This window comes from Barbus barbus (assembly GCF_936440315.1).
Source record: "Barbus barbus genome assembly, chromosome: 31".
NCBI lineage: Eukaryota > Metazoa > Chordata > Actinopteri > Cypriniformes > Cyprinidae > Barbus > Barbus barbus.
In genome coordinates this window covers 4,003,635-4,147,813 of record NC_136759.1, presented here as the reverse complement: position 1 = coordinate 4,147,813, position 144,179 = coordinate 4,003,635, and the positions used below count along the sequence as shown (strand labels likewise).

At 35.6% G+C, this 144,179-nt stretch overlaps 4 protein-coding genes and 2 pseudogenes across 7 annotated transcripts; 1 reads left to right on the top strand and 5 right to left on the bottom strand.

Annotated features, from left to right (window-relative positions):
- Nucleotides 1-23,761: 23,761 nt before the first annotated feature.
- LOC306851614 (neutral amino acid uniporter 4-like) lies at nt 23,762-44,396 on the bottom strand (the record flags this gene model as incomplete). Its single annotated transcript, XM_079388000.1, has 10 exons — nt 23,762-24,061; nt 33,647-33,816; nt 35,499-35,668; nt 36,660-36,758; nt 38,208-38,471; nt 38,627-38,711; nt 39,908-40,003; nt 43,376-43,464; nt 44,041-44,131; nt 44,302-44,396. The coding sequence occupies 10 exons, from the start codon at nt 44,394-44,396 to the stop codon at nt 23,766-23,768; spliced, it is 1,455 nt and encodes a 484-aa protein (XP_079244126.1). The 3' UTR covers nt 23,762-23,765.
- A 4,788-nt stretch (nt 44,397-49,184) lies between these two features.
- LOC306851625 (single-pass membrane and coiled-coil domain-containing protein 4) lies at nt 49,185-52,652 on the bottom strand. Of its 2 annotated transcripts, none has more exons than XM_079388014.1 (2): nt 52,537-52,652; nt 49,185-50,180 (listed from the first exon to the last, which is right to left on the bottom strand). In XM_079388014.1, the coding sequence occupies exon 2, from the start codon at nt 50,113-50,115 to the stop codon at nt 49,936-49,938; it is 180 nt and encodes a 59-aa protein (XP_079244140.1). In that variant the 5' UTR covers nt 50,116-50,180; nt 52,537-52,652; the 3' UTR covers nt 49,185-49,935. The 2 variants fall into 2 exon arrangements, with proteins under 2 accessions (XP_079244140.1, XP_079244141.1); XM_079388015.1 differs by having other exon boundaries at nt 52,526-52,556.
- Nucleotides 52,653-54,316: 1,664 nt separating this feature from the next.
- LOC306851248 (coiled-coil domain-containing protein 150-like) lies at nt 54,317-65,481 on the bottom strand (annotated as a pseudogene). The gene is made up of 15 exons: nt 65,398-65,481; nt 62,618-62,718; nt 62,224-62,348; nt 61,718-61,895; nt 60,151-60,201; nt 59,866-59,958; nt 59,702-59,785; nt 59,486-59,536; nt 59,049-59,114; nt 58,840-58,964; nt 58,138-58,210; nt 56,201-56,318; nt 55,784-55,870; nt 55,345-55,482; nt 54,317-54,559 (listed from the first exon to the last, which is right to left on the bottom strand). The product of its transcript is annotated as a coiled-coil domain-containing protein 150-like (transcript).
- A 3,712-nt stretch (nt 65,482-69,193) lies between these two features.
- On the bottom strand, nt 69,194-76,322 carry LOC306851605 (ubiquitin carboxyl-terminal hydrolase 16-like). Its single transcript, XM_079387988.1, has 17 exons — nt 76,173-76,322; nt 75,808-75,888; nt 75,535-75,719; nt 75,361-75,461; nt 75,158-75,276; nt 74,746-74,948; nt 74,568-74,663; nt 74,347-74,477; nt 73,712-73,799; nt 73,488-73,569; nt 73,210-73,355; nt 72,961-73,134; nt 71,776-72,424; nt 70,747-70,838; nt 70,571-70,657; nt 70,284-70,431; nt 69,194-70,110 (listed from the first exon to the last, which is right to left on the bottom strand). Exons 2-17 carry the CDS (start codon nt 75,866-75,868, stop codon nt 69,989-69,991), a joined length of 2,484 nt encoding a protein of 827 aa, XP_079244114.1. The 5' UTR covers nt 75,869-75,888; nt 76,173-76,322; the 3' UTR covers nt 69,194-69,988.
- Nucleotides 76,323-78,125: 1,803 nt separating this feature from the next.
- On the bottom strand, nt 78,126-89,250 carry LOC306851246 (NACHT, LRR and PYD domains-containing protein 3-like; annotated as a pseudogene). Its single transcript has 9 exons — nt 89,241-89,250; nt 88,967-89,060; nt 86,227-87,908; nt 84,433-84,521; nt 84,065-84,238; nt 82,104-82,277; nt 79,994-80,167; nt 79,485-79,656; nt 78,126-79,024 (listed from the first exon to the last, which is right to left on the bottom strand). The product of its transcript is annotated as an NACHT, LRR and PYD domains-containing protein 3-like (transcript).
- Nucleotides 89,251-93,328: 4,078 nt separating this feature from the next.
- Nucleotides 93,329-143,791, top strand: LOC306851603 (calsyntenin-2-like). The gene is made up of 17 exons (XM_079387986.1): nt 93,329-93,574; nt 101,715-101,837; nt 110,393-110,588; nt 114,146-114,354; nt 114,433-114,582; nt 119,380-119,565; nt 120,551-120,808; nt 122,178-122,299; nt 129,603-129,765; nt 132,335-132,501; nt 133,870-134,018; nt 137,810-138,012; nt 139,524-139,694; nt 139,777-139,919; nt 140,001-140,115; nt 141,220-141,401; nt 143,075-143,791. The coding sequence occupies exons 1-17, from the start codon at nt 93,505-93,507 to the stop codon at nt 143,243-143,245; spliced, it is 2,778 nt and encodes a 925-aa protein (XP_079244112.1). The 5' UTR covers nt 93,329-93,504; the 3' UTR covers nt 143,246-143,791.
- Nucleotides 143,792-144,179: the final 388 nt, after the last annotated feature.

The window sequence follows — 144,179 nt, the reverse complement described above, 5'->3', positions numbered from 1 at the left end:
TTTTCGATTCATCAGTTCATATATGTGTGTGCATGTTTATGTGGTTTATGAGGACACAAATTTGTATAATGACATGGGTATGACAGAGGTATTACAATATGAAGGTGGTTTATGAGGACACTGCCTATGTCCCCGTAATTCAAAAGGCTTAAAAAACATACTAAATGGTGTTTTTTTGAAAATCTAAAAATGCACAAAGTCTCCTGTGAGGGCTAAGTTTAGGTGTAGGGTTGGTGTAGGGCAATAGCACACACAGTTTGTTCAGTATAAAAACCATTACGCCTATGGAGAGTCCCCATAAACCACAAAAACCAACGTGTGTGTGTGTGTGTGTGTGTGTGTGAGACTGACCCTGGACCACAAAACCAGTCAATTTTTTTAAATATATAATTATAATAAGCTTTCCATTGATATATGGTTTATTAGGATCGGACAATATTTGGCCGAGATAGAATTATTTCAAAATCTGGAATCTGAGGGTGCAAAAAAATCGAAATATTGAGAAAATCACCTTTAAAGTCCAAATGAAGTTCTTAGCAATGCATATTACTAATCAAAAATGAAGTTTTGATATATTTATAGTAGGAAATTTACTAAATATCTTCATGGAACATGATGTTTACTTAATATCCTAATGATTTTTGGCATAAAAGAAAAATTAATAATTTTGACCCATACAATGTATTTTTGGCTATTGCTACAAATACACCCCAGTGACTTCAGACTGGTTTTGTGGTCCAGGATCACATATAGTAGTGCACTTAAATGGTCATTCAGTGTGGGTAAAATTAATTAAAATGTAAAAGTAATAATAATTTTGTGTATAAATATTTATGTAATGCAACACAATGTCAACAAAAAGTAAGCCAGAACTAAATTAAGTATATCAATATATACTTAATATATCAAAAATATATTTTGCTGGTAAATTAATTCAAATCAGGTATGGCAATGTGGGGACAATATATAATGTATAAATAAAATGAAAAAAATGTAATGTTAACGTATAGTTCACCAAAACATTTCTAGCTGTTTCCGGACTCATTTTCTGCGTTTCTGTCAAAGGTGATAATTTTCGAGCAAGGCATGAATGTGTGGATAATGATACTGTGATAGATGCAGCACTTGAGTTCCCATTAATGTGCCTCGGCATGAATAAATGGTTTAATTTACTGTGGCAAACTAAAGATGAACTCTGAAAAATCACCACATGACGAATCAGTGACACAAAGCCTGTGTCTTTTTTTAGATGTCCACAATATTGTGGTTTGTGTGTTAAATGCTGAGGCTAATTTGAGCGCTATCTAGTAATGCCAGACATTTCAATTGGACCAGTTACTGAAATAATGAGAGTTAGATCGATTTTTGGTGCACTGTTCTGCTCACTGTCACTTATGATCGGATGAGAAGCGTCCTGGTGGTGGAAGTCATGACTTGATCTTTTATTATGGACCACATGGTACAAGAAGGTGCAGATGGATATAGAAAATAGGAGTTAAATTTTGAGCAGGCTGAAAGCATCATCATCATTGGACGTTTGTCTGGTGATTTCTGTGGTATTCTATGTGTCTGTACGAGTGTTTTATTGATGTCTCTATAGACATAAAAGCATCTCCACAGCGCAAGGAGACATTAGATAGCACACAGATTAATAATGTAGTAAAGAGATTCACTGGGTTATTCATAGTTACAGGAAGGAAGAGTGTGTGTGCAAAAGTATAGGTTCGTTTCTTTTAAAAACATTTTATGTTTAGAAGATTCAATACAAGTTCTTGCTGTTGATTGCTGTTGATCAGTTTACAAAGAGCACAATCCTATTTACAGTTATGCACTTGGAATTCAAGTTAACAGAGCAACAAACATTCATTTATTAACACTTATTTTTAAAGAAATTAATCATTTTATTCAGTAAGGATTCATTAAATTGATCAAAAGTGACAGTAAAGACATTTACATTGCTACAAAATTTTTTAGTTTTTATATAAGTTTGAACTTTTGATTGATTAAAGACTGATTAAGAACAAAAATATGAAGCAGCACAACTGTTTGTAACATTGATGGTAATGTTTCTTGAGCAGCAAATCGGCATAGTGATTTCTGAAGGATGTGACACTGAAGACTGAAGTAATAATGCGGAAAATTCAGCTTTGCCATCACAGAAATAAATGACATTTTAACATATATCACAGTAGAAAACTCTTATTTTAGATTGTAGTGATATTTCACAGTATTACCATTTTTAATGTAAGTTTGGTCAAATAAATCTAGCCTTAGTAAACACAAAAAATATCTTTGAATAATATAATGTAATATAATAATTTAGTTTACTCATATTTTAAGAACATTATTTTTTTTTAGGTGCATTAATTTGATTTTATTAACTGAGGGATGAGTATCCTTTGGAATCAGTCTTCAGGAAACTTTAGTTGATCTGTTTACATTTCCTTTCTCATTTTTCTTTCATTTAATTTCTATCCCAAGGAGACAGCAATTAGTGACAGTAAGAAACCAAACACGCACAAAAAACTGTTGTTTTGTGTTTTTGCAGCTTATTAACCTCCAAATACCTTTTGCAGTCTGAAATCTGCAATGTTGGTATTGTGTGTGTGTGTGTGTGTGTGTGTGTGTTGGGCACTGTCTAATTGGTTAGCAGTAGTGATGATTTAAACGCCTCCATCTGTTTGAACAGTGTAAAGTGTGAGTGTGCAGGTGCACCAGGGTCATGCGAGGCCAGACACACATTTAACAGGGTAACGACACTGGATTTTTTCCAATTACATTTTTTCATCTAGGTAAGGTTACACACCTCACCGAAATGTCCAAAACAACACATCATATCAGAAACAGAATACTAACATGCAGTACAACTTTTAAAATTATGTAACAATATGGTAAAAATCGGTCAGTAATGAATTACTGTTATTTAATTACCTTTTTGCCTTGAAAAAGTAAGATAAGGGATGACTCTTAATGTTTCTGTAATTTAATTACAGTTACTTCTGATGTAATTGCATTAAATATTGTATAGACTAGAACAATTCTATATATTGGTGAAGCTACATAAGGTCTATATAGAATGTATTTTTTAATGGTGGCAAAAACAAATGCAATATCTATACAGCATTAGATTTCTTAACCACTCAAAACACCACATTGCATGTGTTAACCTCACAAAACACTGCATAGCAATATTATGACAAACTACAACCCAAAACTCCTTTTAGCATGAAGTTATATATGAAAAAGCAGTGCTAAAAATCCAATTGCTCATTATTTTCTGTTTGCATATGCTTTACAACTGTACAATAGTTTGTCATGCCAATAAAGTGTATTAAATCTGTAAAGGATACGAAAAGAGAAAGTTTGGCATTGCAAGAACGATCAGATAAGTAGAGGACATCGTCTGTATGTGTGAAATAAATTATGATTTAGAGCATCTTTACAAATTAATATGATCCAAATGTCACTATGCAAAGGACGGGGAAACTGCTAATAACTTTTCAAAGGCTTTGCACCACAATAATCAGAGAATAATTGTGTCCGCAACAGGGACCGTCTGCTATGATCAAGCCCCTGGTGAGTGTGTTTATATCCCACCCTCCCGTAGTTCCCCTGTTCTGTACTTAATTGAATATGTTTAATATTTTAGTTCAAAAGGTTCCGGTGTTGTGCCCAATTCTGACCCCTGCCAGATTAATACCCCCCTAGTATTGGTAGGTTTAGGGTTAGGTGTGGGGGAGGGGTTAGGATTAGGCAATCAGATAGCGATTTCAATGAGAGAGGTTATAATTTGGCAGGGGGTCGAAATGAATGGACACAATACCTGAAATATATTGATATTACTGTCATGGAAGACAGTAATTACTCCAGCAGACGTGTGTGTTTGTGTATGACTTTGAAGTGGACTGTTTTAATTAATTTGCTTAATTATATTTCAAAGCTTCTAATCAAGGACGGCAGATTAGCATACACAATAAATCCATCACTGGAAGCAGTGACAGCTCCTCACACGCGCGCGCACAGTGGTATTAAAGCTGGACGTCCTCTCTCATCTCTCTCTTACGACCTCCTGCATGCGCTCTGTGTAATTAGCTTTTATCTGAAAGGACACCAAGGTTTCTGCAGTCCCCCATCGCTGCCGATACTGTTGTGAAGCTCTTACGAACATCTGCACGCTCCTCAAGACGCCCGGACGTCAGTGAGCTCCCCAGACACTGCGCGCATTTCCATTGCTCTTGATGGCGGCGACCCGTCCTTCCTTCTTGTAGGTTTTATTTACCATCCTAAAAATATCCTAATTAAAAGTACCATAGAAGTAACTTGCTGTTAGTCAACACAAAATGAAGCAAAATGACAGGTAGATTTGAAGATTTGGGTTTTTTTTGGAAGACATTTTTATGCCATGTTTATTTATTAACAAAGCTGTTACTGTTGTTTTTGCCTGGTAAATAATAAAACTGACAAAAAAAAATTGCACATCATAGAGACATGGATGTGGGTGTTTTTCACTTGGGTCAGTAAACTGCTGCCTAGTAACCATGCAGAAAACCAGAGCAATCACCTAGTTCCCACTCAAACCCCCTAGGAACTCCTCATAATCTCATAATACTAGAACCACTGGGAACACTCTAGTAACCAATCAGAACACTGTACTAACCACACAGAATACCCTAACAATCACTTAATAACCAATCAGAGCAGTGTAGTAACTAGCCAGAACCTAGAACACCCTAGCAACCACAACATTGTAACCACCAATAACTCTTCCGTAGTAACCATTCAGAACACCCCAGTAACCACATAGTAAGCATTCAGAACCCTGTAGTAACCACTAGCTGACTAGTAACCACCTACTACAACATTCTGTTAAACAGCTAGATCATCCTAGTAACCACTTAGTAATCACGCAGTAACCACCCACAACACTGTAGCAACCATCTGAAAAAACCCTAGTGAGCAGTCGAATGGACCGAGGGGTAAGGAACGCAATCGCGGACCAATGGGAACCTCCCCTGGAACGTGATCGCGAAGGGGCCCCACTCCATACCTCGCACCGGGCCCCCACGTCAGCTAAGGACGGCCCTACTAGTGACCACCTAGCAACCACCCAGGATACCCTGGCATCCACATAGCAACCATTTAGAACACCATAGTAACTACCCAAAACACTATAGCAACCACCTAGTAACCACTCAAAACACCCTAGGAAACACTTTGTAACCACTCATAATACCATAATATCAGAACCACCCAGAAAACCCAATCAACTTCCTAGTAGCCACCAATAACACTTCAGTAGCATCCATCTAGCAATCACCAGTGTTAGGAGTAACGCGTTACAAAATAATGTATTACAGTAACAAATTACTTTTTGATGTAACGCAGTAGTGTAAGGCATTACTACTCAATTTTCAGTAATATTTTACTCGGTACATGTTCAGTAACGCTTGCGTTACAACACAGTTTTAGCCCAAAATGTATTTATTTTCAAAATTTTATTTAAATTCGGATCTGACTTTTTTACGTCCCTAGGGCCGGGCTTCGGGCCAATATTCACATCATAGTTCAGACGCAGGCCGGGCCTGTTTTAGGCTTCTCCTTATCTTTGTATTTTAGACATCCGTCAATTATTGATGAAAAAATTGCCGTGCTGGTGGAAATAACATGAGTCCGTGACTGTCAAGAGCAGCTGGATGGTGTTTAGTGTCCCGCAGCAGCAGCGAGCCGTCAGCACAGCTGAAGAGTTCTGCGTTCAAATACACACAATAAAGCAAATCCCCAGCAAAAGCAATTACCATGAATGTGTCCGGGGGGAAGATAGTAAGGATTCGCCATCTCCTCGTTAGACGTGCCTTTAGAGAGAAGTGCATCTTCACAGATAACGATTATATTAAATAGTTTTTGTTTTTATTTAAGTAGTAATTTAAAGCATTTTCTGTGAGGCATGTATTCGCTTTCTTTCGGTTCATTTTGTTTCTTTTCGGTTCAACGATTTGTTGATATTGTGAGTGCACACAAATAAAAGTAGACCCTTTACAGTTACGAATGATGTATTACTCTTACCTTTTATGAGCAAAAATTATGGCGTAAGTTGTTTCCATTGAAAAGAAAATGCAATTGACTGCGCTGGCGCCTCCATGTCCTGCGCTTTAACTTCAACTCTCTGCACAAACTAAGATGCAGCGCACATTTATCTAGGTTTAACGTTTAAACATTGTTATATGCTTGAACTGTTTTAGTATATGTATAGATTTTATTTTAGGCAAGTCATGATGATTTGAAAAGGCTAAACTGATCATATATGCCTGCCGGTCTGCCGCTGGCTGCTTGGTCGTTACTTTAAGAAAAAAAAAAAAAAACGTATTTAATGAACAAAAAATGCTCCAAACGTTTTTCTAAATGAACTTAATAAAAAAAAATAAACGAAATATAAACACTTTGCCTTTACATACAAAACTGAACTATTTTAATAGCTGAAGCATGAGCCGTTTTGGGAAAAAACACGGACACGGGCCGAGCCGGGCTAGGGCCTAAAATTGACGCCTGTGCAGGACTCTAGTACATTTTGTCATTTTAGAAGGTTTAGTTCTACTTCTGTAGTTATTTTGGTGAAAGTAACTCAAAAGTAATACATGAGCTATGTAACGCATTACAATTCTGAGACAGTAATATTGTAAGGTAAGGAATTACTTTTAAATAACAGTAACAAGTAATCTATAATGTATTACAGTTTGGAAGTAACTTGCACAACACTGGCAATCACCCAGAAAACCCTAGCAACTAATTAATAACCACTCAGAACACCCCAGTAACCACATAGTAAACATTCAGAACACTGTAGAAACCCCTAGCTGCCTAGTAACCACCTAGTAATCACTCAGTAACCACCCACAACACTGTAGCACCCATCTAAAATACCACTTACCACCTAGCAACCACCCAGAATACCATAGCATCCACATAGTGACCATTTAGCAATCACCCATTGCAACTACCTCAAAACACCATAGGAACCACTTAGTGACCCATCATAATTCCATAGTTAGCACCTCAGAACCACCCAGAACACCTTAGCAACCACCTGGTAACCAATCAGAACACCGTAGTAACCACACAGAACACCCAAGCAATTTCATAGTAACCATCTAGAGCAGTGGGTCTCAAACTTTTTACACCAAGTACCACCTCAGAAAATATTTAGCTTTCCAAGTACCACCATTATGACCGACATAAAAAAAAAAGAGTCTGTTTTATTCCTAATAAGAATATTTATTATTGTTAGCCAATTAAAACATTGTAAATACACAGTTTGAACATTAACACTGCACCGTGCTTAATACTTCCAGGTAAATAAAAAACGTAATTATTAAATTAAAATATATTGTACCTAAAAGTGAAATAAAAACTGTACTGTACTTCAATGTTAAAAAACTGTACTTAAAGATTAAATGAAAATGTATTGTACTTAACATTTAAGTACAGTAACTTACAGTTTTTATTTCACTTAAGTAGCTATAATACATTTTCATTTAATCTTTAAGTTCAGTACAGTTTTTATTTAACTTTTAAATAAAAAAAAAAAAATAACAACACAATCAGGCCACGTGTCCACCAAAGTCAGCTGTGATACACGTGACTTTGGAAACCCCATAGGAACCACCTTTACAGCTGTTGTTATTATTATTTTTATTTTTTTCTTCAGTTTAGACGCTGTGGTTGCTATGATATGGAATATCCGCTGAAGTAATAGGCAGACGCATTGCGAATGAAATGTTTCTCCAAGCATTATTTTTCATAAAAATATTATGGCACTCTGGCAATTCCATCTGGTAAAAACATAAATACTTGGAGACAAGCAATATTAACTTTGAAAACCACTGATCTAGAGCACTCTAGTGTTGTTTTAATGAACGGACTAAAAAAACAACCCACAGCAACAGTGTAAAAGTAGCCCAATCCAACAGGAACCAATTGAAAACCAATTAAATTTGAAAAGACGATCCGTGCACATGCCAGTTGAACTGAGGCGATACAGCGATCTGTCACGACAAGTTAAAGAACCACAAAACGGCTCTTTTTTAAAAAAAAGTTGTTTGAATTTATTTAAAAAATGACAATTTGAAAGCTGACACTTTGTTTCATACCATAATTAACCTGCTCTGTCTTGTCTGTCAGTTCCACAATGTTTCACTGTGTGAGAACATGATGTGTAGTGTGAGAGCGGCATGGTTGTTGGACATAGCAACTGTAACTAAGGAGGGCAGTTTTTTGTGAAGGGTCAACTTCCTCGTAACACCCAGAACCCCCTAGCAGCTTCCTAGCAATCACCCAGAACACTATAGTAACTACCAAAAATCCCTAGCAATCATACATAATGCTGAATTATTATTTATTCATTTATTTTGGTATTACAGTAGATTTTACAATGGATTTAGAGTAACTGTTAATGTGGGGTTTTGGCGCAAGTTTTTTTGTATTATTATGCAAATGTTTCCTTAGTCATCTGCCATTTGTCATTAGCTTGAAAACCACATAAATATCTGAAAAGCATTGAGACAGTGATGCTACAAATTGCAGTCTGCTTGATAAACAGCTAAACTAGCTAGCATCTGGACTCAGTCATGAATGTTTCAAAATGCACTTCATCATGTGAAGCTTTTAATTGCCATTAAGTACCAACTGACATGCTAAACACAAGCTACTCCATGAATATTTTAGGAGAGTGTGGAGTATCTAGAGAACTATAATGACCTGAACTGGAACGAGCTGCTATGACTTTAGACTTAGCAGGTGATGTATGAAGGAGAACAGTGTGGAGAACAGGCGTAGCATACTTACTGAGCACTAGTGTGTTGGATATTTGTTTTGGATGTGTGTTATACACGGATACCAATGTGGACTTTCATTGATGGGGTCCTAGCAGCGCAGCACTGAGGACTCCTGGGAGATAAGGACGGTTGTAGATGAGTGTTGTTTGTTGTTTTGTTCCGAAACGACTCTCCACTGAATGCTAACAACAGGCCCCGCAACAGAAGATGAAACGCAAACACTCTTCCAGCCGAGACCACTGAGGTAAATAACGCAAATCGCTGCATGGCTACTCCAGGAACTCATCGACGAACAAATAACAAGAACACCAAAACAGAAGATGTAAAGCAGTCAGATGTCCAGGGAGGTTTTTTGTGTATCTATTAGTCGTGCGAAAATAAGAGAAACAGAGCAAGATGGATAAACAGTCATACTGACAAACAGAAACATCCAGAGATATAAAAATCTGTAGATTTAAGTGTACAATAATAATATAACTTCAGGTTTTGCTGTTTTTGGCAGTGCCAAGAAGTTCCCTACAAGGAAAACATGCAAAGGATTTTTACGTTGTCAAATGTGATTCTGTTCGCCTCTAAAAAATTTGTCACAATTATGTTAGTGTCTTATCGCCAGTGTGTTGCTATGCGGTTGCTAGGGTAGCAGTGTGTTGCTATGCGGTTGCTAGGCTGGTTGGTTGCTTACTGGCCCAGGTCAAAAAACCTCAGCCTCAAGTCTCAATGATATTCTGGTCTCTCAACATCCGACTCATGTCCCTCCTTCAATGAATGTCTATGAAATTTTTTGTTTATTTTATCATCCACCAGGCAAAAATCGTAATAGTCTTGGCAACAACTAAGCAACTTTCTTGAATGCCATAAAAGCCTTTTTCTGGCAAATGATAAAGCTAACCAAAAACCAAAAAAAAAACTTACACTAGACATCATAGAGATTTGAAGGTGGGATTTTTTGAATTTGGCCAGTAAGCAATCACCTAGCAACGAGCCACAATACTTTAGAAACCGCCTTGTAAACACCTAAAAATTGTAGCCAATTAGCAACCAGCCAGAATACCCTAGAAACCACCGCCAACACTTTATTAGTAGGGGTTGGTGATATGACCAAAGTCTTATTTCACCATATGAGTCATTTCATTGTAATGATACATATCATGATATACTGTAGTTATTTTTGCTTTAAATAAGGTCTTTATGAAATAAATAAAAAAATTATACCATAGAAATTGTATAATTCTTGCCAACAGTGTCAACATCACAAAAAATTAATACTATCCTAAATTAAAAAAAACTGAAGACAAGTAAACAGTCAGCGATTGAATAAGAAACTAATTACAAGCAATAGGACAAAAAACTACAGTAGAACAAATAAGAAATTCTACATACATTGTATACAAGTAATCAAATGTATAAAAACACTGTATGTTCTTCACTGTGTAGATTAATTTTAATCAAACAACAAAAGAGAGAAAATCTCTCACTGCTCTTGACTCACTTTTGAAACACATATTTAATGACGGACAGCAGGAATATAAGACTGCTGTCACTTTAAGAACTTCCCGGATCCAATATACTGTTACACATGTGTTTTATTACTCAGCTTTGCTACTGTGCTTATGAGGTTAATTACAAAGATGAGCATTTTGACACACAAGTATGTGTATTTAACCGTTCAAGGCCTATAAAGCGGCCTATAAATAACTCAATATGAGTACTGTCTTGCGCGGGACTCTCTGACAGTGCTCAGAAACGGTCTCTCAGACAACACGTGCATATAGCGATTTTTTTTATTTTATTTTTTTTTCTTCATGTTTTGCTGCTGATTGTATTTAAAAGCAATTAAACCACTATCAAGCCACTATTAAACCACTTGGGCCAATAAGCAACCACCTAGTAACCACCTAAAAATCGTAGCCAATTAGCAACTAGCCAAAATACCCTAGTAACCACTTCCCAACACCTTACTAGGCAAACACATAAAGACTTACAACACCATATACAGTTATTTTTTGCCCATTTTATCATCCAACAGGTGAAAATCCTAAATCAGAAAGTAGCCTTAACAATATTATTTGTTACAACATCATCATGGGGGCCTGAAAACGGGTTTCAAAGTTCTTTACAAAGTGATATTGCCAACTACTGGCCTGGCTTGAATAAAGCAGCATTTTTCGCGCATCCGTGTGAACAGGGATTGTTTTGACATCTGTTCATGAAAATGTTCAAAAATTGCAAAGGAAAAACCTTTCCGTTTCAAGTTCAATCATTGTGTAAACGTACCATAAGATTCAAGTGTTTTGAACGAATCCCTAACCCTAAGTCTGTGCAATAAAAGCAATGCTAGCGTTAGGAAAAACCAGTAGTTGGCTTCATTTAAGAACAAAGTCGATGGGAAGTTCCCATCTAGAAGTGCACATTACCCAAATCCGCTCATCTTTCCAGAGCGAGTGACTCATTAGAGGTGTGTTTGCTAATGAGGACACTTGACGAGATCTCTGCACCGAATGACGTCAGGACTGCGGCCCACATGCTGACCTGCTCACGTCAACTTGTGAATGAGTGCATGAGAACCAAAGGATGAGACAATGAGTTGGGTTGTGTAACCGACTCGTCAGCTTAAAGTACTCAAACAGGGAGAATGCCTTAATTTAGCTCTGTCAAGTGTTTCACACACGGTTATGTTTTTTAGTATAGAAGTGTGTACTATCTGCACACCAGCTGATCTAAAGGTCACACGTTCATGTAGTGATGTATTATATTCGCAGCTGACTGTACTCAGTTTTTCATGTTTGTGCCTGTTATTTATACAATTGCTTTGACAAAATATCTTTTTCTATGTAATGCCAAAACTAGAGAGAATAGTTCACTCAAAATGAACATCTGTCATTTACTCACTCTCATGTCCTTCCAAACCTACATATTTTGCATAAGAGATCCACATTTACAAATATATTTCAAAATGAACAAAAAAGGCCAAAAATATATTTGCTAAAATATGCTACAAATGTATGTAAACATACACTGCCCTCCAAAAGTTTGGAAACACCCCTGGCAGAGTGTGGTTTTGGACAATATCAGCATAAATCCTTATTTTTTGGTGGAAATACATTAAAGTAACTTGACATTATCATTGAAGACCAGCAATAAAACATAATAATGGCAATATATACATGTCAAAGTCAGACATGTCCCTTTGCCAGCTGTGATGCTGGTTACTGGTTTAAACTTGGCCCTGGTTTTTAAAAGATTTTTGGGTCAGCACACCTTACTAGCTTCAACAATTGATTGCCAATTCAAAGTCAATGTTTGAATAAACTGACAGCTCGGATGCCCAGATTATACAGAGCTGTAATAGCTGCTAATGGTGGATATTTTGATGAATCGAAGAAAAAAAAAAAAATCTATGTATAAACTGTTTATGTAATAAAATATGTTTTTGTAGTTTGTGTTGTCCCTTATCAGTGCAAAATTATCACAAATTAAAAAGGATTCATGCCAATATTGTCCAAAACCCCACTTTAGATTTCTTTTGTATATTTCTGAAAATATATTTTAAAATATAAATATATTTTTAAAAGCATATATATATGCCCTTTTATACACAGTGCTTCAACCCAAGAAAATACATTTATAGAAAAACTTTGTCTATAGCATGTTTGAACATAAGCTTAAAATCAGCAAGGAACATACTTTACAATGTAAAAATAAATAATTAAAAATACAATATTACTAATTGTATGTAAATTATAAAATGTAGGCTACTGTAAAATTGGAAATGTTTTTCTTGCCCTTGAAATAGATTTTAAAATATACTCTGAAGGTTTGAACTAAATATATTTTCAGTTTCTAGAATATATTTCATTGAGATTCACAGTTTTTAATATGTATTTAAAATATATTTTGGACAGATGTTTGTATGCTAGAATGCTTGTATGGGACTGTATACATAACATGAAAGCAGTCCACATGACTTCTTGCACTATAATCCAAGTGCAAAGACAGAGGGGAAGATTTTCAGCAAATAAACAGCTTGAATATTTCCTGAAGGGAAAATGAAAAGAGCAGAAGAGAAGGATCTAAGGGAGAACAGACCTCCCAAGGTGCTATATTGATCACTCCATGCAATAAAATGTTAAAACATTTTCTCACAACGAGGTCTGAGCCCTCTCATGATTAAAATGGCACATGGGTCACATAAGGAAAGAAAAAACCTGTTGCAAATGCAATATTGCTCAGCAAAGAATATGTAAAAGACCTTTTTCATTAACTTATCATTTTGTTCCTTCAACCATATAGAGCCATGTTTCCTTTTGCATGCATATAGTTCAACATAATATTGATCTGTTGTCTAGTAAACTTGCTCTTAAACATTGAGAGTTCAATAAAAGTAAAAAACAATCAGCCTGTCACATCCTCAATTTAGTATGTTTAACAATGAAATCAATATCCAATCACACAACAAGAATAATACTTACTTTACTTACTTTTGTCATTTAGCAGACGCTTTTGTCCAAAGCGACTTACAAATAAGAAAAAGTAACTAAAACTAAAAGTTACAACTCTATAAATACTATATACCCACATATTTAAGAAAATAAAGAAATTAAATAAAATTGACACATGCATATAACAACATTTCAATAATAAACATATCAATGAAAAAACTAAAATAAAAAGCGATACTTCTATCCCTTGCCGGTGTCCCTGTCCGGTGGAGTCGCACGGTAGAGTTGATGGTCTTTACATGGTCTTACTGCAGACCTTTCAGTTTTGTTTTCTTTTTTGTATGGAAAGATTATTCCCCAAACATTCCCCTCTTATGTCCTGCAGAAGAAATTAAGTAATTTGGAACGACGTGAAGGTGAATAAACATTGACAAACTTTTCATTTTTGGCTGAGCTATTCCTTTTAACATCGATATCCCAAAGTAAACGCCCTGCTTTCATTCTGCCACGTTCCAGCAGGATCTTTAACTTTTGGCTCTGGAAGGAAACCAGGTGGCTTTATCTTTAACTGGAAGATAGAATTTATGTGTTAGAGAGAGAAAGAGAGAGGGAGAACCAGAGGATAGCTGAAGTCAAAGAGGTCAATCATTTAACTGTCTGAGACTGTAGCTCCAGCTGGCGTTTGTGTCTCTTTCACACACACACATACACACTCACGGTGTCACTAGGGTCCAGTAAGCCATCTGCCAAGACACTAGACTGATAAAGACACATCATCCAAACAAGTATTACATCTCTGGCTGGCTGTCCTGCCCGCCAGCGCACACACAACAACAAATAACTGCCTTTTTGTGTCAGCTAAACACTGATGACAGTGTACGTAAAATAAATTTGCAATAATGTCTCCAAATTGGAAGTAACGATTTTCTTTGTCAGTGTTGCTGTACTGAATGAAAAATCGGCACACCAGCGTCGCGCGGCTTCAACGGTTTCATGCATTTGATGGACTGCTACGGCTCTCTGGCCTGCGTTTCTGCAGATAAATGACATTACGCAAGGCTAATGATGGACAAAAACCAGTAAAATATCCTTTTTTTGCAATGCAAACGATATGTTTATTTACTGCTGTGAAGTCCGCTAAATGCAAAATCATTACATGAAACGAGAGAAAATCGCTAGTTGCCGTTTTAAAGGCAGATGTGCAGCTTAATGCGGCTTCTGATTCTGTTGATCAGGAAATCCTCTTTGACCGTGCGCAGTGCTATGCGGTCCACGCTGGCACGGTTCCTAATTGGCTGCGGATTTACCTGACGAACTGAGAAATTTCACAGAATGTGGGCACCTGCTTGAAGAATGAGACGTTGAGGTGTTTCCTGAGGCAGCGTTCTGTGTGCTGGTCTTTTTTGTGACTGTTCGTGGTACAAAGGAGACTGAGCTTATCAAATATTTATTCTTAAGGAATGGAACAACTAAAGTGATAAACGTATCTAATGTTTTAGTCAGTTTACTTAGTAAACAGTGGTACTTTTTATTTTATTTCATGCACAAAAGCCCAGGTGAGTTTTAATCACTGCACCAATGCCAAATAAGGGGACAAAAAACTCAATAACCTGCTGATTAGCTCATTTGGGCTGATTTGCTGATATCACAACAAGATTCCTTTTGGATTTCAGTTAGGGTGACCATACGTGCCATTATTTCCAGACCAGGATTTCTATATTGCCTAAAATATCTAGGTTTGGCTTTGTTTGCTTGTGCAGACCGATCGGTGGATGACATCAAAGTACCATACAGATGGTTCCTTATGCTTTCTCGAGGTACTTTGATGTCAAACACTGATTATCTGAGCCGGACCGCTTTAAGTCGAACACACCTAATATACGCGTAAATGCATAGCTTTGACCATAGATCCCACCTTCTCACACACAATGTACAATGTCTGCATGTTATTGCTCAAACTACTTTTCGATCATTACCTTCAGCAAGCATGAAAACAGGAAAACAAAGCCAAAACAAATCCTGGCAGGGACGTGTCCAGGAAAAATGGCACGTATGGTCACCCTATTTCATGCATCATCATACCATTCACAGTTGAATTGAGAATGCTACTTCAATTCCAAACCAATACTTGAATTTGAATTGAATTTTTTTTTTAAAGTTGAAAAGGCTTTGAAGTTTGAAGGTTTATAGGCCGAATGGATGGATGGATAAATATAGAACGATGGATGGATGGATGGAGTGTGACGATAGATAGATAGATAGATAGATAGAACAACAGATGGATGTTTAGAACAGTGGATGGACAGAAGGATGGATGGATAGAATGACAGATGGATGGATGGAGTGTGACGATAGATAGATAGATAGATAGATAGATAGATAGATAGATAGATAGATAGAACAACAGATGGATGGACCGAAGGATGGAGGAATGGATAGAATGTCAGACAGATGAATGTATGTTGGATGGATGGATGGATGATGGATAGAATGACAGACGGATGGATGGATGGATAGATAGATAGATAGAACAACAGATGGATGTTTAGAACAGTGGATGGACAGAAGGATGGATGGTTGGTTGTTGGTGATGGATAGAATGACAGACGGATGGATGGATGGATGGATGGATGGATGGAGCGACGGATGATAGATAGATAGATAGATAGATAGATAGATAGATAGATAGATAGATAGATAGATAGATAGATAGATAGATAGATAGATAGATAGATAGATAGAAAGAAATAGAACAACAGCTAAAATGCGTCAGCTAAAATGAATAAAAAATGAATAAATGTAAACAGATGTATGTATAGAACAGTGGATGGACAGAAGAATGGATGGATAGAGTGAAAGACAGATGAATGGATGGATGGAAGGATGGAGCGACAGATAGATAGATAGATGGATGGACAGAAGGATGGATGAATGATAGAATGTCAGACGGTTGGATGGAGCGACAGAGATAGATAGATAGATAGATAGATAGATAGATAGATAGATAGATAGATAGATAGATAGATAGATAGATAGATAGATAGATAGATAGATAGATAGATAGATAGATAGATAGATAGATAGATAGAACAACAGATGGATGGACCGAAGGATGGAGGAATGGATAGAATGTCAGACAGATGAATGTATGTTGGATGGATGGATGGATGATGGATAGAATGACAGACGGATGGATGGATAGATAGATAGATAGATAGATAGATAGATAGATAGAACAACAGATGGATGGACAGAAGGATGGATGGACAGATAGATAGATTAGATAGATAGATAGATAGAACAACAGATGGATGTTTAGAACAGTGGATGGACAGAAGGATGGATGGACGGATGGACGGATGGATGATAGATAGATAGATAGATAGAACAACAGATGGATGTTTAGAACAGTGGATGGACAGACGGATGGATGGATGGATAGAATGACAGACGGATGGATGGATGGATGGATAGAATGACAGACGGATGGATGGATGGATAGAATGACAGACGGATGGATGGATGGATAGAATGACAGACAGATGGATGGATGGGTGGATGGATGGATGGAGCGATGGATAGATAGATAGATCCAAACCTAATAAAACTTAACAATAATGAATCATGTAATTTTTCAATTAATAAACTTATCAGTCTCGCCTAAAACATCTCCCAGATGCCACTGTTCACTACCAGCTTTTCCTATAAGAAAGAAAATCACAGATCTAATATCTCATCTACTTCTCAGACAGCAGTGAGACAGCAGCAACATCATTTCAGATGGGATTAGTTTCTTAATGACATTTGAGCCACAATTCACAAAGTCTTCAGGTTTTAACAAGGTGGAATTGTCTGTTGTCTGGATGAGTGCATAACAACATCGCCTGAAATGATCAAGAATAATGTGAATAATGATGTATATGGATGGGACTGAATTGTCTCAATTGACATTAATTATCTAAAGTGGACACTCTCCTTTGATGGAATTCTCCTTATGTTGAATGTGATGCCAACAGTACTTGACCCACCAGCTGTTATTTTACCATAATGTTTGCAAAAAGGTCTAAAGCCATAATGAAGTTTCACCATGCAGCGTGATGAGAAATTTAGTTTTAGTTAATGTATTCGACAAAGGTCAAAGTAATTCCGGGGAAGCGTGTTGTGAAAAAACATTATATACCACAATCACAGATATTTCTATCCAGATGGGATGAGAGGATGGCAGAGTTAGCGCTTAATGTGCTCAGTAATATTTACAGAGGTTTAAAATCATAATGTAGAACCGCAAAACAAACATTTACCTAATTTACATTTGGCTGACTTGCATTTTGTATGTGTTTCAAACCACCTCCTCTACAAGAAATGCATCTTAGAGAGCACTGGGCTTTTCATAACCTGAACAGTAAACGAGATCTCTACCAGAACCATACCATTAATCCACATATGAAGAGTTAATTTGCAAAAACAGATAACTTCATTTTTAACAATTTATCTCAATCTCAATCAAACTGCAGTTGGGTTATTTTGACTGGGTTAAAAAATAACTAAAAAAAACAGCTAACTCATACAATAAAAACGTAATTTTTTTGAAAATTTTCAAAAACGGATGTATCTGTTTTTGCAAATAAACTCTTCATAGAGTTCCACAATCTGACCCTGATTCGTTAAAAACGAAAAGAAAAAAATCATAGTCCGTCCTCCTCATAAGGTTCACAGATGCTTTAATTGCCAGCTGGCAGGAGCGCTAAAGCTCTTCTCAACCCAAATGTTATGCTTAATACAGAAGTTAATTCTTGCACCAGAGGCAGAAGGGCACATCACACCAAATGCACTGGATTTCAAACACCAAAAACACTCATTAGCTCATCGTCCCTGTACGACCTCAGTCTCGGAGTACTGTGGATGCAATATGGAGATACTTTCCCACAAGGTGCTCAAATCATCCATGTTCTCCTAAAACCAGGAGAAATCATAGGGTGAGGCAGCATTTAATTTTCAACTCAAGACTGCAAAAAGCCTCATAGATTGATTCAGAGCAGTGTAATAGTAACATTGTTTAGAAGTGTCTTCTGAAGACATGATTAGACGTTTAATATGTTTTAGTTGCTCCTTGCATCTTAACACTTCTCCTGGTAATTGCCATGATTAATGTGATTTTTAAAAGTTGCTTTAAGAAAAGCATTAGCTAGAAACAAATGATCATGTAAATTGAAACACTTGACCTTGACTTAAACTTAAAGATATAGTTCTTTCAAGATTTACCCCCTAGAGTCAGCATTTCTTTGCTAAGTGCATTTTAAGTACGACTTCCTAAAACAAATGATTTGTATCTTTTAAAAGTTAAATTGCATGATTTGCACAACACAATCTATAGATCATTTGAGCTTGGAAGAGATTTCAACAAATTTGTAAATAGAACAAAAAACTGTAAAATAGTTGTTGTTATGCACCATTTTTAATGCAACTTACAAAGCAAACTGTACTGAATGTATATTAATAAATACAATTGCATAACATGCACAACACAATTCATGGATGGATTGTGCTTGGAAGTGATTTGAACAAATTTGGAAAAAAAAGCAGCAAGCCAAACTGAAGCAATTTTGACCTTGACTTGGATAAGTAGCTCTGTTATGCACCATTTTCAATGTAACTTACAAAACAAACCAGTAACCAATTGTAGTAATTTGAACAGATTTGGAAAAAACAGCCACTTTTGACCAACTGCATGACACAATTCATGGATGATTTGTGCTTCGAAGTGATTTGAACAGATCTGTAAAAATATCAGGTCAGTCATGGTCAATGAAATCAACTAGCCCCGAGCATCACGATTTATAAAAACCACCATATGCATAGTGCAGAAACAAGCACTACCAGAGAAATCAATAAGCAAGTTAATCCGTTTTAGACCTGTTAGAAACAACAAAACAGATTTGCAACGAGATTTGAATCACAGATGCACTGACTACATTTTCGTCACGTAAAAATGCAAGCGTTTAATCCACTAAATAACATTAAATGACTCACATTTGCAAAACAATTACGGTTGTTCACAGTAATTAGCAAGCCAGCGATCTTGAATATTTTATTCAGTGGATCATTGAATTTATGGACATTTTAAAAAAAAATGTCTTTGTCCAGATTAAGCTTATTTTTCTCTCTTTTTCTGGGAACAATTTTGACATAAAGCTGAGGCTACCAGCTATGTCCCCTGTAGCTTTCATTTTAGTTAGGATACTGTCAGTTTTGAGCTTATATTTCAGGTTTGTCGTCACCTTGTGACAAGCGCATCGCTGCATAATGTTTTATTAGCCTCAGTGGTGTGGAATTGTTGTTCATAAATCAAAATTCAGATTTGTAATTTGATACGTGACTCAAATTCCTGAGTCTTTTCTATCGTCGTCTCAGATTTGACTTGCAAAACCTGATGCCTGATAGGACGATGCTTTACTCATCCCTGAAGGGGAATTCTTCAACGTTTACAGAACGGTAAACAATCGTATTTTGTTACCTTTGCACAAATGCATAAAGATTATGGATTGCAGTGACTTTTGAGTGAGGAAGTGTAACGATGACACATGGTCTGCTCTGGGAGACACAGATGACCTGTCAGTCATCACAGACGGGCTCTGTGTGCGTTTAGACAGACTTGGCTCTTTCCATCCATTACTCTGAACGTTTAGCCAAGCCTGGATCAGCTCATCCATTACTGATCACTGCGGGTAGACACATCCGTCTCACTCCATCTTCTGTAGACACACATGCTTTTGTTCACACACCAGAAAGCCATGCATTTCATTATGCGCATACACACACGGGACTGTAGCAATCTAACCCCCTTGTTTAACCCCCTTTTGCAAGATTTTTATATCAACGCATGCAAAAAATTACCAAAAAAATAAATGTAGGGAATTAACAATTTTGAACGTATATGGTAGCATCATTTGACGCATGCAAAAAAGTATCAAGGTGTACAATTTCATTGAATACTTTTGCATGCACACTTTCAAAACCAAATAAAGGTACAGTATATGAGTGCAAATGCTTTCAGCTAGGTTTAATTTCATGCACAATTCATAATGCAGTTCATTGCGAAAATAATTATACACAGACATTAGTGTAAATGATCTTCTATGGTCAGTTTTCAAGCTATTTAAGTCATGAAATCTTGCAGCTTTAGAGTAATTAGTCACACATTTACAGCTCAGGTGCTCAAACATAACATGTCAGTGTGAAATAATTTACATCTTTAATACACGTTACCGATCTTATTCTGACCAACAGACTTAGTTCTCATACAGAACACCTATTTTTCATGATGCAATCAATTTCTGCTGGATAAAGTCAAGTGCTGCCATACATATATTCTCATATTCTGCTTCACCTGGTAATAACACGTACACTACCTTTTCTAAAAAAGAACTAATACTTTTATTTAGAAAGGATGCATTAAATTCAAAAAGTGACAAAGACAACTAAATTCTGTTCTTTTGAACTTTCAATTCAAAACCATTTTATCAGTTTCAACAAAAATAGTAGCATGTTTAAAAATGTTTCTTGAGCAGCAAATCATATTAAAATGATTTCTGAAGGCTCATGTGACAATGAAGACTGGAGTAATTTTGCATCACTGGAATAAATTACATTTAAGATATATTCACATAGAAAGCAGTTATTTTAAATTGTAGTAATTTCACAGTATCACTGTTTTTACTGTATTGTTTATCAGCATTTAAGACTTCTAAAAGATTTTGAAATGTTTTGAAAGAAGCAAAAGTAAACTGGGCTGCACGAATGCGGTGACATTAACAGAAGACGTCAATAAAAATTAACGCGTATATTGTTCTATTATTATCCTACACAAAATAATTAACCTAACCTTTTAGTTTGGGGGAATTTTTTTTTTTTATAAACTTTTTTTTTTTTTTTTTTTTTTTTTACAATGTTTAGCCACAAGATTATGTTAACCGATATTGTGAATGATTTATTGGTGCATGTTACTTCAGATTCAGAAAACATCTGTGCACGTAATCTGTTATTTGCTCTTCCTCTGAAACTACAATGGCTTGCCAGTTCATTTTAAGCATGTTCACGTGGACGAGCACTCGTGCAATGCTTAAGTGGAGCGTTCATATGTTTCTGTCCTTCCAGACGAACGCATACGTGGTACAAGACCCCCAAACGTGTCAGATCGACGAAAGAAAGAAACTCTAAATATACTTTCTCGTAGGCTGCGCCTATAAATACACATCACGTTGAGAGCCTTCCCTCTGAATTATGCACGCTTTTAAAGTGAGTCCTACTGCTCTCATTTGAATGATAGATGTTAAATTTCGTGCACGGCGAAAATAGATTTCCGAAACGGAGCCGGTGGACGGAGGAGGGTGCGCTCCTTCAGAAATCATTTCCAAAAGAGCGGGTGAGTCCTTTCTTACTCCCTCCATCTCGCTCGCTCTGTGATCTGCGCTATATTTAGCTCGCAGGAGTCTATTTTTGTCCTCACGTGCCAGACAGACTCCCCTCACGCACTGGGTGCTCTCGTGCAAATTCTCCCCGTTCTTTCTTTCTTTCTCCCTCCCTCTATTTTTCAGCTTCTAATTTGCCCCATCTCTCTCTGATCCAAGTGTTTTGCCCCTCGCTTTTCATATTCTATCAGCCTCTCTCTCTTTCGCTCTGTCGCGTGCCAGTTGTCAGGTGTCCAGCTTTCTGCAGAGAGAGGAGCAAACATGAGGAGAATATAAACAAGACCCGACTAATGAGCCAAAGCCGGGGAGAGAGAGAAGGCTGTCTAGTGTCACTTTGGAGCTTTTTAAGATCTAATTAATTAATCAGAAATAGGCAGAAACGTCCAGACCTTAGGCGACTGGACAGATCCTTATTTCTATTTAAAGTAATCTTTTAAAACGTGACATGTTTCAGTTCAGAGTGACACCGATGACCGTTATGATATGGACAATGAGACATTTAATTTAAGCTGGCGTTCATTCTTCCTGAATATTGCAGATTTCATTGTTAAATTGACACTATTTGCATTCTTAACGCACGTTCCGATCATATTGTGAGCAATTCATCAGTGCACGTTAGTTCAAACACTAAAACATATCGTCTTTATAATCTTTCATCAAAACCTAATCACTTCCTCTGGCACTGAAACAAATTTCCTTTTGGCTGACATCACCAAACCCTCTTTTTTTTTTTTTTTTTTTTTCTCCCAGGCTCTATTCTGTATGAATGCCCATTTTTCACTATCCAATCAATTCCTAAATCTAATGCCCAAGGTTTATTCTCAATGATTATCATGTTTGGAAACACAGCAGCTCAGATAAGGGTTTTTGTACATAAGTTATAGAAGTGGAAGTAAACGGGGTTGCATAAATGTGGAAGGGTTCAGTACAAAATAAGGTCTATCTCTCAATTTGTAAAATACACAAATGGCTTTGACGGGAACAGAACAGTTTGCACTGCACTTGAATAAATGTTAAAATTACACTGTTGAGAAAGTATAGACATTAAATTACACACTAAACTCTTATTTTATTACCACTGAAATACTATTTTAGTTTCAATATTTTTCATATATCTTGCATAGATTTTTATATTTTTTAAAAAATTAAACTGGAAATAAAATGCTAATAAACAGTAAAAAAAGTTTTTTTTTGTTGGTAACAATCAGAAATGCATCATTAAAAGGATTTAGAATCACGTTTGTACTGAAGTAATTAAGAGCTTTAACTATAAAGCTTCTTGAATGCTTTCTTTTGTTCCTCAAACATGATTTTTTTGCTTGTCATTACAAACTGAAGGATGAGTCAAAAACTGTGTGTGTTACATGACAACAGATACAGTTGAAACAGCTTGTTTTGAATCCTGACTAGTTCTGAAAAAATCCAGACTTGGAGAGTTAATTTTTACTTAACGGCTTAATAGCCTGTAATGCATTTAACATTCCAAAGTTTAAATAAAAGACTCATTATTCCCCATGAATACTGCAGCAGTCAAAAAAGAACAAAGAAAAAAAATTAAATATCACAAGCCTCAGGAGAAACGATTGGTTTATTAATAATACCGCTAGTCAGCGAGAACATACATTCTTTAGTGTGCAATATTTCTCCGGCGCTCTCCTGCAGTGTTAAATGCTGACAGCCCGTCATGCTATATGCTCCACCGACCTGATGGAGTCAAAGCCATTCCATCTACAACAGGGTGGAGTCATGGAAAGTCCATAAGGCCGTACAGAGGAAATAATTCCCACGCACACCATCACTCACTCACACACGCTCGCAATCTGAGCTACAGCCACGCACATCAGGCATGTGCCTGTGGAATGAGCGACAAACTGAGCTATAAAAAAACCACACCTCAATCCTCCTTATAAGACAAGCTCTTTATCCCAGAGCAAAAAAAGCGCCTGTGCGGTTACAGTATTCAAAATGACACTGTGCCTTTTAAATATGGAAATGTGACTCGATTGGTCCTTCGTTTGTGGGCATGGTCTTCAGGGTGGTGAGGTAGTGGGTATGGTCCAGTTCCCATTGTCATGGAGACTGGTCTGTCCTTGGTCGTCGGGATAAATGATCTCCTCCAGAGTCACATAGGTCCCGGTCAGGAAGCCAATGAAGCCGAGGGCAGCGATGGAGAGGTCTTTGAGGAGCAGGAGAGGAGGAGGTGGTTGACTGGGAAACGCCACCAGCTCCACCAGCGGCGGGAAGATGAGCGCCAGCGCCGAGCTGCTAACAGCACCAACCAATGAGATCGCCAGATCTAACCGCGGTATCAAGACTGCTGTTATACCTGAGGAAGAGAGAGATGGAGACAGAAAGGAAGGGAGAAATTAGATTTTTGCAGGAAAACATAAGTGCTGAAACTCAATGCCATGATTCTGACAGGCCTGAGTGGTTTGCCAAGATGTTGCTAGGGTGTTTCTGCTGGTTGCTATGGCACTGTATGGAATTGTAAGGGTGTTCTGCAGTTGTGTTATTGTTAACTAGAACGATAAAAAAAAAAACGCATTTGTTTTTTAGATGAAAAACTTAAAATTCTGTTGCATTGGAAAATTTTAATAAGTGGGACTGGGGCTGGACTGTTTGCTAGAATATGTGTTGGCTGTGGCGCAGCGTGGGGGCCATTGTGATATATTGGAAATATTTCTGTTTCAAACAATGAAGATAAGCCAATGGATATTATACAAGCAACGTGAAAACTTTGCGCAAGACTGGTGAACGATTTTCACCAGAAAGTGAAAGTAAAAACTGATGGTGCTTTCATTTTAATCAGTAATTATGTCCCCACTGAATGCAACAAATGCCTCGTTTATAATGGGTTTTGTTTTTGTGTCGTCAGCCGGGACACAGCATCACAATACGGTAAGGGGCGTAACATTTCGGTCTCACGCTTGAGGTATTCGGCCAATCACAACGCACTGGATAGCTGGCCAATCAGAGCACGCCTCGCTTAATAATGTACAGTATGTGGAAAATGTTTTTTTAACCTTAAACCACGTTGTTATAAACGTGGAGCCTAATAAACATGTGCTGCTTGTCATTAAAGGGGTCATATGTTGCTAAAAAGAACATTATTTTGTGTATTTGGTGTAGTGCAATGTGTCCACTGAAGAAGATTTGTTCCGAGCCTAAACTTGTTTCTCTTTCACATTTACCAACCAATATGCACAAAAATACGTCAGTATAAGTCACCATAAACACAGCCGTTTTTGTCTTAAGTGAACGTAAACATGTGAAAGAAAACGTACTTGGGCGGATCTAAAAATACCTTTCACATGTGCGTTTCACTTAAGAACAAATACATTCGGGAGTCATAAGCATATTACAACAATTTACACTTAACTAAGAATAATGGTCAAATTTATAACCGTTAATATTCTAAAATAAGATCTTTCGACCTCTGGAGGATGCAGCCTTTCGTTTGAGAAACGGCCCAAGTGTTCCATTTGAGACAGGGCCGTGCTCGCGCTTCAGATGTGTGCGCTGCATGCAAACAAGGTGTTACCCGCTTCTTGGAAATTTGGAACCGGTTTTAAAACGGAACCTGTTCTTGATACCCAACCCTAACAAATTTTCTACCTATTAGATTGTGTTTCGTTAATGTCTAAACCTACCCCTTACAATAATCCAAAAACACAGCGAGACAGTTTACGCTAAATATTTCTCTTGTGGCCTGAACATGATAAAAACGAGAAGAAATGTATTTCATGTTACAGGTTGTTTTTGAAAGTCGGTGCTTGAAATTAAAGCTGCTCTTAATTTTCATTGATGACTGCAGTGTTAATTTTAATTATAGGCCAATAATTCATTGTAAGCTATAATAGACCCGTTTTGAAAGATTTCTAAAAGACCTTTTTAAAAACATTTAATTAAATGTTTAAGTCTAATATTTTATCATCCTCACAGCGATTAATTTATGCGTTGATGCGCTATTACGGAGGAAATTAATTGAATAAAAAAAAAAAACTAATAATAAGAATGTAACAGGCCTACATTAATTGGAAATACCAAATACTTAATATTGACATGATTTATTTTTACAATATCTCTGGCTATTGTCAATACATGATCATCATCTTTTGACACAGCCTTATCGCGCATATATAAAGTGTTAGGATATGTGTGCACACCAAAAGCGAATGTTATTCGTGCAAGTAGATTATATACAAAGTCATGGCAGGCGACGCGATTGCTGCAAACACGTGATATGTATGTCTCAATCGCGTTTTCCATGCAAGTTAAAAAATTTAAACTCGAGTGGAAAATTTGCATGATGCATTGTTACGCAAACCAATCAGCGAATAGCTTATTGACACATCCAGGTTGCCATATCTGTTTGTATCAGAAAATGAAGGAGAGCATTACGCAATACTTTTATCCAAACGAGTGACACAAAAAACATCCCGCGAGTAATCTAGAATGATAACACTATGCAAATAGTTGCTGTGCTTTTGGTGTGCACACACCATTATAATGCAGTTCCTAATGTGTTGTGGGTGGTTGCTAGGGTGTTGCTGAGGTGTTGGGAGTGGTTGCAAGGGATTTTGCTCGTTTGCACTACAAGGCATGTTGCATATCAAAGTTTTATACTTATGGTCAACACTAATTATAATAAAGAAAAAAGATGGAGGCATGTTATTTCTGAGCAGTTTGTGTAAAGAGAGACAAAGCAACAACTTCACAATTTAACCGGCTGTGGTTTCCAGCTGCAATGTGTGGGTTTAACCCTTGATTGGTTGTGTGGTTTGTGGACGGGTGTATGCAGAGGATCGTGGCTGAAGAACTAAATCAAAAATCAATATTCATCTTTTCTGCTGTGGAGGAAGACAAAACCCCTTCTCTTTTCCTTGAAAACAAAAGGCACAATTTATATCCACACACACAGCTTTTAGTGGAATGACTGCAAACGTTCCCCGCAGCCTTTTATAAAAAGCGCACGCACACACTCAGGCTGTACACATGTTTAATTCATGAGACTCGAGTGTGAAGTGTCACACACCTGCTCTCGAAGCTACATCTTCTCCCTCTCTCTCTCTCTCCTCCTCTCTGTTGCAGAAGAAACCAGTAACATGTAACACACACTGGGTTCTCGCTCTCACTCATGCATTCTGAAAACTCAAACACGCATGAACGCTTCAGTTTCTCCTCTTTGTGTGCTACTGCCACCCTCAGGATAAATGTTTGACAGTTTGGTACATGATATGAGAGATAAACGAACACCAACACATGGACCCATGTTCAAAATAGAAATCTAAAAATGAACAAGAACGCAAATAACCAAATATGAATAATAATTAAGGAATGTGATGTTTTATGGGTACTGATGAAGCAAGCATCACTATTGCTACTTCATGTGAAGTGACATACTCGGAATTCGTGCTCTGCATTTAACCCATCCAACGTGCACACACACACAGCAGTAAACACACACACACACCGTGAACACACACCCGGAGCAGTGGGCAACCATTTATGCTGCGGCGCCCGGGGAGCAGTTGGGGGTTTGGTGCCTTGCTCAAGGGCACCTCAGTCGTGGTATTGAGGGTGGAGAGAGCGCTGGACATTCACTCCCCCCACCTACAATCCCTGCCGGCCCGAGACTCGAACCCGCAACCTTTGGATTACGAGTCCGACTCTCTAACCATTAGGCCACGACTTCCCCGCTATATAGAGACAATATGAAATACTTTTAGTCAGCGTTATCAATTTTAAATATTAAAAATAATTTCATATTTCAAGATTAATACAATTTATTTTACATTTAAATAATATTCTCATTTTATTTGATTAATTTTCTAACTGAACAAATTAGTTTAGTTTGTTATAGTATTAAAATAAAACTAGTGATAATAATGATAATAATAAATAAAAACTATACAGACATTAAAAAATATTAAAAATGACAAAAATGCACAAGAAACTACAAAAATAAATCCAAAATATTATTATATAGTGTTGTCAAATGATTAAATCGCATCCAAAATAAAAGTATTTGTTTACATAATGTGTGTATTGTGTATATGTATACAGTATACACGCACTTTCAGTATATTTAGAAAATATTTACATGTATACATTTATATTCATATAATTGAATTTATATATAAATATTTAATATTAAGAGAACATTTTTCACATACATACACGTGTGCTTCTATTTATTTATAGTCGTGATTAATCGTTTGATAGAACTATTATAGTATTATTAATTTATTATAAGACTAATATCAATGAAAAGTGCATAAACATGAGATTAAATAATGTGGCTTGATCCTTGAGGTGATTTAAACCAACAACCTTTGGGTTACAACTGAGCCTTAACTACACCAGAAGCACCTCAAACAAACATCTAAAAGCCAGAGGCTTCTTGAAGAATGTCTCGGAACGCAGGGCCTCAGCATGCAGGTGCATGATAAGCTCTATCACGGAGCTCTGCGACAGGCCTCAGCGGAGAGCTCCATGATGGGCCTGTCTCCGTAGGGTAGGCAGGTAATAATTCACAGAGCCTCAGGAAGACTGAGATAAATGAGCAGACACTGAATGAGTCCCTCAACTCTGCCCCAGCTCTCACACACACCATAAAAGACATACACGGCCACAAACACACTATATAAAACACAGCACCCACACATACATATACCCATACACACAACGCGCCCACTAATCTATCACAGCACTCAGAGGGGTGACGGCCTTGGGTCAGGGAACCAGGGAGGAAGCACGTCAGGTAGAAAAAAAACACCGAGATAAAAGACAGCATGAACGAGTGACAGAATGAGAACTTCATCTTTTTATCTACCAACACGGGCCACAGACTTGCAACCTTCAGAGCTCATTACCCCGTTCAACAGCACTTCCACAGACCTCATCTAGAACTTCCTCAAAAGAGCTACATACACCATAAAATGCTCCAACAGACCTGCAAGATGCATGTGATATTTAAAGATAATTAAATTAATATTTTTTTATTTTTATTTTATTTAATTTACTTTATTTTCAAAATTAATTTAAATATTTAAACTCTGCATCCACAAATTATAATTATTAGAATCATCTCTTAAAAAAAAAAAAAAAAAAAAGGACATTATTTGAAAATGATTTTCCTTGAAACTAACTAGTAACGTCTTGTATCTGCCATTGCCAATAGCCCTTGACAGGCTCAGACTACAGATTATGGTGGGCTATCGGGTTACTCTCTATAATCTGGTGCAAACACATGTAATATTTAGGATGCTTTTGATATCAAGTTTTGCTGGTTAGCTTTGTCCTTGACAGGGTACAAGATGACCTACAATCTAAAACATGTAATTTCTGAAATTGTTTCATTCAAAAGAAATAATGGTAAATTAAATACTAGAAATTGAATATAAAATTGGAAATATACAAAGACAAACAACAAAAAAACATTAACATGCTCCAAGAACTGGTAACTTAAACAGGGTTCCTACAGATACTGCAAAATGAAAATTCAGGATTTAAGGACTTTAAGCACTACTTTTCTGGTTTTCAATGAGTAAAATCAGATCTCACTTTGTGATAAAATCACAAAATATTGCTATTATCTTTCAAATTCGAATAAATAGACTAATAAAACAAAATGACATAAATAAAGTGCAGCACATGCAAAGAATGCAATGACTGTGGCAACTTTAATATTTGAAAGGATACTATGGCAAAGTTATTGCTTTCCTTATTCAAACTACCTTTTTTCTTCATGAATATATGATTGACCTGAAGAATGAAAGCTATACCATACATTTGGAAAATGATAAGCGTTATCACCGCTTACAATACACTTAGCTCACGAGATGAGACAAAATACAGATAATTGTTTTAATACTTTAGTAAATTGTCTTTTAAAATCACAATATGTAAAACAATGCAGTTGTATTCTGAAATGTTTTAACTAATCTAGGGCTGTAACAAACGCTTATTTTGCTAATCAAGCAATCTACTGATTATTTTGACAATTGAGTAATCTATTTATTAGTAATACAAATAGACCTAAGTGAAAAACACTTTAATGACTGTATTTACATATAAACTAACGATGAGGCAGTAATAATTGGCTCAAATATAGTATCAAAACCAAGTACATGGTTTTGTTGAACAACACTTAAAATACATAATGTAATGTGCCTATTTATTATAACAAATACCTGCAGAGGGCGCCTACGGCCTGGTGACGTTTCATGTAATTCAACGACATTTAAATCCATTTCATTTTAATATTTGGCCACTGGGATGGGCGATATCTTATCGTTTGCGATATACCGTTGAAAATTCTCCTCACGATAAAAATTTGTCTCCTCACGATAATAACGATTATCTAGTCTAGTTGATGACGTAGTTTTGTGCGCGCCCGATTCACTGTTCACGTGCGGAGTGAAAACAAGCATGGCGGAAGGCGGACGTGAGGCTGACAGTGCGTTCACACCGGACGCGACTTGCGCGAATAAATCGCGCTATTCGCGCGTAGTTGGACGCGTGAACATTTTGGGTTTACGCGCTTCATTCGCGCGTGAAATTCACTGCACAACAGACGCGAATTCGCGTCATGGGCAGGGCTTCTGCCAGGCGCACATCACATGACTGCCACAGAGAGCATATGTATAGAATTTCGCTCTAAAGCGCGGCAGGATGTCTATTCGCGTCTTTGCATTGACTTAACATGTAAATCATTCGCGCTTAACGCTTCATTCGCGTCTGGTGTGAACGCACCATGAGGAGGAGCTTGTTGTTACGCGAGGAGCTACCTCCACAATTTGCTACTGGTTTGGTTACAGAAAATCAGATGAGGAGCAGCAAAGTGTACAGAAAAATGGTGGTTACAAAGAGTGGAAACACGTCCAATTTTAATTTGACATAAAATATGCCATACTTTTAATAAAGTTAAATATGCCATTTCTGAGATATTACAATGAATTAATTTCTAAAATGTTATGATATGGAAAGCCTGAAACAGATCACAGCAGTATAGCCATACACAGGCTTTCAGTCATCAGCAACTTGGTAAACGTGTGCCAGTAGCCTATGCATATGATTTAATATGAAGCGTCCATAACGCATTATTATGGTTGATAAGAGCAATTAATGGAGATGAGCTGTAACTGAACTTAATCTTTAAAACTTAATCTATTTATATATATATTATCGTCATTTGTATCGTTATCGCAATAAATACCTGAAATTATCGTGATAAATTTTTTAGGCCATATCGCCCATCCCTATTGGCCACATGCAAAGTCAAACTATTATTTTGAAACCGCGATGTACAATCAATGTTTTTATGGAGCTGACGTGATTACTCTGAGCTGTTTACAAAGCCCCGCTGCTTTTTTAATAGTTTTTCTATGTTAAAATGGCGTTAGATGGATATCTTTGATCATTGCGCCTCTAAGCTTTTTCAACACGTCGCGCTCGAGACCCAGGCTTCTTTTCCATTCATCAGCTGCGACTCGTGTTTATAAGAGCAACAATTTCTGATTGGCAAGTAATGTTATGATCAAGAAATGTAGGACTTTTTATTTTCCTGCAGCCAAACGCCGCACACCGGAGATCTGGCACGGAGCCGGAGAACTTTAAGCCATGAATTGCATTTATTCTCATGACTTTTCCCAGCCTTTTAGAAATATATTTGACTTGTTTCAATTAATAAATTAAAATAAATTAAATAATTACCATGTTTTCAGAATGTGGGAACCCTGCTATTTTCCTTCCTAATAAATTTCCCTGGTCTTATTGTACACAACTCACCGACACATTTTATTGTGAATGTTTTTCATAATCTTTCAAAGTGTGATGACTTTCTCTGCCTCTGAAATGATTTTTCTGCTGTGTGTGCAGAGACAATAACATTAACCAATAATATCTTGGCCAATAAACCAATCACTCCATTGGATAAAATCAAGTTCCACTCAACTCCATTTCCCACCAACTATCGTTTTACTCGGGAATGCATAATACTGAATTTTAAATGCGGTTTAGCAATGAATTAACATGAATATGTTTCTAACCCCACCTAGCTCTTTTCTTTAATGGTGTCCATGTTCCTTTCGTGTCGCCATACTGCAACTTGAAACTTTGAAGAGAGAGACGGAGCAGCCAGTGACCGAGAGGTCGGGATGAAAGTGAGAAAGAAAGTCATGGATGCAATAAAAGAAATCTTATAATCGGAGAAAGTGATATGTCCAAGGAGACCAGAGAGACGGAGAGAACAAAAGACCGACAAATGAATTGTGAGCAGGGCCACTGGGGAGGGAAGGAAGAAAGATTGTATCTACATAGAATGATAGATAGCTACAATATCAATCGCTGGAATGGTAGATTGCTAGAAAGATAGGTTGCTAAAAAAACAGCTAGAATGATAAATAGCAAAAACAATACCTGGAACAATAGGTGGTTAGAAGAAGAGGTAGAATGATAGTTACTATTAATAACAGCTAAAACAATAGCTTTAATAATAGACTAATAGCTGATGAGATGTCTAAAACTATAGCTAGAACAATAAAAAAGATAGACCGTTAGAATTATAGTGAGCTCAAAGAATAGCTTGAACCATAGGAATGCTAGATAGATTGCTAGAGCGAAAGATAGCTAGAATGATCGAATGGACAGGTGGATGGATGGAAGGAATCAACAATTGATAGACAGAATGGACGGGTGGATGACGGATGAAGGCATGAACAATTGATAGAATGGATGGAATGAATGTTGTATGGATGCATGAATTAATGAACAATGGATGGATGGAATATATGATGGATGGCTGGATGGATGAATGAATTAATGAACGATAGGTGGATGGAATGAATGATGGATGGATGAATGAACAACAGATGGATGAAGGAATAAACAATGGATGGATAGAATGATGGATGGATGGATGGATGAATGAAGGATGGATGAATGGAATAATAAACAGAACAATAGATGGAACAATAAATAGCTAGAATGATAACTTTAATGAAGGATGGATGGATAAATATTGTAAATGAACGCTGAAACTATTAAAATGGAAACACTGAAAATATGAATAAATACTATAATAGTATATCAATAACATTAAAATACTGCTGATAGGTAGATCCTGTTTTAATAGTTTACGTCACACAGTCTCGCTCCATTTTTCTCCATTTCTAAAACAAAAACACACACCATCACTCACTCTTTCATTCACTCTCTGGTGTGTGCACTCGATCCCTGCAACATTCTCTTTCTTCATAGCAAACGCTCTCAGTCGTACCTGCATGACTGACGGTGTTAAACAAATATTTATTTTCATATTTTAAGTCTCTGGGTGGTTCACGGTTCAGTGGTAGACTCAATTTTTCCAAAGATAAAAAACATATATCAAACTAATCCAAAAGCCTTCAGGTTGGTTTACAATGGTTCACAGCATCCATCCATCATTTTGGGAGGGGAACAAACCTCCACTATCTCTCCTCTCATCTCCAATGAATACTAGAGGCAGAACTAGGATGAGGAGAAGATAGGAATAGGGAAAAATGAGGAAAGCAAGGAAACAGAACGAACGGATGCATGGATGGGTGGGTGGAAGAAGTGCAGAGAAAACAGCACGGAAACAAAGAGGATGATGAAAAAGTAGCAGCGTAACAAAATGAACTGCCTACAGACTAAGCTAATGGTGCAAATCCTTTTTAAAATGGAATTTATTGAATAAAATACCAGTATGCTTGCAATACAACTTTTCATTTGAGTCACCATTTTATTTTCACTGAGCTTGACAATGCATTCTGGGATTGCTTTCAGCATAAAATACATGACTATGATGCCTTAAAAAGCTGTTTATTGAGGCAGTTCAGGGTGTTTTGGATGAGAGCATGTGTGTGTGTGTGTGTGTGTGTTCACTCACAGGTGAGGCAGACGAGCAGCGCTCGCAGGCTGAGATCAGCCACCCGTCTCCAGCTCTTCCTGACGCGCTCGCACACGGGTGGAACCAGAATCTCTGCCGGCACGAAAAACTGCACCGCAAAACTCACAAACACACCGAACGAGTACAAGACCTTCACCAGCTGATTAGACCTGCAACACACACACACACACACACACACACACACGAATACTGCAGTCAGAAACCACAGAATGTGCAATTAAGGGTTGAAGAACGTCAGTGATGCAATGCAGGATTTCAACACGACTTCAAAGGAAACTCAACACAGAGTGTGTTGAAAAATTATTAACTCGCACTATGCTGATTTCAACACTAGAGATGGGAAAAATGAGAGCTAGTTTAGAACTTCATTAAAAAAAAAAACACTTGATAGCAAATAAAATTATTACACTAATGTACAAGTTAGGAGTGCATAAAATGTTTTATTGTTTTAAAAGAAGTCTTGAATTTGATTAAAAATAAATTCAAACAGTAATATCATGAAATATTAAAATAACTTTCATTTCATATATTTTAAAATGTAATTTATTCCTGAGACGCAAAGCTGTATTTTCAGCATCATTACTCCAGTCTTCAGTGTCACATGATCTTCAGAAATCATTCTAATATACTGATTTACTGCTCAAGAAATATTTCTGATTATTATCAATGTTGAAACAGTTGTGCTGCTTCATATTTTTGTGGAAACCGTGATGACAGTCAAGATATTTATAATCCTGAAATGCTTTACTTTACTGGTCAATTAATTGCATTCTAAAAAAATAAAAGTATAAATTTATAAAAAAAAAAAAAAAACCTGACGCCAAACTGAGTAACTTAAATAGCAGAATATATATAAATTGGCATAAAGAAATTTTAAAACGTATAAATAAATATAAAAAAAAATAGTTTACTAATGTTAATGTTAAATATTAAACAATATTAATATTGTTAATTAAATATAAATCAAGATTTACATTTTTCTACAGCATGATAAGTAAAGTCTGATTCATGAACAAATGACTCTTATGAACTTAGTCAATGAATTTATAAAAAAAAAAAAATTGTTTATTTTACTTAAGTCCTGCAGTTTGCCAAATTCTTTTTTTAAATATAAAATACTGCAGTCTCGCAGTACAATGCCACTAAAAATCTAAATGCATAATAATTACCAAAACAAAAAAAAAAAAAAGTTCAATGGTTTCAGATGCATGTCACACTGTCGTCACTGCAGGATGTGTCAACAAAACAGGTGCTGGATCAGATATTGGCTCTGGTGGCAGATTGTCCTCAGCTGACGGGATGCTAATGAGATCTAGAAATACATTAACTGCTAATAAAAGTCTCCATGAAAGTGAGTTGGAAATGGCAGGCTTTAGTTAAAGCTGAACTCGAAAGCAGCTGGTTTTGATTTCTCTGTAATTTGATCTTAAGTCACTCTGAGCTGTGATCAATCACTCGAGATGTTTCTGACGGTGAACATATAGTTTAATATTAGTTCTCTGAATTTAACTCCACTACAGCAGAGTGCTGCGATAACTAAACTGAACTGACTTACACTCAGATGTGATGCATGGGACTTTTTACATTTTTAATTTTCAGCTTGTGGAGAGAGTCGTATTGGAACACGATGCAGGCCGGACTTGAACCTGATTTTCCCAAATGAGTACTAAAGTTCAATGTGTATCCATTTATTTGTATTGATTTATACTATTTTATAATAGTTTTATTGAGCATGGATGCATTAACCACGGTTCTTTTGAGCTTTCAGAGAAATACCCATCACCTCTCTGATGGCTGGCAGACTTTTTAAGTGCGTAAGTGTCATATTCACCAGGAATCATGTGGAAGGTTAAGCGTGATGCTTCCTTTGATGTCGTCACTGAAGCGCAGGTATCCTAGCGTCGCTAGGGTCACGTAAAGGACGATGATGACACCCATGCCAATGTTGAGGGCTTGAGGGAATCGCTTCGGTTCCCTCATTTGATTCTCCAATGGAAGAACCTACACAAAGCAAGCGAGACAGAAAAATACAGAAGATTGATCAGCAGGCGGTGAAGCTTTGCTCCAGGCGTCACATGCACAAAGCCAAGTCCAAAAAGTAGTGTGCAAGACGATGCTGTCTTCTAAGAAGCTTTCCTTTGATCAAATTCAGAAACAAATCATGCATCCTGTAGCTCAAACAGCAAAGAATAACGCTAGCAACGACAAGGTCGTGTGTTCAGTTCCCTGCAAAGATCAGCACTTTAGTTTAATACGTTTTAATAACATTTTCAAGACCTCTGGAAAAAACTAACAAAAAAAAAAAAAAAAAAAAAAAACAAGTTTCACCATTTGTTCTAATGGTGAAAAAAAAAAAAAAATCCACAATTGTCTTTCCCTGACTTTTCAGCAGAGGACAAAATATAGAAAGATTGATTATGGAGAAAGATGTCAGATGCATATGTTTTTTTAAGAAGAAAATACTTGCACTAAAAATATGCATGTTGTTTTGGATAAAAGCATCTGCCAGCTATATTAATGTAAATACTACTACTACTACTAATAATAATAATAATAATAATTTAAAAATCCAATACTGCATTGCAACTAGTCATAAAAATAAATAATTAAATAAATAACATTAAAATAACTGAAAAAAATTTAAGTTTTAAAAAAAGTTTTTTTTATACACATGTAAAAAGGGGGTAGGAGGTTATAAAAATTACAAATTAGACCATAGAAAAAGCAAGAAGCACACTATTCAAGAGTTTGGGTTTGGGAAGAGTTTTTTTTTTTTTTAAATTGTTTTTAAATAAGTCTCTTATGCTCAAGACATTTATTTGATCATAAATACAGTCATTTTTAAAATGTTACTACAATTTCAAATTACCGTATTATACTTATACCTAATTTCTTCAATAGCAAAGGAAAAACTGATAAAATAAAAAATTGCATAGGCAACATCAAATCAAAAATCACATAAATAAAAGCCGAATCATCATCATCATCTCACCACTCCAATTCCCTCAAAGGCAAATATAGCTGTTCCAAAGAAGAAGGGAAACTTCCTCCACGTGGAGGCGTACGGCAGACGTCTGGGATCACTCACATCCTACAGACAGACAGACAGACAGACAGAGGTGGTAAGAGGCATGATGTAGTTTCACATCAGGATTATAATTGCAGTCTTTCTTTGTAGCACAGAGGATGAAAGACACGTGCGCACACACGTACAGGAACAATGCACGTAAAGATCCAGTGTCAGCCGCCCACAGCCCTGAAAATCTGATGCATATAGAAAAATGCCTCCAATGTGACTTGGCGGCTTCATACAATGTGATTGCATCTGCACGCATAGGCCTGTATCAGTCGTGTTCCTAGACCGAACAATGAGGATTCCTGGCTACAGAAGTGGATATGAGACTAGACATACACACACCAATAATCACATAAGAACATAATAATAGTCTGCTGCACCAATAATCAGAATAAAACAAATTGCAATATGGCTTAGTGCAATTATCAAATCAAAAAGGCTGTGATTTAATGAAATAAATATTTACTGCACGAGTGAAGCACGGCAGTGTGTTTGTTTCCACACAAGCAGTGTTTTCAGCATCTCAGAGCGGCTCTGTTCACAGTAAATGCTGCTCAAGACAAACTCCTCTCTGCATCGGTTTGAGTTGCTCATAATATGCATTTGCAGATGCAACATGCATCCATCATCTTCCCAAATTTGTAATAAGAAACGCTGATAATCCAGCTTCTCATTACAACAATTGAAGCTCATTTATGCCAAAATAAAAGCTTAATGGTTTAACATTTAAAAATGAAAAAATTAGACAGTAATATTAGTATTGTATTTTACAGTTGTACTCTAAAGTAAAATGATTATCATCATGATTATTTTTGTAAATAGTGAAATTGCATTAGTAATTTATTTTAATGTTTTTATTAATAATTTTTATATTTCTGTTAAATCCTCGATTATTTTACAATAATTACAAATATTTAAATAGAAATACTTATTACTACTAAAGTAATTAAAATAATACATTAAAATAAAATTATTATTATTACATTATTTTATTACACGTTTCTTAAATACTTGATATATTGTACAGTAACATTACAATAAAAAATACTTGTAATCGTTTTGTTTAGTAATGATAATATTTAGATTTATTATTATTATTTGGTTATAAACTTGATTTATTATTTTACAGTTAAATATTACAATTATTTCTTATTTTAATAATTTTGTTTAATAATAATAATTATTATTATATTATTAAGTACATAATTGTATAGTATCTTATACATTTACAGTAAAATAATATAATAAAATATTACTATTTTAATAGTTTTGTTTAGTAGTAGTAGTAATAATAATAATAATAATAATAATTATTATATAGTCCTATTGCTATATAAATCACAGCAAACCTGGAGCTTTATAAAAATGCATTTTAAAATCGCAATAATTTTAATCAGAAAAAAAAAAAAAACGCACTTCAGCTTTCCCTCAAATCGTGCAGCTCTCACACACACACACACTTACGTTGAGTATGTATGTGAAGATGAGGACGAGGCTGACAGCCATACAGAGGTTGGCGATGGCGGAGAGGGCGGCCATGTTCCTCAGGTCTCTGATGAAGGTCAGAACGATGATGAAGGGAAGGAGGAAGACCATGTAGAGCCGCAGGTCCAGCCCCGCAGCTGCGGAGACCGAAGGCGCTGTGGGGGAGACGGTGCCCCCCTCGGAGCTGTTGGAGTATAACAGCACATTCTCCACAGAGCTGTTCAGATGAGTTCCCTCCATCACCTAACAAACACACACTGCTGTGACTTCAAGACTTTGATTGGCTGTTACATTCAAAGAAGAACTGTTCCAGCTCTGATCGGCTCCAGCTCTGTCACAGTCGAAATCAGTTCATTTATGGAGAAAATGAACGTCTGGATCTCTACTCTCACACATACCTGTTTAATGTTCTCAGCCAGGAACACAAAATAAACGCTGCAGAAGCCCAGCTGGGTCAAAACCAGGAAGAAATTCACCAAGTGCCTGGAAAAGATTGATTTGAGGGAAAATGATTAAAATGATTTTCTTTATTGAAATAACGAGATCAAATTTAATTAGATTTAAATTACAGGTTTAAATTAAGGTTGCCATTGCAACTAACAGAAATGTTGAAATTCTAAAAAAAAAAAAAAAAAAAAAAAAAGGAAATATCTGAAAAAAAAAAAACTACTTAGAAATATTTTAAAAAGCACATAAAATAAATAAAAAAAGAAAAAAATATGGAAAAAAAAAATCACAAAAATTAGAATACATTTAATCTAATAAAATATGAAAATAAAAGCTAATTCAAAATATTAATATAAATTATAATAGAATATAAATACAGAAATATTTCATAATTAAATAAATACAGAAATTCCATTATGTTACTCAACCGTATGTTGTTCGAAACCCATTTTTTCATGAATAAAGATTCTTAAAAAGATGCCAAAGCACTATAAAAATTGTCCAATAATAAAAATAATAAATAAATAAAATAGTGAGGTGATTTCAGGCTTCTCCGCAAACAATTTTATGGGTTTGTAAACACGTGAGGGTGAATCATTGATGACAGAATTAATAGCTTTATTTTCTGTATTAAATATTAATACTTAATAACAATTATTATTATTAATCTTATTATATTTCATATTTTTAATTGTTTATATGTAGTATAGGTATAGTTTAGTAATATACTTAATATAATATACTTGTAGTATAGAATTTATTTTTCAGTATATTATCATTCAATACAGTAAATGATGAGTGCATTTTTCTGCTATATAAATTGTTGTTAATTCATTAATGTTTGTTATACATGTTATGTAATATTATTTAAATATAATATCATCATTTATCTATCATCAATTATTATTATTATTTTAAGTTGTAGTAGTAGCATAATCAGGGGTTCATGTTTCAGTATGCATGATATTATGTTTGGACAGAGATAAAAATGAGGCAGCATTTCCTGGCAGGACAGATCTTTTTAAGATTCCAGGCGTGAGGTCTCTCTGTGTGTGGGACATCAGATCTGAAAACACACCACTGCAGGCAGAGTCCTGTCTCGCCGCTCTCTAATGAATATATTCATTCAAGCACAGACATTTGCCCTCTTGCCTTCTCTCTCTCTCACGCATATGCACACGCGGGGGGTGGGGGTCTGTCATGCCAATGAACTGCATGATGGGATAGCTCACCTCCCAACATGAGCACCTCTCCTCAGGCACTGGGAGGAACTCATCTCCATGGCAACTGCAACCGTGTCGCTGTAACCGAGGGGGGAACGCTTCAACCTGTGAGGAAGGAGAGAGAGAGAGAGAGAGACAGACAGACAGAAAGAGAAACACAGGGAAATATTCTTCAAGAACAAAGTAGTGCAGAAACAAAACAGCTTGTGTAATTCTAGAGGGAGAAATGCAGTCAAAACACTTCAATAAAAGAGGAAGGACAAAAGTCATATTGTATGTGTTTGGGGACAAAAATGACCCCTAAACCTAAATCTGACAAGACCTCCCTTTGGTGATGTAATAAAAATACTATTTTCACACAAAGCAGGTGTGAATGTTTAAGGTTTTAGTTATTTATAACCACCCTAATGAACTAATCCCCAAACAGCCAAAGATCATCTGATTTATTGGTCTAGTCAATATATCGATCTGTCTAGTCTATAATATATCCTCACTGCCATAACTTGGCAAGCGTGTGACAGCACACTGATGAGCCTGAGATTGACAACGCTTCGCTCCAACGCTGGCACATCTGACTGATGCAGCAGCCTGCGCTTCCTGGAGTTAGACCCCAGGTACAGGCCTTTGATCGCGTTTGAAGAGAGAACGCACACAAGAAGTGTGAACGCACAGACAGATATCCAGACTGCAGGAAAGTCCACACGCTAGAAACCGCTGCCTTCAGAATACACCGTATGCATGCATCAAATCTTTGAGCTGACCGCAAAAACCCTACCACTATAATTTTACAAACAATCTGAGACTCTGATGTTCATTTTGAACAGCTAATGAGATCTGATTTCCTGGTTACCCATCAGGAATGCTACATGCAGTCTCTTTATTCAGCTCTCACTGCAGGCACGTTTCGCTTGCTTCAGTTCTCCGCCACCAACAGGATCAAACGTCTGGTTACAGTTCCAGAACAGTTTCAAAGAAAAGAGGGGAGAAAGCCTCCACCAGGGGGCCACAATCATCTGAGAGTCACCTGAACGGTGTTATCCACTTGTAATCCACTCTTGTTTCAATCCCATTCTTCTCTCTGCTTCCTGTCACTCTTTACTTTACCAGGATAATAGACAAAAAAAAAAAAAAAAAAGCATCACACAGTTCAGGTGACTCTCAGATGATTGTGGCCCCCTGGTGGAGGTTTTTCTCCCCTCTTTTCTTTGATCATATTTAAATCATTAAAATATAAATAGAACCATAAAAAAATAATATTAATAAAATGAAAATAAAATGATAAAACAAAGATCTGCATGCCAAGCATATCACAGAACTGTGATCATGCAAATACATTGAAAAATTTTAATTATAAGGGGTCTTCCAATAAATATTCTGGGCCAAAGGGTTCAGAGAGAGAAAAAAATAAAAAAAGACATAAAAAAAAAAAACCAAATTTGTCAATAAGTTGGATAAGAATCAGGGTTATTATAGTTAAAGGGGTCATATGATGCGATTTCAAGTTGTCTTTTCTCTTTGGAGTGTTACAAGCTGTTCGTGCATAGATGAGATCCCTGAAGTTGCAAAGACTAAAGTCTCAAAACCAAAGAGTTATTCTTTATAAAAGTTAAGACTCTGCCACACCACCCTAAAACGGCTCATTTAAACACGCCCCCACATGTCTACATCACAATGTGGAAATATTTGCGTAATGCCACCCAAATGTTCACGCGAAGGCGGCGTGGTTTCAGTAACCGCAGTAGTGTTGATGCAGCTCTGTCAGGGAGACGCTGTGTGTTTCTAGGCGAAAGCAAAAGCACTTTATTTGGCCTTCTGAAAGTAGATGCAATTAGGAATCATTGGTTAAGATTTCTTTACAACAGAACAGCATAACCCAAATGTTCAAATTTGTGCAACACATTTTATGGACGGCAGTTTCGTGAAACTAGTAGAGTACAAGGCTGGCTGTGCACAAAGGATATTTCTAATAAAAAAAAATAAAAAAAAAAAAAGGGTCAGTTCCGACTTTGCTATGACAATCTGGCATTTCTCAATCAGCGACTGTAAGTATGTTTTGTTATTAGTTCAAGTATTTGCTATTGATTATTCAAATGTGGAGTTTTGCACGTAACGCATTGTGTGAGTGTGTGTGTGTGTGTGTGAGTGTGAGGGGAACAGGGTCACATCACAGCGGAGTGTACAGCCCGTCAGAAATCGTCTTAACCGCGGCTTGTGTGCAAATACATACGCGCATCATCACTGTCCGTCACGTGACTCTGTTCCCCTTTCGGGCTTGAACTGATAAAACTAACTTGAAAGCTGAAGCTCACGATTATGGTAAGGGACGTTACATTTCCGACGCGTGCTTGTGGTGTTCGGCCAATCACAACGCACTGGGTCAGCTGGCCAATCAGGGCAGACTGCACTTGTTGGAAGGAGGGTCTTTGTAGAAAACGATGCGTTTGAGAGAGGCGGGGCATAGAGGAACTACAATAATACACAGTATTTGAAAAATAATGTGTTTTTTTGAACATTAAAGCATGTCAACATATTCTGTTACACCAAATACACAAAATAATGATCTTTAAAATAGCATCATGACCCCTTTAACTAAAACTAACACCTTTACATAAAAAATAAATAAAAACAGAAAAAATAAAATATAAAAAAAAAAAATAAACCCATTTGTCTATTTGACAGAAACTAAAATTAATAAAACTATGCAGACAATGTCACATGTAGACGAAAAAGATAACTAAATTGCTAAAAGTTTAATTAAAACATAAATAAATAATAAATATTAAACAAACTTTCCAATATAATTCTAATAATAAAATCAGTGTTGTTTGAGATACTATTATAATTTTTATTCATACTCTGAATCAGTTTTTTTATTTTTATTTTATCTTATTTTTTCATTTTAATTTGACTAATTGTGTTTGTTATTTTTCCTTTGAGAGAGAGATATAGATATATATACACATATTAGTTTTTTTTATCCATTTTTATTTTAGTTTTTGCAACTGGTTGAAAAATTTTTTTTTAATTCAGTTAACGTTTATTTTAATTCAAGTAACGATTTTTCTATGGTTTTAATTTTAGTTTCAGTTCTAGTTAACTATAATAACGCAGACTAAAATAACTCAAACCTAGTTCGCTCATATTAGCACTAAGGCTTAATGTGACATAAGCATGTGCGTCAGGCACCGCACCCCAGCTCCAATGTATATTTATTTTATTTTAAAAATCATCACTGATCATAAAACCCGATTCACCACAGAAACCATGCTTTGTTAGACCTAGTCCTAGTTCTACTTTTCAAAATCAAACCACTTCTTCATTGATAAAAAAAAGTCTTGCCCTCACATTTCATTTCAACTACATCTTCAAACATCAGGCCAGGATTTTTAAAAAAAAGGAAGAAAAAAAAAAAACAGAAGCTGAAATGTGATTGGCTGTGGTGAGTGAGCCAGTGGGCTGTGATTGGTGCGTTCTTACCGCTCACTGAGCTGATGACTGCAGTTGACCAGGATGTGCATGCAGTGAACGCACACAACACCCATCAGAACCAGACTGACCGGACCGAGCTGGAGGGAAAACAGACAACTGAACTAAAACAGTTTAAAACATAATACTGTATCTGTTTTAAGTGTCTTCTAGCCTTATCGTTCTCTCTCTGCATGAACTTTGCTTGCTTACTGTATGAGGCCTTAATGACGCCAATAAAGTTTGTGGACTGACACGTTTACAAACCAACAGCAGTTGGGCTGTCAGCAAACACTACAACCTAAGCAGGTTTAGACTGTAAACCAGTCTGACCTGTTGTAAACTCACATCTGAGCTTGTTCACCCATTAAACAGTCGGTATCCGGCGATCAGAACATGATGGTGAAAACAAACAAATCTAATTACAGGGGCAATAGAGCTGCAAGTGTATTTTGTGGGAAAAACAAATACATTTATTACTCCCCTTGAGCATTTCAGGTTTTTAGAGTCTGTAAGTCAGCTTCATGATCTGGTTTTACTAACAGTCTGACCCTGAAAACCTGCACGTAAATCTAGAAGTGTGTTCATATTCAGGGTTAGTTTTGAACTTTGAGAAGACATCTAGACTGGGTTTATCACTCATAGGTTTTCACAGAAGAAGCTGTAATGCTACATACCACTATCCCGGCATTCTTCACTGCTAGAGGAAGCCCAAGCAGCCCTGTGCCGATATTCCCCTTTAAGAGATGCAGCAGGGTTTCAGTAAACCTGAGGAACAGAGAAAACATGTTTTTTTTCACATGTTATTTCAAGAGATGTCAGAAAGGCTAGATAATATGCTGTTTATATATACTTTTTTTTTGTTACAGATGAAATTGTTGTTTGCAAACAAACCCCCACAAAAGAAACCCTGATGTGAGACACCAGGTGAGACTCACGTGATGCCTTGCGGCAGATGCTCTGAGTCTTCATCTACGTCTACATCCTCCTCCTCACCTCCTTCTTCCTCCATCAGAGGGGTCATCACCTCCATGTCTGCTCCGTGTCATATTTGAAATAAAATCACAGTCTTAAAGGCATCGGATCTTACGCAGTGTTAAATGCATGGCCTGATTAAACAGATCTAGTTCATGAATTAAAAAATGAGAACAGGTCTGCTTAAAAACAGCAGCTTGATGCTTTATTCGGTTCATTAAGAAACACCTGAGTAGCTCAAAATAGTCTGTCCGCTCAGCCTCATGCGGACGCTGTGTTTTCAGACCATGTATCTGGTGATCAAAACAGGTCAACCACAAACCAAAGAAAGAGGTAATGCTGCCCTAAAGTTAAAGGACACAGGTGTCTCTGCTGGGAAAGCACTGGTGTAGTTTAAATTAAATTAACATTTCACAACTGGATGGTGTTAAACACATAATTAGAATATAAATATATGAATATGCACAGCTAAACAGATGAGTTTTGAGTGGATTTAAATGTGGCTAATGTTTTAGCACATCTGATCTCTTCTGGAAGCTGGTTCCAGCTGCGGGCCGCATAATAGCTAAACGCAGACTCCCCTTGTTTTGTGTGAACCCTTGGTATTTCTAACTGACTCGATCCTAATGATATGAGTGGTCGGTTCGGTTTATATTCAGTGAGCATATCAGCAATATATTTAGGTCCTAGGCCATTGAGTGACTTATAAACGAGTAAAAGTACTTTAAAATCAATCCTAAATGTAACTGGAAGCCAGTGTAAGGACCTGAGGACTGGTGTGATATGCTCAGATTTTCTGTTTCTAGTCAGAATCCTAGCAGAAGCGTTCTGGATGAGCTGCAGCTGTCTAATGGTCTTCTTGGGAAGGCCGGTGAGGAGACCATTACAGTAATCCACCCTGCTGGTGATAAAGGCATGAACAAGTTTCTCCAAATCTTGACTGGAAACAAAACATCTAATTCTTGCAATGTTTTTGAGATGATAGTATGCTGATTTAGTTACTGCTTTGACATGACTACTGAAACTAAGGTCTGTCTCCAGAATCACCCCAAGATTTCTGACTTGAATGAATGATGCATTTATATAGCGCATTTATTGTGTATTGCCGTACACCCAAAGCGCTTTACAATCATGTGGGGGTCTCTCCTCGACCACCACCAGTGTGCAGCATCCACTTGGATGATGCGACGGCAGCCACAGCACAACGGCGCCAGTGCGCTCACCACACACCAGCTACAGGTGGAGAGGAGAGAGTGATAGAGCCAATCAAGTGGATGGGGATTACTAGGAGGCCATGATTGATAAGGGCCAGTGGAGGGAATTTGGCCAGGACACCGGGGTTACACCCCTACTCTTTACGAGAAGTGCCATGGGATTTTTAGTGACCACAGAGTCAGGACCTCGGTTTAACGTCTCATCCAAAAGACGGTGCTTTTTACAGTATAGTGTCCCCATCACTATACTGGGGTGTTAGGACCCACACAGACCACAGGGTGAGCACCCCCTGCTGGCCTCACTAACACCTCTTCCAACAGCAACATAGTTTTCCCAGGAGGTCTCCCATCCAGGTACTGACCAGGCTCAACCCTGCTTAGCTTCAGTGGGCAACCTGTCTTGGGCTGCAGGGTGATATGGCTGTATCATATCACCTTGATTTTTGATTTTTAGTTATTTGACCCCTAGAGTCAAGGTATGCATTCACCTTGAGAACTTCATCTTTGTTTCCAAATGCAATGACCTCAGTTTTCTCCTTGTATAACTGAAGAAAGTTCTGTCACATCCAACTGTTAATTTCATCAATGCATTGGCAGAGGGAGTCAATGGGGCTATAGTCATTTGGAGATAAGGCTAGGTAAATCTGGGTATCATCAGCATAGCGGTGATAGAACCAAATTGCCTCTCTCATTATTTGACTTAATGGGAGCATATACAGGCCAAACAAGAGCGGTGCAAGAATTGAGCCTTGTGGGACTCCGCATGTCATGAACGTCCACTTAGATTATGCTCTCCTATACTCACATAATGACCTCTCCCTTCTAAGTATGACGTCCTGAACCAATTTTAACACACACACACACATATATACATAAAATATCATATAAACACAAAAGTGCATAGTATATACATAAAAATGAATATTATTATTAATAAATGTTATTCAAGCAATACTACACACTGAAATATTTTTAAACATGTTTATATTGACTTTAAATAAAATAATTGTGCTTAATAAAAAAAGTTAGTGTTTATTAAAATTGTTTTTAAAAAATTATAATTTAATTATTATATAGAATACAATTACATGGTAGTACTGTGGTGCTTTTTTGTTAATGTAGAGAGATGCAAGAAAGTAATGAAGTGTGATCTGTGGTGTAAAACACATCATTACCTAGTTGTTCTGGTGCTGGCATCTTGTGCTGCTCATCTGGAAGGTGTTTATTCAAAGCCGCTGAAGCGGATTATGTTGCAGGTGTGTGTTGTGTGCTCTGATTTGTTGATAGGGGAATCAGCTGACGGCATATGCAATGACACACATTCATTACACTCCAAACACATGGACTACACAACATTTAATTGTTGCTGCACACTAATGTGACATTTTAAAACTAACTTCTCTTTGTAATTACATTAAACAACAAAATGTCAAAGCAGTTTCTAACTGTTAAGCAGTAAAAAACATAAATAATATGCATATTGTGTTGCAAATGCTATGCAAACTACAAGACTTACATTTGGACACTTATTCTTTATCATGGCCATTTTTCACATTTTAGAGTAATAGTAAAGACACCAAATTTATTATTAAACCCAAATGTATTGGACTGGGAATATTATATTATATTATTATGCATTATATATTACATAATCATAATAATAAAATCTATATAATAGTTACACAAACAATACATAAAAAATAAATGTGTTTATTAAAAAGTTTTATTACAATATATATTTAATATTTAAAGATGTAGGCTACTTTTTTCAAATATATTTTAGATGTAAACATATACATGTGTTTGTGCATAAAAGTACATATAATGCATATTATACTACTATAACTGTTATGCAAACAATATATTTAATAGACATTGTTTACTAGAATATTAAATGTATTTAAATTTTATTTACTGAAATTTTTAAATAAAATGTGTTAACTAAAAATTGGTGTTTAGTAAATATACATATACATATAATATTTTAAATAAATGTGTTTACTAAATACCATTAAATATATTAAACGTTTCATTAAATAACAAATATACAATAGAAATGTAAACAATAAGTTTAGGGTTTAAAAATACAGCAATATAAAGAGTTAAATGTTGATAATGTAGAGCATTATAAGCTGTATAGAGTGATGGGTTCAGTAGTGGAGGTGGAGGCGTCTTACCGAAGGAGCGCAGAAATCACAGCCGCTCCTCTGTTGCTCTCTCCGGCTTCATGCGCGACCATCACCGGCCCTGCCCTGGATCCGACATCCGCACCGAACAACCCGCGCGATCAGATGACTCAAGCCTAAACTGATGGCATGCCATTGGAATAGAGCCCTCCCGTCAATGAAGATGAGTCCCGCTGGAGATTTGTAGTGGATCACAGCGGATAGTTTCACCCAGACAGAGGACCTCACACACAAACTATGCGCTCCACGTCACCGACGTCACGACGGAGCAGCTCCTTAAAGGAGCCGCGACACTAATATAGGCCCCTATGGTGCTGGACAGGAGTCAGGTTTGACTGGTTAGCTTCAGCAGCTACTACACCAGAATGCAGGCTACATTAACTCCCTTTCATTTTATTCCCCAACCTACAGATTTAAGATTTAGAATATTTCATACATTTTGTTTCGCTAGCAGCTGATTTTTTTATTAAATTTTTTTTTTGTTACCCGCCTCCTTAAGAAGTTTTCTCCTGAGAACTGTTAGCATTCAAAAAACAAAATCGTAAATAGCAATACAATAATCATGTATGCCAGTGATATTTAATGTATGGTAGTGCAACTTTGTATAACGCATATAGCAGTAATGTAATTTATAATTTATTATTTAGAGCAGTGGTTCCCAAACCTGTCCTACAAGCACCCCAGCCCTACACATTTTGTATGTCTCCCTTATCAGACACACCTGATTCAACTCATCAGCTCGTTAGTAGAGACTGCAAGGCCTGAATTGTGTGTGTCTGACAAGGGAGACATACAAAATGTGCAGGACAGGGGTGCTTGCAGGACAGGTTTGGGAACCACTGATTTAGAGTAATAAACAAAACATGAGCAAATTTCAAAAGGTGTAATTTTCTTAAAACCAAATGTTTTTAATTGCTAATAAATTTGAAAAGATCTTCTCTGGCAGGCAGAGAAAGCATGTAGTTTGTCTAATGAAGCCAGAAGACATTAAACACTCTGGTTTAAATCCTACAGAGCCCTTAAAGTGACATGATAAAGTGTATTACTTTTGTAGAAGAGCATGAAAAGTTTTGCAAGCAAATGCAGGATTTTTCAGGGGAACGAAATACTTTTTGTGCAAGAAAGATGAGAGGAAAATTATTATACAGTATTTGTACTCTCATAAATCTTTTGCATATTTTAATACTTGTGTAAGTGAATGTAAAGTTCTTCAGGGGATCAAAATACTTTTGCAAGAGAAAAAAATAGTATTTAAATGCATGGGCTTGCAGAGCTTTTGCATGAAAAACTATATTTCAGTGCTCGTGCTTGTAATAGTAATTGCAATACTTTTTGCAAGAAAACACAAAGTTTTGTCAGCAAAAGCAAAGTTTCCAAGAGCATTTTCCAATCGAGACAGATGGGAAAAAAAAGGAAAACGCCAAAACACAGATTCTTATTAAAACCATACTTAAAGCAGTCAGCATGGCTTTCTATATCTTTATTAATACTTCAAACGCTGTTACGTCATTAAAAGTTAAGGCACATTTTCAGATCCAAGTCCTGCTGGAATACATTTTAAAATAAGAGTATGTTTGCTGCTGGGATTGTATATCACAGATGTGTCATAGAAACATGCACTCCATGGTGCATCTGCTCACACACACACACACACACACACACGCTTCAACATCAAACATCAGCTACTGCTTGTTAAGAGGCATTCGGTAGGGAGCATTCAGACGTATACATTCTGGGTAACATTCATTTCGGTCATTAATGGTTTCGTGTGACGCCCATCAATGTTCATTTGTGGATCTGTGTGTGTGTGCATAAGCTTGCATGCTACAGACACGTGCAATACTAGTCACTTCTCATTTGTACTGACTGAGCACAGAGGCGTCAGATCTGGCCCTGTTCCTGGGTCAGTCCGAGTCGGCTGCGTCTCAGGTGCTTTGGCATGAAACTAGAACCCTGTAAATGCATTTGGAGCCAACATGGCCGCCACAGACACTAATGCTGGAGGCTGGGAGAGGCGCTCTGTCAGAAGCCAAATAGAAGACGACTTCTTTAACACACTCCAAACATGGCACTGAAAACCACTCCTTTATCAATCCATCCATCCTTATGATTGTGTCCAGTTCATTCATTGGGAAGGAACGAGGGGAAATGAAAGAGAAAGACGAGGACAGGGGAGATTTGGCTGATTGGAGTCTTTTTACTCGATGGCTCCGGGTCTCGTTGCCACGTAGACGAAGAGGACGATGATCAGCACGATCACGACGAGCGTCGGTAAGACAATGGTCGTCACCTGCTCCCGCGCCTCCTGCATGGCCTGCTTGCGCTCCTTTTTGTCCTTCCACGACTCCTTCTTCGGCTTGCCCTTCAACTGCCGCATGGCTCAGTGCGTTTCCACACAGCGGGTCACCGGCGATCCCAGATGAAAACCCAAAATACACGGTCCTGTGAAAATACATACAATTTTAAGATTTTTTTGTTTTTTTTAATTGAAGCTCATTAATAAACATTTGTAAAGTTGTAGCAATGTATTTAATGGCTAAGTAGCTACAAAAATTATGATTATAAAAAATAATAATAACGAGTTAAAATCCAATCAAATTTCACCCTAGTTTTTTAATGCTGTCAAATAATTAATCACAATTAATTGCATCCAAAATAAAGTTTTTGTTTACATACTATATGTGTACTGTGTTTATTTATTATGCATATATAAATACACACACATACAGTATATATTTAGAAAATATTTACATGTATATACACATTTATATTATATATATATTTAATATATAAACAGCATATTTTTCTTAAATATATACATGCATATGTAAACAAAAACTTTTATTTTGGATGCAATTAATTGTGATTAATCATTTGACAGCATTAAAAAACTAGGGTGAAATTTGATTGGATTTTAACTCGTTATTATTATTATCATTTATTTATAATGTTTTTTTGCACTGATGAATTCTGCACAACAGTACCAGGAATGCATATAAAAAAATAACTACTATATACCTTTAATAAATTATATATATATATATATATATTATTAATAACTGATACAAATGTTTGCTGACTTTAGGTTTTTGTCGACTTTATTACATTTCAATTCTTAAAAATATCAATACTCTATTAATAAATGTTAATATTAATATATTATTAATAAATAATACAACTTTTAAATTTTTTCTATTACATGATCCTGAAGTGTGAACAAATTAACTTAAGTACGTTATATAAATTGTGCATGCATAATAATTGAAAAATGTTTTGCATTGAGTACAGCATGTCACACTGTAGGATGCTGTCCCTACAAAATAATGTGAAATATTGCCCCATATCTAGTAAGTTTTTTCACCCGTAGTCATGGCAACTGAGCAAAGGTCAGCAGTAAGAAATCTGAATGTGGAAATGCAGCAGCGCACACACATACAGAATGAAGCCTCAGACATAATTCCCACCCAGCCAAACAGGAACTGGGTGTTGTATCCTGAATCTTAAGATTTTGTGCGCACATTAAGTGTGTCCCATAATCAACTATTCACCTGAGGATTAAAAAAAAACCTATATACAGTTCAATCAAACACTTAACTACAGTCAACTGTAGTTTCTTGCAGATCAGCTCAGGTGAGTTAGGTTAATCTGGGGCATGACGCTCTGACGTCTCATTTCCAAGTAAATCTGTTCACTTTACTAGAAGTCCTTCAGTAGCCATACATATATGCTAATACATATATAATACAATTTAGGAACAATTTAACAAGTGCAAATGAGATCTAAACTCTGATATGAAATGCTTAAAATAATTTAAATAAATATTAACAAATCACACACAAAAAACAACAACCTTGAAAACAGAATTGTTCAAAATCTACACAATATCTGTAGATTCTTGAATTAATATAGGGTTTCATTTCTGATTCCTGCACAAGGATTTTCAAATAAATTTGAATAAGATTTAAGAATCTTCAGGCCAATTTGTTTGACTAATTCAATGCAAAGAACCAATTCAAATGAACTGATTTGCTCACAAACTAGAAAAGTATGTAATTCAGAAACTTCTATGATTTAAATGTTTTATTAATTCACAGAGCCACAAAAGTGTCTATTTTTTGACCTGGCTGATATACAGTAGTCAACATTTGAAGTGGATCAAAAAAGTTCATCAAAGTTGTCCGAAGACAAGAATGCATTTTGGTTTTTAGGACAACTTTGATGAAAGGGTTTGATCCACTTCAAAGGTTGACTAGTGTATATTGGTCTAACGTGAAACATGACCATATAGTTTGATTTGATAAAATCTCATTTGTTGGTGGACAGCTTGTTAATAATGTGCTAGATTACCTTAACTCACTCTATAACACAACATCCCAAACCCACCAAGCACAATACAGCACGACATGAACATGATATGCCATACTGTAAATTGATAATGTCACATAATGAATCAGTTGTACAGGTGGGTGTGATATCTTGTGTTGCACATGAAAACAAGAGTTACAGTACTCAAGAGGCTCAAAACACATTCAAACTGGCTTTGAGAAACATGAAGTCCCAGTCCAGCTCTTAGATCAGACTAATACAGTACAGAACATATTAGAAATCCACCGCATGACAGCAGGAGCCGCACACTTTCTCTTCTGCATCGAAGTTGCGGCGCTGCCGACAACAAATCAACGACCTGTTGCACGCAAATGACTTGAAAGCTATCCGGCTCCACTTCACACACATGGATCGCCCTGTTGCTCGCGCTCGTGCGCTCGCGTGGGGACACTTCCACGCACTTTTCGCTTACCGCTGCAGTCTGCGCTCCGCTACACCCGCAGGAGGGCTTTAGTACAGTGTGTTTTTAAGCCTCCGCAGTCGCTGTCTCGGTTCCCGGAGGTTTTGAGTGAGTGAGTTGGGCTCGAGGCTCGAGCGAGATTACGTGGCAGCACAGGAGGAGGCGCGCGCGCGCGCGCTGTCTGCGGGGGCACGAGACGAGGAAAGGAGGTGAAACAAGAAAAAAATAAAACATCTGTAGTGGCAGTGACTCTCTGAGAGGTGGAGACACAGAGACGACAGACCAGAATGCTCTATTACACATAAGCTCAAATAAGTGCAGCAAACTTTTTTTTTTTTTTTTTTTTAAATAGCAAACATAAAATATGTGATATATGACACTGGAATTTGTGCTTTGAGACAAGCCTCTGCAAAGAACAAATAAGAACCAGAGGAGTTGTCCATAGGTCTTTAGCCAGAGAACAAGCGCTGGCTTTTTACGTGTTCTGATTGGCTGACAGATCACTGATGGGCGGGGTTTGGGAGAGACGGTAGCTGCTCAGTTCTTAGACCCAAAAAGCTCTCATTTTTTAGCAATGAATTCAAGAATTCCCTTCACAACATATTTTAAAAACCCATAATATAATTAATACTATCAATAATAATATAACTATCACTCTCTAAGAGAGTAGAGAGAAAGAGAATATAAAAAATAGTTTATATATTTATATATATATAGAGAGAGAGAGAGAGAGAGAGAGAAATTATTTGTTTATATTCACTTTCTCTCTACTCTCTTAGAGAGTGATAATTATATTATTATGCCACCGGGGCTCCAATTTTTATATTCCCTCTCTACTAATTAATTCATATTTATTTAATATTTAAATTATATTAATATAAAAATAATTATTACTATATATGTACACATATTGTAATAAATTATTTTTATATATTCTCTCTCTCTCTCTACTCTCTTAGAGAGTGATAATTATATTTTTAATATTATTAACTGTATTATGGGTTTTCAAAATATATTGTGAAGGGAATTCTTACATTCATTGCTCAAAAATAGAGAGAATATAAAAATAATATTCATACATACATATATGTGCGTGTTAAAAAGATAGACATATATTACTATATATATATATATATATATATATAGATTAAATAATATATAATATTGTAATATATAAGATAGATATATAGATATATATATATATATATATATATATTTCAAAAGATATATAAATATATTTGTTTTACAATTTTTTGGGGGGGATTGGATCAACTTTATTCATTTCCAAGGGAAAAATTTACGTCACAGCAGCATAAAATTATAATAAATAAATAAAAATAAAATAAAAAAAATATATATTATATTGCAATTGCTATATTATTCTTTTCAGGTTCAAATTGCTTTATTGGCATGACAAAAAAATAAGATATACCAATAAAAACAATTATATAAATACAATAACTCAATATACAGACAAAATAGAGGTTGTCTCTTTCTTACAGCAAGACCTCACCTCCCTTGCAGTCATATTTGTACTTTCTGGAGTTTCATTTTGCAGGTATAAGAGTTTGACCTTGTTTTATTGCAACTGAATAACTTTGCTGCGGGCTGCAGGGAATAAACATGTTTAACATGAGTAATTTGTGAGTAATTAGGGTGCATGGTCATAAAGTTCAGCTCTGTTTCCACTTCATTTTATGAGCAGACCATCTCGGTCTTTCTACACACACATGTACTTTTGCTAGAGCGCTTTTTAGGTTCAAGCAATAAAATCCATGTTTTAAATATACTTGATATATACTTGCATACAAACACACCTTGTGTAGATAATAGAATTTTTTCAAGCTGATTACATGCATGATCTATGAGTTTGTGATGCGCTTCTCCGTGGAGGCTGTTATCAGGTGGTCAGCGCACGTACGTGTCTTGTGGGTTTGTGACTGCCAGCGATGTGTCCCAGCTCTTTCTTGATCTCCCAGCGCTGTAGAACTGAGGCCCAGGGCTCCAGTTCAGGGTCAAAAAAGCAAACGCGAGTCTAAAAACAGAACAGCCTTCAAGTCAGAAATAAAAACACACAGAAAGACCAGAGATGTCATTGAGAGCAAGCTGAATGAATTCGAATGTCAAAAAATAAGACACTTTGGACAAACATATATCTATATATTTTTCTGTATCTGTATCTTTAATATAAACTACAGTTTAAAAGTCTGAGTTTGGCAGAATTTTATGGGAAAAAAACAATTTTGATAGATTTTATTGGATAAAAACACAGTAAAATCAGTAATATTGTCAAATATTATTACAACGTAAAATTCCTGTTTTCTATTTAAATATAGTTTAATGTAATTTAATCCTGTGATGCAAAGCAGAATTTTCTGCATCATTACTACAGTCTTCAGTGTCACATGATCCTTCAGAAATCATTCTAATATGCTGATTTCTTCAAATGTTAAAAACAGTTATGTTGCTTCATATTTTTGTGAGAAATCTTTTGTAACAAATTTTGATTCATTTTATGCATCCTTGCTGAACACAAGTATCAAATTCCTTTAAAAAATAATCTTACTGACCCCACACTTTTGAACAGTAATGTATGTTTATTTAGAAAAAAAAGTATATAAAAAAAATGATAAATAAATAAATACTTTTAAATTCCATTTTTCTTAAAAAAAGGATTTGAAAATGTATTTTCTTAAGTTAAAATTCTTCTAAAAAATGCTTCTGTACAATTGATCATTGAATTTATAGGAGCCTTTTTAATGGATCTTAAACAAATACAATATAAAATAATTTCATGAATTTTGCCTTCTCATTTGCTACCTGAGCTGGAGTGGATCGTGTGGAGTCTTTTCCTCTCCTGCACAAGCTCTCTGTGAGTTTCTGTGGCTCAGCCTGGCCATTAAAGCTCTCGGATTTAGAGCAGAGCCCTCTGTGGTCCTCTTCCGTGTTCTCTGTGATCTGAGGAACAGAGAAGCGGTATGGAAACGAAGGAATCAAATGAGAGGCAAAAGAAATTACCATCCTCTGGAGAGCTTGCATGATTTCAACACTGGCTGTGATCAGAGAAGGAGGCGGCAACCTAAAATCTGACACGGTTTCCAGCATCAACTTCACAATGTTGGAACGCGATCATATTGGAAACACAACAGCATTCATATTCGGTTTAAAGGGATAGTTTACTCAACAATAAAAATTATCTCCTTATTTGCTTCTATTATTATTCCTCATGTATAAACGGATGTTGATGGGGTTTGTTTACCTGCTGTGACTCCAGACAAACTTCCCTGAGTCTCACTTCTGCCTCATCCCTCTCGTCCTGAAGCCGTTTCAAACTCTCTTCCAGGTGCTGCACACACATAACAGCAGCATTCAGCACAAACGCCCTGATTAGTTGGTCTTGCAGTATTGATGCCCTGAAGGGCGTAACAGACAGGAAGATGAAGTGAACTGTAGTTTGCTGATACTGCAAGCTACAGAGGAAGGAAAAAAGAGATACATAAAGAGCATCACAAGGCAAACAAACTGAGAAAGAGATGAAAGGAGGAAAAAATGGAACGGCGGATGGGTACTAATGGCTCCTGATTCTACAAGTCCATTAATTGCACATGGATCATATGGGCTGAGGACAACATTTGGGAAAGTGCCACAGATTTAAGGTGAACAAGAGAGCGCTAACCCAACATTTCTCCTGTAGCGTGTGATTGAGATCTCTTTCGGCCTGTAGCTCCCCCTGCTGAGTGGAGGACAGACAGGAGAGGAACCATCTCAGAACGCAGTTGCAGCAAAGACTGAGACTGAAACACACACACACATAACACACTCGGAGATAGCATTATTAGCAGGGATTAGTCAGGATGTTCACTGTAGTCCAGCAAGTTGGTTATAGTCAGATTATCCCATTTTTCTTTGGTTTTTAGCTCTAATATTTTTATCAGCAGTGCTTCAAAGGGTGAATTTAGAAATGCAACATTGTGAGCTGCTCAAGCTATTAAAGCAGTGTTTGTGTAGTAATTCTCTGCCTTAAACAATACTTTTCAAGACTATTATGCTTAAACTTCAAATCAAGTTTGATGAACAACGTTCCTTTTATTATGCATAATTAGGCCTGTCGCAATAATCAATATATCGACGTATCGTGCGATATATGTACATCATCTCAATAATTTTTGGTGATGCAATATATCGCCTATTATATTTACTTAAAAAATTAAAGTCACCATGTTTTGAACATTCCACTTGCGCCTGTGTCTTTTGCAGCTTCTCGTACATAACGTGCAGTCATGCAGGTGTAGTCATGAGTTGCTAGTTCAAATTTAAAAAATGCTTCTACAAAAACAAGTTTCATCTGCAGATATGGTCTTGTTTAGGGATCTGTGCCTAAAAATCTCCATCCAAGTTCTTTGTGCATTTTTCTTTTTTCTACTTGTTACTTTGCACTTTTTGTTAGAAAATGTTTATTTACTATTTATTCAAGTTTTTTAAGGCATCTAATATTTTGATACTTGATTTCCTTGATCTAAATATTCTTAAAAATTAAAAGTTTGTTGTTATTTGGAAGTGTGTAGGTCTTCTTGCATTATTATGCTGTTACGTTGTGATTATATATCCAGTGGCATAAAATGGTCTTTAAAATGACAATAATTTTGCTTATCACAATTATTTCTGGGGCAATATATCGCACAACAAAAAGTTATTATCGTGACAGGCCTATGCACAATACTTAAATGAATTTTATTGTGCTCAACATAATACACTATTAAATACATGATTTTAAAAAAAGTATTAAAATTTACCTCAAATACAGCATTTCCACACTTTTTTTTATAAATAATGAAATTAAATATTATTTTAATGAAATATCAAGGCGACTAAAAGTATGAATAAGAAAGTTATTTTTTCCATTACTTTAACGAGCAAATAACATGTATTGCAACCTGGAGGCGAACATTTAGAAACGAATTTGAAAGCTTTTCTACTTATAATCCACAAGGGGGCAGAAGACATGCAGTAGATCAGGGGTGTCAAACTCAGTTCCTGGATGGCCCCAGCCCTGCAGAGTTTAGTTCCAACCCTGCTCCAACACACATACCATGTTCCAAACAGGATATATCGCCCTCCAAAGGGCCCTTCGGAATAAAGGATTTCCAAGGGTACAACTGATGGACACTTTGGGCTCCCATGCTCCTTTGCGCAGATGCTTTGCATGATGACGGCGCCTCCGTGTGGGCACAAAATGATGACGCAGAAGGGCACTTTAAGAAGGGCACTTTTTTTGGGGGGGACAGTATTAATTATGTAAATGATGTAGAGGCGTTAGAAAGTCATGTATGAAATACGATGCATAAATCTTAAGGTTAAAGGTTAAGACAGAGTAGTCATTCAAAAAAACATCAGCTATTGGATTTTGAAAATAGTGTTTAGTTTGTCCTGTGCATTGTGGTTTTCCTGTAAGGCCTGCTCTAATGTCTGGTCAAACTTCCTGTTGTACAGTTGAGCTTCATCAAGTGCTTTTTGAAAAGATTCAACCTTCAGAAATGTGAACATGTAAACAGTTAAACTCCTTGATCTCACCTCTTGTTTATTTGGTCATCAGTGTGTTTGTGTGTGTTATACCTTCTCATTGTTCCTTGCGTTGAGATTCTCTACTTCAGCTTCAAGCCTCTGAATCTCTTTCATAGCCTGCAGTCTGACAAACACACAACATAATGCTGATTACAACAAACAATCACTGACTTAAAGACCATGTTTGCACTTATAATGGAGGTCTATGGGGCAAGACATTCTCCAGAAATGAGCAAATATTTAAGCACTCATAATTGTTTCATACAAAAAAAAAAAAGTGTTATTTGAGTTGTGACGTGTCTAAAAGGCTTAAATAATCGATTTATTTCCTACAAACAGCTTTTAGCTTCACAACATGTTAACTGATGGACTGGAGTGGTGTGGATTATTGTGATGTTTTTAATCATCTGTTTGGACTCTCATTCTGACGGCACCCATTCACTGCAGAGCATCCATTGGTGAGCAAATGATGTAATGCTATATTTCTCCAAATCTGTTATGATGAAACAGCATCTTGCATGAAAAAAAAATTCTGCAAATTTACATTTTGTCTGAATTATTCCTTTACCCATGGTTGACTGTGAATATAGCACTTCTGGGAACTAAAAACTTTTGTGTGATGATACATCCATGCCACAAGTCAAAGACAGCTGCCATATCAGCCAGTGCAACATAAAAAATGAGTACCCCATTAAGCTGCTATGACCCTGTTTTTTTAACCAGATGTGTGTCCTCTTAGTCTCTCACACATACCTCTCTCTCCTGAGTGTGTGTAGTTCCTGCGCTCTTTCTCTCAGCTCTGCATGCAATGTTTGTGTGTTCTGCTGCAGACGAGCGTGAGACGTCAGGACATTCTCCAGTGTCTGCGCTACTTCATTCTGTTATGCACAAAAACATAAAAACGTTTGAACTTTTGTTAATTCAGCTCATAGGTTTCAATTGTCTTTCTTTGAATCCCTCACTGTGTCTCTGTGCTGTTGCTGTAGTGCGCAAAGTTGTTCTTTTAGTCTCTGATTTTCTCTCTGTGCCTGAGAATGAGACAGAAAGAGTGTTAAATATTCAGTAGTTGACTTGTTGAAGGGGTCATATCATGCATTATTTATTATTTGATATTTATTCTTAAAGTCCTTAACGTTTCTTTCCAAAAAACAACCATTATTTTGTTTTGTCATCATTTTGCACCCTAAACCCAACAAACTCTTTGCTGCTCTCACTCAGTTTTTAAATCCTCCATTATTCAATAACTCTTTAAAAAGCATAAAACAAGAGTTAGAGTTTTCATTTTAAAATCAGCCATATCAATAAATTAATTATTGGCTTGTCAGGTATCAGCCAGAATTGTAATACTGACTCAGCACTACAGAAATCATGTGATATACTAATGAAGCATTTTTGTTGCACATTTTTGTTTCAATGTCTTCAGGTCAGCAGCCATCTGTTGCACTCGTGCCTGTGTAAACACACACACGCACACGCACAGCCTGGTATATGTTTCTGACATATAATGTGTGTGTTCATCATATGACCGTTCAAGCATCATTTTATGTCACACTGTGCAAAATACATGCAATAAATCCATACACATACAAAATGTGTGTGTCTGTGTGAAACGGACCTGCAACTTGCCCTTCTCGTAGGCCAGTTTGCTCTTGCTGTCTGTCAAGTCCCAGAGCATTTGTTCTACCTGACGACGAGTTACCTGAGAGAGAGAAAGAGAGAGACTTACAAGCACACTTTCCTTTGACGTGCATCTGACTCTGTGATCTTTTGATCTCAAACCTGCTGATGCTCCAAGGCTGCCAGGCTTTCCATCAGCTCCTTGTTCTCCTCCTTCTGTTTCTGCAGTGCTGAGTTCACCATGGTCAACTCCACCTGTCAATCACAGGGATGAAGAGGATGTTTATGGTAATTGCTGTAGTGGAGTCAGTACAGCAGGTGAAATGAGCTTCATTTTATATCCAGCCAATCCAGGAGAAGAAATGAAATTCAGTGAAAAACTCTGATCTCCTAAATGTACTAGAGAAAGACTGGAAGTGACCTCACATTTGGTCAGCAGTACAGTACCTTGATCTCTGACAGCTGTGTTTCCAGAATGTTCTTCTCATTTTCCAGAGTTCATCTGAGATTTGGAAATAAAGAGTTCATTAAAGCAATGGGCCACAAATGGTTTTGTGGCACAGTGTTTTTACAAATGTTAAAGGGATAGTTCACCCAAAAACTTTTTTGTCACCGTTTACTCACCCTCATGTCGCAATCAAACAGTTGATGGTCTCCATTGACTTCAATAGTATTTCTTTCCCTACTATGGAAGTCAATGGAGACCAACAACTGGTTGGTTCTTTAAAATCCAAAATATCTTCTTTTGTGTTCAACATAAGAAAGAAACATATACAGGTTTGGAATGACATGTCGTGTGTGTCATGTGTTCCCGCCTCTTGTTTCCTTATTTGGTTTGTTTCCTGTCCTCGTCTAGTACGATCATTAGTTAATTCTTGTCCAGTCGTATACGTCTAATTATCTATGATTATCCTGTGTATTTATAGATACCTGTCTGTTCAGTTTGATTTCATCTGGTCTACTCGTTACTCCCCGGTGTTCCTGTCTGTGCCTGCCTTGCCTTGTCTTGCCCTGCCTTGATGTCTGAAGTAAAGACTGTTATTTTGATGTTACATCCTCGTCTGCGTGTTCCTCGTTCCTTCTTGCTGTGTGCACCGTGATAAGGGGAGTAAATGATGACCGAATTGTTTTATTTTTATGTGAACTATTCCTTTTAAGAGCTGTTGTTAGTATGGTGTGAAAAGATATTCAGTGGTAGTGCACAACCACATTGTTGCTGTATTGCTTTGCTAAAATGGCAGCTTTTGAATAAATAAAACCATGAATAAAAATAATATATTAACATAATGAATTAGCAATATTAATAATTACAATACATTATGTAATGTGTGTGTGTATAATAAATAAAATATTCTATTATTATTTTTAATAACAATTTAAATACTGTTGTTGTATTATCAAATTAATCATGCTAATAATTCTAATATTATATGTATATTAATTATACAATTGTATAATTTAATACAATGTATTAAATTAAATTGTATTTGTATTGTTGTTATAATTAGTGTTACATTTGTCACTGTAATTATAAAAATGATTAATATTAATGTATTAAAAAATGTTTTCTTAAAATGAATCATGCTAATAATTATAATACATTGTATATGTATATTAATTATATAATGATGTATAATTTAATAAAAAAAATATTATTACATTTGTTATTGTCACTGTAATTATTATGATTATTATTAATATTAATTTATTTAAAACAATATTTAATTCTTATAAAAATGAACCATGCTACTAATTATAATACATGATATAATGTGCATGTATATTAAATATGTAATTATGTAGAATTTGTCATATATAATTGATACATATTATTATTAAATGTATAATATAATACAATAATATGTTACTACTACTACTACTACTACTAATAATAATAAACAAACAAAAAAAATTTGATTCATCTGGTCAGAATTTCTGTTTATCTGTTTCATTCACATACATTTAACAACCTCGCAGTGCTTTCTTGTAACTTATAAAAGAACTTTCAACTGACCTCACTCTTTATCTGATCTCTCTCTTCTCTCAGGGTCTCTCCATCTTTCACGGCACAGTTGAGCTCCCCCCGAAGCCTCTCGATGGTGCGTTCCAGCATCTGCTGATGATTGACAGCTGTCTCCTGGGCAACGGTGGAACTCTGCTGCAGTTTGGCATGATCTGCCTTCAGTGCCTCCCTTTGAGAGAAAATAAGAGCTGATGATTACAAACCTTAATCCTGATCTTATTTACAGTACATTATGTCAGAACTGTGATTTACAGTCAGATTTTCTTTTATGCTGTTTACTTTTGGTTGTCAAGGATCACTCAACATGTTGCCATCAGTCTAAATCTAACAATCTACAAGTGAGATGAATTTGAGTCCAAATACGGTAGCGTTTGCTTGGATACTGCGTTTGGCATCAGCAACAAAAGACACAGGAAGCGTTTGTCTTTTTCCTGCTGTGGGTTGCGATCCACCAGCTGTGAATGATTTCTAGTAGTGAATTTGTGTGTGTCTCTCACAGTTCTTTCTGCAGGGTGAGTTTCTCTAATGTCGTGCCCTGTAGTTCAGCCTGGATGTTCCTCCTGGCTGTGTCTAAAAGCAGATGCTGCTCCTGAAGGTGTTTAGACACACGATCTCGCTCCGCCTGAACAAACAACACATTCCCAGCAGTGTGTGTGAGGAAAAACTGTCTCTATCAACAGAACTGTTCAGTTTTGCTATAATTGGTATATTTAGTCTTATTTTCCATCTTTATCCTTCTGAATCACTTGTTTAATTAGTGCTAATTTGCTAAACACTGTTTAACTTTTACTATTATTCTTATTTCGTTTCTTATGACACCTTGCCAATTCCAATGTACAATTGTTTTTCATGCTATCAAATGACATTAAAACTGAAACTGAATTGATATACCTTCATTTTGTTGTGATATTCTGTCTGTAGTCGAGTGTTTTCCAGTGTTAATGAATGAAGTGCGGTGCTCAGCTCTGAACCTCTAACTCTTCATTCAACACCTGAGAGAAAGAAAGAGGTTAAAGTCTTATGACCTTCATTCATAACACACACAAAGATTTTTACATCAGAAAAGGAATGTTATCATGTTATTGGCTTAACAAAGCTGGATGGATGGACAGATACATATGAGCCAGATTAATAACGACTGTTTTTCACGCATATTATTTGAATGACTTCAGAAGGTTAAAGAACATATGAATGATATGCATTACTATATGGTACTTTTATATGCTTTTGGAACTTGACAGTTACGATTACCTTTCATCCCTCCTAGAGTTTCACAGATGATAAAGTCTTATGGGTTTGCATATGAAAGGATTTTTTTTTATTTTGGCTGAGTTATTCTTTTAATATTGCAGTATCAGTTTTTATTTATTAATTTATTTGGGAATATTGTAAAAGGCCATTTTTTTACAATTGAAAAGTTTTATGTAAATATGTGCAACACAGAATGCAAACAAAAAATAAACAGACCAATGTGAGCTTTTTGACAAAAAAAAAAAAGTTGATTCAGTTTAATTTTCCAATAAAAAGTGCAACTTCGTTATTCAAACAAAACAGTGAAGACAGAAAGAACGTGTGAAGTTTTCACTATCAACAGAATTGTGCTGTTTTTTGTCAGAAAAACAGAAAAGCTCAGAGAAACTTTATATATAATATAAATTAAAAATAACTGCTAATATTGTAGCACAAATTTTCTTTTTTATTATAATCTACAATAAATAATTAAAATGTTTTATGCATATTTTTTCAACACAGAAAGCAAAAATGAAAAACAATGCTGAAAAAAGTTTATCTTCCAGTGAAGTATCTTCCATGTTTTATTATTCAAAACAGTACAAACAGAAAGAACATATGCTGCTTTAATTGTGTTTCTTTTGTATTGGTCAACAAAAATATTTCATTATTTGTAAATCTGCAGGAAATTAATGTTTTTTTTCCCTTTCACAAATTCTTCAATAGGTACAATTTAATTCCTTATATGGCATGCAGCTCACTCTTTTCCCCTTGTCCCCTTTAGTATAATAATATACAGGGCTCCAGACAAAAAAATCGAGTAAGGAGCCATTGGCTCCTATAAAAGAAAAACTTAGGCGCCAAATTATTTTTTTAGGTGCCACAGAATAAAAGTGGTTTATTTTATTATTATCATTTTATTTTTCCCCCCTATTTTAACATTTCAATCATTTTGTCATGTGTTTATGTCTTATCTTTTCTAGGCTTTATCAGCATTTTAATCCATCTTGTAGATGATCAGGTCGACCGGGGGACTAAGGTTCACTTAAAGTGTGAATTAAATGTCTTTTACAACTTGAAATATACAGTCACAAAGAATTGTTCGTTACACAGAATCTGTACCAATATCATGGACCATAAGCATCACTTGGCAACTGAGTGCAGTGCATCCTATAAATGTGGTCACGTCTTTCACACATTCAGTCTGTTTTTCTTCATTAGTAAAATGCAATTTTATAGGAGTTGAATCATGTACAACACAATAAGTAAAAATATTAATATGCAACAGCGCATAAATAGGCTATAGCAAAACGCTCCTCTTTATAGTTATTTTTCTAGCTGACTGATGAGTTTATGGACACTGAGTGGTTATTCTGAGGTAAATGTATTACAATGCAATGTTTACAAGCTTTATACATTTCCTCAGTTTGAAACACTGAATGAGATTTTCCATAAAACATTTCAGTAAGTTGTACTATAGGCTTTCTTATTGCCTACCTTTTGATCATGTTCATTTCATACTATAGTAGTAAATCGAAATATATAATGGGTTCACTTGCTGCTTTAACTGAGGTGCTAAAGTGCTAAAGAGATCGCGCCTGAGCATTAAGTGCGATACTCTCCGCTCGCGCGACCCGGACGCATACACGGACCGTGTGGACGCGGGGTACTGGTGTTTATATTATCACCTTTCAGGTCTCTCTCACTGCGTTCAGCAGACTGTGTGCGGCAGAGACGAGGACTGTTTGAAACTCTTTTCCAGTAAAACTTTGATGCGCATCGTCTTATGTAAGTTTAATACGTGAACATAACAAAAGATGTGAGCGCAAAACAATCGGGAAAAAAGTCCTTTCATGCAAATTATATATAGTCGCCAGTGGCGACCTCAGCAAAAACTTGACTCGCAAATTAATATTTTTGGTCGCAAATGCGACCATTTTAGTCGCAGTTTGGAGCCCTGATATATAATATAATATTTACAGGATAATTAGATTACCTTCAAACAGAGATGTGACCAAACAAAATTAGGAACCATTGCTCTAATCCAAATTTGTACAATGGCAGTATGTTGGGTTTGTAGAGCTAACATAATTATATAATGCTAAACAGATCATGAGTGAGTGAGTGAGTAGGTGTGTGTGTGTGTGTGTGTGTTTGGTTCTGGTAAACCCTACGTTACCAGGACAATATGTCCCCACAAAGATGATGATATCTGAAATTTTCATCATTGTGGGGACATTTTTTTGGCCCCTGTGTGGAAACAAGCTTATAAATCATAGAAAACAAAGTTTTGTGAAAATCTAAAAATGCTGAACGTTTTCTGTAAGAGGTAGGTTTAGGTATAGGGTTGGTGTAGGGTGATAGAAAATACAGTTTGTAATGTATAAGAAGCATTACGCTTATGGAATGTCCCCATAAAACATGGGTGTGTGTTTGTGTACCTGGACTTGATCTGCAGCTGCTCTGAGGTCTCGTCCATCTCTGATGAGTCTGCTGTTCTCATGCTGCTGTTTCTGCAGAGCCATCTTCAGACTCTAAACACACACCGTGAGACATCATGAGACGTGTCATTATCGCTGTCAGTGTCCCTTTCACATGTTCTCGTACCTTGATCTCGTTGGTCAGATTTAATATCAGTCTCTTTCACTCCTGACAGGAAACAAAACACTATAGTTTCAAAACCAACAGACATACTGTAGCATAAACAAAGTTTAAAACATCCCATAATTCAGTGTTTCTGACCGGATTGGTCTCGAAGCTCCCGACACTCTCTTTCCAGGCCCAGAATTTGCTCCTCCCTCTTCTTTAGCTCCGCCCTGTTTGCCTGTCTGTCAGTACGTAAGCTGTGACAGTCTGCTTGTAGAACCTCCACCTGACAAGACACCAGCAAACAGTGGGCAGAAAGCTTAAATTAGACATTTTATGAACGTCTTGATTTGTTTTGACCCCTTTTATCATCCATCAGGTGAAAATCGTAAATCTGATCATTTAGAATCAGCCTCTTGTCAACAAGACACATGATTTAAGATCATTCAAGTCCATTTATCAAGCAGATAAGATCACGATAAATGAGAACATAATGTGAACCTTTTAATGTGAACCTATATAAATTTATGTTAATTGAAATAACGAAATCTAAATGTGAAATTAGACTGATTAGGTGAAAAAGAAACTTTTTTTAATGTACACTGTTTGGGGTATTTTTGGACCCCAGAGGACGTTTCCTGAATTTTTAAAAATGTTCTCTTAGTCCAAATGGCATGAGACTTTGTACACCTGTCAACACTTTCTAGATCTACAAATAAAAAAAAATTAATTGGAATGATATCTGTTTTTATGTCAGCATAGAGAGAAATGAAGTGGCATACTTCAAAACATCCACAATGCAAAATGATCGTGCACGCACACACACACACACACACACACAAGAAAACCCCAGGTAGAAGATGAGATGCTACCTCTGTTCCCGTGTACAGGGTCGGAAATGATAATGTAACATTTTTGAAAAACAGATTTTTTTTTCACTACAAAACAATCAACAAAAAAAAATCATTTTTATTCTTATAATTGTGATTTTATAATATTTAGATATGAATCCAACTGGAAAAACTTGTGAAAATATGTCTCTCAGTTAGTCAAATAGTCAAAAATAAAAATTAATTCAAAAATAATAATTTAGTTAATTATTAGTGAAAAACTAGAAAATTACACTAAAAACACTGCTTAAAAATTGATGCTTTGCATATTTTTTTAAATATATAAATACTAGTTACCACTGCACCTTAAAAAATGGAAAGATTACTTTAAGTGTCCAATAAATATCAAACGCACAAACATTTCATGCAGTCTCTTAATTAATATGAGCCCATGAGCTGCTTTACTTTAGCAGAGGTGGTGTTCTCCAGCGCCTCCCTGAGTCTGAGCACCTCCCGCTGCGCCTCCTGTCTCTGCTCACAGGCCTGCTGCAGCACCTCCCGCCGTGCAGAGAGCTGCTCCTCCTCATGCTGCTCCTGCAGTGCGGTTAATCGCTCCTGCAGACGCACTACACACAGAGGGAAATTACAAACACAGCTCCTGCGGGGCTGGAAACTGCTCCCACAGATGCACGCTGACAAAATTTGTGTAAAAATCTCTTACACACGTTTACTAAATGGGATCATTGTACTTTTCTTTTTTTGTACAGCTAGTTCTAAACTATACTATAACTATACTATAATCCAACCCTAACATAAAACTTTCCATATTTTAAAAAAAGAGACTTTATTCAGTTTATTTTATACTGTTGTTACAGTATAAAAGTAGGTTTTGGAAGATTTTTTATAGGTTTTGCTCACATTTCAATTATTACAACAGGTTGTTATTGTGATACAATTAATATACATTTCTTAAAGAAATCAGTTTGGTTTATATTTTAGGAATAAAAGGTTGACTCATGACTGTAAAGTCATGTCATATATATATATATATAACAAATATGTCAATACTGATTAATCCCACATTCAGTTTCAAATTGTTCCTAGAATAGAAAGTATATTATACTTGCGTAATTCACACTGTTTCCAGAGCAGACCCTCTCCTGCGGCACTCAGGGCCCGGTGGATGTTCTCAGGACTGATGGGACTCTTAGAGGGGCTCCTGTCTGAAGGAGGAAGCAGGACGGAGAGAGACTCTGGAGCCGTGGCCCCTACACTCAGGGGACAGATCACTGACCTCAACATTACTGAGATAGACAGACAGACAGACAGACAGTTAGATAGACAGCCAGATAGACGGACGGACGGACAGACAGATAGATAGATAGACAGACAGGCAGTTAGATGGACGGACGGACAGACAGACAGACGGACGGACGGACGGGCGGATAGATAGATAGATAGATAGATAGATAGATAGATAGATAGATAGATAGATAGATAGATAGATAGACGGACGGAGAGATAGATAGATAGACAGATAGACAGACAGTCAGTTAGACAGAGAGACAGACAGACGGACGGACGGACGGACAGATAGACAGACAGACGGACAGACAGACAGACGTGGGGAAGTCGTGGCCTAATGGTTAGAGAGTCGGACTTGTAATCCAAAGGTTGCGGGTTCGAGTCTCGGGCCGGCAGGGATTGTAGGTGGGGGAGTGAATGTCCAGCGCTCTCTCCACCCTCAATACCACGACTGAGGTGCCCTTGAGCAAGGCACCGAACCCCCAACTGCTCCCCGGGCGCTGCAGCATAAGATGGTTGCCCACTGCTCCGGGTGTGTGTTCACGGTGTGTGTGTGCACGGTGGATGAGTTAAATGCAGAGCACGAATTCCGAGTATGGGTCACCATACTTGGCTGAATGTCACTTCACTTTCACTGTCACTTCACTTTAAATCGTAATATAATGACATTTAACTGTTTATGGTCAGATAAAATCTCTTTAAAAAAATCTAACTTCATGGAAATTTAAATCAGTGCAACGGACAAAAACTCACCGGTACTTGACGACGGCGAATCTCATTAACAAAACATTTGCATTTCCGTCACCCGCTGAGACGTTAATAAACTGTTTGTTTGTATTAACTGAATGCAGAGTAGATTTAATGTGTTTTTATCTGTTGTTGTTGTTGCTTACACTGAGTGAGCCCAGCACTTCCGGCTTAGATGGTTACCGTGGAGACCGTTCCCTCTCGTGCTCTGTTCTAAACTCCCGCCATAGCAAAAGAAAACGAAACAGATGAAAAATGCTTTGAAGGAAACATTAATGAAGCGGGGCGGAGTAGCCCGGAAGTTCCATCTGATTGGTCAGGAATGCGACTATACAAACTAAAAGTTCATTTTTTTTTAGTAGCTTTCAACGTTTCTCAAAATAATTTTTAGTAGCTTTCAACGTTTCTCAAAATCATTATTCTGGTGTAAATGTTTGTTCATACTACTGCTGAGAGAACGGCCAGGGTTTTTTTTTTTTTTTTTATTAAAGCCAAGGTAACTTACCAAAGATAAAAGTACATAATATATCAACATTACGTACAAAGTGCTGACATTACATACAAATAAATATGACATTACATACAAATACAAAATTAAAAAACACGGGATTTTGGTCTATAATTTTACAGCGATTGATGCACCAGATAGTGATGTACATGAGAAATCATTTATCAGATGAAAGTTTGAAGCTGTTAGCATACAAGTTAATAATCTGTTTCTAGCTACAACACAAAATATTGTTTTGATAAGAGACGCCCAGACGCTTTTGAGGATTGAAAATAGTCAGTTTTATTTATTTGCATTTTAAGCCTTCTTAGGATGTTAGAAAACAAAACATTTGCCATTATATTGAGGACAGCAAGGTATTTATTGCAATATAAAATTGTACCAATATATATTTCAGTTTAGTTTTACATTTTAGAAATAAAAAGGATGAATCTCTGTAATGTCGGTCATATTTCACCCCAAAATAAAACGAATATAGTTTGACTTTTTCGCATATAAAAACAAAACCTATTCTTAAGACCATTATTTATTTAGATTGAGGCATTTTTAATTAACACTGATATCATTTAAAAATGTGTCCATGATCATTTAATTAACATAAATAATAAGACTTTTTTATAACAATGAGAATTAATTATATATACCTTTAATGTTGGGGTGGAATATGACTTTTCTTCATGAGATTCATTCAAAATGACTATCAGTCTTGGCAGCATACACTTTGAGAAACGCTGTATGAGGCAAACAACCACACCAAACCGTTCTATCATGATCTAGAGGTGAGGAAAAAATATTTCATTGCTTTTGAATCGCCACTGAAAAATGATTAACTCAATTAAAAAATAGATCCCAAGTAAGTTCTGCATCTTGTTTGGATGAATTAAAACTTTCTCCTGAACAACAGCTGATAATAGAGAAAAAATAAAAGACGATGCTCATATAAATTCAAGTTTTCAATTCATTTGCAGTGTGTTTTAACAGGATTTCCCAGCAGCAGCAACCGAGTTGAATGAAGCACCAGCAGCCCTTTGTTATGAAGATTATTCCTCATGCGAGTTATGAGATCTTCTCGTAGAACAGGAGGTAGGCTTGGGAACTCTGCACTTTGGCTTCTGTAACCGGATGGACACTGCTGTCGCTGATGTGGAACCACGATCCTTTACTGACCTCAGCGTGACCTGCAACGAGATGATGGTTGGAAATAGATAATCAAAATGCCACTTTATTTCCAACTAAATGCAATTTGAATTAAGCACACACAAACTGATTTTCCAGCCTCCAATATTAATGCACGTTCACATAAATCCATAAAGGTCATTAAAACCTCAGATTCAAAAGCACAGATACTCACAACCAGCATCGAGTCCATTTTCTACATAATTGCGCGTAGAGGGTCGTGATTTGACGTAGGCTGTATAATGTCCAGACCGCATGGTGCCACTGTGTTCCACTATACCATAAAGACTATACAGCACTCGCATCTCGCCCTCCTTCACTCCCTAAAAACACAAACACACATCTGGGTTACAGCGTTTGAGGCACTGCTGATCTGTGAGTTTGAACCAGTTTTGAGCGAGTTCAGAACCCAAGGAGTGATGCAAGGATGGATAAGTGTTGTGAAACCAATCATTTGCTCACCTTGCAGTTTAAAGAGCAGAATGGAGCGAGATCCAGGATCTGAGGGAACTGTACATGTCTGTTCACCTTACAAACACTGTATCCAACCTACAGGCAAAGGAATGACAAAATAAAAGGTCTCAGAGCAAATTTTCTTTCCAGTTTATGGTGTCAAGAGGATGAACGAGGTGTTTTACCTGCTGGAATCTCTTCAGGTGGAGTGTGAGCACTGCTGGAGGATCAGAGATCAACATCTGCTTCAGAGCATCTCTGTAAACAGCTTTCTTACCTGACAAAAACAACAAAATCCGTTTAGAAGCTCTGTTTTCACAATTGAGGTTTATAACGAGGTTTCTGAAGTATTGTGTTCAATTACTAAAAAAACAGCTCATTTCAGGAAATCCAAAAAACTGCACAGCAGCAAATACGGGTAAACGGTGTACAATGATTTTTGGTCAATTTAAAATATGAAAGTGGTCAGGCATGAATAAAGCCCCATACAATAAACTCTAATGTGCTCCAGACAATGCCGAAGGATATTTTACTATATTATTACATTATAATAAATTATATATCATAAATATTTATAATGTACTTTAATGTATTTCATGATTGCAAGTACGATTTAAAAATAGCTGAAGCATTTATACTGCAAAATATTTAACATTAAAAACATGCAACACGCAAAACAACATGCAAAAAATTGACATTAAAATCTCAAGGGTTTGAACATTTAAAGTGGAAGAATAAATATTTGTAATGTAACTCGTATGTTAAGTTGTTTTTGTCTAGAGATTAAACCAAAAACGCATTAAAAGTTAATATTCCCATTAGTAATAGAGTCTTTGCTCTTTTTGTCTGGATGTTTCAGCAGTGGATATATGTAGAAATTATATGACAAAATAATCACAATATATTTTTAGGCCAAGTCACGCAGATTCACTGTAGAATAAAAGAAGAAAAAAAAAAACCAAGGTAATCTCTATGTTCACTTGCATCATGTCATGCAACCATTAACCAATATCATTAATAACACCAGTATTATTAAATTGGATAAATACTAAGTAACTCAAAATCCCAGGGGGTTTTCAAGTAAATATTTGATGTCTAAGTGATTCAGCTGACAAAATGTTTGTGAACCCTAGACTGGGCTGTCAAATGGGTTTAAAAAGGAGACAAGAGGAAGCTAAAACAGCTGTTAATACGGTAAAAGTTGGACACAGTACCGTCTGAGGCTTTATGTCCAGACTGGTGTTTTGTGCAGGTGACACACATCAGTCTGTTGTTCTCTGTGAGATGTTCCACCTCAGTGAACTGATACAGACAGGACTCCACCGAACACTCCTGCTTCTCTGGCGCCGTCCTGCTGGCCAGTGATTTATAGGCCAGCTCAGGGTCCCGATTCACTACTGTGTATTCCTTCACATCGTCTGAGGCCTCATCTCCATTCTCCATCTCACTTTCTGTTTTTAGTGACAGAGTATTTAGTTCTTCTGTTAACCGATCCTCTTCATCACAAAGCTGGTCGGCACCATCCTCTTCCTCAATTGCATTCACATCTTGTGCTTTCTCTCCCTCTACAGACACATCTTCAGAGGCCTGGTCTTCAGATAAGGCGTTAAAGCGGTTGTTGACAGAAGTAGCATGTTCTTGTTCGGATTCCTCCTCATCTTCATCCTTATTTTGTGAGAGAGCAGGAGGTTTCTCAGGGCTCAAATTCTCCAGGCTGTTTTCACCTGCTTCTGCATCAGAGCTGCCACTTACTGATAGACTTTGATTGGAGGCATCCGGTGGATCAGTGCTGCTAGCCGTGCTCTGATTGGTCAGAGTGTCCAAAATGACTTTACTGCCCAGTTTCTGATGACGTCTCTGAGTCTATGGACGCAAAAGTGAAAAAAAAACATCTGTATCGCACATGGTCTGGATTCTACTTTATGGTATATACTTTACATATTTACCCAAAATTCACAAAAAAAAAATATAAATTATAAATTTTTATCAATTTAATTCTGGCTCATATAAAGGCAATATATACATAATAGGTTTTAAAGAAATTTAACGGACATTTATTTTACATAATATTTACTCAAAATTCACAAAACAAATTAAGAATAGTTGGTACTAAAACGTCCAGTAACTAATAAATGGCAACATTTTTTGCAATTTAATTCTGGCTCAAATAAAAGTTTTATATAAAAATAAAATAATTAAATTAAACTTAATTAACATTCATTTTTACAAACAAAAAATTCACTAAATAAAATGAGAACAGCTGAAGAAACGTCTGTTAATTTCCAATGATATTAACACTAAATGGACACATTTTGGCAAATAAACAGCCTGGTTGAGATATATATATATATACACACTTTATTGACCATCTGAACTAGTGTGTGTGTGTGTGTCTTCACCTTGGCTTGTTTCTTGGCCTGTTTCTTTGCTTTCTTCTGCTGGTACTTGCTTCCTGTTCCTGTAGGCATGTCTTCATTCCCATTGGTCAGAGATGTTGTGTTTTCTTTGTCTCCATCGTCACTGATGCTGCTGCGAGGCTGGGTGACTTTCTTCTGATTCTTCTTCCTGTAGGCCTGGAGGAAACACTCAAATCAGATCACTTCCCCAGAATATTCACACGAGGGATAAAGCTGCTTTATGAAGTTCACCTCATCAACTACAGGAAGAGAAAGATCCAGAAACATCTCTGTGACCAGAGACACAGTTCTGCACTCTTTACACATCACTGTGCTGCTCATCTCTCCACCAAACACTCGGTCCACAAAGTTCTTGGGTGCACCATTTTTCTCGTACTCTGGTGAAAACAATGCAAGAGATAGCCAAAGATTGAGATATAATCTTACTCATGTTTTGTGTTTAATCATGCTCTAAGCATTACATTAAAATATAGCATTTGCAATTCTAGTAATCTGACAATGACTTGTACCTTTAATAACCTTCTTCATCTGCTCAGCCTCTAAGCTTCTGCCAGAGTTTTTCAAAGCCTCCAGAATTCCAGAATTTACTCTCTGAAAAAATACAGGAAATAAAAAAACAGCAGAAGGACTCAGTTCAACTAAAATGTCTCAAACATTCTTTATAGCCAAATGAAATGCTAAGATGATGCACATTTCATGTGGTCTCTGTTCATGTCCTGTTAGAGGTCCATACCTTCACTTCTTCTGCCCTCATGCCATCCAGAAGATACCGCAGGAGCTCCTGACTGTCCTGCTGCTGAAAGCCTTTAAAGCGTGGAGCTCTGAGAACAACAAATAACAAGAAAGACTGCAATTATTTAATATGCAGAACACAGAAAAAAATCATGAATATTTTGAAATATCATTACAATTTAATAGCACTATTTTCCATATTAATATATACTAAAATGTAATTTATTCTTGTGATGCAAAGCTGAATTTTCAGCATCATTAGCATCCTTAATCAATCTAAAATGCTGATTTGGGATCATTTGCATGATTATTTGGTAAATACAAAGAAGAACAGCATTTATTTGAAATATAAATATTTTGAAACATTTATGTCTGAACTCTCACTTTTGATCATGTTATTGCATTTTTGCTGACTAAAAGCAGTAATTTGTTTCAAAATAAAACTGACGTAATTTTAACAACCCAAACTTTTGAATGTAGGGTAGAATTTTTTTTTTTTGTCATTTTATCTATTATAAAAGTGAAAAGTGAGTCAAACTAGCAACCAAATATATGCAATAAAATCTTTTAAGGACATAACTTTTCTCTTATTGCATGAAGCATCTGTGCTGGGAACACTTTTGTTTGGCTACTTACTTTTTACACACTTGTGTGAAGAGTTCTTTAGGGGTCACAACACCTTTCTTGGTCTCCTGGATTTCATTCAGAAACTGGCACATAGCCAGCGTGAGCGACCCGGGCCTTTCCAGCTGGATCTGAAGAGGTTCCTGAAAACATGATGTGAAAACATCCTGTTAGATGACGCTTTATGCATAAAAAGAACCAGAAAAACACATAATGCAGCTCAGCATCAGTACCAGTTCAGATGACAGTGCAGGTGTGATGGTGAAGCAGCTCTTCTCATCTGTGATCTGGTTCAGCAGTTCTCGCAAAAACTGCGTCTGTGATAAATTCTGAAAGAGACAAGAACATCAGGGTTTGCAGAGCTTGCATGTGTGTTTCTGTTTTTCACATGAAGTGTCTCAAACTCTGTACCTGCATGACTGAATTGAAGAAACACGTGTTGCCCAGATTACTGAGACCCCTGACGCTCACGACACCAGAGCTTCCTGCAGCTGCTGCTTTCTGTCTTTTGGGACTGTCATCATGTTTTGTGCTGCTCTTCTGCTTCTCCTTGTTCTCTTTATCCAGCGTTTGCTCTGCGGGACTCGTCTCTAAGCTCTCTTCTTTCTTACTTTCTGCAGAGTATGTATGTAAATGTATGCATTTGTTTTAAGGAAAGACACTACAGGCAAAACCATGTGACTATTTCATGCACTGGCCAATTTTAAGAGCAGCTATTCTGTCTTTTAAAAAAAAAAAAAATTTCAAACAAATAAAAAACACTTATTGGTCAACCACTACTAATATTATGTAAGTGCTAATAACCCTAAGAACTCTAAAACACCTCTTTTGTTGGAAGTCTTCTTGTCGGGATCCGTCAGCACTTGTTTTCTTATGTTTGAGATCAGCTGCGCCAGCTGCCCCGTGCTGGAAAACTGAACTTCATCATCACAGATGTAACACCTGCAGCACATCGGAGCACAAGGTAAGAGGTCTGAACACACAAACCCTGCCACTTCAGCGATGAGGTGGATGTGTGACACTTACCAGACGCTCCAGACGTCCAGACTGAGCACTAAACAGTGTGGCTCAGATCGAGGCGTCTCGTAGTGTTTGATCGCATGCTGATTCTCTGATCTCCCACAGCCCTGATGAGGATCATAACATTGTTTATGTGTCTCTGGCTAAAAGCAATGTGTCATAAGTCACCTGATCACTTACTCTGTGTCCACATTTCAGGCACATCCACACAGCTGGACTTTCTCTGTCAGTTTCATCCTCTAAGATCTGCTTTTCAACAGGTTCGTCAGGCTCACAGTCTTGACACAAGCTCCAATGCTCATTCAGACCAGCTTTCTTCAGTAAGCTTTGCTCTGTTCCTTTACGGATGTGAGTGCAGGAAACCCCTTACAAGGCAGAAGGAGAATCACGTGTGAGATTTCCTGATTAAAGCACTGTCAGCATGTCATTGTTCAGAGCAGCTGTTATACACACCTGCTGTCTCAGTGCTGCTGTCTGCTCGAGGACTTCTGTCCTTCACCTTCTTTTTACCCATTTTAGACTTTTGAAGAGCACCTGAATGGGGTTAAAAACATGACGTATATTAACAGCACATAATAATACTTGTATTACATCAGACAAGCGCCACTGATTGACTGTTGAGGTCGTTTATGACTATATCAACAAATACCGCTCCCCGATACAAAATGACAAAAGCATCAATTAATATATTAAATAACTAATATACAATTAATATTGGACGTTAAATCCACTGAAAATTCAAATGGACTGCAACAGCTATGTTTTTTTTTTCAGAAGAAAAACATGACAAAAACAGTTACAGTCTATTAACTACTTACGAAGCCACCAAATTCATTTAAAACTCTGTAAACGCAATTTCATCTATCCGAGTTCCCGTAATTAAATAATTCACAGCAGCACAAACTGTATTAAAAACATCATCATAAAGCATGTTCGCCAACTGCTCCGAGTATTTCCGGGTGACGCTCGATACATTTCAAAATAAGAGTCTAACTAAACATTTACATTAAAATATGACAGGACACATATTTCATGTTTTCCCTGTACACATGCCAATCTCATCGGGTTGACACATTGAAATAAAAGTAAACTATTTTCAAAAACAGATAACTCAAAAAACATGTTTTTTTTTATTATGTCGTCATGTTTTTATTGTGTTAACTGTTTTTTTTTTTTTTTTTTTAGTTATTTTTGAACCTAGTCAAAATAATGTTACTGCAGTTTGATTGAGATTAAATGGAATGCATAATGAAAAAACATGATTTCTGAGAATTGTTAAAAACGGAATTATCTGTTTTTGCGAATGAACTCTTCATATACACCAACCGGTCACTTTATTAGGTACACCTGTTCAATTGCTTGGTAACACAAATTGCTAATCAGCCAATCACATGGCAGCAACTCAATGCATTTAGGCATCTAGATGTGAAGACAACTTGCTGAATTTCAAACCGAGCATCAGAAAAAATGGGGAAGAAAGGGGATTTAAGAGACTTTGAACGTGGAATGGTTGTTGGTGCCAGACGGGCTGGTCTGAGTATTTCTGAAACTGCTGATCTACTGGGATTTTCACTCACAACCATCTCTAGGGTTTACAGAGAATGGTCCGAAAAAGAGAAAATATCCAGTGAGCGGCAGTTGTGTGGACGAAAATGCCTTGTTGATGTCAGAGGTCAGAGGAGAATGGGCAGACAGGTTAGAGATGATAGAAAGGCAACAGTAACTCAAATAACCACTCGTTACAACCAAGGTATGCAGAATACCATCTCTGAACGCACAACACATCGAACGCTGAAGCAGATGGGCTACAGCAGCAGAAGACCACACCGGGTGCCGCTCCTGTCAGCTAAGAACAGGAAACAGAGGCTACAATTCGCACAGGCTCACCAAAATTGTACGATAGAAGATCGGAAAAACGTTGCCTGGTCTGATGAGTCTCGATTTATGCTGCAACATTCAGATGGTAGGGTCAGAATTTGGCGTAAAGAACATGAAAGCATGGATCCATCCTGCCTCAACGGTCCAGGCTGGTGGTGGTGGTGTAATGGTGTGGGGGATATTTTCTTGGCACACTTTGGGCCCCTTAGTACCAATTGAGCATCGTTTAAACACCACAGCCTACCTGAGTATTGTTGCTGACCATATCCATCCCTTTATGACTACAGTGTACCATCTTCTGATGGCTACTTCCAGCAGGATAATGCACCATGTCACAAAGCTCAAATCATCTCAGACTGGTTTCTTGAACATGACAATGAGTTCACTTTACTCAAATGGCCTCCACAGTCACCAGATCTCAATCCAATAGAGCACCTTTGGGATGTGGTGGAACGGGAGCTTCACATCATAGATGTGCAGCCGACAAATCTGCAGAAACCGCTATCATGTCAATATGGACCAAAATCTCTGAGGAATGTTTCTAACACCTTGTTGAATCTATGCCATGAAGAATTAAGGCAAAAAGGGGGTCCATAAAGTGACCAGTGAGTGAGTGGGAGTGAGTGTGTATGTGTGTATATATATATATATATTTATATATGCATGCATGCACTCACTGGCCTGCTTTTCCTGCACATAAGCCTTATTATAAAAAAAACGTATTCAGTAATATTATCTAATTATGACTACTATATTTGTTAGATGCTTTTATACCGTTTTACCTTGACACAAATCAACAAAACACCTCATGATCTGAAGCTGGAATGGTTGGTTCCAAAAGGAAAGTAAGAGTAAACAAAACAATGAGCCAAAGGTGTTTTTTTTTTTTTTTTATGAAATGTAGTATCTTCTATTCTCCATCTAGTCTCTAAAAAAAGGTAATAAAAAAAAATGGCGCAGTTAATCCTAATAGTTATATGGAGTGAAGTTGTCCATAAAGTAACTTGAAAATCAAATGATTCAAGTGGATATTTTTGTAAAAAACTAAATGCATTTTTCATCGACATTAAATATTTCAACCATCTGCCCAGTTTAATAGATCATTTAGATTGTCACGTGTAAAATAGGTAAAAAATATATATTTCTCTTTAATTGATGCTATCTAATATGAAACTTGTCACCTTACACTAAACTTAAATGTTTAAAATAAAGTGTTCTTGTTAATCTCATTGTTCCAAAAACAAATTGTCTATAGTGCATAATACATCTCTCATATACAATGGCTTGTTGATTGAAATGTTTTACTTTTTTCACTTAAAGGGATAGTTCACACAAAATAAAAGAAAATGAAAGTTTGGAACAAGTGGAGGATGAGTAAATGATGACAGAATTTTCATTTTTTGATAAACTATTCCTTTAAATGTTACATGCTTGTAGTGTGTATTGAGTATACAGCATCTGTATTGTAATCAATATCTAGCAAATTCAAAACAATCCCAAACTGTACACGGTGGTTTTCAACACTCATTAATGGGCAATCATATAAAAAATTGAGTCTTAAATTATACAGCAAATTCAGGTCCTTTAAAGGGATAATTGTGGATATCTAATGACAACAGTACTTCAAAAGAACAGACCCACAAAATATAAAAACAATAAAGTGATGTGAAGTCTGTGTGTCTCTGTGTCTTGAGTCTCTGTTGATTGTGTGACTGTGTGTCTCTGAAGCATCTCCTTATTCCCCATCAGCTGATCCTGAGGAAACTGGACTGACGTCTAAATACTGAGAGTCCTACGATAAAACACACAGTAATTAATAACAGTAATTGATCAACAACTCTCTCTTCACCACTTACACACAGAGACACTGTACGAAATGAAAACTATTTATAGATCAATAACATTACAGAATTAAACTCTTATTAAACACACCCAAGGCTTAAGCCTAGTCCTACACTAGCTGTTTGAACTGAAAGAAACTTGCACTGACTGATCTTAAAACATGTCTGTACCTTTGTTTTGTCTTAAGATGCACACCAGTAATGTTTTTTTTCTAAGGCATGTTTATAAAAATTACTTAAATGTCCTAATTGAAATATGGCCTAATGATGGCCTATGAAACCGGGCCACAGTTTAAAGTACAAAGACTAATGTAGAGCTGAATTTTTATTTTATATTCTCCAGTCACACACATATGAGGCCTGTTACTGAACTTGGTCCAATTTAAAGGCTTTAAATAAAAATATACTCACAATACTTTAGTTTCTCCAGTTTATATGGATCCTCCTTCAGACAAGAGAGAGACGTCTCACCAGATTCGGATTATTCCCAGACAGATCCTGATATCCCTGGTATGAGGGGTTTGATCTCAGAGCTGAAGTCAGAGCAGCACCACCTCGATCTGTGATACCACAACACCTCAGCCTGTAGAGAACAATGACACAGTAAAAGTCTTTTTCAGTCTAAAATGACCAAGCAACACCACTAATTAAACTTTCTTGTTTTAAAGGTTTTGTGGGTCTTTCCTTTTATCACTAAAAATTTTGAAAGAAAAAGCTCCAATAAATGATTGTTGGGTCAAACAGGAGCAGCAGGTCATGTGATGGAGACAAATAAAACAAACTTCATCTTCAGTCATTTTTGCTGAGATTTATTGTTTACTGAACAATTATTTTGCAAGTTAATTTAATCCTAAATTGTACATTAAAGGACATGCCTTACTGAGGACAAAGACATGTGATTATCAGAGAGATGATCTTACCCCAGTATCTCCAGTTTACAGCGAGGATTTGCCAGTACAATGGAAAGAAGCTTCATGTCAGAATCTCCTAGTTTATTCTCAGACAGATCCAGTTCTCTCAGGTGTTCAGGGTTTGATGTCAGAGCTGAAGCCAGAGCAGCACAACCTTCATCTGTGATACAACAGTCACTCAACCTGTAGAGAACAATGACACACTCTTCACTCTCTTAGCTCAGATCAGATCAGTTTAACACTGAATACATTATTATAGAGAAGTTGCAAACTTAAAGAACCAATCAGTATGATTGATAGATCACTGGAATAAAATGCCACAGGGACCAAAACATGATCATAAAACAACTCATTCAAGCATGATAAATAATCTCTATTCATTGCAATGTCTGTAATTTTGTCAAATCTCTCATGCGTAATCTGTTTTAATTAACGACACTGTTTACAACAATGGTGAACTGTACTGTTATTTTTATCTATAGCAATATGTATGAGTTAGTGATTTTCTTGTGAGAGCGGAGTTCTTAAAAATATTTTTCAAAGAAAGACATTTTTCATCATTTAAAAATATATATTTCCCTTAGTAGACAGTAAAGAAGCAATTGACACTAATTGGCTCCTTTCAATAGCTTCATTCTCCGTTCTCTTAATGGTTTCATTCAGTCACTTCTACTCCCCCGTTCTCCCAGGTATGTACAGTATATGCATATATATATATATATATATATATATATATATATATATATATATATATATATATATATATATATGCGTGAGTGTGTGTATATGTTTGTTATAATTATATATTATAATGGTTAATAAAATTTTGTGCATAAATCTGATAAGTCTGGTTTTATAGCAGAGCAACTCTCAATCCATTTCCCCATTGGAAATGGATTGTTCTTTGGTTTTGATTCTGCTTGCAGCTCAATGACAATTCCTGATCTAGCTACATGCTCTAATCCATTAGTACTGTAAGATATTTTCTGTGGCCAAGAAAATATAATTTCTTAGAGCTGATATGAAATTATCCCAAATGTTCACTGGATGAACAGACTAGTTGATTGTAATATTAATTCTGCTACAGTTACTACTGGCAGCTGATATAAATAATTGTAATTAATTTTAATTATTTACATAAATTGTCGTTATTAATAATTTGCTACACCATATTGAACCTGCTGATGAGTAAAGGTGTCGGTGAAGGTGCAGGAAGGGAGTCATGGTTCTGAGAGTTGAAAGTAAGTAGTGAAGCTAAAATTGGAGTGATGTGGTCATATTTCTTTGACCCAGTCAGCAGCCTTTATTGAAACAATATGAGCTGCATGTGGTTGATGTGCATCGAGTTTGATTAATGCGAGGACACAACATCCAATTTCAATTATAGGTCCATATTAAATACCCATTAGAAACTGTATTTCCATTTCTTTAAAATTAATGCCTCTCTGAACTAATATGCAATGGAAAAAGGGAGAATGGGTTCAAGAAAAGGCAGATTCAGACTCAGGTTGGTCACATCAAAACAAAGAAGACACACTGTCCTTACTCTCCCACTCTCCACCCTCAATACCACGACTGAGGTGCCCTTGAGCAAGGCACCGAACCCCCAACTGCTCCATGGGCGCCGCAGCATTGGCTGCCCACTGTGTGTTCACGGTGTGTGTGTGTCCACTGTTGTGTGTGTGCACTTTGGATGGGTTAAATGCAGAGCACAAATTCCGAGTATGGGTCACCATACTTGGCCACATGTCACTTTACTTTCACTAACAGTCAAGCCTTTGCTAACATACAGGTATTTGCACTTTAAAAAGATCATTTCTTTAAAGATTTTGCTGTACTAAAATAAAAAAAATAAAAAAAAGTGTACACAGAAGTCCACCATGTACAAGAACAGAAAGCTGGACACAATTTTTTGACTTTCTATACATCTTGATTGACAGATGTCTCGTCCAATCAGTGGAAGCTAGTCTATTTGCCAACGATACCTACCTTTTCAGGTAGGTTTCATTTAGTTTTTAGATTTGCCATTGTGCTTATGATTTACTACTGTTTTGTTTTTGGATTTGTGATTTGTTTTGCACTTCAGATATACTTCACATTGTGTTATACATGATCTTACCACAGGATCTCCAGTTTACAGTGAGGATTCTCCAGTACAGCAGAGAGAAACTTCATGCCTGAATTTCCTAGTGTATTCCCAGACAGATCCAGTTGACGCAGGTGTGAGGGGTTTGATCTCAGAGCTGAAGCCAGGGCAGCACAACCTTCATCTGTGACACCACAATTCTTCAACCTGTAGAGAACAATGACACACTCTTCACTCTCTCAGCTCAGATCAGTTTAGCACTGAATCCATTATTACAGAGGAAGTACAAACTTAAAGCACAAATCAATGTTTGATGAATCATTGGACTGACATCTAAAATGTCACAGAGCAAAAAACATGATCATAAAAAATCTAAAGTCTCAATCAAGCAAAATCTGTTTTAATTAATGACACTATCCATTACATAGCTGATTTTTACTATATTATTGCTTTCTGTGTCTGAGGTGGAAGCGGAGCTCCGCACTCACACATGTCTGGTTTACTATCCTTGTGGGATATTGTCCACAGGAGTAATGGTTTTCCAACTGTACAAACCGTATATTATATTGCCCAACACCAACCCCACACCTAAACCTATCCCTCACAGACAACTTTGGGCATTTTAACATTCTCAACAAAAAAAAAAAAACGCATTCTGTATGATTGATAAAGCTCAATTTAGGTCACCAAGGTGACACGAGTCCCCACTGGGATAGAAAAACAGGTACACACAGCAACAGGGAAACATAATCATTTTTGATTACCTGCGTCTGTCCTTCTTCAGGTCAAATCAAGTATTTATGAAAAAAAATCAGTTTGCCATCAGTTGTCAGAAGATGAAAGCGGTATTTTTGTCATAGTGTTCTTTCAATGTTTAAAGTGATTTCCCATGGCTGGCGCCACCACTGATCAATGCCATTGATCTCTATTAAGTGAAACAGCTTCAGTGTTACTCAAGTGGAGTGTTGCGCTCGACTGAACCTTATAAAGTGGCGCTCAAAGTTAAATTAATTTCGTCACCTTGTTTTATTCATTCATGAATGAATGTGCATTTCTAACTTTAAGCATATTAGTTGCATGAACGATTTAATAACCCACTCATAAAAACAATCCCTTGCCGCTAGTGGCGTAACAATGTAACTGCACTGACTGGCAGCCAGTCACTTTGTGGTTTCCAATTGTTCAGCTTGAAAATAAGTTCTGTAGGCTCTTTAATAAGCCAAAATATCCTAACATGGATTGTGTTTTTCGCACACTCTGTTTTTAAAGACCTATTAAAATGTTCATTGTAAAATGAATATCTGTTAGGTTTTTAACATTTTATTCCCACTATTAAATACCAATTTAACACTGTATTTACATTTTATTTTTTTTGGTAAATATTTTGAACAAATGCTTCTCTGAGCTAATATGCAATGGAAATAAGAGAGATGAATGGGTTCAGGAAAAAGCAGATTTGCACTTAGGTTAGTTGCACCAAAAGAACAAACCCACCGTCTTTACTCTCCAACAAATAGCATCAGACTGGTTTCTTTTGAAATTTTACAGTGCAAACAGCAACCACTCTGTTTGAAGCAAACAGTCTTGTTGGCTGTTGCCAGATAAAATTTCAAAAGAAACCAGTCTGATGCTGTTTCTTTTTAAATTTTATCTGGCAACAGCCAACAAGACTGTTTGCTTCAAACAGAGTGGTTGCTGTTTGCACTGTAAAAAGATCATCTGTTTGAAGGTTTTGCTATTTTTTCCACCATTTACAAGAAACAAAGCTGGCCAAAATTTTCTGACTTTCTGTACATCCTGATTAACATGTCTCATTCAGTCAGTGGCAAGTATTCCATATGCCTACAATACCTACCTTTTGTTTTTAGATTTGCCATTTTGTTTTTGATTTACTGCTTTTTGTTTTTGGATTTATGATTTTGTTTTTAGTGATTTTGTTTTTGTGATTCGTTTTGCACTTCACATATACTTCACATTGAGTTATATGATCTTACCACATCTTCTCCAGTTTACAGAGAAGATTCTGTATTACACCAGACAGCAGTATGACTCCCGAAACTCCTAGTTTATTCCCAGATAGATCCAGTTCTCTCAGGTGTGAGGGGTTTGATCTCAGAGCTGAAGCCAGAGCAGCACAACCTTCATCTGTGACACCACAATTCTTCAACCTGTAGAGAACAACAAAACACTCTTCACTTTCTTAGTTCAGATCAAGTCAGATCAGTTTAGCAGTGAATCCATTATTAAAGAGAAAGTATAAACTTAAAGCATAAATCAGCATGTTCGATGGATCTTTGGATTGATGTCTAAAATGTCACAAAGCATAACATATAGAAAGATTAATAATATTTCTCTGTTGCACAATGTAGTGTCATGATCCCAGCCTGTGTTCCCCTGTTGTGTTGGGCCTGTCCAAATATCCACACTTGTGGTCTTAGCCACTTGAGAGCACTAGTGCAAGTTAAATATTAATAACAATTAGATATTACATCTAATTTGGTAGTAAAACATACAGTGTTGAACATTTTATTGGTGCAAAGATGAATGTGTATTTTGTACAACATTTACAACCAGTGTTGGGGAAAGTAACTTTTAAACGTAATGCATTACAATATTGCGTTACTCCCTAAAAAAGTAACTAATTACGTTACTTAGCTACTTTTTATGGAAAGTAGTGCGTTACTTTTGCGTTACTTTTTAAATGTCAGCAGGGCTCGATTGTTTTTAATACAAGAAGTTCTAATTATAGCAAATGTAAAAGCCCTTTCACACCAAAAAGTGTAATGAATAAACCTCAGGCTGAAGGAAAAGTAAATTCACGTCTGTACAGTAGAGCGCAGGAGAAGAAGGTTCAACACTCTTCAGCAATAAAAAAACAATGAAGCACAATTGTTAGTTTATCTAAAGTATTTTTTTCTTATTAGTATGGTTGAACTGGATCATCAAAGGTCAGCAGCAAAGACATTGGTTAATAAAATGGGATTAGATACATTTGTGTTATTTAACATATTTAATTATTGCAGGTTTACATCATATTCTAAGTTTGCATTTCACTGTTTTAATTCATTTTGATGAATACTAAATCTGTTTTTTGCGAGTGGGATGAATTAATGCACATTCACATTTAGTCTAGAACTACAGTAAGCGCATGTTCACACAGCACACTGTCAGTCAATAAATGGGGAAAAAAGTAGCTACTTTTTTTAAAAAGTAACTCCGATATTTTCTTGTAAATTAAAAAGTAATGCGTTACTTTACTAGTTACTTGAAAAAAGTAATATTATTACGTAACTCGAGTTACTTGTAATGCGTTACCCCCAACACTGTTTACAACTGATTTTTATCACTTAAAAAGAAAGACTACAATTATTAAATTGTGTCAACTGTTATAGGGACTACTGAACAGACATTTAGAATTTTATTTTAAAATGCATAGTATTAGAAAACCTTTTAAAACAGAAAAAGTGTCCCATCAGGTAATAATAAGTTCTACACACTTGTACACCCACTCACAACCACTTGAACACTTGGGCCAAATACAGGAAATATATAATCCCAGTAGACATGTGGTCAAGTGCAAAGACCACAAGTGTGAGTATTTGGACAGGCCCAACATTTCTCTTCCTGATTCCCTGGTTGGATTAGCTCTCTTGTTTACTCTTCTTTCCTTCCATAGCACCTATTCACCTATATCTGTCCCTTATCAGCCCCTTGTTATCTTAAGTATAAATACACCAATGCTTCTCTTGTTCTTTGTCTGGTGTTGTCCCATGTGGATGTTATGTGCATTCTGTTCATCTTGTGTTTGGAATCTTCTTCTTATTGCCTGCATTTAATTTGTTGTTTTGTTTGAATAATTAAGTCATTGCATTGTTCTGGACAGCCTCATAACAATCAGTTGTTTAAAAAAATAAAATTAAAAATATTTAAACTCCTCCTTTATATGCAAATAAGTTTTTTTATAACTTATAAACATGTACTATTTATTCATAGGCAAATTCTCTAACTTGTTTCTTAATGTTTAAACAGTGAAGTGACTGTGTTCAGTGATACTTACTGAACTGATCTGGATTCTTTAATCACAGGCAGCAGCTTCTGAAAAACTTGCAGTTTATGGTTTCCTCTAGCAATTTTATTAATATCAAATTCATCCAGCTTGTTCTCTGATAGCTGACCACTGAGATGAAGAGAGCTTGGTGCCCTTTTTTGTTCCAGATTTCAGAAACTGTTGTATTTCCTCCACTAGTGAATGATCACCCAGTTCATTCAGACAGTGGAACAGATTGATGAATTTCTCTGGAGAGTCAATGGTCCTGATCTTCCTCTTGATATACACAATTGTTTCATCATTGCTGTCAAATTTGATTCTTGATTCTTTTATTAGTCCTTGTAGAAGAATCTGATGAGATTTCACTGACAGACCCAGAAGAAACCGCAGGAAAATGTCCAGATGTCCATTTTTACTCTGTAGAGCTTCATTCAAAGCTCTATGATGTACATCAGATAATAAAACATGTTTTGATGAATTGAGTTGAAAACTGTCCCTAACTTTGGCCCACAAACTCAGTTTGGTGATTTGTTCAAACACATTTCTCTTGTTGTTTATACAGGAGAGGTGCACATATAGAGCTGCTAGATGTTCCTGAACACTCAGATGAACAAAGCAGAAGACTTTCCCCTGATACAAGCCAAACTCCTCTCTGAAGATCTGAGTGCACAATCCTGAGTACACTGATGCTTCTGTCACATCAATGCCACACTCTCTCAGGTCTTCCTCATAGAAGATCAGGTTGCCTTTCACAAGCTGCTGAAAAGCCAGTTTCCCCAGTTTGAGGATCATGTCTTCATCTGTCACGTTCTTCTCAAAGTCTTTCTCATGTTTGATGTTGGTCTGAAGGATCAGGAAGTGTGTGTACATTTGAGTGAGAGTCTTGGGAATCTCTCCACTCTCTGCTTGACTCAACATCTTCTCCAGAACAGAGGCTGAGATCCAGCAGAACACTGGGATGTGGCACATGATGTAGAGGCTCCTTGATGACTTCAGGTGTGAGATGATTCTATTGGCCAGACTCTGATAACTGATTCTCTTCCTGAAGTATTCCTCCTTCTGTGGATCATTGAAGCCTCGTACCTCTGTCACTCGATGGACACACTCAGAGGGGACGAGATCAGCTGCTGCTGGTCTGGAGGTGATCCAGATGAGAGCAGAGGGAAGCAGATTCCCCACAATGAGGTTCGTCAGCAGCACGTCCACTGAGGCTGATTCACTTACATCACACAACCTCACATCGCTCTGAAAATCCAGAGACAGACGACACTCGTCCAGACCATCAAAGATGAACAACACTTTATATTTGTCACTGGATATTTCCATTTCTTTAGTTTCAGGGAAAAAGACATGAAGCAGGTCTGAAAGACTGAGTGTTTTGGTCCTTCATCAGATTGAGCTCTCTGAAAGGAAGTGGAAATATGAGCTGGACATCCTGATTCTCTTTCCCTTCAGCCCAGTCCAGGATGAACTTCTGCACAGAGACTGTTTTTCCAATGCCAGCGACTCCCTTTGTCAGCACAGTTCTGATGGGTTTGTCTTGTCCAGGTAAAGCTCTAAAGATGTCTCTGCATTTGATCGGTGTGTCCTCTGTTGCTGCTCTCCTGGATTGTGTCTCAATCTGTCTCACCTCATGCTCATTACTGATCTCTCCACTCTCACTCTCTGTGATGTAGAGCTCTGTGTAGATCTCATTCAGAGGTGTTGGGTTTCCCTGCTTTGCTGTTCCTTCATAGAGACACTGAAACTTCTTCATCAGATTTAATCTAAACGTGTTGAGGACTTCATGGCTGTAAAATTTAAATATCACATTATTACACAAGTTACTAAGCACAAAGTCTTTTTTGTAATCTGTATTACAATCAAATACTATTTTTACAGAAATGTTATTTCTGAAAACAGTTTGTGTATCTCTACACTTAAAATGTATTTGATGGCCAATAGACAGGATCTGGCTCTGATCTTTTCAGATGGACTAAACTATAAAAGAGAGTGGTTAAAGTAAATCCTTTTAATGACTGAATTCAACATATTTTCATTTATCATTAAAAAATGTTAAAGAGCACTTTATGATAATTTCATTTACACTATATTACAACAAAATGAGCAACAATATCCATGTTAAAATATAAGATAAAGATTAAAAATAACTACATTATACAACAACAACGTAACACATATTACTGATATAATTCTGAAAATAAAAATGCCATACATAACCATATATTTGTACAAGTGTTATACCTGAGATCAGTCTGTGTATCTCCACTCTTAAAATCTATTACATTATTTATAGACCAGTCACTCCTCATAGACACACAGCTGGGCTCTGCTTCTGATCTCTTCTGCTGAAATGAACTATACCAGAAAAGGTAATCCTTTATGATGACCATTTTATTATAAGGTCATTAAAGCATTTATCATCAAACATCTTGCAATCTTCAATCATTTAAAAGCGAATAAATGACCTGGAGCACAAAACCAGTCTTAAGTCGCTGGGGTATATTTGTAGTAATAGCCAAACATACATTGTGTGAGTCAAAATTATCCATTTATCGAAATTTCTTAGCGTAAATATATCAAAACTTCATTTTTGATTAGTAATAATGCTAAGAACTTCATTAGGACAACTTTAAAGGCGATTTTCTCAATATTTTGATTTTTTTGCACCCTCAGATTTTCAAATAGTTGTATCTCAGCCAAATATTGTCCGATCATAACAAACCATACATCAATAGAAAGCTTATTTATTTAGCGTTCAGATGATGTATAAATCTCAATTTTGAAAAATTGACATTTAAGATTGGTTTTGGTGTTCAGGGTCACATATGGTGTTTATTCAAAATACCTGCATCCTGGAGTAAAATCTTCATCGCTGGATGTTTGTGTGTCATCCATGTTGAAGCTGAACAGTTGAAACAGTCTGATCTTCACCACTGAGTCTGGATTGAAATGACAGACAAACAAACACAATTCAGCTGAACGGGTCCTGACTACGTGTGAGGAACTGCAAGCGTTTCGTTATCTTGAAAATCCTGTTTTTCTCGATCCAATCCTGAGATCCTGTTTTCTTGTTTGCAGAAGTCACCTGTGAAGTGTCTCGAGTCTTGATTTAGGCCTACCTTGATTCATTTTCAATCAACAACATGCTCCACATTTTCTAGAAGGCCTAGCTAATTCATGGCTTAGCTTTTATAAATATTCATATAAATCGCTTTGATAATCAGTACCTTTAAGAAACAATTCTGACCGTTTAAACGGCGAAACATAAACTCGGTAGACACGGTAGCACGTGTTCGGTAGACTTTTGTACACTTTTCCAGGCATTCATTTCCTATCATGCATAGCAGATCAATTATCAGGTGCGGCAAAGCCAAGGTTGAGTTAGTTGGATCTGATTCGCTGGATATTCGTCCATCATTCATTCAAATGACTTTATCCGAAAGCTGCGATTATGGGGGTCCAAACACCAGGGTGATTTGACTATTCAAATGCATTATTAACTGTTTCTTTATAGAAGTAGGCTACTATTAGTAGTAAAAGAAACAAATAGGCCTAAAGTTGTGTCTTCTGTTTAAAAGTGAACTTTTTGTGAGAAACACTACACAATATACAGCATCTGAACTGGTGTTTAAGATATGATGAGGACCTAAACTCCTTGTCATATGCTTCTTATCACAACTGATTTTTATTTTTTTAATTAGGGTAGGTTAATTTTCTTTTGTTACATTTTTGAGGCGTTGTTTCAACCTATTGTAAAGATGAGCTGTTGGCCTGGAAATATGCAACTGGCTGAGCAGGGTGGATTAATTAATGTCCATGCAAATAAAGATATTTTTGTATGTTTTCTAAACTCACCTTTGTCAATTTAATTATTTCAAAAAGATTTATTCATTATTATTTATTCCAAGACAGATCCTCTCACTTATTCTCTTCCTTCAGTGGAAGACACCAGGACTAAAAGCATGTTTATTATGCATTTTGGGAGACTTTATTTGGGAAAATAAAGAATATATCTATTTTGTTATGAAATATTAGATATTATTATGAAAATCTGGTCAATTATTACTCCCATTATGACAATTCTTTTTTCAACATGCTGTCCCAACAGCAACACATTAATATGCAAATTAGATACAGTATAGATGCACTGTGTTTAATGGGAAAACCAGTTTATGGAAATTTGTACAGACATACTGCATAAAACAAAATGGTATATCAAATAATTTTGTTATATATTTTATAACATAGTTGAGAATCATCCTTAAACAAAGTTCAGTATAAAAAAATCCTGAAACCTAAAAATGTATTGGTGATTTAAAAAAAAATCAAAAATGCCTTTTTGATGTCTATTCATGCCATTTAATTTTTTTGAAAAACTTAGTCCTAGTGTCCTCTACAGAGGACATAGAATAAAATATGAATAAAATATAATTTTTCAAAAATGTTAATTTTCCATTTTTTTCTAATGCTCTAAACAATGTAATGAAATTAAAAAATACTAAATTCACAAAGCTTTTTTTTTTTGGGGGGGGGGGGGGGGGGGGGGTCTCAGGAGGATATATGAAAATCTGTATAGATTTAAGAATATGAACATCATGATAATATTTATGTGGTTGATAGTTTAGCAAAACAGGCTTTGGAAAATGAGGAGGTCATGAATACTCACTTAGGAAATATGAAGCAAAAGCAGTAATTAAAGAATATACCACAAAGGAGTGGCAACATAAAGGGGATACATCAAATACAGGACATCAACTTTACGAAATACAACGAGAAGTAGGAGTAGTGAGGATAACTAAAAGAAGCACCAAAGAGGAAAGATTAAGGGTTGGACATACTATGCTGAATAAAACCTTAAAAATAATAAATAAACCTCTAACAGGATTAGGTGAGCACTGTGGAGTAGAGGAATCAGTAGAACATGTTATTTGTGTTTGTCAAAAGTATAGGCTACTAATGAACGAGAAATAATGAAAAATGAACTTAGAAAGATGGGAATGGATGAATTAAAGCTTAAAAATATAGTTACTTATGGATTAGAGAGTTTATTTCTTTATCTCAAAAGAACTGAGTTGATTAAGAGAATTTAGAGGTGTTTTTTTTTTTTAATGGGTAAACTCTTATCAACACTTACAAAAGGTGTCGATAATGCACCTTAATGTTGGTGCTACCCGCCATAAAATCGAAAAAGAAGAAGCCAGCACATGGATTAATGTGCAACTGAGTTGTTTAGATCATTCAAAAAACCTTTCAAGGCTTAGTTCACCCAAAAATGAAAATTGTGTCATTAATTACTCACCTTCATGTCGTTCCAAACCCGTCAGACCTTCGTTCATCTTCGGAACACAAATTAAGATTTTTTGATGAAATCGGAGAGCTCTCTGACCTTCCCATAGACAGCAAGGATACTAACACGATCAAGGCACAGAAACAGAGCAAGGACCGAGGAACCGTCTTCTGCCATTTTGGAGAGTAGGCTACCCAATAATGTAATTAACGTTGTTTACGTTCAGTAGAAAGTGCATGCATGCTGAACATAAACAACGCTGATTACTTTGTCATTGATTAAGTTCTGGGGTATAGGCTACTCTCCAAAATGGTGGAAGACAGCTCCTTGGGGAGAGGAATTGCTGCATAAATTATTTTATTATTGTTTTCTTTGTGCACAAAAAATATTCTTGCTTCTTTGTAAAATTACGGTTGAACCCCTGATATCACATGGACTATTTTACCGATCTCCATGCTACATTTCTGTGCCTTGATTGTGGTAGTGCTGTCTGTGGTCAGAGAGCTCTCAGATCCCATCAAACATATCTAAATTTGTGTTCTGAAGATGAACAAATGTCTTACAGTTTTGGAACGACATGAGGGTGAGTAATTAATGACAGAATTTAAATTTTAGGGTGAACTATCCCTTTAATAAAGCAAATTAAGGTCAAACGCATAAGTTACTGGGGTAAGACAGACTACCACACACATACATATATATATATACATACACATATATAAATTCAAATTTACACGTCATGAATATGAAGGAGGTTTTATGCATGGATGACATTATTTGACCTAACCCCTGCCTTTACCCCTAACCCTAGACCATAACAAAGACATCTCATCATCTTTGCATTAAAAATGACATAACTGAGCGAATGACACTTAATGACAGTTGCCATAAACATGCATAAAAAACCTTCATATTCATGACATGTGTCATGTCATGATTATGAAGGTGTCATGTCAGTCTTATGCACACCCCTTCAAGTAAAGTGTAACCAATAGTGGCCTAATGGTTAGAGAGTTGGACTCGTAATCCAAAGGTTGCGGGTTCGAGTCTCGGGCCGGCAGGGATTGTAGGTGGGGGGAGTGAATGTCCAGCGCTCTCTATATACCTCTCAATATAGATCTCAATACCACGACTGAGGTGCCCTTGAGCAAGACACCGAACCCCCAACTGCTCCCCGGGCGCCGCAGCATAAATGGCTGCCCACTGCTCCGGGTGTGTGTTCACGGTGTGTGTGTGTGTTCACTGCTGTGTGTGTGCACGTTGGATGGGTTGAATGCAGAGCACGAATTCCGAGTATGGGTCACCATACTTGGCAGTATGTCACTTCACTTAAACAAATATTTTACAGGCATAAATTTACAGTGAAATAATTTGCATAATCTTTGTCTCCATCTGCTGGTAGAGCCATTTACAACATCTATCTCAGCTTTTATAAGGATCTCGATTTTCTCACAGTTTTTTTTACGATGCATGCCCATAACTACTCTTGTTGGCTAGTACATGGATTGATGAGCAAATAAATCGTTTTATATCGTCCAAAAAACACCATTAGTTCGCAAATCGGAAATGGCACTTGGGTCTCGATTTCATTACTTTAAAATAACGAGGGACAGCAAGCTTTTTCCCCTGAAATGTAGTAATGTTAAAGTTGCCAGGCTGTAGTTTACGAAAAAAGGCCACCAGGTGGAGCCAAAATCTAACTTTTCAAGATCCATCACAGCGTAAAAATTATTGAACTCTTTTCTTTTTTTTTTCTTTCTTTTTTTGCTGGTTAAGTTAAAATATTTTTTATATTTAGAGAATAAGTGTTTTGTAAAACTGATGGATGGATTGTTAACTAGTAGTCTTTGGTGGTCTAGTAGTCTCTCTCTCTCTCTCTCTCTCTGTCTTCTCTCTCTCTCTCTCTCTCTCTCTCTCTCTGAGTATCAAGCTCTTTCACGCAACTGAGCATCGTTCCTTACCTGAAATCTTTCAGCGACTCTTATTGGTTCTGCTGTTTAATTTAGATGTATTTTTAAACATCCCAGTGAATGTTCTCATTGTGTTAGTGTGAGAGAGATCAGGAAGAACAGAAAGACCGGAGGAGTTTTACTACAATGAACCGAATACTGGTCCTGATGCTGCTCGCGCTCGGGCTCGGGCTGTCCTGCGTGCGCGCGCACAGAGGTAAGCCAACATCCTACATCAACATATGTACAAATTAACACAAGATATGATGCAGTTCTGAGACACTTTAACGTTTTAAACATAAAGCAGTGGCTAGAAATGAATTTGTAGTCCCAGAGAACATTCAGCCTGTTCCACATGCGCTTCTTCTGAATTACATCCTTTGAGTTTTGAAAAGTCGCAGATAGGCTATATATATATATATATATATATATATATATATATAAAATCCTCATTGAGTTTAAATGAGGAGTTTTGATTGTTGTCTTTAGATTGAAGGCTGCATATCAAATTTGTAGACTGTCTTTGTTATGAAACACTACCTTACTGATCATGGAACAAAATTATGATGATGTGTGTTTATGGTACAATATTTATTTATTTTTTATATGATGCCATTATCAAAGTTTGAGAGTTTTCATTTGAGAGTAGTGGTTTGTTTTGTCGGCTATCTGTCTTATGGGGTGTAAAAATGTCTATAAAACATGTTTTCATTATGCAGAATAATGATAAAGATTTGTTTGGTAGCGAGTTAGATTAGTTTTAGTGAATTCAATACTCTGCAGCTGCAATCCTGCTGTAGTTTATTACAACAATACGGCAAATTAGGCTTTAAAAGGGTTTAATTTGAGACATCATGATTGCCTTTGTTTCATGCAAAGCCTTCTCATAGAATATATTAGTTTGGTAGTGTGTCGGCTCACGAAACTGACTGAAGATATTGAGCTTACAATAATTTATCAGTGCTCAGCTTTTCGCTCTCCTGTTTTCATCCCTTTCTTGTCTCATATTGTTGTCCTGCCCTATCCGGTGATGCATGTTCTTGTCTTTCTCTTTCCATTTTCAGTGTTTATCCATCCTGTGTTTCAACTTTGCTTGTTTGTGTATTTCATGATTCACTTCACTAGCTGCAGACTCCTCGGGCTGTTTGTCCCTGTCACAGGAATAAACAAATCTCCCTCCTTCTCCTCTTCAGACACATAAGATAGAAGGTTATGTCCAAATATATTTTGCACAAAGTGGTTATTTCAGCCTGGAATGATATTAAACATCTGGAAATCACAAAATAAACCACAACTAAATGTGTCCTGCTGTTATGAGTGTATCGAATCAGTGTCAGCAGATGCTGGATAGATTGGTATTAGTAGTTAGACACCTTTGCCTTGGGTTTGCAGTTACTGTGACACACACAGGCACACATCACAATGAGCAGCAGCTGAATTCTCAGGTCAGTCTATTGCATTATGTTTCCAAGCAACAAAGGGCAATGCATTATTAAGAAGAGAAAGGAACCTATGCAGACCTTGGGTTTGCAAATCAATGATATTACGGACTTCTTTCACTTCATTGTTTATATAGCAAATAAAATATATTTCTCATAAACTCAAGGGTTCAGGTCTGATGCAATACAAATACAGTATATTCTACAAATATCTCTCTTTTGCACAGTGTTTTTATATGTTTTTACTGGCATAAACTATAGATTTAAATATTAATTCAGCATCATGTAGGCTGATGTTAGGGATGTTTGTTAATGGCACACTCAGTTCCACTTTTTTTACATTTAAATTAAACAAGCTTCATCTAGTGCTCACTAAAATTTAATCTTTATTAAAAATACTAACTTGGCACACTGTTAAAATAATATTTAGCAACATGAGTATCCATCTTTACTGTGATGTCTGAATTCTATTTAAAACTATCAGTGAAACTAATTTTAAACAAAGGTAATGTTAGGTATTGTTTATAATCAATTTTGCTACCTTTTTATTATTAGTCGCATTATTCTACTATTTGTGACCCTGGAGCACAAAACCAGTCTTAAGTAGCACAGGTATATTTGTAGCAATAGCCAAAAATACATTGAATGGGTCAAAATTATCGATTTTATGCCAAAAATCATTAGGATATTAAGTAAAGATGATGTTCCATGAAGATATTTTGTAAATTTCCTTCCGTAAGTATAGGCCTATCAAAACTTAATTTTTGTTTAGTAATATGCATATCTAAGAACTTCATTTGGACAACTTTAAAGGCGATTTTCTCAATATTTAGATTTTTTTGCACCCTCAGATTCCAGATTTTCAAATAGTTGCATCCCAGCCAAATATTGTCCGATCATAACAAACCATACATCAATGGAAAACTTATTTATTCAGTTCTCAAAACAAATATTGACATTTATGTCTGGGTTTGTGGTCCAGGGTCACATTTGTTATTGTAATATTTTCAAATAATGATCAGTTTTGACAGGTAACCTTGACTTTAATTGCAAAGAGCAATTATCAGGGTTTAGATGCTGTAAGATAATTAATTGTGTGCAAAAATATACATTATGAATGATTTACAAAGCCACTTAAATCAAAGAGGCAAATAACTATTTTCAGATTTTTTTACAGCAGTTCTCAAATTGAGCCCATACATAAAGGTGCCTAGTTTGATCAAAATATCTCATTCCTTATAACCATAAAAGTGACCCATGCCTGAATGTTTTAATGTGCTGCTGCGAGGATAAATCAACAGTTTAACTTATTATTTTTTTAAGTCTACAACAAATGGTTCAGGGCTTACAGTCAAAAATGTCAACATTTCTAGTTTTTACACTGGAGTGCTCCTCTTGGGCCGATCGGAACGAGTCAGTGCCATTGTGTACCCAAATGGAGCACTACGATTTCACCAAGTTTCAAGTCTCTAGGCCATATGGTTTGATCTAAACGGTAGAAATATAATAATGCTAAAAATCCATTTGCAATAGGGTTTCAGAGTTTCACGCTTGAACCCCTATATTTTAGAAAGCATTTTTTACAGAAAACATGCCTTATGGTTCATTGGGCAACAGCAGTGCTTGAACTAGAATCAGGATGGTTGAACAGACCTCGTTAGGCTCTTGGGTTGTCGACTCTTGGGTTTGGTTTCGCTGAGGCAGCGTTCTACATACATTTGATTAATGTGCCGAGCAGCATCTGAACCTGTGTGAGTTCTGACAGCCCTCTGATTGATTGTTAACAGTGTATCATATATATTCATTAGTGGAGTGAGTGTGTCATTATAATCATCATCATCACCACACAAAAGAAGCTACACGTTCCTCCTCTCTCAAATGTGTGTGTGTGTGTGTGTGTTTGGCTACTCAAGGGAGGCTCGCACCATATGTTCATCACTCATTTCTCCTTTAACTCTGTGTTCATGCATGCACACCTCTCCACACACCCCTCATATAGGAGGTGCAGTGTGTGTTTTAGAGTTTAGGAGCTCTTACTATGTATAAGTATTACAGCAATATTGCAGAGCGATCATCATGTTCCTCTGTCCATGGGCTGCTGGGATTCTAAGACTGGACAAGATAGAGGAAAAGAAGAGAGAAAGAAATATAAAATAAAATATTATTTCTTTCAAATAATATTATGCCAACAGTAAATTATATTATCCACCCATTCATTCCCCAAACTTCTTATCCTCTATAGGGTCTTGGGGTATAGTATATTAGATTAGATTAGAAATAAAATCAAAACAAAAGGTTGAAAGTCTTAAAATTACATATGTCTAAATATGTTTCAGTCAGTGTTATTTTACAGTGTTATCTTAGTATCATTTTTTATTAATATAAATATAAAATGGTTATATAGTTTTTACTAATTTTGATTTCAGTTCCATGTTAAACTACATAAAAATGAAAATGAGAAAAGTTACCTTTGCAAATAATACAATTTTATTTTAAGTTTGAAAATATTTTTAATGGCTTTAATTTTAGTTTTATTTCTAGTTAACATTAATAACAATAAAAATAAATAAATAATAACATTATCAATACATCAAAAATTATTACATATTGGGAAAAATTTTTGTAATTTAAGGTGAATAACCTAATTTAGTTATGTTTCTTGTCTCATCATATTAGGTTGTGATTTACATGAATCACATGCTTTCAAATCAAAAGAGCAAAATTTGACAAAAAAAAGAGAGTAGTTTTACTTGGGCCATTTAAAATTTATATTGTAAAACAGTTGTCAATTATGAAATGTTTGGCTTCTTACATCACACTGAATTTCAGAATTGGTTGAACAATAAACCCTGTTGTCTCTGATGTGATGCATCTCAAACATTTTGACAATGACGAGAGCTGTTCAACATTAAAAACTGTTATTTCCTATCAATATAATGGTGCGTAATGAAGTGGGACGTGCCCCCTTACTTTATGGTGGTTACAGGAAACAGCATATAGTCATTATTGTAAATTCTCCATTAAATTAACAAAGTCAATCAATCCCATAGTTGCCTGAGCCATGGGCAGCATGGCATGTGTGTGTGTGTGTGTGTGTGTGTGTGAGAGAGTGTGTGTCCGGAGAGTCTGCAGAGCTCTGTCGTGTCTCATCTACAGTAATCTTTGCAGAATTAAGTTCAGCTCAGTCCATTAGTGCAGCCTGATGGAAGCATCTGAGAGTTTAGAGTCACTTAATCAGGCATCTTCACATTATGTGATAAGAGAGAAGTGATTTGGGGCGTTACTGACCCTACAGTCTTAAAGAAGCGAGTATGATCCTGGAAAAACAAGATAAATGAGGGGGAAATGGTTTTAGAGTGGATCTGGAAAGTTAGAAAAAGGGTTTCTGTGTGTCATGGCATTGAATGTTTCTTGCGCTGACAAATTCTTCCTCAGTGTCTTTGTATTGTTTTTGTATTATTTTCCAATACAAATATATACTAAACATCCCTAGAATAAGATTAATTTACGTGAGATGCAAAATGAAGATATAAAGTCTTGTTTTCTGCAAAACTGAACACAATTAAGTGAGTTTATGCTTAAAGCATGCACAAATATCTGCCAGTGGGGTATGAAAAAACTATCCCGTCAAACTAAATCTTTTTTTTATTTGTTTTGATTAGGCTGATGTGTTCTTGCTTTAATCACATATTCACTTCATTTTCTTTTCTGATCAGCTTCTATACTTCTTTTGCAAGTAAATGTATCTTGATTTCAGAATCTTTAGACTTTAGAAAACAACTTATTATATTTCCATAGTTTAGTGGTTATGAATAAGTATTCAAAGCTTAAGCTATTATTTTGTGAAATGAATGAAAATTAATGGAAATTATATTTTTGTATTTAAACTTTGAAGTATTGCTAATACAACTTTTGTGTGCTTCCTATACTTTTACATTTTTTGAACATGAACGAATTTAGTTCCCTTCATTTTTTCATTTAATTAGTCTTCAAAAGTTCTTTAAGAAATCTTAAATTTACCTGGAGAAACCCTGTTATAGCTGACAGCATCTAGCAAAGTACATACTACCTACATCCTTATTCCATCCCTTACATATAACACAAAAACTATTTATATGCTGAATGAAACTGTCACACAAACTCAATCATATCTGCATAGATGAAAACAACAATCATTTTCATACCTCACTAAAAATTATTATATTTAATTAATTTCGTGTAACCTAGTTCTGTCATTCTCTCTGAGCTCTGGGCTCATTTCCCTCCATAAGCGATGAGATGAAAGGAACCATTTTGGCTCTAAATGCACAATCCTGTAAAGGAGCCATTCTGGCTCTGCGCTCCCACAGCGCCTCTGTATCACAGACACAATGAAGCTGCAGGGGCACAGTTGCACTCCTTCAGTGCCCACTGCCCTGCTGCTGTGGTAAATGCTGATCATCATGAGCGCTGTGGTTGGGAGTGAAGTCACGAGCCTCGTTTACTAGTACTAACACTAACTGGATTCATGCCGAGGAAACCCTTCAGCCAGAAATATGCTGTTAATGCCATATCTCATAAAGCAGACCATTATGTTGTAGAAATAAAAGACTCTGAAGCAGATGTTCAACTTTCTATCAGAAAATCACTTTTAGGTCACTGACCACAGTGAGCAACCGCCTATAACATATATCTCAGGGTCTACCAATATAGCGTTTTCCCGGGTGTTTTTCATTTCATTTGATCCCAATTCTGATTTGAGCAAAATTTTAATATTTTAAAATGTAGTAATGTTTAGTATTTCCCTTGCATTTAAATTCATTCTCACAGAAAATGCTAACTTGGCTAACTTGGTTAAAATAATACTTATAATAATAAAAAATACATTTAATTTCATCAAATAAAGATATTAATTTTGAAAGTTAACAACAAGGCCCAGAATATGCAGTTCAAATACTAACTATATAACAGATATCAACACGATACCAGGTGAACCAACTGAAGTAAACTTATTTTATAAAACTTTGATATTTCACAACTATATATTAAATGCATGCTATATTAAAACTATATATGTGTATGTACATACACACACATACATATACATATATAGTACACATACATATACAAATGGTCTCAAACAGTAATTTGTCATGAATAGGACAGCAGTGGTTGCGAAGTACTTTTTTGATTCACAAAAAGAACCGGTTCATATTGCGGTCACGTCATATTTTATATTATGGCGTGCAGGTTTGCGAGAACAGCTATATTTGTTTTCTTGTCATTATTTTGCTGTACACACTGTTTAGAAAAAAAAAATGATTACAGTCAATCCTGATTACATACTCTGTATAAAATATGACTTGTTTTGCCATGGGGTTGTAGATTTGGCAGCAGGTTCATAAAACTGATAAAACGCAGCGTGGGAAATCAATATCAAGCTGATTGAAATAAACATTGTGATTAATTGGGGAAAGAATACATTTATATGTATTATTAATATTTTTTTAGCTACATTAAAACTAAATTCTTGCTAGAAATACCTATTTTACAAAACACGATGGCATTGGTAAGAAGAGAAAGGAGATGAGAGAAAGAGAGAGCATGCATTTGGGTGGGAGATTGGACACTCGGGATGTAGGAAAACCCATAACAGCTGCCAGCGGATTAAAACAGATTAACTCTTTATTTCCGCTGTTGTGTATGTGAGAAAAAGAAAGAGTCTCTTTCGGTTGGTTCGGCGAGCTTTTTGATTGGCCCAGAATGATCATCTATTACTGTGTTATTTAGAGCATTTGTAATAGTTTTAATAAATATGTTTTCCTCTCTGCATGGACTGCTGTCTTTATCAGTCAATGAAAGTCTTGTTTTCCACGTCTTTCAAAAAGAAGTCGATTTTTAGTGATTTAGCCCCCATTCAGTCTTACATTCCCCATTTCCCTCATCTTTCTTTCTGTCCTCCATGCTTTACCTCTCTCTCCTGTGCTTCTCTCAGCTTTGAGCGGCTTTAGTTGGTCTCTCTGGGACATAAAACAAGTAAATGATATGGCCCTGACATTTAGAGGGCATGCTTTATTTCTTATAAGAAGAAAAATTGTGGATGGTGAGAAGAAGGTGAGAGCAGATCAGGTGCACATGTGGGTTGACCTTTCCAAGGTGTAATTCACAAGAGACCATAAATTAATTTCAAATGATTATATATTTTCATTTTCTGTCTCTATTTTCTCTCTATTCTTCTATTCAGTGTCTGGTTAGAAATCAAACAATATAGTTTGTATATGGTCTTAAAGATCAAAAAATGTCTTTGACATCTCATATACAGTCTTTTTTTGATTAAACAACATAATTCAATGTACAACGTAAATACATATTGGCTGCTATAAGCTGCCAGCTCATTTTTAAATGGTTGGTTATAAAACGCACTGATTTATGATTCAACTTCAGACTGCAATATGGGCTCGGTAATGTGTATCTGCCTCAATTATAGTCTTTCTTTACTGCATGCATGTAATTTGATTTTGAACATGAATTTTCTCCACAAATGCCTACAGGGTCTTGAGGCTTTGAAAAACTGTTGCATTTAAAGACAGATCAACTAAAGAACAATCCAGAAAGTTGCTGATTGGAGTCCAAACATTGATGTGTGATGTTTACAACAACCTGTGTCCTTAAATAAACACTGAAGAAATTCTGGCTTGCATTCTTTCCTTCTTTCATTTTTGATATGGAAAGAAAAATCCAGTCAGCCTGATCAAGCAGTGCTCAAAGGGTGACATTCATAGCAGTGTGAATTGATTGGCAGTATTCTGAGAATCATGCCATTGTGAACATTACAGAGGATGCAATCTTGTGTTTAGAAATGCAGAAGAATTTCAAAACAGATTTAAAATGGTTTGCTTTTGAAGTAAATCGAAGATTATATCTCTCTCTTTCTCTTAGTGAATAAGCACAAGCCGTGGATCGAGAGCTCATACCACGGCGTCATCACAGAAAACACAGATGCAGTTCTGCTGGATCCTCCTTTAGTGGCTCTGGACAAAGATGCTCCAGTTCCGTATGCTGGTAAGAAAGCAAGAAATGAGCACTTTATAGGCTACTGGGCTTATAGTACAGCGCTGCACATCTTTCCTGAGGCCATCTCAGCTGATGAGTGAGTGTGTGTGTGTGTGTGTGTGTGTGTGTTTGTGTGTGTCCGTGTTTGCTCCATCTGTTCTTTCTGATTATTAGATGCTTTATACTTTTCCAGATGCCCTGCTGGTTGCCAGATCACGCTGCCAATGTATCAGATACTCCAGCTGAACTGTATTTCTCTGATACACTTAAACTGAGTCACTGCTGATGGACAAGACACACATGCACACACACACATCTATCTATCTATCTATCTATCTATCTATCTATCTATCTATCTATCTATCTATCTATCTATCTATCTATCTATCTATCTATCTATCTATCTATCTATCTATCTATCTATCTATCTATCTATCTATCTATCTATCTATCTATCTATCTATCTATCGTTCTATCTATCTATTCATTCATCCATCACCTGTTGTTCTGTGTGTCCATCATCTATCCATCAATCATGTTGTTCTATCCATCCATTGCTTGTTGTTCCATCCATCCATCACCTGTTGTTCCATCCATCCATCCATCACCTGTTGTTCCATCCATCCATCCATCCATCCATCCATCCATCCATCCATCCATCCATCCATCCATCACCTGTTGTTCCATCCATCCATCCATCACCTGTTGTTCCATCCATCACCTGTTGTTCCATCCATCCATCCATCACCTGTTGTTCCATCCATCCATCCATCATCTGTTGTTCCATCCATCCATCCATCACCTGTTGTTCCATCCATCACCTGTTGTTCCATCCATCCTTCCATCACCTGTTGTTCCATCCATCCAGCCATCCATCCATCCAGCCATCGTCCGTTCTATCCATCCATCCATCCATCCATCCATCCATCCATCCATCCATCCATCCATCCATCCATCCATCATCCGTTCTATCCATCCATCCATCCATCCATCCATCCATCCATCCATCCATCCATCCATCGTCCGTTCTATCCATCCATCCATTGTAAAACTAACATTCAGTTTGTCTTGATAAATTTTGCTTCAAGGATAAAAATACAGTCATATATATATGTCTTTCTTTGAATTTTAATGCATTTCATTTGATATAAATTTGAATGTCAATTCTGCATCCTGTTTTCTGCCTCACTTCAATTGAAAATGCACCTCAGTTCAGTTCTGAATGGCACACAACCCTGCAGTTTCAGACTGGATTCAATATCAACTTTGAATTATAAAGCGTCTCAAAGCAATTTAACAAGATAAAGGTGGAATTAATTTTAAAATAACAATTAGCATAGTTCAAAAAGGAAGACTTTCTTTTTTTACCCTCCCTCCCTCTTTTTACTCTATTCTTTCGTTTTTCATCTCTGATGATTTAGTGCCACTGGCAGTTTTCGTTTTCTCTCCATAAAATACTATCAGATTTAACAATCTCTTCTCTTTCTTATTCCTCCTAAATAAATGAGTTCTTTGGGGAGTGTTAGTGGAGTTTGTACTGGCAAAATTCTAGTCAGACAGCTGCTGCTGAAAGACACCCAACCCTTCAGAAAGACACTGAGATCCCTGATATCTAACACACACACACTAAAATTTAATCAAAATGAAGCCATGACATGTATCTATGTACGAATAATATATATACTTTACATACCACTCTTGGTGTATTTCAATATTACAGAAAATAATAGTACAAAATATCACCCAACACTATTGCACTGTTCGTTCAATTAAATTCCACTTTGATCCACATTAATTTGCATGTGAGTTTCTGCAGACATACAGCCCTAGAGCCCAAATGAAGCTGTTTCACTGTGATTCTGTGAAAGCATCATGAGTACTTTTTGCATTGGAAAATAACCTTGGGTTTTGGCATTGGGATTTCAGAACATTGCTAGACACCAAAATAATATCAATAAGAAAACACACACGCACAGTGACATCTGTGCATCTCCACTGTTTGGAAGCACCAATATCACCACAGCAGAACTGATACTGAAGCTCAGATGTTTATGTTGTTTTAAAAATGCCACCTGTTCACATCTTCACTAACATATCCTTTCATGTGATTTATTGCCACATGTGACCTTTACACAAACATCCCTGACTGTATTCTGACAAGAAAATTAATTAACTAGTGTACATAATACATTCCCTTGAGGGGAACGGAACGGAAAATGAAGAAAGAAAGAAAGAAAGAAAGAAAGAAAGAAAGAAAGAAAGAAAGAAAGAAAGAAAGAAAGAAAGGATAAAGCGGTTCTAGGTTATAGTCTGATAAAAATACACAGCAAGAGTGTATTATTCTTCATATTAAACCACCAAAAACAAGCTACTGTTTAATTGTATAATTCTGTTGTTGCAGTGATTTTAAAAATATATATATTTATGCTACATAATATTTAAAATTTTTAATTAAAATAAAAATTTAAGTAAAAAATTACATTTTCTCAAATTACCCATCATTGGCATCTGTGGAAAAAATGCATGGTGAGTCTTTGTACTTGTAATATTTTGAAACAAATAATATTTTGAAATATTACAATTTAATATGAGTAATTATTTACAAATATCTGTATAATATGTGTTTTTTATTTTATTATTATGCATAATGCATTAATAATTTATCCTTATTTAATTAATTAAGTTAATTAAGACAGACAGACAGACAGAGAGATATATAGATAGATAGATAGATAGATAGATAGATAGATAGATAGATAGATAGATAGATAGATAGATAGATAGATAGATAGATAGATAGATAGATAGATAGATAGATAGATAGATAGATAGATAGATAGATAGATAGATAGATAGATAGATAGATGTGGACTTTAGAAGTTTAATGCTGTCAAGTTTATAGCACTTCAGCTTCACTGCTTCAAACCAAGAAAATATTCATGCATGCAGAAACATGTCTGATTGAATTAGGTTTTTGTTTGACACTCAAACTGCCTTCAGTGTGTGTTACAGGTAATGTACCTATAAAATGTAATTAAATATAAAGTGTGATTAATGGTTCTCCAGCAACCACCAATGAAGTGTAATTAATTAAGAGGACGTAATTTATGTTGAAGTGAGATTGAGTTTGTTAAGAGAGTAATTGCTGTGGCAGGTTACAAAACAACATGCTGAATAATTGATGGGTGTAATGCTCCAGTGATTTGAGCAGAATGCTGTAACGGGTGGATAAAAATGGCCAGAGGTTCTTAAAGTCAAAGGTTGCTGTGAATGCAAGATCAAATGCAAGATCCATCATGTAGTTGCTAAGCAATGCTTTGATAGGTTTTAGTCATAAATGCTTTAAGTAACTTTACCTTAAAATAAATAACAGTGTAGACAGTATAAACCAAAGGTACAGCCAGTTATGGTTACATAAGAGGGTAAATCCAGTTATTCGGAAAATTCAGAAGGAATACATAGATGGAAGTTATGTAGTCCTTCTGAAATGTGTCTTAACCACTTTAAGACACCAGGACACAAGTGCCAAAGTAGACTATTTGCCAGTGGGTGCCCACAATAGGGACAACGTTTTTGTGACAGGTGCAATATGCAAGGAAAATGGCTAAAAATGGTCATAGGTTGAATTTTTTTTTCTTCTTTTTTTAAATATTATAAAATGATATATGTAATAAAATAATATTATTGTTTATATTATAAAATATTATATATATATATATATATATATATATATATATAATTTTAAAATTACAAATTGACCATTTGCCAAGGCACAAAATTTGTTTTTGTGATAGGTGCAATATGCAATAAAAAATAGATAAGAAAATCCCATTGTTGTGAAAAATAGATACATTTTATTTTAAAATATTGTAAAATTATATATAATAATATATTCATATATGAAATAAAATAATATAATATTAAAATATGTAATATAATATATACAAATAATAAATAATATTTTATTCTAATTTACATTATGGTATTTTAATATATCAAATATAATATATTATTATATTATTTAAAATTAAAAATAGACCATTTGCCAGTAGGTGGGCCCAAAGGGAACTTTATAATTTTGGGATGAAAAAATCAATATCATAGGTTGAAAAATCTTTATATTTAATAAAGAAAATTACAAAAATATATATTTATATACAAAATGCAATATTGTATTATAAAAAAATTATTATTATATAACATTATTCTTATATAAAAGTAATAAGTATATATATAAAAGAGACTGAAGGGGAATGAGTGATTGAATTGAAAGAAAGCATGAGTGACAGAGGGAAGGAGAGAAAGCATGTCAATGCTCACTAGGCACTTGAATGATAAAGGACAGCATTTGGTCATGTGTGTGCGGTGAGGGGTCACTGCGAGTGCAGACGTATACGACTCCCTCAAGGCCTATAAGAAACTCTGTCTCTAAGATAGACAGTAACAGAGAGTATAAATCACAGCTGCCTACAGCGGCCTGTAAACTCTGATCAAACACATGGCGGTAAATGAGACACACTATAGTATGGCTGTGTCCAAATAACATACAGAGGTTTCAGTGTCAGTGTGCAATGTCTGCGTAACCTCATACATTCATTTAATCAGTTTTTGTAGACGTGTCCTCTGCTAATAATGTTATCCTACAATCCTGTGCATGCAATTCAGAAAGAATTTAGAGAAATTTCCTCCTCCTGCAATCACATCAGATCACCAATCACTGGAATCAGGTGGCAGCCATTACCTCCTGCTTATGGGAAGGGGGAGAGAGAGCAAAAAACAAAACAAAATACGTCCTTGGACGTAACAAACGGTGTCAAAGGAAGTAGTTTAATAAAAAAAAAATTCCATTAAAAAAATACAGATTGTAGTCCTTTAATGTTTGTTTGGCTATTTCAAAAGCTCATTCAGACTACATCATTAGACGCCAATAAAGCTTTATTATCTTTGATAAGGTTCACACAAAAACATACATGACATCTTAAAATTATACACAAACATAAAAACAACAAATAGACACAAAAAAATCATCTAGTCTGCTATTACCATATTTTTAACTCTTCAACTCTTTTCAACCTAACTGGAAGCAAAGCTTGTAGTGTCATGCAGACACAGCGTTGGATATTATTTAAACTGTTTTTGATTGTTTTAAAGGCCTATGCACCGATATTATGCCTTAAAAATTAAACGAAGCTCCAAATGTAGTATTGATTAGAAAAAGATAAATGCAATGTAATAAGATGCAACTAAAGCTAATAATCATGCATAGCTAAGTAAATAGTCATTTGTTGTTAATGTCAAAGGTCACGTCCCATCAAACTCAAAAAACTCATCATTCACTTAGTAGAAGCCAGTTAAATTAGACAGATGGCAACATATAAAATAAAATGCTCTTAACTTCAATAAAAGATGAAGAAAACATGCACATTAGTTGCATTTTTAGTTGCATTAGATGCAAAAAATATACATTAATTGCATTGTGTTGTGAATTATTGATTGCAGAAAGAAGCGAGGATGTTTAGAAACCAAAACTGACAAGTTTTTTCCAAGTTTCCTTTTCAGCATTTTTACATGAATCATTATGCATATTATTACAGTGTATGCAGCTGATTTTAAATGTATATTTAATAATAACCCCATTATTTGGTGTTGTGTTCAGTCACCATATATAAAAACCAACACCAGTTAATTAAAAAAAGTATATAAAAAATACAACATATTAAAAATATAAAACTTTAAGATTAGATTTTAATATATTACATTAAATTGGTATTGTATAAAAATAGTCTTTTCTGAAGTGAAAATGGTTGAGAGACACTGGTTTAAAGAATATCCTGACGGTAATGCATTGGGAGAAGAAACAGATTGTCTGAGGAAGACTGGAGGAGAAGATATGGGCTGGAATTCTATTGTTCAAGGGGTTTCTCTCTCTGTCTCTGAGCTTTGTGTTCAGCTGACAGCTTATTGGAAATACTGGAGAGCATGTCAATCACAGACATACAGTGTGTGTGTGTGTGTGTGTGTGAATCCTTTTAGTGATCCAGCCTTCAATTCATGCAGTCCATACTGATTTTTTATACCTTCATAACGAACGCGGTCACGTTCATCTCTACAGCCGTATTTATGACTATAGAGCATAGCATGAATATATATATATATATACATATCACAGAGACTGTGTCCAAACTACACATCTTCTATACGTCTGTGCACAAACTATTGTGTGTTACTGCACAGCTCTCAGGAAAACATCATTCATATCCCTCATATCATTCCACAGTCTCTTTCATCTCTCATAATAAAAAAAAAAATATTTCATGTCCATTTACTAATTTATTTCTAAAGATAATGTGCATTTTTCCATTAATATTGCAAAATATACCGCATCAGGATAATAAAGCTTGCAATATATAGTAAAAATGTCCATCACTTACATTTAGTTTCATGCATTTAATAAACGCTTTTTTCCAAAGCAACTTTCAATAGAGGAAGCAATTTATTCCTGATGCACAGGTTGTATTAAAAAACAAGAGAATTGAAACAAAATTGCCATTTATAAAATAGTGCAAAATCAATGCAAGAACTTATGCTGTGTGAACGCCCACTTGCTATGCTTTCTTTTTTTAATGCATGAATGCACTATTATTCCATTTTAGTCTTATGCATCCGCACATGCACAAAGATAGCCAATGAAAGATTGTGAAATATTATTCAACAAATGGATTGCTGCTTTTTGCTTCATCTCTCTGGCTCTTTCTCTCTTTGTTGTTTTGTATATGTGGGTTTATTCTGAAGATCAAAGAGAGGAGAGATGGAAAATACTCTTATCCGTGCCGGACAGCAGCACTGTTTTACACAACACACAGAATCATTTTAATAACCAGATTTCACCAAAAGTGAGGATGTTCACTCATGCAAAACTCATCAGCATTGTGGGCGGTTGTTAGGATCTTGCTGCTCATTTATTATGGTGTTCCATGGTTGCTAAGCTGTTGTAAGTGGTTGCTAGGTGGTTTTCTTACTTGCCAAGATGACCACCATATGAGGTTTGGTGATGACGTCAAATAGATATTTTACATTTTTGTCATTTAACAGACGCTTTTGTCCAAAGCGACTTACAAATGAGGACAATAGAAGCAATCAAAATCAACAAAAGAGCAATATGTAAGTGCTGTGACAAGCCTCGGTTAGCCGAATGCAGTACTTGTAGCAAGGTTTTTTATAATAAATAAAAAGAGAATAATTAGATAGAATAGAAAAAGGATAGGTAACCCTAGTGTTAGATGTTTTTTATACAAATATAAAACAAGTCAATAGAATAGAAAAATAAAAAAGGGTCATTTTTGTAATAAATACAAAGAGAACAAGTAGATAGAATAAAAAAAGAATAGAAGACACTAGAGGCTCTTTTTTCTTTTTATGAAAACAAGGTGTTAGAAAAGAAATTGAATAGAGAGTGCAAGTGTTAGGCCCAAGTGTTTTTCTAAATAAAAATGAAAATAGAATTAAAATAGAGAGGGCTATAGAGTTAGAGGCTCAAATGTTACACTGCAGGCCAACAGTTTGGAATAATTAAAAAATTTTTATGTTTTTGAAAGAAGTCTTGTATGCTACCAAAGCTGCATTTGTTTGATCAAAAATGTGATAAAACAGCACTATTGTGAACTATTATTACAGTTTCGTAATATACTGTAAAGTGTCATTTATTCCTGTAATCAGATCTGAATATTCAGCATCATTACTCCAGTCTTCAGTGTCATACGATTCTTCAGAAATCATTCTAATATGCTGATTTGCTGCTTAATTATTATTAGGTCTCAATTATTAAGAATTGTTCTTATTATTATCAATGTTGAAAATAGATTTTGCTGCTTAAGAATTTTGTAGAAACCATTATGCATTTGTTTTCAGGATTCTTTGTTAAAAGTTAAAAAGAAAAACATTTATTTGAAACAGAAATATTTTGTAATATTATTAATGTAATGGATCCTTGCTGAATAAACGTATATATTTTAGTATGTTTTGAAGTTTCCGCAAAAAATATTAGGTAGCAAAATCAACATTGATAATCATATTTGTTTCTTTGAGCAGCAAATCAGCATATTAGAATGATTTCTGAAGGATCATGTGACACTGAAGACTGGAGTAATGATGCTGAAAATACAGCTTTATATCACAGTGATAAATTACACTTTAAATATATTACAGTAAAACAACAGTTACTTTAAATTGTAATAATGTTTCACAATATGACTGTTTTTACTGTATTTGTAATCAAATAAATGCAGCATTGGTTAGCAAGAGACTTTGTTCAAAAACATATTATAACAAACTTTTGGCCAGCAGTGTATGTCCATTTATATTGACATTTTAAGGGAGAAAAAAACAGTAAAATCTAAAAAACAGTTTTCTTTAGAACTTCTCACTGAGAAGCTTTTGTGGGATTAAAATGAGCAATAACCCTGAGGTTACAAAGAGCAAAGTCTTAATCTGTCATCTCGCTCTCTCTCTCTCTCTCTCTCTCTCTCTCTCTCTCTCGCTCCCTCGCTCTCTCTCTCTCTCTCTAGGAGAAATCTGTGGCTTTCACGTGCAGGGTCTCAACGCTCCGTTCGAGGCTGTGGTTCTGAACCGCACGTCAGGAGAGGGCCGTCTGCGGGCGCGTGGACCGATCGACTGCGAGCGACAGAGAGAGTTCACCTTCATCATTCAAGCTCACGACTGTGGCGCGGGACCGGAGGGACACGCAGAGAAGAGATCACACAAGTCAGTGTGTGTTTGAATAAATGCATGTTCTCCACCTCAGTCTGATTCATGCTTGTGATGTTTTGAACTGGAAGGAACACGGTGAACTATTTTTAAAATGATTCATCCGTGCTTGACTCACCTCTCTGTTATTCACAGTTTCTTCTTTGAAGGTTTTTTTGTTTTCCTGCTTTTAGAAGTTCTCTGTTTTTGTGTCCTTTAAGTCACACACCTGCTAGTTGAAACTTTTTAAATAAAAAAGTTTGGCGTCTGTAATTTATGTCTTTTGAGTAAGTCTCTCAACATGGCTGCATTTATTTGACTAAAAAATAGAGTAAAAATAGTAATATTGTGAAACTTTATAAGATAGTGTTTAATGCTATTTGAATATATTTTAAAATGTCATTTATTTCTGTGATGCAAAGCTGAATTTTCAGCATCATTGCTCCAGTCTTCAGTGTCACATGATCCTTCACAAATCATTCTAATATGCTGATTTAAGAAACATTTCTCATTATTATCAATGTTGAAAACAGTTGTGCTGCTCAATATTTTTGTGGAAACCATGATACAATGCTATTACAAAATTTAGGATAAATATATATAATAAAAAAAAGGAAATTAATAGTTTTATTTAGCAAGGATGCATTAAATTGATCAAAAGTGACAGTAAAGCATTTATAATACTCCAAAAATTCATTTTCAAATATTTTTTTTTTTTTTTTTTAAATATTAAGTAAAAACTGATTTCAAAATCGATAGTAAAGGCAACCCTTATTAATAAATGAGTACCAATAATAACTGATAATAATTGAGAAAATCAGCATATTTCAAGCTGCATATGCGAGTGATTTCTGAAGGATCCTGTGACACAGAAGAGTGGAGTAATGATGCTGAAAATTCAGCTTTGCATCACAGGGATAAATTACATTTAAAAATATATTAAAATAGAAAAACAGCTATTTTAAATTTAAAAAATATTTCACAATTTTCCTGTATGGTGAGAATAAGAAACTTCTTCTTACATTAGTGTATATACAGTATTTCAAGTTAGTAAAAGTACAAGTTTTTTATCTCAGTACTGACTATGAAAAGCAGGTGTCTGACCTTCAGGCATTAAAATCTTTTAAGAGCTCTTGCTAATGAACACTGCACCTGTTTACCTGCAGACTGAGAGCTGCAAACAATCACCAAGCCAAAGACGCTTCTCTTTCCCTGCAGATATCCACATAAAGATGCTTTAACAGAGTGAATGCACTGAGCTGACTGAAGTCCTTTGAAACAAAATTACATAAAGACATTTGTGAATGAGTGAGATAGAAATGAGGTTAGTGATGAAACCGTGGGAAAAAAAGATAAAGAGGGACCTTCCTCATTACTCTGTATCTCTTTAATCCACACAGGATTACTGTATCCGGCTTTGACAGCTCGGATACATGATACCACTCACACACACACACACACACACACACACACACACACACACACAGACAGATAAAGGATTAAAGTGAGATATTAGACTCTAAAGGGCAGTAATGCTTCAAAATCACACTGCTTCACTAGAGATTTTATGCCTAATGCATATATAAATGCGTATGTTCTGGTTTTTAACATTATAACACAGATCAGCAGGGGTGTTTGAAATCCTGTCATTTGTCAGACGAGCTGTTGCCCTTTGCAAAGTATTACTCACTTTTTATGCTGTCTTTGACATGAATGATGCAAGCTTGTTATTTTGGTATTTTCAGCTAGCAAAAGTGTGTCAAGGCAGGCCGTGAGGATACCTGGAGGCGCCTTTTTATTTCATTTCAGACTTTTTTTTAATATATATATTTCTCTCCCTGACTTTATAAAGACCTGCAGGAGAGAGAAATCACAAACGAGGTCTCTTTAGTATGTTCGCTGCTTCTCCTGGACAGTGATGGAGAACAAATATAAACTTTTGAAGTGTTTTATCTTGGGAAAAAAGTCTCCTCTAATATAATTATAGACACAAAAATCACAAGAAGACCTGCAGCACAGGTGACTGTATTGGCAAATGCAATATAAGTCTGATTTAGTCATATGGTCTTTAGTTGCTGTCAGGCCCCCTAAAAACATGCATTTAACTCAGCAGTCACATCTGTGGTGCGCTATTATGCCATGTTTCCATAAAATCACTAAATAAAATGCAGCCAACCGTGCTCCTCTCCTGATAAACACAACCTGACATAGTTGCTATTTTAATAGGTTTATAAAAAATATGTAGAGAAGGAAACTGGAAGGAATTTAGAGATGAGACACATGTCCTGAAGTCTTTTTGCTTGGGAGAAATTAATTAATTAAAATAAATCTGAAATAAAATATAAATATTAGATGTAATACTTAAACTTGAAAAACTTCAAATAAAGTTGGAAACTGAAATAAAATAAGATGAAGCACTAAAATGTTAAAAATTAAAATGGAAATAAAATAAAGATAAATGTTTAAAAAAATGACAAGCACATACAGTTTTTAAAAGTCAAACTAAAATGAAAATGAAAGCAGAAAGTATAAAAATAAAAATATTAATGAATAGAATAATGGTATATAAATAATGCTAAAATAAAAATGAAATGAATATGATCTCAATTTTGTTCCTTTTATCAAGTTTGAAATTTGATACAATGTCTCAAACTGTGCTCAGATTTGCTAAATCAGCAGAATTTAACAGAAACATCTCAAACAGAGTTGATAGTTAAAGTAATAGTTCACCAAAAAAAATAAAATTAGCTGTAAAGTTACTCACCCTACGGCCATCCAAGATATAGATGAGTTTGTTTCTTAATGGGAATATATTTGGAGAAATGCAGCATTGCATCAGTTGCTCAGCAGTGGATCCACTGCAGTGAATGGGTGCCGTCAGAATGAGAGTCCAAACAGCTGATAAAAGCATCACAATAATCCACAAGTAATCCACACCAATCCAGTCCATCAGTAAACACCTTGAGAATCCAAAAGCTGTGGATTTGTAAAATAAATCCATCATTAACATGCTTTAACTTTAAAGTGTCGCTTCTAGCTATGAGACTATAATCCATAATAATGTCCATCCAGTGTTGTTCTCTTAGATTAAAATCCACCCACATATTTGTTTAGACCTATTTTGGACCATTTTCACTTGTAAACAGTGTTTTATCTGTGCATATTTCTTTCCTGATTCAGATAAGATTACTCTTACAGATAAGAAGCAATATAATGCATAGAAGACTCACATTTATAGCATGAAGCAATGATTTGATGCTAAAAACATGTTAATGATGGCTTTTATTCTTACAAACACGCAGTTTCTCTCTTCATAAAATGGTTATTGATTGACTGGAGTGGTGTGGATTACTTGTGGATTATTGTGATGTTTTTATCAGCTGTTTGGACTCTCATTCTGACGGCACCCATTCACTGCATTAGTCAGCAAATGATGAAATGCTAAATTTCTCCAAATATGTTCCAATGAAAAAACAAACTCATCTTCATCTTAGATGGCCTGAGGGTGAGGACATTTTCCCCATGAAGTCTCCCGGACAATGAAAAAGCTATAAAAACCTCTCTCTCATTCTCAGGGCTGTGGTGCATGTGCAGGTGGGAGATGTGAACGAGTTTTCTCCCGTGTTCGGTCAGTTGGAGTATCACGGCTCGGTGACGGAGGGCAAAGTGTATGACAGTATTCTGCAGGTGCAGGCGTCAGACCAGGACTGCTCTCCACAATACAGCCAGATCTGCAACTACCAGATCACCTCTCAGGACACAGCCTTTGCTATAGACCGCAACGGTTAGCGCACAAACATACAAGAAACACATGCAAACAGCACTTTTCTGTCTATATGTACATGTGTGTGGTTGTGTGCAGGTAACATCAGGAACACAGAGAGCCTGAGCTTTGATAAGAAGTCACATTATAAAATCCATGTGACGGCGTTCGACTGTGGTCAGAAGAGAGCAGCACAGGACGCTGTCGTACACATCCACGTCAAACCCATCTGCAAGCCTGGATGGCAGGGTGAGATCTGGAAATGTTTGACACATTTTGTACATGAATATGGTCAGGCTTCAGTGGTCCACCAGGGAGTAAAGTCATATTTACAAGTTACCAATTTGTGCACTTTCGAGGAAGCTAATGCACTAAATTCTTTTCCATACACTCTTGTGTAAAAAAAGTACAACTCTGTCAGTGGGCCGGCACCCTAAGGTACAAAAGCTAAAATGTGCCTTATTTGCTCCTAAATGGTGCATTTTAGTATTAGTACCTTAAAAAAAACATAATTGTACCTTTTGAATGTTTACTGCAATGAAAACAGTTTTGTACCTTTTTTATGAGACTGTACAGCTGGACTGTTTTTAGAATATATGTTTTAAATAATTGTCATTGTTATTTTAGTTCCGTTTATTTATACACTACTATAGTATTTATTAGTTAATTTTTATGAATAATTATTTTGGCAAATAAATGGCAACATTTGGTAATTCTGTAAATCTACTCTTAAATTTGCTTGTTTAGTAATAAACTTAAACTGAAGTTGGTGAAGTTCAGTTTGAATCTGATTCATTGAACGAATCATTGAATTGAACTGGTTCACTGAAATGAATCATCCGAATAAACAGATTCTCTGAAATGAATCAGACTTCTAAGCATTACTGGATTACTAAAATGAGGAAAGTGCCTCAGCTTGTAAGACTTTTTGCTCCAATACAACACAACATAAAATCTATGACTTTTATGTCGATACTCCCCAACACCAGAGTACATATTCACTTGTTTCATTGATATAATGAATCAATATAATAAAACCAAGGTCAGTGTGGGAATTAGATGCATGTTCAAAATGCACAAAAAGGAGTAAACAATCAAAATACAGTTCTGGTACAGTAATTCCAGACATTTCCTATGATCTGTGCATCTGTCTAAAACCAGATTCAGCTGAGTGAGTTACACACACACACGGGCCAGTTCTGTGCTTTGAATTTCCTGTCACTTTCTGTCCATCTCTTTCTTTTCCCTTGAAGCTATTTTTGTTTGCTTTTAAAGTCAATATAGTATTGACCCCCTCCCGTCTCTCTGCTTCTGTTTTTTTTCCTGTAGGTTTGTGTTTTTTTCTTGCTTTTGATTGCCGCAGGAGGCTTGCATCAGAATTAACACACACATTTTCATACGATAGCCAGCATGATGCATTATGAGCTTTGACGGCTCCTGGTATCAGTTTTACTAGCTAAAGATGTGACGCATCTAAAGCAGAGTTGCTCAACTGCCTGCTTAAAATAAAATAACATGCAACATGTAAATGGGAAAAGAAAATTCTTCCCCATTTATTATTTTGTTGATGTTGAAAACTATTTTTATTTTAGCACAAATGTCCTCATTTTCGTAAACTGCATTTGAATGAAGTAATTGCTATTCTTTTCACTTTTTAGGTGAATTAATACTGAAAAAAGGTAACATCTAAGTAACTGGTTTCATTCAATAAAATAATAATAATAATAATAATTTATTTAGCATCACTGAATCAGCCTAAATATACCAAAAAAAAACTAAATTAATATTGCACTATTTGCAATGAACATTTGTTTAATTTCAAGTGCATTTCCTTTAAAAACAGATCTTTGAGGACAATTTGTATTGATCACAGCTGCAATTATTCATGCAAAACTTGGTGTGTTTGCATTTTAAAACTTTAGATGCCAGAAACTCAGTTTCATTTTAGCATTTGATTCATTTAGATACATTCAGTCTTCACGCAAATTCCAATAAGCTTTGGTATAAAAGCAATCTGGCCTAGTTTGCAGAAGTCAGCTGCTATCAATATCATATCATTTGCCTAATACAGTATAATGCATTTCTCATTGCTGCTTGTCTCTGCAGAAGTTGCCTTTGCTAAGCGGCTTCCATCTCTTGCAGTCTCTCCACTGATATGAGAGCAAACAGGCACATTTCATTCTGCGCATGTTGATGCATAAAATTATGTTCATTTTTAACATCTCCTCATGAGTTGTTTCCTAGCTACAGTGGTGAACAGGCATTACTAGTTCTCAGCTGTAACCCAAGTTTAAGCAGAATTAAATTCTAGCTCACATCAAACAACTTAAGTGTAAAAACAATCTTAAATTTGATCAAAACTGTGAATATGAATCGTAAAAATTGAAGCTTCTGCAAGTCAACATTCAATCAAAATGATCAATTAAACCTATTTATATTCTTAAAGTGATAGTGCACCCAAAAATGAACATTTTGTCATAATTTATTCAAATCTGTATGACTTTCTTTCTCCTGTCAAAATAAAAAAATAATAATAATTTGAAAATTTGAAAATTAATACTATTTAAAATACTGCTTTAAAACTGTAATTGTTTCATTAACTGTTGTGCATGTTATTCCAAAAGCAAAAAAGTTTATATTTTTAATTAAAATCGCCCTCAAACTTTCCTTGTCTGCTAACGTCATCAAACTCAATTTTTTCCTTGCCTTCAACTGCCTTTTCATCATCCAGTCAACTCACAATGGATAAAATCAAGTAAACTTTTGGTCTCGAGTAGTTTGTGTCTCCCAGAATGCACTTTGATGTGTTTCTGATGTGATTGTCCCTCAGGTGAGTTTGGAAACTTAAAACATGTTCCTCCTTACTCTCTCATACACACACACACAAGCATTTGGTCGAAGCTTCAGGCCAATTTTTTTCCAGCCCACTGGATGATGACAACTTGAGTAAAGGCCATTTTTTCACATCTGACATAAAAGCATGAAGGAGAGAGAAAAGCAAACAGCTCCCGTTGTGTCTTATAAGCAAGGGTGAATAATTTAGCAGGGGTGGACATGCACCATCCACACACACACACACACACACACACACACATTTTGTTGTTACCTTTAGGCTCCCTCCATGCATAAAATAATCATTTTCAGCTCTAAATTCCCAAACCCGGCAGCTCAAAGTGTGTTTGTGTGTGAGCTAATATTTGTGTGCTCTTTGTGTGAATGCATGTTTACACAATTCATTTAATACTGTCCGCCGTTTTAATTTTCACCCATAAATTCATGTTAAATAACCACTGGCTGCAGAATTCATTACAGCCACAATGTAGCCTGAAAAATGTAATATTTCACCAGATGCACTAAGAGCTCTGGGTAACAAACCTCAAATATATTAAAAATTATAACTGAATAAAACAAAAAAGAAATGATTCTTCTTCATTAAAAAACAAACAAATGGACTTATTCAGTTAGTTACATAAATAAAATGCTTCTTGTCATATTTGTACTCCAAAAAAGACTTACTGTGCTGAATATACATTATTATATTTAATATACACTTAGGGTGAACCTACTCACTATATAACAAGTATATTGTTATTAAAATTACGAATTTAAGTAAATATCATACATGTAATTACATAAATCCAGTTTAACTAAATAAAATTGAAGTAAATAAGTACATACTTTTTGTTTTAGTCAATTATAAGGCAAATGTTTAGATGATTTTTAAATTTTATTTATTCCATACATACATTTTTAGTTTGTCACTGCACTGATATTAGCACAGCTATGTTGATTAAATGACGTAACAAACACCAAAATCATTTTATAACCATCCTACAACCTAACCCAACTAATTGTAACCATAAAAACTTCAACAACAAAAACCTGGCCTTTTAAAAAGGTTTTTCCTTTACTCATAAATTCATAAAATAACTCTAAACTCCAACATTTACAACATTACCAATTCAGTCCTAGACAAAGCATGCTAGGAACTAATAATTCAGCTTGCGATTTCAGCTCATGCATCAAACAACTGTCCATGTAGTCCCGACACAAATTAAGTAAACCGTAATTTTACATATTTAAGCAAACTAAACACAATTATGATAAAAAAGTTCAGCAGTTGTGTTGATTTAGCTCAATTTAGTTTAAATGAAGGAGCATCAACTTCTAAAGACCAGAATATCAATGTCTAGAGACAAGTCTATAATAATAATGCACTTTCAGCAAATATGACAACGCAATGCTGAAATATTTACCAAAACAAAGCTGTCAAGGGTGGAAATGCAGTCTCTTCAATATGTTTCAACCCTGACCTGTGGGCAGTTGTTTCAGTGTAAAATAGTGACATTTTTCTTGTAGAATATCCTGTTTCACTCTAAAATGCATCAGATTATGGAAGTAAAATTGGTTATGAACTGTGCTTCATGTTGACTCTAATGCAGCTGTATATGATTATTTATCTACAGCTGATAATGCAAAAATTACAAAAAGGTAGCATGCTTATACACTGTTAGAAAAGAAATGTGCAGAGGTTTTACCTTTTGGGGTAAAACAGCTTATCATTGGGGCTCAAAGGGACACCTTTGTACCTTCTTTTTCCCTAAAGGGTTTCCCTAAAGAGTACATATTACTACTCCCCATTTAGCTGTGGTACCCATAAAGGTACAATTTTTGCACATTTGTTTCTGAGACTGCAGGTTTTTGGACACTATATAGTATCCCACTTTGGAAATCTTTAATGGCGTACCATGATATTTCCATTTGATATCATCACTATATATCATAATCCCGTGGCCGCCACAGTACTTACTTTGTAAATAGCAATCACTAAGTTTTAACTTCTTTTGTGAATGTTTTGGCTCATGCACAAAAGAAGGTTGTGTTTTCATCTAGGTGTATTTAAAATGCACTCATGTTGGGGAAAACTGACTTGTTAATTGTGTGGACGCCTGGAAAACACTGACCTCAATAGCTTAATTTTCCTGCTCAGAGAGTCTAATATTTAAGCTACTTATCAAAACAGTATCTAACTTTCTTTCTTCCCAGGCTGGAGCAAGCTTGTTGACTATGAACCAGGAACGGGCAGTAAGCTGTTATTTCCCAAGATGCACCTGGAGACGTGTGCGGGATCGGTGTCGTGGATCAGGACCACAGTGGAGCTGGAGACGAGCGGTGCTGGGAGAGGCTGTGACAGACAGTCTTACTCTAAGCGATCCTTACAGAAGCTCTGCGGTATGATTAACAGCTATTTATTCCATTGCACGCTTCCTCATTTCTCTCGGGTCGGTTTAATTACCAAATGTGCCTGAGGGCTAAACTAGTCAGACAAAACCTCCACCCTTGTCCTAGAATAGGTATGTGTCTCAGTGCAGAATCATTAGAAGCATAATTCATCCAAATCTTAGGGATTGTTTTGAGAAACTAAGAATGAAGCTATAAAATACAAATATGCAGCTCATCACAGATATTCAAGAAGACTAGCGGTCCTTTTATATGACGTGTCAGCATATCCTAATGCACTGGACTCTATGGGGTGAAGAGTCATATTAATGGTGTGATAATGAATGATATGGTAATGAAATCCCACACAAAGCAAAAGCTGACCTGAAGTCATTGTGAGATTTTTAACATGACAGGCAGTGGAAATTTCTATATATATATATATATATATATATATATATATATATATATGTGTGTGTTTTTTTAATTTTTTAATTTTATTTTTGTAAAAAATTAAAATAAGTGATTTTTAATAGTAACACACACACACACACACACACATATATATATAGTTTAAAGTATAATTTAAGGTGAAGTTCATTATTAATTTTTATATATTTATAACAAAATGTAAAAAATAATAATAAATGATTTTTAAAAAAGATATGTGTATAAAAACATAAAAACATATGTATCCATATTTATACCATAAAACATTAAAAAAAAAAAATATATATATATATATAAATTAATTATTTTAGTTTAAACAAAAGTATATATTACATAAAATTAGTATGACGCATCAATGCATCAGTACGCGCATTACTCACATTTTAATAACCCTATTTACTTCTGTAAAATTAATAAATATCAAAATCTGTATGGCTTTTCATTTGAACTTCAAAGTCAAAGTCCATTTAAACTTCCTCAGCTGTGATCTGTTTTTCAAATGATTATTTTATCTCTAAACTCGCTGGTCATGACGGCAACATACCAGGAGCTTCATCAGGCAGCACAGATCTTCTGCCGGCCCCCAGCGGTGTTTTTAATTGGACGGCGACTCTTGAGACGGATGGCGGCCGGGACAGTGACCTCACATACCGCTTTGATGGTCGTCAAGCTGCCAAGATCCCAGACTGGGTCGTCCCTCAGAATCTAACCCATCAGTTCACCATAACCACATGGATGAAGCACGGGCCGAGTCCAGGACAGAGAGCCGAGAAAGAAACGCTGCTCTGCAACTCTGACAAAACAGGTGAGACAGAGAGAGAACTGGATGAGAAGAGGGGAGATGGAGGAGAAACCTGCTTAAAAAACAGCTTATGGATCCTGCCATTAAAAAGGAGATCTCTGTTGTTTCTGCTATACAGCATATGTAGACTTTCATACCTCCCTGATTTCCCCTAAGGAATAAGGTCCAATAAACTCTGGAAATCTCAGTAATTTACTTATTAATTACATAATATATAACAAAATAATTATAATAAATTAAATAATAAAATTTAACAAAATTAAAATTGAATTATTACATGAAAATTAAATGAATTAAAAAAAGCAAAAAAATAATAAAAATTAAATAAAATTTAATATATGCAATATAATTATTGTAATTATTTTAGATATAATTTAAGTATAATTGTTAAAATAAAAAGAATATATTATTTATTTTCATAATTCATTATTAAAAATATATGAACTAATTTCTCGTCAAATTCTTTTAAGACCAAATGATTTAAGCTGCTAGTCACATAAATTTAGCTATTTGCATTTACTTTTTCCAACTGACTCATTTGTGTCTAATTATAATTTTCCTATGGAATTTGAGGAGAAATATCTGATACAGGATTATTTAAATACCCCATAATAATGTCAAAACAAATCCATAACTTCCATAATGGCACGACTTGCTTGATAGTTTGGTCACACTTTACTTAAAGCCTTTATATATATAATGCATTGTGAAAGTAATTGTAATTGTAATTCACCTTATAATGCATTGTATGATGTTAATTGTAACCAGTTATAATACATTAGAATATGTTATGCCTTTAAAAAGTATAATGCATTAAAACACATGACAAACAAGCCTTCAACTATTATAATGCATTTTAGCTTTGGTTACAATTATTTATGAACCGATGTAATGCATTACAACGTCCATTATGAATACATTTATAATGCATTATACATAAAGGCTTTAAGTAAAGTTTTGTATTGCACACAGGAAGTTTTAAGAGTATAACTAGCTTAGTCACCAAAAAGTTCATGATAAGCCTTTATTAGATACAAGCACCAAACCAGAACTAACAAGCAAAAAGCAGCCAGGACATGGAGGTTCACGCTGGTCTTTTCAGCAGGATTGAAGAGGAAACAGTTAAGATCAGAATTTGATTGGTACTGGACGATTGGAGCTGTACTTCCAGCCCTGTTAGGTTGACTATCCTCTCCTGTCAGGATCTCTATATAGATAAACATACACCAAATTGTGCCGTTTCTTTTCTCTCAGGTTCAATTTAGCGATATTATCTTGTATGTCAAGAGGTAATTGTATTCTCTGTCTGTCTCTTGACCTCTCCGTTCTCTCTTTGTATCTCTGTCTCTATCACTTTCTCTGTCTCTCTCAGAGATGAACCGACACCATTACTCTCTGTATGTGCATAACTGCAGGCTGGTTTTCCTGCTGAGGACGGACTACACACAGACAGACTCCTTCAGACCGGCTGAATTCCACTGGAAATTAGAGCAGGTATGAGAGACGTTTTATACTAGGAAAACATTATCATGTATGCATGTTTAGATAATATAAATTTGATAAACAAGGGCACATAATGTAGTAGGGACACTAGGCACATGTCCCTACCAAGATCCAGCGACTATTAAATTGTCCCTAGCAATAATTTTAATCAAAAATGAAATATATGTGTATGTAACTATTGTTGTTGTCAATTCGGCGGCATCTAAAATAGTTTATACCATTGATATTAGCTGAGAATTTAAAGTAAATACACTAGAAAACTGCAAGTTTCAAGGACGCACATTTAATACATGTGTGGAGTAAAAACAAACAATTTAGACGACGTGTTTAAAGGGTTACTCCACCCCAAAATGAAAATGTTGTCATTAATCACTTACCCCCATGTCGTTCCAAACCCGTGATAGATAGATAGATAGATAGATAGATAGATAGATAGATAGATAGATAGATAGATAGATAGATAGATAGATAGATAGATAGATAGATAGATAGATAGATAGATAGATAGATGATAGATGGATGGATGGAACAACAGGTGATGGATGGAACAACAGGTGATGGATGGAACAACAGGTGATGGAAGGATGGATGGAACAACAGGTGATGGAAGGATGGATGGAACAACAGGTGATGGATGGAACAACAGGTGATGGATGGAACAACAGGTGATGGAAGGAACAACAGGTGATGGAAGGATGGATGGAACAACAGGTGATGGAAGGATGGATGGAACAACAGGTGATGGATGGATGGATGGATGGATGGATGGAACAACAGGTGATGGATGGAACAACAGGTGATGGATGGAACAACAGGTGATGGATGGATGGAACAACAGGTGATGGATGGATGGATGGATGGAACAACAGGTGATGGATGGAACAACAGGTGATGGATGGATGGAACAACAGGTGATGGATGGATGGATGGATGGATGGATGGAACAACAGGTGATGGATGGATGGATGGAACAACAGGTGATGGATGGATGGATGGATGGATGGATGGATGGATGGAACAACAGGTGATGGATGGATGGAACAACAGGTGATGGATGGATGGAACAACAAGCAATGGATGGATAGAACAACATGATTGATGGATGGATGATGGACACACAGAACAACAGGTGATGGATGAATGAATAGATAGATAGAACGATAGAACGATAGATAGATAGAACGATAGATAGATAGATAGAACGATAGATAGATAGATAGATAGATAGATAGATAGATAGATAGATAGATAGATAGATAGATAGATAGATAGATAGATAGATAGATAGATAGATAGATAGATAGATAGACTTTTTAGGGTGAAGATAAAGCCTTAGAATAAAGAGAGAAAAAAACAGTGCAGTCATTAAGAGAGTGTTTTTTTTAGCTGTGCCAGAGAACGGAGCTGCGGGAAGACTTAATTATCTGAGAACAAACACACAAACACAGCACAACACAAAACTAGCAGTGTCCTGCATGAACGTATCTGCCAAAGACCACTTAAAAACCCATCAGAAGAAATGGCAGGGGGGCTTTAAAACACAAACTCCTCCAAAAGGATTGGGCACAGAGGTTCTGCCATCCAGAACAAACAAACTGATGAAAGATCAACTTAAACATCAGAGCATCAAACCACAAGCTATTCTGAAGAGCCCATTTAGCACAGATAGCATGGATCTGAAGCAGTGCAGTTGCATTTATTTTTCATTTATTTTTTCTGTTCCTTTGAAATCTTCATTACCATAACTGTACATTTGCTACCTACATGCTCAGCATTAGAAAATGCAAAGATAGTTAAAGATTCTACGGAGATTTTAAGCATCAAAGAGCCTTTTTCCCCAGTGGAGAACCAACTCTTGAAGAACTTCACCCCACCTTAAAATGAATTTCATAATGTAGTTTCACGAATACATAAATGCGTTACATAAAATATATGGGGTTGAGGGTCCACTGGCCTGAGGGAGAAACATTTTGGTCTTTGCACATCTCAGACACTTCAAAGAACATGAGCGATCTTTTTTATATCTTTCCTAAAGGCTTTTTTTCCCCTCTACCCGCAGAGGAAAGAGATCTAATTAAATTAGCTTTTTTCAAGAATCTGAGTTTAATTTAATCAGTAAGTAGATGGTGTTGTGTTTCCATTATGAAAATTATATTAAAAGATGAATATTAATACAAATATGAAGTTTTGTTGGACGAGTGCTGGGTGTTGACTCAATAAATGCCAATTCCAGTGTTTCACTGAACTTCACAAACATAATTTTTCCTCCGTTTGCTTTACGCATTTGTTGCAAAATGAAATAAAATAAACCTTACACTTAGTATATTTATGCATGCAGAAAAAATTCCACCGGATTCACAACAGCATCATATGCACCTAAATTTGTCCTCACACTCAGTCTCGAAACTCTTATTTACAGGCTGCATTTTTAAGTAATTTATGTTTTATTTATTGTTAGTCAGAAATAATTAATACTTTTATTACCATATAACCTTTAGTGAAACAGAAAGGTTCTTCAGATGTTGAAGGTTATTTATGGAACCATTGAGACAAAAAGGTTCTTCTATGGCATCGTGAAGCACCTTTATTTTTAAGAGTGTAGAAAAAATATTTTTCTAGTTTAATGTTTTTTTTTTAAGAATCTGAGAATTTAATTGAATTATTAAGTTAATTGGATTAATTAAGTTTAAGCATTAAACTAGAAAAAAAATCTACCAAAGGTGTAAGACAAATTTATTGAAATTAATTTTGTTTGTTTGTTTTGTATTTGTTAATGTTGGTTGATTTTCTTGAATGGCACTCACTCTTTGACAACAGTTATAAGTTCAAGTTCAAGTTCAAGTTTATTTGTATAGAGCTTTTTACGATACAAATCGTTGCAAAGCAGCTCTACAGGAAATTAAGTTTCCACAATATATTTATATATTGCAGAACCTTAATATATTTAACTTATGGCAAAATTTGGTAATTCTGTATGTTGTCTGAGCGTTGGCATCCTCTGAGGTTGGCATCATCTTTTCTCAGGTGTTCGGTCATCTCAGATCATTTAAGGGTTGGATCCAAAGCTTCTGTACTTCCTAGTTACCACGGGATGTTACAAATAGAGACATAATTAGCGTAGCTGCTGTTCCATCTAAGCAAAAATGATTTGTTCAACCCAAGCTAAAGAATAATAATAATGTACATTTGATCAGATATAACTGCAGTACAAGATTATAAAATGCATTATGTGAATGCTTGGCTAAAGAGATGTGTCTTTAATCTAGATTTAAACAGAGAGAGTGTGTCTGAACCCCGAACGTTATCAGGAAGGCTATTCCAGAGTTTGGGAGCCAAATGTGAAACAGCTCTACCTCCTTTAGTGGACTTTGCTATCCTAGGTACTACCAAAAGTCCAGAGTTTTGCGACCTTAGGGAGCGGGTTGGATTGTAGCGCGGTAGAAGACGAGTTAGGTCAGGAGCTTAACCATTTAGGGCCTTATAGGCAAGTAATAATATTTAGTAAATGATAAGGAACTGAATAGGTAGCCAGTGCAGAGACTGTAAAATTGGAGTAATATGATCATATTTTCTTGATCTGGTAAGAACTCTAGCCGCTGCATTTTGGACTATCTGTAGCTTGTTTATTGAAGATGCAGGACAACCAGCTAGCAGTGCATTACAATAGTCCAGTCTAGAGGTCATGAATGCATGAACTAGCTTTTCTGCTTCAGAAACTGGTAGCATGCTTCGAAGCTTGGCAATGTTTCTAAGATGGAAGAATGCTGTTTTTGTAACATGGGAAATATGATTTTCAAAGGACAAGTTGTTGTCTAAAATAACACCCAGATTTTTGACTTTAGAGGACGTAACAGTGCATCAGTCTAGTTGCAAATTATAATCCACGAGATTCTGTGTACTGTTTTTTGGTCCAATAAGTAATATCTCTGTCTTATCTGAATTTAATAGGAGGAAATTATTGGTCATCCAATCTTTTATATTTTTTACACAATCTATTAGCTTGTGCTTCTATAAATTTAAATAATCTGAGGGAATATTTAGATCGGGTGGCGTGTGTTTATTAGTTAATCTAGCCACTGTGCTAAATAAGAACCTTGGATTGTTTTGGTTATTATCTATGAGTTTGCGGATATGCTCTGCCCTGGCAGCTTTTAAAGCCTGTCTATAGCTGGACATACTGTTTTTCCACGCAATTCTAAAAACTTCCAAGTTAGTTTTTCTCCATTTGCGCTCAAGATTACGAGTTTCTTTCTTGAGAGAATGGGTATAACTGTTGTACCATGGCGCAGTACGGTTTTCTCTAACCTTTTTCAGTTTGAGGGGGGCAACAGCTTCTAATGTATTAGAGAAGATAGTGCCCATGTTGCTAGTCATTTCGTCTAGTTCATGTGTATTTATGGGTACACAGAGCAGTTGAGATAAATCAGGCAGGTTATTTGTGAATCTGTCTTTGGTGGCTGGAACAATAGTTCTGCCCGGATGATAACGCGGAGCCATATAACTAATATCAGTAATACGCAGCATGCACGATACAAGGAAATGATCAGTAACATCATCACTTTGAGGTACGCTATCTATATCGATAAGATCAATTCCATGCGCTTTAATTAAATCTAGCGTATGATTAAAACGATGAGTGGGCCCGGTGACGTTTTGCTTGACTCCAAAAGAGTTTATTAGGTCAGTAAACACAAGTCCTAACCCATCATTTGTGTTATCAACGTGAATGTTAAAATCTTCGACAATTAGCAGTTTATCAACATTGACCAATAGATCTGAGAGGAAATCTGCTAATTCTTTTAGGAAATCTGTATATGGCCCTGGCGGTCTATACACAGTAGCCAGAGCAAGAGACTCTCTCTACCTCTCTTGCTCACTCTGTCTTTGATAAATTGCCTTGCCATCAAGTGGACTTTGGCTTAGTGTAGCTATAAGTCTTCTACCAACTCTATCAAGCACTGTGCATTTTACTGAACACACACAGAGAAAACATCACAGGGATAGCATGAGTGCTTCCGAACTCGGATTAATTCTAGAACGTACCTGTTTTCTGCATGCTTATAAAACTGAAAACCACAGTAATGTGTGCTAGATGTAAAATAACTGTTATTAAATGACTAAATCGGGATCAACATGATTGCATGAACCACAACTGCTATCCCCAGCCATTCTCGCATTCACACACACATTCACACACACACACACACACACACACACACCTCTGCAGAAAATCAATGCCTGCCCAGAGACACAGAGAAAGAGACTGAAAAGAGAGGCTGACAAACTGAATGGAATACGAGACGAATACCAATAGAGTATAAAAGTGAAATTTAAAGAAAAATAAATCAATTTATTCATAATAAGAACACAGAGAGAAGGAATCGATAAAAAAAAATAACTGAAAAATAACACTCGCTGTGGCTGAATCTCTGTCCCTGTCGAGAACATATTTTGCATAAAGAAAACAAAGCCTGTTTTTGTGCATCAATATTTTTTGCAGTATGACATTTTCATATTTCATAATTATCATTACTGTAATTTTATTATTTTGTACATTTTACATATTTTAATTAATTCATTAATTACAGCCACAAAAATAGTCAATTAATATATTTATTATATATATCTATATATATAATATACATATATATTCACACACACACACACACACACACACACACACACATATATATATATATATATATAGATATAAAATAAGACAATTAATTAATATATATATATATTATATATATATTAATTTATGTGTGTGTTTGTGTGTGTGTGTGTGTGTGTGTGTGTGTGTTTGTGTGTGTGTGGATTAATTTATAAAACACACATTTATAAATTAATTGTATTAATTAAAAAATATGCTAAGACATTTTGGTAGATTGATATATGGTTGCTACAGTGTTTGGATTGTTTCATCCATTTTATCATTCATCAGGCAAAATGTGTGCAAAATTAATAAGAAATATAAAATCATCCAAATGAATTACAATAATGAGAGTTTGGGTTGGAAATGTATTTAATTGTTATGAAAACAACCATTTTCTTTCTTTATACTGTCTTGTATGTCGTTTCTCTGCAGAAATGGAAACGATACAGAGAAACTTTGGGAAATTGTGGGCATTGTGGGAAGGGAAAAAGGAGGATATAAGCTTCAATTTGGTAGGAGAGAGTGTGACAGTGAGAAGAAGTGAGACTGATGGTGAGATTTCAGGTGCAGGAGGAATGAGAGTGAAGATGAGAAATGTCTGATGGATTCGTCTGAGGGTGTAACAATCAGTTCCACTAGACTCTACGACCCAGACCGCCTGCCAGACACACAAACACACACTGTGTGTGACAGAGCGAGCAGAAACCGTCTGCTGCCGTGTGCTTTTGACTGGCAGCGGTCCAAACGGGCCAAACACAGACAGAGATTACCCTCATCAACAAACACACACTCACGCAACTTTACATGTAAACCTGCCTGTCTGTTTGTTTGCCAAGAAGACCAGCATCTCTATAACTATTCTATAGGGTTAGTGATTTCAACAAGGCTGTTGTTGTTAACTAAAACTATTAAAAGTCATTTTCTTTCATTGAAGTGATGCTGAAATAAAATATAAATATTAGATTCAAAACTTAAACAACTTGAATGAAAATTAGAAATGTTGCCTTTGCAACTTAACTGAAATAAAATACAGTACGTTTAAGGTGAAGTACTAAAACTACTTAAACTAATTATAGCTACAAATAAAAAAAAACTGACAAAAGCACATAAAATTACTAAAACTTAAAAATAAAATTCCAAAATCATTTTTATATATTTATTTAATTTACTTCATTACAAATTGTAATCTGTTACTGATTACAAATGACACGAGGACAGTTGTATTAAGTAATGTAATCTAGATTACTTATTTTAGGTAATGTGTTCTGACTACTTTTGGATTACTTTTAGATAAATTTTGACCTGAGTAAAATTTAATTAAATCATAAAAAAATTATTTGAATAAATTATTCAATTATTTGAAAATAAAACACCTATATTCTGTTTATCTGCATGTCATGTGACCATAAATTTAAGCCTAAATATATTTAAAAAGAACAAAATTTAATAAAAAAGACAACACCACAAAACAAAATTACTTTAACTAAAATGAAAACTATAAAAATTATTATTAATAATAAAATTACAAATAATAAAGAAAAAATAAAACTAAAATAACACATTGAAACAGAAATGAAAACAACAGATATAGAGAAAGCAGAAATATCGTGAACTTCTCTCTCTCTCTCTTTCTCTCAGATCTGTGATAAGGAGTGGCATTATTACGTCATCAGCGTTGATTTCCCAGTGGTGACTCTGTATGTGGACGGCGTGACCTATGACCCGTACCTGGTGACAGATGACTGGCCCATCCACTCCTCTCAGATCGACGTGCAGCTCACTGTAGGAGCCTGCTGGCAAGGTGGGAGGAATGGGATGTGGGCGTGGCTAGAGTGTGTTGTGGGTGTGGTCAGTGTCTTGAAAATAGAAATGTGAAATCTCACAGCATGAACAAATATCTCTTTACTAAACATGTCATCTGTTCTTTTGCAATCCCTGTTTCACTTCCTTTTCCTCAAGCGCAGCTCCGGAAAACAAATGAGTTGACCTCTTGACCTGCCGTGTGTTTCCCAAAAGCAACTATGGTTACAAGTTCCATCGTTACCAATAGAGTTAAATGGGACTTGCCACCATAGTTAGCTAACGAAGCTTTTGGGAAACAAACCCCTGCCCATGCTCTCTGTGTTTCATAATGAAAGCAATACAAGAGGATAATAAAAAGATCATTTTGTGTGGGAAAACATATAATGAGCGCTGACTGGACATTTGCTCTCTTTTTAAGATTTGTGAAGCCTGAATAGTTTAATGATTTCTCATGATTCAGTTCAGTTTACACCACCAGAGCTAGTTATATTATTATCACTGAGACACTATTACTACTATAAAAATATATAGCATATTATTTTATGTTGTGTTTTTGTCATTTTTAGTGGGGGGGGGGGGGGGGGGGGGGGGTTGTCTGTATAGTTTTTATTCATTTTATTTAACTTTTATGTTCAGGTATTTTAGTACATTAAGTTAATAATGTAAATAATATATTTTTATTTATGTCTTATTGCATTTCAGTTAAAGTTTGTTTTATTTCAAGTAATGAAATAGTTTTTAATGGTTTTAGTTTCTGTTTTAGTTAACTATAATAACCCTTTCACCAGTGTTATTGTTAACTCAATCGTTTTTTGTTAACTGAAATAAAGCAGAAATAAAATCACGTAAATATTAAAGCCAAAAAATAAACAAGAAATAATCAAATAGAAACAAACTAACTAGAAATATTGCCTTGGCAACAAACTGAAATAAAATATGTTGAAGTGCTAAAATTACTAATTAAAAATAAATTAAAGCTGTAGAAATATTTTTAAAAATAAAAAATATAATAGTATTAATAAATATATTTTAATACATTTAATAATAAAATATTATCAATAAATACTATAATAGTGTAAAAAATAACACTGCTTTTATCACACTTTTGCATTAATCGAAAAGAAAATTCTGTATTTATATACTATATTATTTTATCAGTTGAACACAAAGGTGGAAACTTTTTGTGATCTGGAAAAAAGAGAAAAAACACAAAAGCACCACTCAGACAGAGAAGAAGAGAAGGTAAGCAAGTTCAGTCGTAAACTTTGGCAGTATCAAACGGGTCGGGTCACAAGCCTTTTGTTCAGACTAAAATGCAAACCTCCATTTCTCTATATTCCTTCAACACATTGATCTGTTTGTTTGAGAATCCTGGCTAGGCCAAACTCTCTCTCAATCAATTGTTGTGACGATTTTGTCTCCAAACTATAGTCCCCCCCCCACACACACAGCAGCCTGATACACATCAGCATGCCATCGCCCGAGGCTCACAGATACCCAATCACAAACACACTCAGAGAGGCTTCATTACACACAGACACGTCTCATACAGAGCAGATAGATGCAGCAGGTAATTGCTCATTATCTCTGACTTATGTCACCATTAAGTTAAATCATGTTATCGGTTCGTTTCAGTGCAGCTTCTGAAGACCTCTAGATCAACTGAAGCTGAAATTGAATATGCGTGTATATGATGAATAACGTGTGATATGTAACTGTGGCTGTGTCTGAAACTAAAGGCAGCTGCCCAATCAGTCAGCAACTGTGGTGATTATAACACTTATTTCATGCTACAAATGTATATACAAATATAGACCTTTACGAATAACTATTTGCGACCACTTTATCGGATTCTTTAAAACAACCAAATATTTAATTCAGAAATGCCTTGAGAAAATAATTTTACAAAAAATGATTGCACCATTTGAATTAAACAGTTATAATATGTCATATAGGTCTACTTAAACATTCAAACGCTCCCTCCCCAGTCTACCATGACCATTTATGGAAACTAGGCAGCAAAAATGGGCCAATCAGAAACCATCACACAATTGACATCGGTTTAGACGTTTTCTATTTGAAAACAAGTTAAAATGTAATTTATTGCTGTGATCAAAGCTGAAATTAAAGCATCATTACTCCAGTTTTCAGTGTCACACGTTCCTTCAGAAATCCTTCTAATATGCAGATTTTCTGCTTAAGAAACATGTATCACTATCAGTATTTTTCTGGAAACTGCTATATTTTTTCAGGATTCTTTGATAAATAGAAAATTCAAAAGAACAGCATTTATTTGAAATAGAAATATTTTGTAACATTATACATTTTTACTATCACTTTTGATACATATAATGAATATTTGATTAATAAAAGTATTGGTTTCTTTCACATAAAATCTGACCCAAAAGAGCCTATTTAATTCTATTAGTCGGTTAATGCAAGGTCAAGAAAAACTAAATCGTGACTGGATTTGGTGCGAGAAACATTATAAATGGACTTAATAAAATGCTACAGAAGCTTCTGATATGATAGGAATCCTATCACATGTCACATGTGTTTGTGTGCAGGTGGTGAGGTCTCTAAAGCAAAGTTCACGCAGTATTTCAGAGGCAGTTTGTCTGGACTGGCGATACGACCTGGAAAGATCGAAAGCCAGAAGATCATCTCCTGCCTACAGGCCTGCAAAGAAGGATTGGATATCACCTCACTGGAGAGCCTCGGACAGAGGATAAAGGTTACACACACATTCACGGCTAATTTTATAAAACACTGTACAAACTCTAAATTACAAATCTGAATGAATGAGCTGTGCTTGAAGCCAATGTGCAATGCTCAACTAGTTCAAGGTAACAGATTTGATTGCACAATCTGGTCATTTGTATACTGTAAGTCACATTGCATTAGTTCTGAAAAGGAATTTGCCATGAATAAAACCATAGAAAAGAGATGAAACTCACTATTTTGTTTAAAAATAACGAGGAAAAAGTGATGAAAAACTAGGAGACGAGACTTGAGGAGAGATATTTCTGTACGCACATTTTCCATTTTCTGCTTTGCTTTCCTGTGTTCTGTTCTATTGTATTCGAGAAGCTCTAGGGAAGATTTGAGGATCAAATGAAAGCAGGTTTGACAGACAGAGAGTCAGTGTTAGTGAGAGACAGAAGACAGGTGTTCCTTCACTCAGGTGGTCTGATCGCTCTTAAGCTCAAAGCAGGATTGTACTTCATTCAGAACCAAACTCATAATGCCTTTTAAATAACAACATGCAGAATTTGAGTTGAAATTAAAATTAATATAGCTGCTGTAAGTGTAGTTTATCATAAAATTCGCCACATAAATGACCTAAAAACACCTGTTAACATACACAAAACAGTCAATTATATTAATTCATTTCTGATCCAGACTTGGATGTTGATAAAATCATTCAAAAACACCAATTTACTAATTCATTTGACCAATTCATTGACAAGAACTGACTCTATAGTTTAATAGCCTATTTACACTACACAACAATAATCACTGAAATATTTTAGAGCAAAATTACGCTTTAAAAAACAAATCTTGTAGTTTTACAAAAAAAAGTAAAAATATATACATACAGAACAACCTTATTTAAATTCAATACATTTAATAATAATTGACACTGATAAATAATAAGTTATATAGATTTAATAGCAATTTATAAAAATAATAAATTGTTTCAGACATTTACAGTTAAAATGTGATTTTTGTTTTACAGAATATAGCACTATAAAAATTAATTTTCAAAGTTGCAAATAAAAAAATATTCATTTAATTCAGTGCTACTTGCACGTTTTTGTCATTCTGAAATGTTCTAGCAATTTCTAGGTGAAAATTGTTTCTACGCCAATATTTTTCAGTGTAGAAATAAAATTCAAAATTGAAAAAATATGCATTATTAAAGTTGTTTTTTAATGTAATTGTTACAATTCCTTTGTTGAATTCCTGACATTCAAATTCAAATTTATATCCACAGACATTTAATTTCTGAGTTTTGCACAACTCTACCTCAAATGCTCACTCTCATAGACACTTTGGTAGTATAATATCTCACATTTTTCTGTCTCTGTCTTTTTCTCAGTTTCATCTGAATCCCGCTCAGTCTCTGGTGGTGATGGAGGGAGAGGATCTGGAGCAGATGAACGGCGCACTGAGAAAAGTTTCTTACATCAACTCGCGGCAGTTTCCCACCAAGGGATCGCGTCACCTCCGGATCTCGACGGCAGTGCAGTAAGATTATAAATATTCATGAGATCCCATTTCTGAACTACCATACTGGAATTTTAGCTCTGGAATATGGCAATATGAATGATCAAACCATTTATATCTGGTTGCACAGTTCTGATATGCATCCCAGAAGTTCTAACTGTGCATCGACTCTTGCTGGAAAAGTTATTAAAAAAATATTGAAGAATGCTTTACAATATCATTTTAGTCTTTCTAGTTTAAAAATTGACATTTAATTCAATGTGTTACTTTCTAACATTTAAAGGTGCTATATTAAATTTTTTGACTGTACTAAAGCATAAAAATACCATTATATGTTTGTAGAGGTTTAGGAAACATGTAAGTTTACATACTTGTTCTCCGAAAAACAATGCTACATTTATTCTACTTTGAAATCTATGTTCCATGTCGCAATGTCTATTTTTGTTTTGGTCTGTGTGATTCCACCCACTGCCAATTTACCCAATAGTATTTTGACATCCAGTGTTGCCAGTTGGTGGAAAACACAGCGTATTGCAGCCATAGAAGCCAGCAAATGAAATGGATCAGATATCGCAGATTCTTCCTGACCTAAAACGCTTCAGCATCCATGTAAAGAGCTCTATGACCAGAGGAATATTAAAACAAAAATCAACTCATCGACTTACAGTGTGAAGCTCGTCACCTTCCAAAGTCCTCAATCTGGCAACCCTTTTCCACTATTTAGAACATTGGAAAGGTTCCATTGATGTTAAAAGTTCTTCATGGAACCAGAACCTTTATTGAGTGTTATTTGTAACTAGATTTGTACATTTTCTGCTTGCTATTTCAAATCCCTAATCATACTATAAGCAATCCTAACACTTCTTCTATCCTTTACTCTTATTCTGTTTTTATCTAATTCATATTCCACGCTTAGGGAGGTTTAATTTTTATGTACAGACAGGGAAATGGAAAGAGAATAACAGAGAGATTTGAATTTTTTTGGAACAGAAATGCACCCACTGGCGCCCCATGATTATTCAAAGCAGATCATGAATATGCATAAGCCCCTAGAGGATTATGACCCGCCCCTCAGAGGCTTCAGCACAGCCAGTGGGCGGAGTTCCTTCAGCAGGAGCAACAGGGAATTAGCATGAAAACACACACACATATGCACAACACTAAAACACACATAATAGACCAAGTATTATATTACTGTAAGACATATAACTGAACTCTAGCTTCTCTCATTCTTAAAACTTGCTGATCACAGACTTAAATTAAGCACAAGCGTGTGGTTTTGCATAATTAGTAACTTTTTTACATGATTCATTTACACTTTTGCAAAATAACAGATTGCTTGTAAAGGAGACAAAAACTCAGAATTAAGGGAAACACAATATCACCTTGGCATAAAAAGTAATGACGTAAACATGGAAAAGCAAGAACTTGTTTTGCATGGAGACCTGAAGTCATTTCAACATTTACAGGAGCTAGACAGTGATATCAGTGTTTTTCTCCCACGAGCCAGAATAAAATGTGTGGTCTAATAATCAGGGATGCACTGCAAATATTATATAATTATCTTTATAATTCTGCCAATAACAATGCTAATTATTTGTGTGTTATTAACAGATAAAATGCTATACTGTTTCAAATAAAACTTGTTTTAAATGCTACAAGGGAATTTATGATGCAAGAAGAATCATAATTACCATTATTTTGGCCAATATTGAGATTAACTCATTACTAATATCATTCATTTATTGAACTTATTAAATACTTATTAAATGGTTTTTCAATAAGGGATTTCCTTTCAAATAAATAAATATATTTTTAAAAATATTATTGCAATACAATACAATATATTCCAATATTTACATTAAAAAAGGACTTATTTTGAGACTGGCTAATGATTACACCATTAAATTAATATTGTTGTGAAAGTTTAATTTTAGGTGAACAATAAATTATAGCAAAAAAGGCATATAAATGTAAAACTAGGATAAAATCATCATGCAAAATGAAATATTCACTACTGAACAAAGTTTACACTTGGCTCCTTCAATGCCATGTTGGAATATGTTCATGTGTTTAAACAGATGTGAGGCAAACGGCCAGGTTCAGAGAATGGCAGAATGCCTCATCCTTCATTATCCACTGCCAGTCGAATGCATGAATTTCATTATGGAAAATCCAAGCATATGTTCGACACGCGTCACCCTGAGAAACGATTAACATCCAAGCATAGGGCTAAAGATGTCAATCGTCACAGATCGTAAATTAATATTTTAGTTTACACCAACTGTATCTTGTAGCAAACAGCTGTTTTTACAACGAAATATGAATGAATCTCTTCAAGCCTCAGCATATCTAAACCTTCAGTCACAGATGGTTTCCTCCATTCATTTCCTGTCTGTTGATGAATGCAAGTTGTTGTTTGCGTCAGGATTAAGAACAACATCTTTAATTAGAGAAGGTGGATCTGTGTTCATTTGTGGATAATGGACTTCCTACTTCCTGTCGTTCAGAGCTGCTTCGCGGTGGTGAAATCACTCGAGTTGTAAATTAATTCTAGTAAACACCATTTGTGTTTTGCTTTTAAGCTTATTAAGTCCAATTACTGTGAGATTCAAGAAAGCTGAAGTGTTATTATTTCACTGCAGGGGTAGTTTTTCCTCTTTGTGTGAAGTTATCAGCGCTGCAGTCTCCGTAATGAGCTGGGAACAGCTCCAAGTCATTTGTTTACACTCTACACATCACTGTCGAATGCTTCTTATTATTTAAATCCAAGTGGAGATGTCTTCCCCTCTGAGGGAGTGTTTGCAGGACCCAAAATTAACTTTATGCCCAACCTGCCAATGACAAGTGAGCTGAAACAATTTACCAGCTCTAAATCAGGGTTATTATACTAAAACAAAAACCCCAAGCATAGAACAATTTGTTACTTGAAATAAAATAAACTTTATAAATAAAATATAAAATAAATATTATGTATGTTCCCAATTAAGGCAACATTTCTCATTTTCATTTAGTTTATCTTGATGTAGCCTACTAAAAAAACTACACTATAAAAATTATATATAATAAAATAAATAACAAAAAATTTACAAAAACACACAACAAAATCAGTAAAACTTTAGAAAAAAAACCAGAATAAAAATATTAATATTCAAAATATCAATAAAAACTATAATAGAATCTCAATAAGACTAAAATAACCCTGCTAAATATTAATTATATGTGATGGAAAATTATTTTAACTTTTAATTAATTAACTTTTGCCAATTTCAACTGAATTGATAAAAGTTTATCAACTTTATATGTGACCTTGGAGCATATTTTTGTAGCAATAGCCAACAATACATTGTATGGGTCAAAATTTTTCTTTTATGCCAAAAATCATTATTGTGATTCATTATGTTCCATGAAGATATTTTGTCAATTTTCTACTGTTAAAATATCAAAACTTAATTTTTGATTAGTAATATGCACTGCTAAGAACTTCATTTGGACAACTTTAAAGGCGATTTAAACAAATTTTTTTTTTTTTTTTTGGCATGCTCAGATTCCAGATTTTCAAATAGTTGTATCTCGGCCAAATATTGTCTTAACAAACCATACATTAATGGAAAGCTTATTTATTCATAAGCTTAAATCTGGAAAAAAAAAGGATTTATTAGGATAAAAGTTCCTAATAAAGCCACTGGCAATATGGCAGTTGCATTTGTTGCTTACTTTTGGACCCTGTATGTGTGTGTTTGTGTCTTTGTGTGTGTCTGTATCTAAAATAACACAAAAGTGAAAGAATGTTGTGTTTGTGATCTCTGCAGGTGTTTCGGAGAGGATGTGTGTATTTCTGTGCCTGATATTGAGGCAGTTGTCATGGTAATGCAGCCTAGTGAACTACGCATCACAATCACTGGGGCGGAGCACCTGACCGTCCCCGCCGCTGACCTTGCCCTCGGCCTATCCCTGTTCAGAGATTTGCATATCATTAGCACAGTAACAAAAAGCGACGGACAGACAAACACAGGTACAGAGAACCATTTCTAGAATCACCTTTCTTCTCTTAATGGGATCATTTGTTCAAAATGATTATTTACTCACCTTCATATCATTCTAAACTTAAGATTTAAGCTATATATTGTAGTGCTTATTCAAATCTGTTTTGACCCACCATATTGAATAGACAGGAATGAGATCTAAGAGGGAACTTTTTCAGAAAATAGTGCACAAGTTGTGTTTTTACGAGTGCTTTATCATCATTTTTGGAGCTTGACAGGATCCATTCTATGCCAAAGCATCCTGGTAAACTTTACCTTGTTGAGCAAAAGAAAAGTCAGAGACATGAAGTTGAGTAAATGATGACAGATTTGTCCTTTTTGGGTGAACTATTTCAGCAACAAAAACACTGCTAATGAAAACAACCCACAAAGAAAGTCCCCAAACGCAGTGCAGAGCACATTATTCACTGACAGACCGCAGGTGTCATGCTGTTTTGGTGGGAAACAGTAAATGCAAAAAAACATGTTAATAAATCATAAAAGACAGATGCTCACTGCACCTTCCACCCTCACACCACAACACAACACATGAGTCTTTCATGAGGATGCTTTTCTAAATCTGAAACGCCTCTCCCTCCATTATTCTGAGGGCTAATTTGTTTACTTTAAATGAGACAAATTCTAGAAAACTACATTTGCTTGCTCTTTCCAAATAAAGTTTCCGTCACTATATAGATATTCATTAGCATTCAAAAGCCTTGGGGGTGAATAATTCAGCAAAGATGCAATAAATTGATCAAAAGTCAAAGTAAAGACATGTAAAACAAAATATTAATATTTCTAATGCTTTCTACTCAAAGTATCCTGAAAAAAAAGTATCAGAGTTTCCACAAAAACATGAAGCACAACTGTTTTCAATATTGCTAATAATCAGAAATGTTTCTTGAGCAGCAAATCAGTATATTAGAATGATTTCTGAAGATCATGTGACACTGAAGACTGGAGTAATGATGCTGAAAATTCAGCTTTGCATCACAGGAATAAATAGCCCTTCAAAATATGTTTAGGGTTATTTTAAATTGTAATAATATTTTATCATTAATAACATATATTAATAAGATTTATTACTATTTTTACTGTATTTTTTATGTGTTTTTTCAAACACATAAAAACATTTTAAAAATTAATTAACTTAAAAAGTCTTACCGACCCCAAACCTTTGAACAGTAGTATAAATTTATAAAGATTAAAATTCAACTAGTCCCACTGTATATGAACTACTCGGGTACATGATCTGAATAGAGGTCATTTGCATATAGAAACCAAATTGATATATTAAATATTATACACGTGTTAATATGCGTAATTTAAAAGGAGACTTTTAAAAAAAAAGGAACTAGACCAAAAAAAAAAGGATATTATATTGCATATATTACATGGCTTTTATATTTCTGAAAACTGTGGGAATTATGGCAGAGAAAGAAAGATTTATTTATTATTATTATTCATTAAAATTTGTGTCATCTTTGTATGTGTGCAGATCACAGGTCAGGTGCATTTAAGGAAATCACACATAATCTGGACTACTGTGACATCATGGTGTTGGGGGAGGAGTTAAGGGCGGGGCTAGAGAGTTTGGAACTGCACCACAGCGCCTTATTGGGCAAACACCTGGAATATGCCAACTCTAGCACCGGCATGTCCATATATGGTAAAAACACAAACTCGGCAACTAACTTTTGTCTTTCCCAACACAATTTCCTCACCTCTTTCATCTTCTACATCTGTTTTAGGTGTGGACTCCATCTCTCACTACACAGAGGTGATCAGACAGGTGCGTTTTCAGAGTCATCAGGCTGTCGACTCCATCCGCACCTTCAGACTCACCTGTTCTGAGCTCAACAGACGTTACACCAGCGATCGGTATACATTACAGGTGAGAACCAAACAAATAAATGCACTAAGCCACGGCTCTGATCTATGTCCTAAAGATGCTCTCTATCACTCTTTCTCCAAGGTCAACATTCTTCACATCGAGGAAGCTATTGAACATGTCAATCATGTGATGGCTCCACCCAAATACATGCAAATTATTCATCCTACAGTCATAGAATCCAACAGCTACAGCTTGGGTGAGTGAAAGTCATAATGATTGTGTCCGACTGAATTAAGTGTGTCTGTGATTATGTTAATTTTTTAAATATTAGCTGAGGTGATACCAAATATGAAACAAAAATGTCTCAAAATACAAAAATAGTTATAATTAAGTCATACACTACCAATCAAAAGATTGGGGTTGGCAAGATTTTTGGAAGAAGTCTCTTCTGTTAACCATTTACTTGATTAAAAATACAGTAAAAACAGTAATATTGTGAAATATTATTACAATTTAAAATAACTGTTTTCTATTTCAATATATTGTAAGATGTAATTTATTCCTGTGATTTAAAGCATAATGGTTACCCCAGTTTTCAGTCACGTGATCCTTCAGAACTCATTCTAACATGCTGAATTGATGCTCATGTATATTTCTGATTATTATCAGTGTTGGAAACAGTCATGCTGTTCCATATGTTTGTGGAAACTGATACATTTAGGATTCTTTGATGAACAAAGTTCAAAAGAAACCGCATCTTTTGTAACATTCTAAACGGTTTACTGTCATTTTCAATCATTTTAATGCATCATTGCAGAATAAATTGATTAATTTCTTTAAAACAAACAATCATACTAACCCTATTTTATAAAGGAAGAAGAATTAACAATGAACAATAATAAATCTAGAAATGAAATGCTGTTAATAAAAAGTATTCCCATTTAAGATGGGAAACAAAAAGAACTGGTTCCAGTTTAAAAAACATTGCCAGTCTGAATCCTGAAAAAAAAAAGTATTTTTAAAAAGACTGGTTATGAATCACTTACTGAATCAGCTGGAACAGCTGACTTGCTCAGTTAACCACTAGTTATTACTTTCATAAACTCAAATGAACCAAGAACTGTAACTAATGTATGTTCTTAAAGATTCACATCCAGCTTGATTCACTGAGGCTTCCTTAAAAGTACCAAAAAAATCATACATGCAATCATTAAGGAATCAACTGACAAAAAACTATGCAAAATATGGCATTATTTACTACAGATGGGACTGTCATCCTCACTGCTTCTTGTCAAATTATGACATTTATTCTAAAGTCTATAGGGTGTGAGATTTAAGTGCATTTATTGTTTTTCTCCAGTCGTACCTGCCATTGCTACTGCAGTCATTGTGGTGTGTATCGCCACCTTGCTGGTGGTGCTGCTGAGTGTTTACCGCCTCAACCAACCACAAAACCAAGAGCACATACACACGCACACGCTGCCAGAGAAACAAGCGGACTGTGACAGATCCTCTCTCTCTATCACTGTCAACCCTCTGGAGGTACGACAAACTGTCTACATGCTCAAGCAACACAAGATACCATAATGTAAAGAAGCTGCCAGAATGTTGATGCCTGTCAAACTGTCAGCATGCACGAGTCTCTGTGAAAACGAAAACTTTTCTTTATAGCTGACAGGACAGCACAGCAGTTTCACAATCAGCTAGAGCTGAACAACTGATGTAAACACTGTCATTTATAAGAACTATGAAAGCACCAAAATTATATGAGAGATCATTGGCCTAGTATTTTGCCATTCATTTGGACATGTTCCTCAGTCAATATCTCTGTTGATCCCTGTTGGGGAGATTAGTTTTTTGGAGCTGTTGTGGTTGTTAAAGAAATAAAGTTCAAGTTAAGCTCAATCGACAGCATTTGTGGCAAAAAAAATAAATTCCACTTTTTTAAATATATATATATATATAATCTGGGTTACAGTGAGGCATTTATGTTGGAAGTGATTAGTGCCAATCGTAAACGTTAAAATACACAGATTAAATAATGTAATTTGTATTAAAGGGATAGTCCACCTAAAAATACAAATTTTCTCACCCTCATATCTTTCCAAACCTGTATGCCATCTTTCTCTGGAACACAAAAGATGTTTTGAAGAGCGAAAGTCAAACATGAAACAACATTGGTGAGTAAATGATGACAGAATGTTCATTTTGGGGTGAACTATCCCTTTAACATTATTTTTTTTAAGTGTGTAATGCTATATTCAATTGTCAACATTGTTGTGACAACAGAACTCCATAAACCCTAAAATAACTTGAGAAATGATTATTTAAACAGCTCTAATACAGCATGTTTTAATATAATTTAAAATGTGTTTTTCTACAATGAAAAGCTTCACATCTCTGCCTTTAAATCCCCACTAAAATTGGCCGCACTAAGTGCCTCACTTTAGCCTGGATTTGTGCATTTTAAAGAAAAGAAGGAATGAGATGTAATTAATTAGTTCATTTTCACATTCATGTCACTTCAAAAACCTGTATGACTTACTTTCTTCCCAAATGTTCACAATTGTAGTGAATTTCCTTGTTAATAACTATAAATTATGAGTCCTCATCAGCACAAAATCCTGTGAAAAATTATGAAAACACTGTGACAAAGCAGAATTATAATCAACCAAATTAATATTGATTATTACAGCCGAGCAAGTTTCCGCTCGGCTGGAAACTGCGAGTTTTAATTCTCACTATTCTGACTTTATCGCTCAGAATTGCAAATTTATATCTCATAATTCTGACTTTTTTCTCACAGTTTCGAGTTTACACTCACAATTCTGACTTATTTCTCAGAATTGTAATATAAACTCAAAATTGCAAGAAATAAAGTCAGAATTGTGAGATGTAAACTCGAAACTGTGAGAAAAAAGTCAGAATTGTGAGATAAAAAGTCACAATTAACTCCCCCAATGGTGGAAACAGGCTTCCATAGCTATCCACTGTAATTACGACAGTAATATATTTACGACAGTGAACTTCACCTGCTTGACTGTAGGGCCCTCCAAAATCTCAAAAGAACACAAAAACTACACACAGTTGCTTTACAATTCTTCATTCTTGTCTCATTTTTCAATACAGTAATTCATTTAAACGAGAGTAACCAGATTAATGGAAAGAATTGGAATAATTTGTTTATCACAGCAGATTAATTTGGTTCATTCTAGAGCTTTCCAGAGCTTCAGTCAGCAGAAGAAGTAACTGAGGAGGAAGAGGAAGATGAAGAAGAGGACTGTGATATCTCTAGTACCGACTCAGGCAGCGATGAAGAGGAAACTACCACGTCTTTCATGCATCATCAAACCAGGATGCAATGGGGAACATCAACATCACACTGATGAAAACACACAACACAGCACTCTACCTGTAGCATTCTATAGTGACCTGCAATACAAGCGAGCTGACCTGCAAACACACTTCGAAACAGCTCTGATCTTTTGTGATACTGTTGTTTTGGTGTGAGGTGACAAACTAATAAAAGTCCTGCATCTCGTCTGATCCCTTTACACTCTCTGTCTCTACCGCTGGAGGACAATAACTAAATTAGGAAACTCCAGCAGCCGCCTGTTCAGGCTTTTGATTAAAGTGCGTTTGTTTTTGAGGCCTCTACAGTGCATCTCGTTTTCTCTCAGACCCTTTTGATGTGAAATAATCGTAATGACCCTGAAATTCATCTCTAATAACTGGCGTCCTTCAATACATTTTTATAAATCCGTGCGTGCACCTTTTTAATGTAGTCTTTCTGGGTCGGTCTCTCTTCTGTGTAACATGGCAGTGTGTTTGTGTGAGTGGTTTTGTAAATGACTGTTCTTTCATTATAAAGTGCAAATGAATGGGCTGTATGTTTGTATTCTTTACATGGGTCAATAAAAACAAAATGTTTTAAGAAATTGGTCGCCTCATTACCATGGCTGGCAAATCTCTGCTATACTGGAATCACAATATATTAAAGTCAAATTGTCACAAAGTATATACAACAGTAACATCTAGTGGTGGGTCGGTGATAGTCACAACAGATTACTGCTCTCAAATTTCATACCAGGCAAGTTGTCACATAAAATTATATTAAAAACAATTGTATAAGAAGACATACGTTTTTAAAGACATCTTTGTTTTACTTTAGATCCTAAGTTTAGGTCACTCAAGGGTCATTCTTCATTTGTGGTGGCAAGTGGTGTCTTTACAACAGTTGAAATAAACTTTAAATACCAATAAATCATACAATGTTTGTATTCTGTAGGGTAAACACCATTTGTGCACTGTCATTTTTCA

Bases quoted from the DNA above. Each gene is read 5' to 3' on its own strand.
- LOC306851625 (XM_079388014.1), bottom strand. From the start codon at position 50,115: ATGCGGCAGTTGAAGGGCAAGCCGAAGAAGGAGTCGTGGAAGGACAAA.
- LOC306851605 (XM_079387988.1), bottom strand. From the start codon at position 75,868: ATGGGTAAAAAGAAGGTGAAGGACAGAAGTCCTCGAGCAGACAGCAGC. The intron at 74,664-74,745 runs GTACAGAGTTTG...TGTCTCTTTCAG, and splicing joins TCTTCAATTCAGTCATGCAG to AATTTATCACAGACGCAGTT. The intron at 70,432-70,570 runs GTGAGCAAATGA...TTGTGTTTTTAG, and splicing joins TCTGCTCTTTAAACTGCAAG to GGAGTGAAGGAGGGCGAGAT.
- LOC306851603 (XM_079387986.1), top strand. From the start codon at position 93,505: ATGAACCGAATACTGGTCCTGATGCTGCTCGCGCTCGGGCTCGGGCTG. The intron at 120,809-122,177 runs GTGAGACAGAGA...TGTCTCTCTCAG, and splicing joins CTGCAACTCTGACAAAACAG to AGATGAACCGACACCATTAC. The intron at 139,920-140,000 runs GTGAGAACCAAA...TCTTTCTCCAAG, and splicing joins GCGATCGGTATACATTACAG to GTCAACATTCTTCACATCGA.